Raw genomic sequence first — 103,652 nt, forward strand, 5'->3', positions numbered from 1 at the left:
AACAGCAGCGAGGCTGCTAAGAGGCTACGGGAACGACGGAGACCAACAGCGGAGCTGTTAGCGGTGACGGGTGTAACAACAGCGTCGGCACCGTGTGGAAAGTCTCAAAGGAGGACAGCCGTGTGGGAGACAGCAACGAACCGAATAAAGGACACCAAGCCAGACATCGTGGTCGAGTCTTTTATTACACACTGATGAACTTTTAACCACTAATGCAAAGGAAACACTGCCTCATTCCTTTTGAGTTGGGACTCCTATCTTTTTATTTGAAAAGTGTTAAAAGCAAGTTGCTGAATGCAAAAACAGATACACGAAAACTCTTCAAACTTTTGAAATGACTATCAAGAATAAATATCAAGTATTAAACCAGTTTCTTCCAGTACTTGCTGCAGTGTTTGATACTGGTGCTGGTACTGCAGCTTGGAAGCTGTAAAAACTCTTGGAAGTTATTTGCCTTTTTCTTCTTCTCATGTCTGTTCCAGATGATTGTACATTTCCTTAATATACAAAGTTTATCTGTTAAAGGCTAATGCAGAAACGTTTTTTATTGTTTTATCTTTTAAGATCGTTTTATAAAATAGGGTATAATACTTTCACAATTCCATATTTTAAAACATGTTCAAATGCATGTACTGACTATTTTCATAAGCCAATGTATGTAGATTTACAAATTAAAAAGAAAAGACAATAAAGTCTTTCACACCACAAAAGCAGTTTTTTCTTTGTTTAGTTTCTTGCCAGGAAGAGGTAATGGTGGAGAGCAGCAGACAAACTGCCCGTGTATAGGGTGAAACATATTTCCATTTAAACTAAATCTAATTTGGGTTTGATTTGTTGTTTATAATGGACATTTTTTTATATGGAGTGCCTTTAAAAATATAGAAATTTACAGTAAGATAACACAATAAAAAAAAAATCGGTAAAATTACAGAAAATTTTACTGGCAACTTTCTGCCAGAAAAGTTACTGTTAATTTACAGATCCCATTTTTTTACAGCCATGGGATATATTGTTTTTTTCACTGAAAACAACTGTTTTTACGGAGAAATTACTTTCAAAAAACACGGATGGTATTATGTGAAAATACAGTAACTACTGTAAATTTATGTACATATTTCTGTAAAAAACTGGGATTTAATTTTCCGTATAATTACGGTAAAACTCACTGGCAACTTTTTGCCAGAAAAGTTACTGTAAATTTATGGAATTATTTTTTACAGTGCACGAACTCTCTCCCCTGAAGCCCTCTCATCGTGGCGAGCAGCAGATCTCGACAATAGAATCAAGCTCCTGGCCATTTTGCTGCTGCTATATTCACGCGCAAGGATGAACGAAGCCTCCCAACTAAGCACGTGGAGCCCATGAAGTGACTATGCCACTTGAGGTTTTTTAGAGAAAACCGGCCCGTAACGCCATGGTTGTACAAGTTGTGTCTGGTTTTATTTTAAAAAAATAAGGTTATGTGGACAAACGCGCCAGTCTATTAAGACCCAAGACTGGAGGCCACACCCACAATTCTGGAAGCTGCCTGATGATGCTAGTTGTTACTACCAGCCAAACGGGGGACTTTCCAATCGTTAAAATGTGTGTGGATTGCTCTCCCACAACATTACCGGTGGCGCTGCCAAAGCAGCGATACGTTGGCGTCTTCGTCCACGTGATAAACTGACCAATTGGCCGCGTCAGGGAGAGGAGGGAGTACGACGCGGACATGTTTACTTCTTAAGAGATCTGACCAAAAAAATCAGCTGTGAATCCTAACGTTGGCTGCGAAAGCCCACAACAGTTACTACATTGGTCGCGAAGCAAGGGGGCAGCTGCGCTCAGCCGCACGGATTTCACACGAGTGTCCCACAGCTGCTGCTGGGCACCCCTGGCGATGATGATGTTGATATTAACATCGATCTTTAGCTCACAGTTTGCTGTACCCTATTATCCTGCAAGCCACGGTACGGCACCTCCTCGACGCCAACGGAAAAAGATTCACGCAGCCATTTGTGCACGATCTCCACAGTGCTTGGACTATATAGGCGTGCCATCGCCACTGCAAGAGGGTAGCGCGGTGGTGTGGTGGTTAGCGCACTGCGCTATTGGATCAATCGAAATCACGGGATCGGTGGAATTCACGGTAGAAAGCTATAACCTACTGCTGTATTAGAGTCAGGATTCCGCCAATGGTTCTCGACTCGTGATGCGGGCACCACCTGTTGAGTGATAAAAAACGCAAACGATGACGTCCTTACATGCTGCGCTTGTACCTGATGATGCTGCGCGTGTACCTGATGATTGCGAAACACGTTCCACGTGACGTACACAGCAGCTGATAAAAATTAGCATAGAGAACCTGTGCGCACGATGTAACGTGACCCTGAATCAGATGAACAATCGGCTATCCGCGCCACGTGAGGTGTGTTTCGCCTGTACGTCCTAGGGTTGGAGAAAAGTTAGGCGGTAGAAAGCCAAAAAGTGATTGACCCTTGGCAAAAACTAGCTCCTGCCATAGGAATATGGAATTTCTATCAGTTTATCGAAAATAACTACGTTCGCAAATAAGTGCAAGGATTGCAAACTTTGAAAAGTAGACGCTTCGTGCAACATGGAGAAAAATATTGCAAAATATTAATAAACACGAAGCGTGGGTTGGCGAAGTTTAAGAGTTCTTGGTTTCTCCGCTCCCTTGGCAACATTGCCAGGTGCCCACAAGGTGGCGGTGACGTCGCGCTATTGTGGTTCATGCAACCCGAACTCATGGACCATGCTGAACAGTAATCCCTCGCTTAACGCGGTAGATGCGTTCCTGTAAAGTGATCACCTTAAGCGAGGAATTACTATTACGAAATCACATTTGTATAAAAAAAATTCAGTCTGCAGCCATCCCATGGCGAGACAAAGGGCTGAGATGGGGGTACACTGCGCTTACTGTATCATTCCGTGGAATGTATCGACTGCTCAGCTGCACCACTCAAAAAAGTAGCTCGTCATTGACCGCTCATAAACCGCATTATAAGGCGTGCGTTCTGCATTATAATGGACGCGTTCCATGTTACCCAATGGAAGAACCGTGTTATAGCGAAAACGCGTTGTGTGAACACGTGTTAAGCGAGCGCTTATCGTACGGTGAGCCACTGTAGTCTGCGCTCCCTCAACGGAAGAGGAACGGCAAAACGACACGAACTATCTCTCCTGAAGCCCTGAAGCCATCTCGTCGTGTCGAGCAGACCTCGACATTGGAAATCTAGTTCCTGAACATATTGCCGCTCCCATACGCAATAATACGACATAGTTATAGAGATCTAAAGACACACATAGACATTCACAGAGATACAGAGACCTATAGAGATACAGTGAGCCACAGAGAGACCCACGGAGGCCTTGTGACATGCAAAAGCCACGGTAGTGCAACTATGGCCATGTAATCCAAGCTATGTGTAGTGTCGTCTGTGCGTGCGGGTGGCGCGCGTCGCACACACAGTCAGCCGGAGGCGAGATGGTCGACGGAGGCACTGATCTGCCCTTTAATTGTTGTTGCCGAGCTCACGCCTCCACTCGGGCCCCCTCTCTCTCACACACACGACCCCGCTGCCGCCGACCTGTCCCAGACACGACCCTGTCCGCGTTGCTCCGACGGCGTCGACCTGGACAGCCAACTATTGCCCGGCCGCGCAATGATCGGGCGAAATCGGCAGCGACGAGGGCGACGACGAGATGAGTTGAGTCCAACCCCAGAACCGGCAGCCCAGAGCTCTTGCTCTCCACTGCTTTTATTCCCCTCGGCACGGCTTGGCTCCGCCCTCGCCACGCCTCCCTTCTCAAACCACAAGAGGGTTCGAAGGGCCTCCCGATAAGGTCTACCGTGACCCTTGCCCCAGTTCCTAAGCCCTGTCGGCACACACACCGTGTATTTACTCAGCGGCGTGTGTGCCAAGTGTCCACCTGCAGTTGCTGCTGCTGTCCAACAGTCAGCGCTATGTCACTACATCTGTACCATGCGGTAAACCACTGTAGTCTCCTTCAATGGAAGAGGAACAGCGAAACGACACGAACTCTCTCCTGAAGGTGTCTCGTATTGGCCAGCAGACATCAACATTCACATTTAGCTACTCAGCGTTTTGCTTCTGCCATCACGCGCAAGGATGGACTACACCAGTGGTTCTCAATAATTATTGATTGCTACTGTTACCCCCCTTGTTGAATATTGTTTCAACCGAGTACCCCCCTGCCTGACCCAACACGGTTTTAAGAAATACATGTATGAACGTCAATATTTAATTTTAAAAAAATTGTGAGGTATCCTAACTGGCTAACTACAAGGGAATAAAACAAAACCAACGGACGCTCTGCAAGCGTGAGGTAATTTGTGCTCGCTCGCTTGTTACTCTTGGAAACCCGCATTGTTCACGATCGACGAGTTTAGAAAGTTAATTTATCTTTCTAGGTTACCATGTGGATTTAGATGTTTTCGTAGTTGTTTTATATTGGCAGCTTCCTACATGATTATTCACCAATGACTCCCATGCATGATATAATTTCACGCATCTATAAATCACCTCACGTACCCCCCAGAGGTCCACGTAACCCCTCGAACGACTGGAATGTCGCGCTGCAGACAGGCAGCCAGACAGACCCACGCCCCCCCCCCCCCCCCCCCCCCCAAGTTTGCTCGCTTAACGAATACTTAACAAATACTTAACAAATACCGCTTGCCGCTGATTGGCATCGCTGTGCAGGACCGCCAGGCTGATGGGATAAACACGCGCGTTTGTTTCGACCTGGATACATTGTGGTGGAGTTACGCCGATATTCGCTGTTCCGCATCATCATCGAGTGTCGGTGGTGCGTGCGTTGAGCTTGAAGCCCGCCACCGGAGTGCGATTCCCAACCACACGGCTAACATCAGTGGCGAATTATATATCTGTAATAAAGGACTCTTTCACTGGGTCTGTCTCCGTTGTCCTTTATTGTGGTTCGTACAACTTTGCCCGCATGGCGTCTCGCTCAGAGTCTCCTCCGTCTCCCGCTCGGCAGCCCCACTGCTGCCGTCGCTCCTGCAGACTTGCTGCTGGCTCACTATGCAGCCCCGCTGCTGGCTCTTCCCTCAGCCTCTCTGTCCCCGACCTGCAGCCCCACGGCTGCTCTCTATGCAGCCCCGCTGCTGGCTCTCCGCCTCCTCCGTGCCTGGACACCGCTGGCCAACGGTGCCGAGTCCCGACCTGTGGCGATCACGCCACTTTCCACCTCCTGCCCTGCGTGGCCTCCTCCTGTCTTTATTCCCACACTCTCCTCCAGCCCTTCCGGTTCCTGCCCTTAAAAGCTCTCCTCTCCCCCCACGTGATGCAACTCCTCCCCCCTGTTACGTCATATCCGCGAGGCCGTTTACGCTCGCATTACATATCTACCGCCCCTGCATACCCCCCCCCATCCCCCGCTGCACCAACCTGCACGAAGCATTGTGGACAAGTATGGTCAAACAATTGAACGACTTCACTCATCCAGCGGTGACTGCACAAGGGCTGTGGCGTGCCATTATGTATCTAGTCACGTGTTCTTTACTGGTAGAGCTTTAGAGCCTCCATGGGCCGGGTTTGGTCCATGTGATGTTGTGGTCAGATGTAATAACCGATCTGCGTGTGGCTACTCCATACAACGCCTCTAAGCAGCCTATACAAACTATGTGGTCGCGTGGAGTTCTCTCTGGGTCCTCCGGGTTTTACACGTGATGAGCCACTTCCTTGAGCTATCATTTGTGGCCAGGTCGCTTCTGAAAAGAGAGCTACACAGCTCAGTGGGTCTTACCTGGCAAAGTAAAATAGTTTGAATATTTTTTTACATCTCTCCGCGTTGACTAACTTACTCCTCCAATGATCGTTAAAACACGATCCCACGTGACGACGTACGCGTGAAGAGCCCATTTGAATCAGGATCTGCGTGCGCGTGTGTCCAAGTGTTCCACGTTACGCAAACAGCATTCATTGCTGAGCGCGTCACGTGTGACCGCTTTTAACAATCATCAGGCGTGTGCAGCGCGGAATGAGTTAATTTGAATGGAAGGGGGATTGGTAATCGCGGAGACGGAGCGTAGTGGGTTGGTCGCGAGGACTGGAGTTTGGGAAACCCCAAAACAGAGTAGAGCTGTTCTGTTCACCTGTTCACCAACAAGGGCACGTGTTGCAATGTGCGTGCGTGTCCTCTGGATTGCCCCACCACAACTCATAAACGTGTGCGCGCGCGTGGGGGGAGGTTTTCATCCAGCAGTGGATATTGCCAAAAAAAGTTGGGAGTCACCAATAATTTAATTATCCGTTTTCCAGCAGCCCGTATTCAACCAGAAAAGTGAATATACAACCCACGAAGCCATCGCCGCACGATTTCTCCACTGGCCCTTCAATGCCCGGGCATGCATGTAGAACTTCTTTCGCACCATACGTAGTCAAGTTTTGCTAATCGGAAGTGCGGGGGAAGGACAACAAACTCGGCTGTGTTGGCTGTACACAGACTATGTGCATGCTGTGTGCATGCTGTGTGCATGCTGTGTACAGGCTGTGTACAGGCTGTGTGCATGCTGTGTACAGGCTGTGTACAGGCTGTGTGCATGCTGTGTACAGGCTGTGTACAGACTATGTGCATGCTGTGTGCATGCTGTGTGCATGCTGTGTACAGGCTTTGTACAGGCTGTGTGCATGCTGTGTACAGGCTGTGTACAGGCTGTGTACAGGCTGTGTGCATGCTGTGTGCATGCTATGTGCATGCTGTGTACAGGCTGTGTACAGGCTGTGTACAGGCTGTGTGCATGCTGTGTGCATGCTGTGTACAGGCTGTGTACAGGCTGTGTACAGGCTGTGTGCATGCTGTGTACATGCTGTGTACAGGCTGTGTACAGGCTGTGTGCATGCTGTGTACAGGCTGTGTGCATGCTGTGTACAGGCTGTGTACAGGCTGTGTGCATGCTGTGTACATGCTGTGTACAGGCTGTGTACAGGCTGTGTACAGGCTGTGTACAGGCTGTGTACATGCTGTGTACATGCTGTGTACATGCTGTGTACAGGCTGTGTGCATGCTGTGTACAGGCTGTGTACAGGCTGTGTACAGGCTGTGTGCATGCTGTGTGCATGCTGTGTACAGGCTGTGTGCATGCTGTGTACAGGCTGTGTACATGCTGTGTACAGGCTGTGTGCATGCTGTGTGCATGCTGTGTACAGGCTGTGTACAGGCTGTGTGCATGCTGTGTACAGGCTGTGTACAGGCTGTGTGCATGCTGTGTGCATGCTGTGTGCATGCTGTGTACAGGCTGTGTGCATGCTGTGTGCATGCTGTGTGCATGCTGTGTACATGCTGTGTACAGGCTGTGTACAGGCTGTGTGCATGCTGTGTGCAGGCTGTGTGCATGCTGTGTGCATGCTGTGTACAGGCTGTGTACAGGCTGTGTACAGGCTGTGTGCATGCTGTGTGCATGCTGTGTACAGGCTGTGTACAGGCTGTGTACAGGCTGTGTGCATGCTGTGTACAGGCTGTGTACAGGCTGTGTACAGGCTGTGTGCATGCTGTGTACATGCTGTGTACAGGCTGTGTGCAGGCTGTGTACAGGCTGTGTGCATGCTGTGTACAGGCTGTGTGCATGCTGTGTGCAGGCTGTGTGCATGCTGTGTACAGGCTGTGTGCATGCTGTGTACAGGCTGTGTGCATGCTGTGTACAGGCTATGTGCATGCTGTGTGCATGCTGTGTACATGCTGTGTACAGGCTGTGTACAGGCTGTGTACAGGCTGTGTGCATGCTGTGTGCATGCTGTGTACAGGCTGTGTACAGGCTGTGTGCATGCTGTGTACATGCTGTGTACATGCTGTGTACAGGCTGTGTACAGGCTGTGTGCATGCTGTGTGCATGCTGTGTACAGGCTGTGTACAGGCTGTGTACATGCTGTGTGCATGCTGTGTACAGGCTGTGTACAGGCTGTGTGCATGCTGTGTGCAGGCTGTGTACATGCTGTGTACATGCTGTGTGCATGCTGTGTGCATGCTGTGTACAGGCTGTGTACAGGCTGTGTACATGCTGTGTGCAGGCTGTGTACAGGCTGTGTACAGGCTGTGTACAGGCTGTGTGCATGCTGTGTACAGGCTGTGTACAGGCTGTGTACAGGCTGTGTGCATGCTGTGTACAGGCTGTGTACAGGCTGTGTACAGGCTGTGTGCATGCTGTGTGCATGCTGTGTGCATGCTGTGTACAGGCTGTGTACAGGCTGTGTACAGGCTGTGTACATGCTGTGTACAGGCTGTGTACAGGCTGTGTACAGGCTGTGTACAGACTATGTGCATGCTGTGTGCATGCTGTGTGCATGCTGTGTACAGGCTGTGTACAGGCTGTGTGCAGGCTGTGTGCATGCTGTGTGCATGCTGTGTACAGGCTGTGTGCAGGCTGTGTGCATGCTGTGTGCATGCTGTGTACAGGCTGTGTACAGGCTGTGTGCAGGCTGTGTGCATGCTGTGTGCATGCTGTGTGCATGCTGTGTGCAGGCTGTGTGCATGCTGTGTACATGCTGTGTACATGCTGTGTACAGGCTGTGTACAGGCTGTGTGCATGCTGTGTGCATGCTGTGTACAGGCTGTGTGCATGCTGTGTGCATGCTGTGTGCATGCTGTGTACATGCTGTGTGCATGCTGTGTACATGCTGTGTGCATGCTGTGTACATGCTGTGTACATGCTGTGTACAGGCTGTGTACATGCTGTGTGCATGCTGTGTGCATGCTGTGTACAGGCTGTGTACAGGCTGTGTGCATACTGTGTACAGGCTGTGTACAGGCTGTGTGCATGCTGTGTGCAGGCTGTGTGCATGCTGTGTGCATGCTGTGTGCATGCTGTGTGCATGCTGTGTACATGCTGTGTGCATGCTGTGTACAGGCTGTGTGCATGCTGTGTGCATGCTGTGTACAGGCTGTGTGCATGCTGTGTACAGGCTGTGTACATGCTGTGTACAGGCTGTGTACATGCTGTGTGCATGCTGTGTACAGGCTGTGTGCATGCTGTGTACATGCTGTGTGCATGCTGTGTACAGGCTGTGTGCATGCTGTGTGCATGCTGTGTACATGCTGTGTGCATGCTGTGTGCATGCTGTGTGCATGCTGTGTACATGCTGTGTGCATGCTGTGTGCATGCTGTGTACAGGCTGTGTGCATGCTGTGTGCATGCTGTGTACAGGCTGTGTGCAGCCTGTGTACAGGCTGTGTACATGCTGTGTGCATGCTGTGTGCATGCTGTGTACAGGCTATGTGCATGCTGTGTACAGGCTGTGTGCATGCTGTGTGCATGCTGTGTACAGGCTGTGTACAGGCTGTGTACAGGCTGTGTACATGCTGTGTACAGGCTGTGTACAGGCTGTGTGCATGCTGTGTACAGGCTGTGTACATGCTGTGTACAGGCTGTGTGCATGCTGTGTACATGCTGTGTACAGGCTGTGTACAGGCTGTGTGCATGCTGTGTACAGGCTGTGTGCATGCTGTGTACAGGCTGTGTGCATGCTGTGTACATGCTGTGTGCATGCTGTGTGCATGCTGTGTACAGGCTGTGTGCATGCTGTGTGCATGCTGTGTACAGGCTGTGTGCAGGCTGTGTACAGGCTGTGTACAGGCTGTGTGCATGCTGTGTACAGGCTGTGTGCATGCTGTGTGCATGCTGTGTACAGGCTGTGTGCATGCTGTGTACAGGCTGTGTACAGGCTGTGTACATGCTGTGTACAGGCTGTGTACATGCTGTGTGCATGCTGTGTACAGGCTGTGTGCATGCTGTGTACAGGCTGTGTACAGGCTGTGTACATGCTGTGTACAGGCTGTGTACATGCTGTGTGCATGCTGTGTACAGGCTGTGTGCATGCTGTGTGCATGCTGTGTACAGGCTGTGTGCATGCTGTGTACAGGCTGTGTGCATGCTGTGTACATGCTGTGTACATGCTGTGTACATGCTGTGTGCATGCTGTGTACAGGCTGTGTGCATGCTGTGTACATGCTGTGTACAGGCTGTGTGCATGCTGTGTACATGCTGTGTGCATGCTGTGTGCAGGCTGTGTGCATGCTGTGTACATGCTGTGTGCATGCTGTGTGCATGCTGTGTACATGCTGTGTGCATGCTGTGTACATGCTGTGTGCATGCTGTGTACATGCTGTGTACAGGCTGTGTACATGCTGTGTGCATGCTGTGTACATGCTGTGTACATGCTGTGTACAGGCTGTGTACATGCTGTGTACATGCTGTGTACAGGCTGTGTACATGCTGTGTGCATGCTGTGTACAGGCTGTGTGCATGCTGTGTACAGGCTGTGTACAGGCTGTGTGCATGCTGTGTACATGCTGTGTGCATGCTGTGTGCATGCTGTGTGCATGCTGTGTGCATGCTGTGTGCATGCTGTGTACAGGCTGTGTGCATGCTGTGTGCATGCTGTGTGCATGCTGTGTACAGGCTGTGTGCATGCTGTGTACATGCTGTGTGCATGCTGTGTGCATGCTGTGTACAGGCTGTGTGCATGCTGTGTGCATGCTGTGTACAGGCTGTGTGCATGCTGTGTGCATGCTGTGTACAGGCTGTGTGCATGCTGTGTACATGCTAATCAGAGGTGCGAGGGAAAGAACAAACTAAACACAAAAAGACGTAATAAATTAGTTTTCAATCTAGACGAGTTAAAAGTGCAGGAGCCACACTTGGTGTGCGAGTCGTGGTCGCAACCTGCCCGAGTCGGTGACCCGGCGGGGCAGCGAGCAGCTCCTCGCTATTGGGGAGGTCGTGAGTTCAAATCCTGGTTCGGGGGATTGACACAGCCCATCATCCCTTCCTCCGGGGTCGATAAAATGAGTGCCACTGTACGGAAATAAACAGTGGGTGTCTGATGGATCAACTCCCCCCCCCCCTTCTCACGGACATAGGAACGTGGAATTTCGACCACTGGCTTTGAATGTTGTAAACAAGAGATGAGCACCAATGCTCCAACGTGGCTCATGTCAGCTGCAGTCACGCTGGGGATGGCACCGAGCAACCACACTCAGCATCAGCGCCCACACATCATCAACTGCTCACACTCATTGCCAAACAGTGACCGGGGTGGGGGTTTATTCGTTATTCTTTGGGGGAAGGAAAATAAAAAAAGAGAATACATTACGAAAACAACCTTAACTTTGTCACAACAAGTCAGTATCAACACATTGTATATATATTTTAGAAAAAATAGAACAGCAATGACAATAACAACAACAAGCGATCGATGATGATGAAGATAGTAATAATACTCGGGAGGGGAAACATTCAGGACGACGAGAGCTCCGCAGAGCTCGTAAACGGCACGCGCGGCGCGCACGGCAGACGACGACGACGCCAGCGGCAGCAGCAGGAACCTGGGTTCTCAGCGCCGAGCAATGGACAGAGACGACATCTTCTCTCCCACTTGCTGTTACGATGAGTAGTATTATTATCATCGTTACGCAAGCAGGTAAGAGAACCAACAAGTTGCTCGGCTGTTTGAGCCGAGGGCATCATCAGCCCCGTGCGTGGTGGGGGAGAGGGTTCCGAGTTTTGGCCGAGGTGGCACCATGGGGGATGTTAAAGGGGGGGGGGGGGGGGAGTCGCGAGGGAGGCCACGTGTGGCTGCATGCGGTGGCGAGGGGCGCTCCTCCAGTGCGGCGCAAAGCGAGCGTCGGCGCCAACGCCAAGCGCGCCGGTTTCAGTCGGCTCGGGCAGCCCGCGTTTGGCCCAATGCGCAGACGCGTCCCGGGCGTACGGGCGTGGCTCCCTCGCTGTGCCGCTGTCTCGCGGCTCGACTTAACCGGTTCACGGTGTTGAATTTACCTTGCGAGCAAAACCCCAACAGCACGCGCTCCACTCGGTGACCGTTTTCTTGCTAACGAAGGAAAACAAAGATCCCCCCCCCCCCCATAGCCAACACAGACTGTCGGGGCAAGTGCTGCTAGCGAGCACCTCTGAAGGCCGGCACGGCACATGGCGGATTGGGTGGCCAGCACCACGCCCGGCCGCCTTTGTACTCCCTAGGGGAGGCCCATGGCCGGTTCGGATAATCGTCACTGGTGGTGGCCGAGAGCAGGAATCGAACTCGGGTGGCCGGGTTCGGAGTGTAGTGCACGTGCACACAAAACCCACACTCCCGTTTCAATAAATAGTGAAATTGTCGAGCTTGGCGAAACCGCCTCGCCAGGTGAGGCGGCTACCGAGAACCCAGGTCCGCGGCTGGTGCCGTCACGCGGCGCGCGGCGGAGGGGAGGAGGGGTTCGAGGTCGCAGGCCGTCCGAGCGCCCGCGCGACCACGGCCTCCCCCCCCCGAGCGCTCGTCATCGTCCATCGAAACCGCGTTGTTCTGGGAGCGAGCTCGGGATGGACGGGTGGAGGGAGACGGGAGAGCGAGAGCAGAGGTCGGATGCCGCTGCAAGAGCCTCGCGCACTCGCCGCGACGTCTTGCGCAACACCACCACCGCTATGGCCACGCTGCTGGTACTTCTGCCGCTGCACACTGGAGGGCACGGGGTGTGACCTCGTGGGTGGGGGGGGCGTCGATGAGATGCCACCTTGCTTAAAAAAATAGAACGTCGCTTCATGCCAAAGTCTAGACAGGTTTGTGTTTTTTTTTCCAAATTATCCCATCCCATCGATGCACGATGGGAGGTGAACTCGTAGGCAAGGGGCGAATAGGTGACGTCGAAGGGACGTGGTGCTGGTTAACCCGCGTTTCCACGACACTCACGAGCTACCCCCGCATTTCCACGGGGATGGTTGGGAGCACAGCCGTACGCGACGCGTCTAGACCCAGGGCAGAGAGACGCCGGGAGAGGCGTTCGCCCCAGTTACTGGGGTCACCGCACAGCCCTCTGAAGCTGCGTTCAAACTCGGGAAATAGTTCTGACCAGGCTCGTTCCAGTGCAGACGGAGCTCGCGAGAGACACAAACAAATCCGTGTCTCGCAGAAGGAAGGCCATCTAACTCTCTGTCACCAAGGTGCACCTGCTGACCTCTTGATGGCCCGGTTAGCAGAACGAACTCAACTCATCTGCTTTTGTTTCGGAACAGCTTTAGTTACGATCGCATGTTCAGAACAGAATCTGTGGGGGCTCAATTTTGTTGAGCTTTACTCTCACGTCATCGCAGCTCTGGCTGGTGAGGGGGGGCGGCGTGCGGTGAGGTGGGGACCCACTGCGCGAGCATCCGCCTCCCCGACGCCGAGTTCGCACCGACAGCGGCGCACTGCGCTCCTCTAACACTGACGGCCAGCGACACTCGAGGGGCACACACGGCTCAAATCACAGCTAACACGCACACACGCGATACGGCTACACGCGGGGTCAGCACAAACGCGGGGGGGGGGGGGGGGGGCTCTACTCGGGCACTAATGCTCAGCCCGAGCTCCAAATCATGGCCTCTAACGCCATCAATTTAGTTTCGCTCGCAAGGCCAGACAAGGCTCTAATCTCGTTACGGTCCGATGCAGGCCGAGTCAGTATTGCCATCAGCTGTCACTTTAGCGAGGCATTAACTTGAGTCGATTTTGCTCCATTTAATCAACGGGAAAAAAAAAGTTTCCGCTTTTTGTCGATATAAATGAATTGTCAAAGTGCCCAACAAACGTTTTTAAAAAAAGTTTACAATAACTACCACCCGAAAATTTTAATTTATTATTTATAGTTCTACTGTGTGTTGAAAGCAATGTTTGCCGGCTAGTGTTAATCATGTCAAAACTATTTTAGCATAACATTAATAATCATAGTTTTAATCAGTTTCTTCACAATGTTCAGGATAGCTTAAGTTAATCTTAACATGGAATCAATAACAATCACTTTCTTTTCCTTCAAAAGCCGGTGACCGACTCGTAACTGCTATGAATCGCCAGCAGTTTTCACGCGTGTCCAGCGACAGAAAGCGACGCGTTAGGATCGGGCCGCTTACGGCCACGACGCTGCCCCACGATACAAAGCGTGCTCACCCACTGGGCACGACGGACTACGTAAAAGCGCATGCTGCTTGGCAAGTGCGCCGGGCGGCACCGCTCCGGACGCTTCGCCGGCGCCTCCCTCCCTAGCGGGACGAGACGGCGACGGTGTTGATGACGGCGATGGTGGCGGTGATGATGGTGGTGGTGTGATGGGGCGGCGGTGGTAGCGGTGGTTGCACCAGTGGTGGCGGTCGTGGTGTTGGCCGTGGGGCGGGTGTTCTGTAAAACGGGGAGGATTCCGATTGACGGCGTCCAGTTCCGCTGAGGCTCGCGGCTGTAGAATACGAGATTAAAGAAATCCAAAGAAAACTTGTATAACAAGTAACGTTTCAGCTACGGATGGGGTTTGCAGGGGGGGGGGAGCAGCGGACACTCCGGGGAGAAGAGCGAGTGAAAGGAGGAAGGGACTGCCGCACCACGCCGTGTGAAACGCTTCACGGCCATGGAAACCAAACACGACGCGGGCTCCGTCTCCGAGCGACCCACGTGACGCCGCCTCCTCTCCCCCCTGCAATCACCAGGACGCACTTCGTGTTAGTGGCAGGCAGCAGCAGCAGACTGCGGGTCATGCACTGCCCCGCCGCTGGCGTTCACCAGTGGCGTCACGGCGTGCAACTTCATTAGGTCAAGTGACTTGGCTTCAACACTTGGTGTTGTTTTTTTATAATTTATGTATTTTCTTAAAACAAGAAATCCACCCAAAAATCTGGGTGGAGATCCGATGGATGAATTTGCATTGTCGACCATGAACGTTTTCTCTCGACGGTTAAAACTCTCACCCACCGTGCGTGGTTCACACGGGATAGGGGTTTTGGGGTGCAGCGAGAGGAAGGGCCAGAAAACGTAAAGCAATGTGAACCGGGCGGGAGAAAATGCCGGTCAGCCCGACCTGTGATGAAAGTCACTCCCTATTGTACACAAGAGTGAGGGAGTGAGGAGGCACGAGACGGAGAGCGACGGGCGAAAGACCGAGCCTACCGCAGAGGATTTTATTAGCGGCTCTTTCTGGTGGTAACCAGTTAGGGGAAAGTTAGGAGGAGATGGTAACGACTGACTCGAGCGCATGCGTTGTTTGCGTGGTGTTGCTGTCGTTGGCTGAGAGGTGAGTAGAACTCGGACACGCGCCCACACGCGCATACAGACACTGCGTGGTCGATGGCAAGAACACAACTCGACGCACGACGGCTCCTGGAGAGGAGTGCGCCATTGCCGCTCCCGCCACCGCTGCTAGGTGGTTGTCGCCGGCCAGGCGAGTTGGCGGGACCGCCCTCGTCACGGCCGAAGCGTGGTTAGACGGTGACAGCGCTCGTGCCCTGCTTGCCGATGAGAGCCTCGAGCAGGCGCAGCTTCGCCTTGGCGTGCTTGTACTCGGTGTACTGCTCCGCGAGCGTCGAGCGGTCCTCCTTTGCCACGTTCCTGCACGCAGCGTGGGGACCGCGGCACCGCAAGCGTTCAGTTCCACCCACCCCGGTGAATGCCGCGCCTGCGCCGCTCACGCCGTCCTCAAGCGGCTGACAGAGATGCGTGGCGTCCCGTTGTCGACGGACGCATTCCCGCGTCGTCTCCAACAATCGGACGGAAAATAAACATTTCCCAACATATCGCTTGTAGAGGTGCATCTCTATCACTAACTGTGACCTCCCACGAGGGGGAAAGGGAGCATAAACTGGGGGCTTTGATCGAGAGCCTTGGTTGCTGTGCTGTCAGCGAGCGTCTATTAAGGCTGCATGATGCACAAAAGACGGTGGGGCCGGCACCATCCAAGCCAGACCATCTCTGCTTCCGGTAGTAATGAGCAACGCACTGTCAGTATCCACAAATTGCATCTGGCGTCCACTGCAAGCAACTTGTCATCCGGCCATCCCCGGAGCAGCGGATTTTGGATATAGCCATCGAGCAATGATGGTCACTGCATCGTGCGGTTTCAGATGCGTTTCTGCGGCCGCCTGGAACACTCCTCCTTCCGATATTAGGAAGCCACTGGAGCTTTGCACTTTTAAATAATGTAGATTGTCAACTAATTTCTTTAAAATTGCTATTTGTATTTCATTTGTTGTCCTTCCTTCGCACCTTCGATTAGTGGAGTTGGCTAAGTACGGTGCGAAAGAAGTTCAACATACATACATACTTCCTTTTACTTTACCGTAAAGGATCTCCCGATATAGGAATGTGGAATGTCCACCAGATGAGGGCATTTGCCCGAGCACGGCCGCGTGCAGGGACATACTTGGACTTGAGTGGGGCCTGCGGCGAGGCCTGCTGCCCGTACCGGCCGGTGTGCCGGTAGAACGAGTCCTCAAAGTCGCGCAGCAGCTTGCGCAGGCGGCGCTTGTCCGAGCGCGTGGTGCGGAGGTGCTCCATCAACTCCTCCCTGCGCACACAAAAAATACAAAGATCCCCCTCGTATATAGCCTCAACAGACCGTTAGCGAGGAGCGCCTATGAAGGCCGGCACGGCACACGAGGGGGCGGGTGGCCGGCATCATGCTCGGCAACATTTGTCTACAGAGTGGCTGTGTTTACACATTGTGCCAGGTACTCATTTGAGGCTGAGTCGAACGAGAGGAGGCCCACGACCGGTTCATATAATTGTCACCGGTGTTGACCATGAGCGGATATCAAACTCTGGTCGCCGGATTCGTAGCGCAGCGTGCTAACCCCCTGCACTACCGCTCTCCACACGCGCACAGATACAGCAGCACGACCGCCCCCCACATGCGGCACGCAAACGAGCGTTCCCCTGCTGCGTGTGCGCGGCTCGTACCGCGAGGCGGCGTGCAGTGTGGAGAGCGATGGGTCGGGCCGCACGCGCGCCAGCTTGCAGCTGCTGCCGCAGCTCTCCTCCAGCGGGGAAACGAAGCCGTCCGTGTCCTGCTCCTCGTCCTCCGGCAGAAGGCGGCGTGGCGCAAACGGCGGTGGCGTCGCCGACGTCACTGGAGCCACCGCCGTGGGTGCCGCCGGCGCCGGCGGCTCCTGCGCCGGGGCCGGGCGCGTCGCGCGAACTGCCTTGCCGTCGTCCTCCTCATCCGTGCCCTCCTCCTCCTCCTGTGACGCACGGTTCGTTCGTTTGTTGGCTCGTTAGGTTCACCGCCGATAGGTACAGCCGGCCGGGACGTGGTGCGGAGAGAACGCGGCAAACCGAGGAGGTGGGGGCGAGCGGTGGAGCGCTTACGATGATGGGGATGGCGCGCGCTCGCACCAGCAGCGTCTTGACGGAGCGGTAGCGGTCGTACAGTGGCTTCACCTTGTGCTTCTCCAGGCGCGTCGTCTGGAGTGGCGCACGCGCACAGAGGCAGGCAGACAAAATACGTGCTACTCCACAGCACACCAAATAACAAACCCGCAAGGTAGCGCGATGGCCTGGCCTGCGAGCACACCTGACGCGATTATTGGAATGGTTCTGTCAATGGACTATCATGCGTGTGTGTGGGTATAATCTTAAGGTAATTTATCGGGCGGGCAAGTGGACTGGCCAGGCAAGTTTGAGTCAAGTTGTGCTCTCCAAATAGTAAGCAACAACATGGGGGGATGGGATAGAATGCCTCCTGCCTTCTTTGGGGATTAAGCCTACACCAATTCACACTCAGCAGAGGAGTTTATGAACAGGTGGAGAGCTGCATCACCGCTTTACTGAACGTGGCATCTAAACGCCACCGCATCACCAAGACGCTGAGGGGAAATCAACAATTCCACTCACAGCAGCATAAGCCAGTCCCTCCAGAAAAACGCGGAGTTTTTTGGTGATTGTTGCGGGCAAAAATCGTTGATTATGCGGCACGTTTTCTTAAAAAATGCGATGGAATATGCGGGATATTTATGCAATTTTATGCGATTAAATTGCGGGAACTGCGGTTTGATGAAAAAGAGAAAAAAAAGTGATTCCCCCAACACCCTATTCACTCGGCTACTACTTTAATGTAAAGAGTCATTTCTTATTACTTCCTATGATAAGCAAGCATACTACATCACAGAAAGTGCTGGGAATATTTAAGTTCTCATCTTGTTTTATTTCAGACCTTAACAAACAGATGGCTCAAACTTACAAAACATTGAGTCGAACAATTTCTGTAGCTTTACAAAATGAATATGCTACAACTTCTGTAAAAATGAATAAATAAAATATAAAAAAATAAAATGTGTGCTTCCTGTTTTACAGAGGTAGCTATACAAAACAGACATCTTCTGTTAAAATAAGTGTTTTCAGTGCATAGTAACGTAAGCAATACAGTAACAGTACAGTCTTACAGTAATGTAAATGTACATACTACTAACAAAAAAGTGCAATCTTACAACTGTAAAGTTGCATAAACTCCTGAATAAAACTAACTACGTAGCCTCTAACACTTCATAACGTTCCCATGGCAACAGGGGAAATGGCTGCGCTTGTGTGAAGTAAACGCAACATTTTTCAACTTTCTGCTAAGATATATGTGACTTTTTGCAACGAAAATGCGGGGATTATGAAATCATGCAAGCCCGCATATTTTGCGCGCGGAAATCTGCAATTTATGCGGCGAAAGTGCGGCGTATTTGAAAAAACGCGCCCCCCGCATAAATATGCGGACTTTGGCTGATTTTGCGTGGAATCTTGCGATCGCATAATCACGTTTTTCTGGAGGGACTGATAAGCATCCTCTGCTGGATGAACGCGAAGGTAGTTGCTGGTGAAGAAACTCCACCGGGGTTGCAATCAACTTGGCAATGAAAATTGCGGAGCGCCTCTGAATCGCATCTTTGAGTCTCATTAAACTATGAACGATGAAAATTTTAGTATTTTTTAATCAACCAGGTAAGGCCCATTGAGCTATTTAACCCTTTTTCAGATGCGACCTGGCCACAAATTATAGCTCAATGAAGTGGCTAATCACGTGGACATTTATTGCATGTTTTCATATGTGGAGGGAAAAACTAGAGGACCCGGAGAAAAATACATGCGACCACGAGGAGAGACATGCAAACTCCAAAATATACAGCAGGCGTCAGGGATCCTGATAGAACCCACGACTTCTTGTATACCCCGTAAGAATGATTTTATTATGTTATATTTTTATTATTTTATTATTTCCCTTCTACGTGACTTTACCAAAATAACCAAGAAGATGAATCCCTGCAGTCACGAAAGCTTTAAATCGAAATTTCTTGTATACCCGGCAAGAAAGATAACAGCTCGCCAACGTAAAGCCCCATTGCCTTTGCGTGGACCCGGCGGGCGTGAGGCGGGCAAGCTGGGTGTGGACAAAAGGCGGGAGGAGGTAGTTACCGGTCGGCCGTGAATGCTCTCGAAGTACAGCAGGCTCTTCTGGATGGCCACCTTCTCGGCTGCGATCTGCTCCCTCGTCATCTCCTGCGAGAGGCAACACGCAAAGCGCGTGTCGCTACGGAACGTCCTCCCGGCCCCAAGGGGGAGAGCCACACTGAGCCCGCACGAGCCGTCAGCTGGATCGACGGGCACGGCTGCCCGCTGCGCAGCGCGCATCTGCTCTGGGGTTGCGGTGGCAGTGGGTGCACTGCGCTCGCATAGTGATCGCGGAAGCAGTATCATGTGTGCGTCCAAGCTCTGAATGTGTCTGTAATAAAGCCAGATATGATGAAAAAAGAAGAGGGTTTATCCTTTCTGGCAATAACACACCTTTTGCAAGACATCAAGTCTGCATTAACCACACACGCTTGTGGTAAAATATGGAAACAAACATACTCCAAGAATATATTTGATATAATTGGCCTACACGAGAGATAGACTTTATTATAGCCTTGTTTCACCGGTGTTAGACCAGAGAATGGCAAAAGGTGAACAGTACAATGGCGATGCAAATATCAAAGCATTAATAGCTCGCGGTGAGCACTCAGATCTATGGGACCTTTTGCCAGCATAATATTTTTTCATAATTATTATACTGCCAAACATGTCCAATAGATAAAGTGCAGATATTGTGAACATACAGATGAATGAAGGCCTTCAGTATGACCCCCCCCCCCAATAGGCATTGCTGGGATGATTTTGATATTTTGACTGTGAGATTTTTACTAATTAGTGGAAATGCCCTAAGGCAGCCAGGCATGCATACCGATGGCCACACCACTCCATCACCTTTTAAGCCAGCCTTAATAGGCGCTCACCATCAGCATTAGCCCCCAAAGATAAAGATCCAACGTATAGGTTCCAACAGACCGTTGGGGCAAGTGCTGTTAGCTAGCACCTATGAAGGTCTGAACGTTACACGAGGGAGTGGGTGGCCAACACCACGCCCGGCCGCCTTTGACTCCCAAGTGCAGATTTTTGTACACTGCCTCAGGTAGAGTCGAACACTAGCCCCCACACTGCGTAACACACACGCACTCTGTGTCGCAGTGCAAGCCATGTATTCGGGGCCAGCCGCTAACCTTGGGACTGTCCGGTCGTGCCGCTTGCTGCCTCTTCTCCTTCAGACGGAGCTCGATCGCCTCCATCGTCTGCTCCACCGTGGGCCTCTCCGCCTTAGGCTTCTCCGCCGTGGGCCTGTGGGCAAGCTTGGGCTGCTCCGTGCCTCGCCGCGAGGCTTTGGGGGATCCGGCGGGGGAGCCGTCCTCCCGCACCGTCCCCTCCCGCGTGTCCGCCTCTGCCGAGGGCGCCTCCGTCGAGGGGACCTCTGCCGAGGGCAGCTCCACCGTAGGGAACTCCGGGAGGAGGCTCAGCTCGCAGGGCCGGCTGGAGCCGAAGCTCCGCGGGAGGGTGTTGCTGCGCTGTCGCGTTAGGGCATCCCTGCCACTCACCGTCTCCTCCTGCGACTGCTTTAGCCTGAGCTCTGTGTTTACAAAGCAACACCAGCAGGTTTACGTTGGTTAGCCGTCACCATTGTCACCATCGTCGGCCATGATCTATCCACTGCTGGACGAAGTCATCCCCAAGTCGGTTTCGCGATGCAAGGATCCAAGTCTAGCTCCTGCGAACGAGCTCCATCTCCACGGGGGGAGGGTGTAACCGCATCCGTGTTGCCTCCTTGCATCTTTTGCTCCACCAATAGTCTCGACAACCGGCCATTGTCCCTTCCTGTGGCTCGTGCTGCCCGAGCCACTTCCTCGTCTCTAATGCTCGATACCATGAGCGATGACTCATCGTATTGAGCGATGAGTCATCGTATTCTAGCCAAACATGTAAATCCCCCATGCTTGTCTGTGCACTTAATGCGCTCATGAGAGTTAACTGAGGTGAACGCGAGCGCTCTTGTTCATCTCACTGCTGCAATAGGTGTAATCTTCACATCTGGGATTCTAAGCTGACTGCGGTGAGCTCTGTGTGTGTCTGTGCGCAGTACTGCAGGAGAAACCACGATCCCAAAGCCTCTGTCATCTCCTCGCCGGTGTTGACACTCCACTCCCCACAGTACACACCGCCCATTCGCATTCCAGCTGGGGCCCACGCAAAACACGCACGACAGGCACACCCTTGCTATTAACAAGGCACAGCCCTGCAACCGCTGGCTCACAGCACTGCTGGTAAGAAAGTCATCTGCATTAGGGAGCTCTAGATAAACTTCTCTTTAAGAGGGCAGTTTATGGCCAACTCTTCCACACCAGCCAGAAGTGGGAGTTCCCACACTTTATCCCACCACACGCGGCCTGTCGATCGATGGAATTGAACCGGCGACCTCTGTATTGCAAGTCCGCTGTGCCGACCATTACACCACCACTGTGGCAGCATTATTTGTCACAGGAGTGTGGCGAAGGTAGAGTGATTCACCCGGTATGACTCACACACAGTGTAACTCATACTAAGCATGACTTGCACTCAGCTTGACTCTAAGCAAAGGATAAATCTGCAGGCGGTGACGCGGCGAGTGGAGACGTCACCTCTGAGCTGTTTGCGCGAGCGAGCAAGGTCGTTCATCCACTTGAGAACTTCCGGGTTGGTGACTTTATCACTGTGACTCGGCTGCATACACACACAAACACACAACACCAAGGGGGTGTTGTCAATCATCATCACCGCCACCTCTTCTAGTATTCGCGAATATCACTGTGTAGGTTTCATAGCTGTGCTGCGTAGCCCTCCGCTGCATGCATGGGTTGTGCCGCATGTTGTTCGTCACGCCAAACAACCCGCAGCACAACGCGATCACAACGGGAGGGGCCCCTCGCTAACATTCCCTGCTTCACTGAACGAGGGCTCCCCGCGAGGCACGTCAGCCTCTTGCACGTGCATTAGTTTTAAAGAAAACTAAACTTTTTTAATTATCTAAACGTTTGCCAAATTAACTCAAAATCCAAACATAATGACGGGTGTTTATTCGAGCAGTCCATTGATGACGGGGCTTACACCAGCCACTCGCTTAATTTGAGAACCCGGTTTAACTACCGGTGGCTGAACCAAGGAGTCGAAACCAGGATGTCAGCCGTGCCGGCTCAGTTTCTGTCGCCCATCACCAGGACCGCTTGGAGGGGGTGGGGGAAAATGTAGTTCTTTGCCCGAGGCCTAACACAAAACAGGTCCTCGCAATGGTCCGGTATTTGTCAAAATTGAGCAAAGAGGCCCCATGTTGTGTTCTACTCTGGACCTCTGGGGAGCCTCTGGGCGGCCCTGCCTATATCGCAGAGTTGTGTGGCGTGGCGAGAGACACGGGGAGAAGCACAGGGAGAGGCGTGGGGAGAGGTGCAGGGGGAGAGGTACGGGAAGAGGCGTGGGGAAAGGTGCGGGGGGAGAGGAGCGGGCCCCACCCGGTAGCGGTGCTCCTCCTGAAAGCGTTCCTCGAAGCGCCGGATCTTCTTCTTCAGGCTCTGGATTCGCTTCGAAAGCTGCGATGATGTCACCTCCTCCTTGTCGTGCTCCTCCTCGCGGGAGCCCAGCGACGATGACCTGGGCCTGCCGAGGAGGAAAAGGCCACACCCCTCGTCACCCGAGAACTCTTTGCGGCCCAGGTAGGTACATGTATCACCAGGCCACGCCGTGTGACAGGACTGGGCGTGTCACGGCCAGCACTGACACATACCCCGTCATGTGTCGTCGTGATGTTACAACGTCCGTACACGTGACCGCTAACCTGCACCTTGTCGCCTGGTCTCACCTCCCTTTTGTTTACCTCCCTTTCATCTCACAAATCTATTTGATCTAGTCTACAGAGCTCTTATCTACCCAAATCTTTGTCTGTCAATGTCTTGGCGAACCGTATCTCTCAGCGGACCATGGCTCGGTGGGCCACTCCCAAGACCCACACCGCAGGCCACCGGGGCAGGAGCCTGCCGTCCCGTGGCGTGTGGTTGGGCGCCTGCAATGCGCACACCCCGCACCCTTCCGATATTGTCACCAAGACATTTCATAGTGACCCATTCCTTGCCATATTTAATCAATTATCTTTACGTTAAAATGTGTTCAAAATGTAAATAATATTTTTTTAATTAAATGCCTGCCCACAAGAGCCGCAGGTGACCCCTGGGCTTTACCATCGCCTCCCTAGATCTGTCGCTCCACATAAACTGGAAAGAGTATTCCTTACACGTCCCATCTGCGCTTTTGTGGCCATCTAGAACGCTCTTCTTTCCGATGTTAGGAAGCCACTGAAAACTAATTTCTTTCTAACTGCTTTTTGTGTTTAGTACGGTGCGAAATTGAACGTACATACAGAACTACATATGTCCTGGCGACCCACCCCACCCCTCACCTCATGAAGCTGGGCAAGTTGGGTGGCGACGGCGGCGCCTCGGGGTCCGTGTGGTAGCGTTGCGAGTGGCTGAAGCTGGAGCAACGCGGCGACAGCAGCGGGTCCGCTTCGTCTGCCAGGAGGCGGCGGATGAGGCGGCCGGGCCGGGGGGAAAGGTGCGGCTCGCTCGACTCCGAACGCCAATCCCGGAACAACCGCACCGGCTCTGCCGGCACAAGGCGACAGGGGGGAAGGCACACGCATGTAGACGTGGGGTTTGGTGCCTGAACGCATCGTAGATCGTACAGAGATCATTATCCATGCTTGCCAACCAGCCCATACTGGACATGTGAAAAAGAGCTTCATGGCTCATTGGATTCCTCCAGTCTAAATAAAGATTATGATTCTGCCAATCAGCATTAGTCATTGGTGAACGCGCCTCTAGGTGTGTGATAGACGGACGGACAGACAGGTGACGCTTTTAATACGTCGGGATGTGTGCGTGTGGGAGGGAACGTGAGCAGTGGGAGACACGGGCACATGCGAGGAGGACCACAATCAAAACCCTCGCGAGCAGCTCAGCAGCCTGCTTGTGAGCTTTACTGTCTCATGCGGGCCCAAGCCCGCGGGCTAAGCAGTGTGTCGGGAGTTCCTTGTGAGCCCACCGTGCCCAGCGCACAAATAAAACACGCCGGCGTACGTACCTCCCCACTCAGTGTCTGGCGCGATGCCGGCCAGGTCCAGCAGCGGAACGTCGGTCCTGCGCGCGGTGCCGCCCACGGCCGTCTGCGAGGGTCCCCCGAGGCCCCGTTGGGGAGATGCCGATGACAGCTCTTGCTCCATGGGCACCACCTCGTTGTTGTTTTCCTCCTTCCACTACGCCAGGAGTACGGAAAGGGGTTGTGGGGGGGCAGTGAGACGTGGAACCCAGCATCCGGTCGCGCCGGCCGCGGTCCACGCGGCCACCGTGGCCATCGTTGAGAGCCCCCAGCCCTATCGCCAGCACAATCCAATGGCAGTGTTAGGTGAGGCAGCGCCCTGCTGATGAGATGCCCCCCCCGTGAACAAAAACCAGTCACGGGTTTCCCTGCTTCAACAAAACGCTTCTAGAAATCGGCGGTCAAGACATTGCATTGAATGACGGGAAGCAAAACGTTGTTGTTATTTTGGGGGAAATTAAACTGGTTCCATTTTCTGCTTCATCACCTACCTACTCACTTACTCACCTGAATATGAATTCTTTCGTCATTTTAAAACGGATTCTTGCACAATTCATTTACTATTGTAGCACCGATTTAGGTGCCGTTGTATTGCTTAAACCCATTCATAACGAGAGCAGTTCCCAACCCCACCATGCCTGAGTGTGAACGAAAGGAAGCATTTTCATGGACTTGATAATAAAAATGATTTAGTTTTTATCGAGCGGCGGCATTTATGAAACTGCAATACACGGTGCGGCATAATCCGCGACACACGGAGATGCGCGTATATATTAAGACATTTTAAACTGAGTGATTATACGTGTGGGAGGAAGAGAGCACCCGGATAAAACCCATGTGTATGAGGGGGCAAATCTCTATCCCAAACAGGTGGGACAGATGATATTCGTCCGCATTTTGCCGTACCGCCTTCTCCTGGCGAGCCAGCATACATGCACCTCCTCGACGCACACGGCAAGGGAGATTCACAACACTTGTACGGTGACCCACCAACCCTCGCTGCCTCCAAAGTGCTGGATCGCAGGCCATGTGCGTAGCCACTACTGCCGCCTGGCTGTGTTAATACGGCCGGTGCCGTTCACTTACAGCTCGCTCAGAGCACACGCGCTGCTTGTAACATCATTTAACTTTCTAGTAAAGAGCCGATTGCTTCCAACGCCGCTGGTACAACACGCCGCTGGCACAACACGCCGCTCTTGCCACACGTTTCCGACCGCCGGCTGCGACAATCGCTGAGCAGGGGAGCTCAATGCAGAGATGCGCGAGTTTTGATCGCTCTGCTCACGCAACTGCTTTGCCCCAACTGCACAGCTCCCAAGAACGGGAGGTGCACAGTTAAGGTTGCGCGTTGAGCCACAAGAACGTCAGAGATGCGTACTAAAGAAAACATTCCTCTAAAAACAGCGGCAACCTCAACAATTCTGTCAGGTGTGATAGAGAAACATCAACCTGAAAGGAAGCCTATTTTTATAATGTTCCTGCTATTCAAGAGCAACTTCAACCCTCGTGATACTTGGAAAGCCAAAGGGAGCTCACAGCAAGTCACAAACAAACACCTCATGAAAGAATCAACGGTTTGATTTTATACAAAGCTTATGGCCACAACCCCTAAATTGCATCTGCACAATCCATGACAGCAGCAGATGCAGTTGCTTGGTGCATGCGACTGTGGTCACCCAAAACAGACCATGGAATACATAACGACTCGATGGCCGATTCACAAACACAAAGGAGGCATCGCCGCAACGATTCCCCACTCCGCTATTCCTGACGCAATAATCTGGCGCAACCGCCTCAATGTAGAATTACATCGGTTGATCTACATTAACGAGGAGACTCAATAGCAGTACAGGGAGTTTCATAACACGTCTCGTCGGTCGCTTGTCCGGTTAAACCATTGATGCACGGAGGTGGGGAAGCAGTGGATGTGCGGCAGGAATCAATGCAACTCCAGCCAGTGGGAGGCTGCGGTGCAAAACAAAGACAAAGATCCCCTGGAAAAGCCTTAACAGACTGTTGGGGCAAGTGCTGTTAGCGAGGACCTATGAAGGCCGGCACAGCACACAAGGGAGTGGGTGACCAGCACCACGCCCGGCTGCCTTTGCCTCCCCAGAGGTGATGTTTTACAAACCGTACCAGGTACTCATTTGAGGCCGAGTCGACTCAGGAGAGGCCTAGAACCGGTTCAGATAATCGTCACTGGGGTTGGCCGTGAGCAGAAATCAAACTCTGGTCGCTTGGTTCGTAGTGCAGCGTGTTAACCGCTCCACTACCGCTCCCCATGTGCCTGCCAGATACACGTAACAATGATGAACCTTTTATGAATTCTAAACTCTGAATAAATGAACAGATTTCAAAACCAGATTCCAAAGAGCCTGGAATTAAACTTTGGCCTTTTTGGTCGACTCAGCCCTTCACCTCTCCGGGGTCAATGAAGTAACACTTTGTAGGAAGGAAAAAAGTGCTTGTCCTGTAGACATACTTGTTCATGCCATACGAATGTGGAATTCTGAGGGTCAGGACTGTAAAGAGGAGATGAGAATCAGCCCGTGGTCATTTGAGCGGCAAGTTACTTTATTAAGGCCTAACAGCACAATCAACTTATCAATGGCCACAAACGTATGACTCATTATAACCACTACAATGTGGAAAACACTAGATCTGCTTTATGACAAACACAGCTCAATCTCTTGCCTGCCGAAAGCATGCGACACAGTACCCTAAGCTGCAATGCAGACACGGCCACATTTCCCCTTAATGAGTGCCAATCTGCGAGCCAACACCCAGGTCCCCGATTGGGGTGTACGCTGAAATCTGTCACGCCGATGACTACACTTCCGTCGCGACGCGGGACGCCCCTCCCCCCTCTCTACTTCTCCGGCAACGGCGCCCGATTTCTCTAACGCCGTTGGTCGCCTGCCGCCAGCGTTAAGAGCGGCCGATGCCTCACCGGGGTCCCTGGAGCCGTGCCGCGGGGCGGCGGCGGGAGAGGGCTACGTTTTTGTATCGTGCCACGGCTCGGCTTGCGGCGGTTGCGGGGCGGCGGGGCGCGACTGGCCGTCAGCTGTGTGACACCACAAATAAAAAAACAAAACAAAACCCACCGTCGCAATTCCTGATCCTGAGCCAGGTTCTCTCTCTCACTAAGAAGACAAGGGAGGAGTCTTGTTTCACTTTCGCTCACGTCTTCATGGATGTCTGACATATATATGTGTTGACACCCATATATATGTGTGTTTGAGCGAAGGCCGGGGGAGGCTCTGTGGGTCACCGGGTGAAGGAACAGCACTCGTGGGACTGGCAGGAGGGTACTACGGGTGCAGAGCAAGCGAGCTACGGAGCAACTGAGCAGCACCGATGAGTACTTAGACGAGCGAGCAAGGAACAACAGACAGCAACCGTGGCAACTACTACCAGGTAAGGCACCACTGCGCTATTACTCTTTTTATCAGAAGTGGCTTGGCCACAAATGATAGCTCAACGAACTGGCTTATAACGTGGAAATTTATAGTGGTCAAATATTCTAAACCAGTGGTTCTTAACCGGAGGTGCACGCACTCTCTGAGGGTGCGAGATGCCCTAAATAGGGGTGCAAGACATGCCCGATTTATTTAGAATGTAAATAATCGAAATTCTATATTAAGAATGATCACGTAAGTACAACTACTTTGTTTCATCAAACCTATATATTCATTAACATTATAAATTGTTTAACAGCTGAGAACCAAAGGAGGTGCAAGGCTGCAGTAAAGGTTAAGAACCACTGCTCTAAACGCATGTTGTTTCTAAATGTGGAGGGAAAAACCCGGAGTAAAATCCACGCGACCATGGGGAAAACACGCAAACTCCAAAAATACAGGCATCAGGGTCGAACCCACAACCTCCTGTATACCAGGCGAGGCAGTTAACATCTCGTCACCGTGGCAACTAACAGTAACAACAAGAGATGTCACCGATCTGTGGCGGCCCGTGTTTATTATGATTAGGATTGTATCGTAGTGTCAAATAAACTGGTTTAATTTGTGTTCATTATTTCTTAACCAAAATTAAAAATTTTACTCAAAATGTTTCATGATGCCCATTCCCTTGCGTGTCCATTCACCCTTCCCCGGGAGCCAGATATCCAAGCCTATCCTGACCTACTCACTCGCCCGTGTGTGGACACGCACCATGTGTCGCCGCATCTTGCGAGTACCACATGACTTCACGTGTATGTGTGTTGGGAAAAATAGAGAAAGGAGGGCATAACTATGGCCGGGAAGACACGGCGCTTCATATGGAGCGACACAGCCAGGTAGCTTCCACACAGCGCTACGCAGCTGATGAAAAGGTAATGCCTCCAGACGGATTTGGGTGAGACCTCTGCTGCAAAACTAGAGCTGGCGCCGTGGTGACGTCACCGCCACTTGGTGTCGAACGGCGGTTGTTGTAATTGTTGTTGAGCAAAATACTTTCAGCTACAAGTAAAAAAAGACTTGAACGATTAATGTGTAAAAAGTTGTCGTTACGTGTAGTTGTGTGTACACAGGTGTGTGTACGTGTGGTTACGGAACGTCGAACAGACACTCACGAGGGGCGCTATTTCCCTCGTAGGGTCTGTCCCCCCGCACCCCCCCCCCTCGCGCTCCCTCGGTGTTGTTGTGGTGTTTGTCACCATACTGACCGAGGACAGCGTCGTCGTGTTCACCATGTCGGCGAGCTCCTCCCCTTGACTCATGTTCATCTTCTTCTTCTCTTCCTCCTCTTCCCTAGCAATCGTCAACAGCAAAGCGACGACGTCACGCACGAATACAAATACACCGCGACCACCCCCACCAGCAAGCGGGGCAGAAAAACACGCGTTGGCAAATATTAATCCAGCTTCCTCTTGACTCAGTGCGCAAGAATAGATGGAAGCCTGCTGCTGCAGCTGCGTGGTCAGCAGGGAATCGCCAAAGCATGCCGTCTACAAGGCGAGCGCCAACGATCCTCTGGACAACTTCGCAGGAATGTTAGAAACCAGAACACAGCCTAAGTGATGCTTGTATGTTATTGCGGTGACCATCAGGTTCTGGGACCTGTGCTGTAATCCCGTGACTGTAGAATTATAATTTGCACGAATCGTAGATAATCGCTATTTACACGCAGAAAACTGCTTAAAACAGGAGTGGAATCGCCGAGTTGCTATGAGCCCGCTGTCCTTCACCGATCACCAAGTTCCCGTTGGCTTAGCGGCGCAGCTTGTGTTACCAATGCGCTCATGAGCCAAAGCGGTATCATCGCTAGGGTCGCGGTGACCGGCACCACGGCGTCTCTTACGGTGGCAGCAGAGCGCGGCTCGCAGGCTTCCCCTCCTCCATGTCGGTCTCCGAATCCGTGGCGGATGTCCGACCGGTCCCGCATGACCCTCCCGGGCCAGCGCTCTCCATCGCCTGGAGACAGCGTCGCGTAGCGCAGAGAGGACGCCACGTTAGCAACGCCGCAGCGACCCTGGCACCGCTCGCTGCAGGGTTAATGCGTGACGCCCCATGGCGTCGTTTGTAAATACCAGGTCCTGCTACGGTGTCAGATAGTAGACGCACAGCCCTCGTGTGGAGCTACTGCTGGATGAGGGCCTCCACACGCCATGCGGGTCGTGGGGGTCCAAGGCGTGGGGGCGCAGGCGTGGGAATGACAACGGTGGATTTGTTCTGCTGCCCACACAACGTGGCACCGCAAGCAGACTATACAAACTAATTTATCACGGTGGTCGCCGATCCAAGCGTTATCTCGGCTCGATCCTGCTTAGCACACACACCGGGTGACTGGGTCACCGGTGGTGTCAGAATGAGCTGTGCAAAGATGTTAGCGGCCGTGCAAACAAGCGATCGAACAAGAGAGTCGGCACTAACGGAAGCAGTCTAAGTCATGGGCAGGTCAACTGGGAAGTCACCACTCGGATGCAGCAGCAGCCGCGGCGGTGGCGATCCAAATCTGATCGGTGATCCCCTGGCTCAATTGCCGGTGTGGTTCTGGGTAGGATCAGCACCAGTGCAGTCGGTGCGATAAACACACGATAATTAATCTACCCATGGCTATTACCAACAAGCACGTGCATGTGCGCATGCACACGCACTTGAAATAGCTAACGTGCCCGGCGGTCAATACGACGCGAGCACAAAGTCTGCGCCCTTGATCCAGTCCCGCGTGGAAACTAATTTTCACAAACGCGCCGCGGTGTCCGGCCTCCCAGAGGGGAAGGAATTAGACCCGGGGGGCGCCACAAGTGAACCAAGGCGCGTGACAAATGCGGGAATGTCAATGTCAAGTGCACCTTCGTAACTTCATGACGGACGTGACTCTAATGACTTAATTTCTCAAAACTCTGCGTTCACAGATGCATTGCGCCCATCCAAACGCACGGGGCCCGTCGTGCTGGCCAACGCAACGCATTCTCACGCAACGCGTTGATGTTTGCAAACAAGCTCTGCCAACCTCCTAAGGTGTTTTAGTTTTAGAACTGCATTTTCAGTCATTTATTTGTTCTTTTATGTCACAATGCAATCCTGAAAGCCACGGGCCAGGCATTAGTGAACTCTGCCCCTTTTACAAATGAACTAAAAAACAAAGCAAAAAATCCTGTTAATAAAAAAAGCATCCCTGTTTCATCTGGAATGCATTAAAACCTAGCGTAAGCTTATTATGGGCCGTCCTAGTGAACCCAATAATAGTGCTCGCATCTCATGTTCTCTTATGATCTACACAATAATGCCGGCGCTACTCTGGTTCACACCAACTTGGAAGCACCCCAAACCTACTTCCTGTCCTTTACACCAGCTGCCACGTATGAACCCAAGACAAAGCGTCACAACTGGTGGTCTCATCAGCCACGGCAACGGCGCCCAACAGAGCAGTGCACCGCTGTCCGAACACCGTCTCGGCCTAAACCCGGCGCTCCAACCGGGAACGCAATGGCTCTGTGATAAAACCAGCGGAACGCCGGAGGCTACGGTGACGCATGTCAACGGTCGGCATTCGGTTTCACCGCACGTTAAGATTCACCTCGCAGCACGAGCCCGCTGGCATTTGGGAGTGGAAAACAAAAGTGTATTTTTAAATGGCTGACCTCTTGCGCTGGCTGGCCGCCCCGTTTGCTGTTGGACCGCTGTCGCTTGGCTCTTAGGCCCCCCTGGTCATCCGGTGTGCCAGGCCCCTTCCCGCTCGTGGCGCCGCCGTCCCCGCGCTGCTTCTTTGGCACGTCCGACTTGGCAGCTCCGTCCGTCTGGGCGCCCGCGTTGGAGTCCTCGCAAGCGGGCATGTTCACCTTGTTGGTGTTGTCCCTGCTGTGTTGTTTTGAGAGAGCGAGTATCGGGGGGGAGGGGGGGGTGAAGGGGTCACGCGGACGCACCGACAAACGGACGAATGGACAAAGTACCCAGAGACACACACGCACACAGAGGGCAGGGATGGGAAGAGTGAGACGGTGGAAAGGGGTTTAACTTTACCCAGTGCAATGAGGAGAGTAGAGGGAATCGGACAGCAAGTCAATAAGTGACGAACGAAAGGAGGGGAAAATCCAATGGAAAAATATCACGATAGATTTTGCGTGTGCGTCTGGCGATTTGCACGCTGTGCTATGATCCCAGCCACCAAAGGTCAATTCCAGGCCACATAAACATTCACAAGCAGGAACTGATGCTTCAACCTGTGCTGGGTCTCCCCTAGGTCATTTTAAACTAATCTTGGGCACTCGGCGTGATGGCATGACTGACGTCAGAACTCCACAGATGAAGGTGGCTGGGCAGATAATCACCACTGGTGTTGGCAATGGCTGGAAATCGAACTTGGGACGCTGGATATTTAGCGCAGTGCAATGCCCTCGCTCCCACAATAACTTACTCCAACACTGCAAGCAGGCGGCTTCAACGGAGGTGAGTGGGGGGCATTCATGTTGGGGGGGGGGGGGGGTCTCGTGGACTCACAAGTCAGCCGCCTGCGCCCGCCCCGGGGATCTCAGCTGGCGCCGGCGTGGTCTCGACGGGGCTGCGGTCGTCGTCACAGCGTCCCAAAGGCCGCCGCCGCCCTCGTCGCCCGCGTCTGTGTCGAAGAGGTGCTGCTCCACCGTGCTGGCGATGGTTTGCTCCAGCAGAGCTCTGCACGCGGTGGGGGAGGCACGCAAGTAGGGCCGGGGGGTTAGGGGCCGGGGGGTTAGGGGCAGAGTGGCGAGCCCCCCACGGGAGACGTGAGAAGGCCCCGGGCGAAGCCTCCTACCGCGCCGGCAGTCGTTCGTGGCTTTCACGGCGACGCTCAGCGTAACTGACAGGGCTCAATAAAAAAACGAGTGCTGACCGATTGGCATTAATGTTTGCGGCATGGAGAGCCAAGAAAGGTGCTCTGTGATGTGAAATGGCTCTGATAACCGCGGCCACTGAACGGGCGCGGAAGTTACACGAGGGGCAGGGCCCCCTACGGGGCCAGCTGTGACCTGGCGCCTCGCCACGGTACGCCAAATGCTTTCCGTGCAGTGTCCAAAAGGACAAGGGGTGCATTGAGTGCGAGCTCTCTACAACTACTACCACCAAACATGCGCACGCCGCATGACTGAAAATGCCCTGGCATTTATAAGTCCGCAATGTCGCAGCGTTGCTTGTGAGCAACGTTTTTCCAAGCTAAAGCCGACAAAATTCTGCCGGCAGGAATGCATGGGACACACAACGCAGTGTGGATTATGGCTACACTTCAATTCTTCGAATACAAAATGAGACGCGCAAATCACATTATTCCTCGCACCCAGAGAGAAAAAGCCACAACTCTCCACGCGTTCTAAATGGACTGGCAGCGGAATCATTGCGAAATCAAACCGGAGGGTTTTACTCACTCAGCAGAGCTGTGCACCGGACTGGAGATGCTGTGGGCACCCGGACGCCAAACACGTCGACAGGAGCGGTGAGAACAGAGAGAGAGAGAAGTCACACAGAGCAAACAGGTGGCGCTGCGCAACACACGGCACCGCGCCACTACGCTGCCCGTTGTCCGAGAGTGACAGCAGACCAAAGGCTCCTGTGTGGCGGCAGTGGCAATTGGGGCGGGGACGGCATATACAGCACGACCCCATAATCCGCCGCACAAGGCTCGTAAATCGGTGCCATGTTCCGAGTAACACCGCATTCCAATTCTCGCGTGTGCAAAAACCTACACGTACGTGCACGGCGCCCCCCCCCACCCCCCACTCCGCTACGGTACTGGAAACTTTTTACAATAACAAAAATAATAGCAATGACGCTGGGAGTAATACAGCAAAGGATAAATAATCAGCAGCATAAAAACAAACAAAGCCTCTTATCGGATCAGCCGCGTGGCTGGCGCGAGATGAAAAACTGCGCGCTGCTAAACGAGCGCTGCGTACGGCCATGACCAAAACACGGCGCGGCACGAGTGCCCATGGCGCCGTTGTTTACAGCAGAAGTGCTCAGCCGCTCGCGGGTACAGCGAGATGCTACAGCCGAACCGTGGCAGGCTTCTTGCATGCAACAACGTGCCTGCAACGCAATCGGCATTAGCAACATTCCGATGTGAACTTTCCACAGCGAAAAGCTGACGTGGCCGAACATGGAATGCTTTCTGCCACTTCACTCCAGCGCGAACTCCTCTCCTCGAAAACAATTGCACTGTTTATCGCTGACGGACACAATGCACTCGTTTCCTCCGCACGTCATTGTCCGTGGCCAACACGGGCGGCATCCTTAAGAGCGACACGGCGAACCCTGCGAGGGTCATTTTGGACAAGCAAAAAATATATAAATGAATTTGTGGACGAGCAGATGGGCAGCCACGCAGACACAGATGCAGTCCAAGGGCACTGGCTGCGAATTTCCCAGACGCTTAGATTTTAGTATTGATATTGGCTGCGAGCTCCAGCGGCGATACAGTTAAACATTAATCACGTGACGTAGCAGGGCGGGGCACAGGTAAGGGCCGTGCCCCCGGGGTGCTTGTTAAGAGGCGGGGGAGGGGAAATGCCTACTATTTAAACAAGTAATATGTAAAAAACTTTATTTTAAACACGCTTATATGAAATGTACTAGTAATGGCAAAACTCCACGACTCCAGGAAGTGGCCCCAAAGCTTGCCATAACGTAAGGGACCGTGGCCAATTACAGCCAACGTCAGTTGACCGTGGACAATTAGACCCAAGCTGAAACATAACATATAAAATTTTTTTTTTTAAAAATGTTTTTTTTATGATAGAATATAGTATTGTCATCACTATGACATAAGTATACCAAGTTTGCAGCCGATACCACATTGGGAAGTGGGTTAAAATTGAGTTACAAGATTTCAGGATACAATAACGACAACAATAAATGACAACGACTACAACAACAACAACAGACAGAGCGAGTTAATAAAAAGCGTGTAAAATAGAGTTACGCTCAATCCACAGTTGGGTGCGACGGGGCTCGCTCTGCAGAGGAGTGCAGAGCGAGCGCAGAGCGGGCAGAGTGAGCAGAGGGAGCACAGAGCTCGTCCGGAACAACAGTTTCTAAGTGTCACCGTCCACTGCCTTTGTTTCGAGTGGGGCGCAACATGATTCAAAGCGATTGCTTGTGGATAACATTTTAAACTTGCGGGTGAGTGAGTGAGCTGGTCCACTGGCAGAGTGTCCCAACTTGTCGGGGGAATTGAACAGTGCTAATGAACGCGCGCACGTGCAGAAACATGCGGACGTACGTGCACACGGACGCACGCGGGGTGCGCGTGCTCGTGGCCATGCACACATACAAATGTGGCAATTGCGCAAGTATGTGCAGAAAAGTATTTTTTTTATATATATACACACCGAATCTATCCATTGCCAATGTTCCCCAAAAACGATACAGATCTGGGCGTTGGTCTGGGCAAGCTGCAATCTGTGCGGGGAGTTTTGCTGCCAACAATTCAGGAGCTCTGTCGGCTGTTTCAAGATTGGTGATGGACCGGCAGAATACTTGCAGGAGCTGCCAATTTTTTAAAATATATACAGCGGCGTCATTAATGCAAACTTCATTGCTCACAATTGTCAAAGAACCACAGAAAACCAGAAAGGCAGCAGCCAGGCGGTGGGTGAGCCGGGGCTCTCAACAACTGCCAAAGCTCTCCAGTTTCCTTAATATTAAGATGCTTTCAGCCAATTGATGAATGCTTAAACACATTTAGTTTGTTCGGATTAAATCTGGGGCCGATGATAAAGTGCACTACGCTTTGCAGAGTAGTGCAACATACGCACAATCTATTAAGCACACACGTAAGCAAAGAACATGCTTGTTTCGCAAGATGAAAAACACCATGAATAGTGGTGCCGGAAAACCCAAGATTAAACATTTACAAGATGTAGGGAAATTAGGTTTGAGGAAGCAACGGTGTTACAACGCTGATCGCTACAGCATCTTTGTTTTGCAATCCGCACCCGGGGTGGCGCAGTAGCGTAGTGGTTAGCACGCTGCACAACAACAGCGGCAGCCCGAGTTCCATTCCCAGTCACGGCTGACATCAGTGGCAAGCGAATATATGAATAAAAACTGGTCTCGGCGTGGTGAATTATAGTCATAAGCGAAATGTCCCCGGGAAGGCCTTCATCCAGAAGTTGACTGTTCTTATTTAAGAACTTCAGTGTGCGCTCCGCAGTCCACAGCTCGTTTCAAAAGGGGGCTCCAATCCAGACCATGCTTAGGCTGCTGTGATATTCTTTTGTATCTTATCTCATTCTGCCCATGCACATACAGATTAATTTGGATATATTTTTTGCCCCAGTATCCCTTGCGTTCGCCTATACGTACTCAATATGTACGTAAAGGTCACTTTTAATAAGGTGAAACAGCCAGGACCACGTCATTACGTTGACACACTTCCCGCACTTGTTTTCCCCAATTAAAAACACAAGTGTGACCTTAACCGGATGATGAAGTAGGCCGGAATATCATGGCAGCATTGCTTTCGAGTTAATTACATCCGCAATGTATTTATTCATTTGGTTTGACCTAAACACACAAAGAAAAGATCCCCCAAACAGTCGAATCGTTGGGGGCAGTGTTGTTAGCAACAACTGTAAAGTCTGGTAAGAGACACAAGAGATTGGTGTTGGTAAGCACCACGCCAGGCCCCCTTTGTCTCCCAAATGCCGATGGGAGGCAGCGCACGACCCGGTTCCAGTATATGCTGTGGCTGGGAATCGGACTCGGACCGCTGGATTGGTAGCGCAGCGTGCTAACCAGTACTCCAATGTTCCCCACGCGTCTAAACAAAAATGCGAACAAGTTCCCTTTCCTTGTTTGTGACATCCCCGATAGGGTCCAGTAGGGGCAGGGGTTTAAATTTCCTGGCACAAACACTCTGGATCGGTAACGTGATATCCATTCTGCATGGCGATGTCCAGTGTGGCACCAGCTGGTGAAGAACATCTCCACGAATAATCCTAATCGCAGTAACAACAATAATAGTACTACAGTCTGTTCTCCTATAACGCGTGTTTTCATAACGCGAATTGAATCGAACGCGATGAATGTGTTAAGGGAACACTTTTATAATACGGATGTGAATTGGATATAACGCGATTGAGTGACGGAACTACGTTGCGCGAGTAGGAATAAGCAGTCATACGGCTGCCTCGGCGTAGCATTACACAAGGCGGGATGCTGCTGGATGCTTTTAGATGCTACCCACGCTCCTCAGTCTTTGTTCAGCCTGAGTATGCATCTCGCGTGTTATCGTGGACTGTGCTTTACCCTATATTGTAGATAATTTATTATAATGCGATTTTATCCTAACACGGTGTTCTTCAGGAACGCAACTAGCGTGTTATAGGAAAACAGACTGTACTACAGATTACGACTTTGCACTTTTGTAGTGGTGAGCAGCGGCACGCGTGTGGGGGTCATGCCAAACTCTCACCTGCAGAAGCACGGGGAGTCCGGTCGGTCATCCTCTTGCAAGCTGCAACACGCACGTCAGAGTACGTCAACGTACGTTATAGTGGAATTATGAATTGATAAAGAGTTATAATGAGTTTCTGGGTGCCAGGGATCGGGACAGAGTTGGTTTGTACCTCAACCGAAGTGTCGGTCACGTGTGTATGAACAATACTATTACATATGAAATGTTAAACTAACGTTTTGACTATTTTAACAACTGACTTTCCAAATGAAACTCAGTGGTGCCAGTGCTATGGAGACAACATACGGTAAATTTTTATGAAATGTGTTCACCGAATTGGCAATGACGTTGTAAAATATTTACTCTGTGATGCAAAACTGCAGCGCGAACGCGGCACTCTCTCTCTCTGGCTGCCACCGCGAGGCGAGACGATGACGCGAGCGCACCGACCGCCGCTCTACAGTGCGCCCACCTGCTGAAGGGCTCCGTGTCGCTGTGCGATGAATCCATGTCCTCTCCATTCGCCGCCGTGCGTGATGGCGCCATGCCACGCCCGCTCTCCTTCCCGACGGTTCGGGCGCAGTGTGGCTCTGTTGCGCCGTGCCTCACCGCCTCCTCCTCCTCCTCCGGTGCCGCGCCCTCCGAGTCATGATGACCGTGGGGCTCGAACGCAGGTGGCGGGGGCCAGCGGCGGTCCGTGGGGCAGGCGCGCGGCGACGATAGCGGCGGCGGTGACGATGACGACGCTGGCGGCGGGGACATGGGGGGGTCCCGGCGAGCGGAGCTGGGACACGGAGCTCCGTCCGGACTCTCGGGCCGTGCCTCGGAGCTCGACGAGGAGGCCTCCTCCGCTACGCGGATCGCGCGGTTCCTCTGCGCGCACACATGTGTGCGTGCGCGTGGACACACGGACACACGCGATGGGGAGACCAACGGCGGTGAAATGCGGGGAGAGTAAAAACTGCACGGGCATAATCCGTGCAACGCTTGCACGGGAGGGGGGGTGGGGGGGCGGCTCGGTGAGCTCTTAATGCTGCACTGGAGCCCCTGGCTAGTGCGGCTTAGATCCTCGATTCTAATCCAGGCAGGCAAGTGAGATGATATCGGATTCTCCGGGGCAGACAGTTTGACGGTGCCAAGCTGGCAAAGTAATGCCCACATGCAGGATGCTGCATTGCCATTCAATGTTGGGTAAGGAAGGTCATATTTAGGAGGCGTTGTAGTTGAATGGCAACATCTTTGAGAGTTATTTTGAGACGTGAAGCTCTCCCCACTCTGGGAGCTCTGAAAAGAAACTATTGGTGTGTTTTGTGCACATTTGAATTCACAATAAAAGTCAAATTACGTTGCGAGATGAATGTTAAGACTTTCCTTCTCAAAGACTAAAACTCTCAAGGACACAGTGAAAAGTATATGCCTTATACAATAATAATGTTACTTATTTATTTCTGTAGGCTGATTCTCACGATGATTTTCAGAAGGATCCTGCATGGGGATGTTTGGCCAATTTCATTCAAAGGTGTTTGGCCTCATGTTGGAGTAGACCGGAGTACACAGAGAAAAACCCACACCACACACAGGGGAGGATTACACTCCAAGTTCCACAAAAATGCATTAAATAACCCATGTGCCGTGTTAACACATCCTGGCCACCACGCAGTGCAGAGGCTTCTGGGAGTTTCAGAAATCTCGTGTGCATTCGTGAGCGGTCACGCGCGTACGGTGGTGAGATGATAACTACTTTCCCTGATATACAGGAGGTCGTGGGTTCGATCCTGACCCTAACGCCTCTATATATATGCAGTTTGCTTGTTCTCCCCGTGGACGCATAGACTTTTCTCCGGGTCCTCTGGTTTTTCCCTCCACATTTAGAATCAACTTGCATTTCAAGAGATTTGGCTGCTATAAGTTTCCATGCGATAAGCCACTTCATTGAGCTATTGAGCTATTATTTGTTGCCAGGTCACTTCTGAAAAAGAGCTCACCTGGTGAAATAAAAATGGCAATAGTAGTTTTAGTACAGTGACACCCGCATCCCCCGCGCGGCTTAGCTAACGAGGACCAGATAACGAGGCTCGTGCCATACTCGAGGCGCATCGCCCCGAGTGACCGTCAGCGCAGGAGGAGGGAGCGGCAGCTCACGCCCTAAGCCTCTTACGCAAGAAGGAAAAGCGGGGGGGGTTGGCTCTGACCGCCACCGCCACCACCACACGCCGTCCCTTCGCCACGAGTCCCACGTGCCCCCCCCCAAGGACGCACCTTCTTCTTGCGAGTGGCGGCCGCCACTGTGGCATAGCTCGCTTCTCCATTTAGCCGGCCGGCCGGCGGCGGGTTCTGCGTTCCGTCGTTTGCTGCTTCCTCGGCGCTGGTTGAAGCGGCCGCCTCCTGCAGCTCCTGCGATGGCAGCAGGACAAACGCGCCCGCTGTTACGCATGGTGCGGAGCAGATGTCCAATACAGAATCGTCTCTGAATACAAAAACTAGATTTTTGGTACTTCCGATGAACTCCATCGCTACCTTACCCGGAGCGTGTCGGTGACCGCCATACGAACAAACACACCTCACAGCAACAGAGTGGAATACAAAAATAGGTTTTTCCCTTTTTTTTCTGTCAACAAAACTGAAACCTTGTTACGAGGAATCATGTTACTGCATTAACCACAATACTTGTGGTCAGAATGCAAAACAAATCATACTCTGATAACATATGCATTGTCCTTGAAACTGATTGGTCTACACCAGAGACATCTTTCTTTTGAGCCTAGTCTCAAACGGTGTTCGACCAGAGGACGCCAACAGGCGTACTTTCAGTTTCAAGGACAATGCATATATTATCAGAGTATGATTTTTTTTGCATTCTGACCACAAGTATAGTGGTTAATGCCAATTCCTCGTAAAAGGTTTCAGTTTTGCTGCCAGAAAAAAGGGGAAAAACCTATTCTTATATTTTGGAACTGGCAAAGGAGGTCTCATGATGAAACAAAATAGAATGTTTGATCCTGAGAGGCCACAGGAGCTGTTTAAATGAATAATTTTTTCTGGCCAGATGACAGTGGTAGAAGGGCACAGCTCACAATGGGAAGGTTGCGTGTTCAAATCCTGGTTGTAGAGGTCCGTAAATGAGAACCACTATGTGGGAGGCCAACATTCGTGATCAAATACATAATCTCACCCCCGTCATGTGAATATGGAAATCCCATAACTTTTTTTACATGAGCCGGAGTAAAAAAATAAATATGTGTTTGTACATTATCTTAACCATCTTGCTGACAACTAAATAACCCAAGAGAGTATTTTTTACTGTTGATTTAATCTAAGGGTTACCGCTCAGAACAGGAGAGCGAAACAAGAGCACGGCACTCAGCGCCAAGTGGGACGGCATTTTGCCATGCGAGCCAAACTGTACAAACATCCACGTGTGTGTGATTAACACATTAATAATGTGGTATGTTTATAATTTCAACTTGTAACGCGTTACACAGTATTCGCTTGCTCTCGCATAGCGAGAGAACAACTCGGAGGCACGAGGAAGAACCACAGACGAGCGGGAAGTCAGCAGCCACGCAATGAGCCGGCGTTAACATTTGCCTAAGCTCTACGGTCCTCTATATATTAAGATGTTATCAGCCAATTAATGAGTGTTACATGTGGGAGGAAACCAGACAACCCTGAGAAAACCTGTGTGTGCGAGGGGGAAACACTCTATCCCCATACAGACGGAAACCGTGAAGTCTACGTTATTGCTGGACTGCTTTCTCTTGGCGAGCCAGGGTATGATGGCACCTCGATGCCTGCAGGGAGTTTCACAACATTTGTGTTATCCACCAACCCTCGCCTTCAAAGTGCTGGAATAGAGGCCATGTGCATAACCACTGCCAGATGAAGCCAAAGATGAATGGCAACATGAAATACTGAATGATCGTGACACAATAATAGGTTTGTCCCCTTTTTTCTGGCAACAAAATAGGTGTTAAGATGTTAAAACACCAAACTGATACCTTTTACAAGGAATAATGTCTGCATTAAGGCGTACAGCTGTACGCCTTTTGGCGTCCTCTTGTCTAACACCGTTTGAGACGAGGCTCAAAAGAAAGCTGTCTCTGGTGTGGACCAATCAGTTTCAAGGGCAATGCATATATTATTAGAGTATGTTTTTTGTTTGCATTCTGACCACAAGCATTATGGTTAATGCAGACATGATTCCTTGTAAAAGGTTAAAGTTTGGTGTTTTAACATCGTAACACCAGTTTTGTTGCGAATAAAAAGGGGAAAACCTATTATCATATTTTGGTACTGGCAAAGGAGGTCCCATGATGATCGTAATACAAATTGATGAACGATAGCGCGAGCCACCGAGTTATGAAATACTCGTTTTAATCGACAACAAAAACATGTACAGACAAGCCTCTAGTAGGATTGCTTAAAATGATGGTCAGGGACTCTTAGTGTGCGCCTATTAAGGATGGCATGTGCACGTGTGGTGGTGGTGTGCCAGTGGCATGCCTGGCCCACCTAATACTGATGTAAAGCCTTAACAGACTGTTTGGGCAAGCGCTGTTTGCGAGCACCTATGAAGGCCAGCATGGCACACGAGGGGGTGGATGGTTAAAAATACGCCGGGCTGACTTTGTCACCCCCGTCGCGATGTTTACACACACACCAGGTACTCATTTGAGGCCGAGTCGACCTAGGGGAGGCCCATGACCGGTTGAGATAATCGTCACTGGTGTTGTCCGTGAGTGGGAATAAAATTCGGGTCGCCAAGTTCATTGCGCAGCACGCCAACCGCTGCACTACCACTCCCCACAGCATCTTTAACTCACACACACTCTGACCTGCACGAGGATGACGTGTGCGTGCCGAGGACTGTCTTCCTGGAAGATGGAGAGGAAGTCGATGATGAACCTCGCCGTGACTCGGTTCACCACCTGCTGCTCCGCAATGCCCTCGATTCCAGGAGAGACACTGTGAAGTACACAGACACAGAGACACAGGGAGACAGAGAGAGAAAGAGCGGTCATGGGCGAGGGGAAGGGAGAGCACTAAAAAAATGGAAAACCAAATTAATTGAAAAACAAAGTCAAAAAGCCTCTGTGCAGCCTACACAATCTGTTGGGGCAGGTGTTGTTACCGAGCAGCAGCACCTATGAAGGCTGGTATGGCACACGAGGGTATGGTTTGGCCGGCTCCACGCAACCAGCTTTCCACACAAAGACAAAGATCCCCCGTATAGCCTGAACAGACTGTTAGGGCAAATGCTGTTAGCGAGTAGCACCTCTGAAGATTGGCACAACACACGAGGGGGTGGGTGGCCAGGACCACGCCCGGCCACCTTTGTATCCCCAGTGGCGATGTTTCCACACTGCATCAGGTACTCATTTGAGGCTAAGCTGACCTAGCAGAGGCCCAGGACCAGTTCAGATAATCGTCACTGGTGTTAGCCGTGAACGGAAATCGAACTCGGGTCACCATGTTCGTAGCGCAGCACGCTAACCGCTACACGACTGCTCCCCGTGCACACACACAGACTGACGCACTCCACCGACCGTGCACAACGACACTCGAGCGCGCATATACACTGCGGGAAAAAAAAGAACGGCGCTCACCGGAAAAAGTTGGGGCCGAAAACGGTGCCAAGGTTTTGCGGCGACATGAGGTTGACCTCCTGGTGCTGGGCCACGCGCACCAGGAAGGAGCACAGGTAGAACAGCAGCGCATGGTTCTCGCCCGGCAGCTGAGCCAGCAGCAGCCGCAGCGACTCAGCGAGCCGCATTTCATCCCCGGCGCTGTCTGCAGGGCGCAAGTGGCACGCAGCGGTGAGAGAGGGAGGGCGCTGTGCGTTCAAATGCGATGGGATACGATGGCACGGAAGAAGTGTAATAAAGGACTCTTTCTCAGTGTCGATCTCCGTTGTCCTTTATTTGGGTTCGTAGAATCTCACTCACACGGCGTCCTCGCTCAGGCCCGCGTCTCCTCCGACGATCACTCCACAGCCACTCTGCTGCTCCGTTCTGCAGCCTCACTGCTGCTCCGCCCTGCAGCCCCACTGCTGCTCCGCTCTGCAGCTTCACTACTGCTCCGCTCTGCAGCTAGCCTTCCACAGCCCGCTAGCCCTCTGCGTCCTGACACCGATGGCTGACGGTGCCGACGTCTCCCGATGCGTGGCGATCGTGCCACCCTCCCCGTACTGCCCAGCGTGGCCTCCTCCCGTTTCACTCCGTCGCAACTCCCCGAACCCCTTCCGGTTCTCCCCCTAAATCCTCTCCCCCACGTGACCCTAACTCCTCCCTCTCCTCACGTGATCCAGACTCCGCCCCTCCTCAATCCTTGCTCGCATTACAGAAGGGTGCTGGAGACATGGACCTGACCCTTGGGCAGAGAACTTAAGAAAGCAGCACATTGAGGTGACCCCGTGGCTCAGAGAGATCACAGCGCTAAACCGGAACTGCCGTGACCCTGGGTTGAAATGCAGGCGGTTGCACAGGATTAAACCGGAGTCTCCATGAGAAGCGGAGTTGACGGTCTCAGTCCGACCACCAATGACCACACACAAAAAAACCCGTTACACGTTAAACTGGTTTTTTACCAGCTCCGAGAATTAAAAATATCAGTTGGACTGTCATGCAACAAACATTACTCTTATAGAGCAGAGCGGGTGGGAAAGTGCCACCTTCTACTGTCTGGTAGCTCTGAAATATCCGCTTCTATGGGCCACCCACTAACACGAAGGGTCGCACTGCTCTGCGGGAGCTGCAAATTAATTCTTAGTCTCGCAATGCGATGCTGATAGCAACAATCGGGATAAATTTGGAAGAATATGACAACAAAGCGAGAATAAGCAGAGTGTTACTGCGGGGATGGATGTGGTCTCATCGTGTACAATAAATATGAAAAATCCCCTGTACAGCCATTAACAGGCTGTTGGTGCAAGTGCTGTTAGCGAGCACCTATGAAAGCCAACACGGCACACGAAGGAGGTGCTTGGTTTACACCATGCCTGGCCGCCTTTGTCTCCCGAGTGCCGATGTTTACACAGTGCATCAGGTACTCATTTGAGGCTGAGTCTTCTTATGGGAGGCTCAGGACCAGTTCATAAATTTGTCACCGATTTTAGTCACGAGCAGGAATCAAACTCGGATCGCCCGATTTCTAGCACAGCGCGCTAACCACTGCACCACCGTTCCCCACCCCACGTATCAGCTCACGCGCACACACACACCCACCTCGGTATGCCTGTAGGAAGCTGGGAAGCAGGCTGGCCGGCACAACGCCATCAGGCAGCTCCCTGAGGAACAGCTTGAGCAGCCCGGCTACGGACGACACGTCTGCCTGGCCCCGCCACGCCTCGGGCACCTCCACCGCATCACCGCCTTCGTCGCCGTCGGCGCCGGTGACACCGCCATCCCGGTCGCTCATCACCTCCGCCTCCCAGGCCTGCCTGAGCCGCTCCACTGCACGCACGCTGCCACTCACCCGGAAGAGGCCTTCCGACTCCAGGCCTGTGCGGACAGCGACACAGCAGTGTCATTAGCACCGGCGGCAGCAGCAGCATCGGCAAGATTATCTGCAGCAGCGGTAGCATCAGTAGCAGCGGCAGCAAAAATATCAGCAGTCATATCATCAGCGGCAGTAGCTTCAACCGTAGCAGCATCATCACCACTAGCAGCAGCAGCGTCATCAGCAGCATGACTTTAGTAATGTTCATATAAAACGTATTTACAAGTGAAATTTTATACTATTTTTATTTCATCAGGTAAGGCCCACTGAGCTATATAGCTCTTTTTTAAAAGCGACCTGTATACAAATGATAGCTCAACCAAGTGGCTTATTATGTGGAAATTTATAGCAGCAAATGTTTTGAAAATGTTCCTAAATGTGGAGGGAAAAATCAGAGGACCCGGAGAAAAAAACCACACGACCAGAGGGAAAACATGCAATCTCCAAATGTACAGGTGTCCGGGTTGGGATCGACACCACAATCTCCTGCATACCAGGCGGGGGGTAGTAAACATCTTGCCACCGTGGCGCCCAAGCAAGTGGACAGTGTCACCATTATAATTCACAGATCCTAGTCAACCCACAGCTGGAGAGAATAATTCCATTGCCACGTTGGTCAAGAGAGTTGTTTGACCATACCTGGTTAATGTGGGTTGGTCAAGTGGCGGGGAGCCAGAACATCTCAAATATCACTCGCCACTCGTGTTATCCATGACCAAAAATAAAACTCGGGGTTGCCGGGTTCACGGCTCCGCGTGCTCCGCATCCTATGCTACTGCTATGCCAAGAAATAGCAACAGTTCCGATGCTCGACATTTGTATCAGCAGGAGCAGCAGTCGTAGTCAATAGTGCAGTGGTAGCCATCAATAGATGGCTTATATTACGGTCCAACCAGCCACTGAATACAGGGGCTGCAATGAAAACAAAACTGCGCTGGAGTCACAAACGAAGCGCTTATTAAAGCGCGTGGCGGGCGACGTTACATAAACGTGAGGACGTTAGGCCTCAAAGAGTGCAGAGCCTCCGCGGTGAGTGGAATTTTCCAAAGAATTGACAGTGCCCTCCTTGGCTGGTTCACGTTCTTCCATTTTCATTATAAAAAATGGTTTGCAAAACAATGTTCAATTGACACATCGCAAGGGAAAGTGCCTGGCTGTTTTCGGTTCGTGCAACAACATGTACTAAATGGCACTGATTTTCCTCGCGATAAACTTTTAATAAAAATGTCCAGAAATGTTTACTGGAGAAGCAAATCACGGCTCTGCGAACAACCAGCCTCGTGCAGTTTTCAAATCCGTGGAAACATGGGTTGCCTCGCAGCGGAAGCGCGGTTTGACGGATGCCAACCTTTTGTCGACAGGTGATTGGAATTTCCTGGTTCAGGCCCAGGTAATTTTCCACAAATTAGCAGTCGAGCTGGTGAGGTTATTTTCGCTTTTCATAATAAAGGTTGATTTGGTTTAGATCGTGAAAATATAAATGTGTCGTTAACGCACCACCACTCGACACAGCCAATTAGTAAGGTTTGTTACGTAAACAAAACGTGCTAATTAGTTCCTACTTCAGCACACCTGTGTGTTGAAGAGTAAACCCACAACATTTACAATTTTGAGTACAATGTTTGACTGGTGATTATAACCAGCTTAATCAGGCGATTTGCCAGAATTGCTAAGAAGTATTCCTGTCTACCAGTCTTAAACAATTCAGTTTCTTTTATTTCCTAAAATCGGACAACTCCAATTTACCCCGTCACGCCACGGGCTGTTCCGCATCCGGGTAATGTGCGGCCAGGCAGAGAGAGGTGTGCGATCATGCGCTGGCAATCCCACGAAGGCTGTAGAGTGGCCAATTTCGAGTCCCCTGCAGTTGCTCCCAGCACTGTGTTAGGAACCTATATTTACACTCTCATCAAAACGTCAAGTATCCCCCCAACCTTGCAGTTGTCTTAAAAAAAGGCTCCTATTGTGTAGAAGACATCCCCAAGCTGCGTCTCGGTGCTGGCTAATACAAGTTATGAAGCTTTGCCAATGAGACGAGAGACTTTGAAGTGCCTTGAAGGCATGCCACGTTCAGAACTCTAGAGAACAAGAGAGACCCGGGTCAACGAAATGACGATACGGCACGATGGTGACGTATTAAACGGCCATTGAGTGCTATTATCATGGAGCTCCTGACAGTCAATAAGAATTAAAATTATAATTTACACTTCAAAGGCACCTGTCACCCAGTTGCGGTCACAAGGCACAGTACAGAGCTCAAAACACAAACAAAATGTATGAAGATAAATAAACCCAGTAAAAACCTAATCGGAGCACGCCTAGTGATAATACACTCCACGAAGCACAACAAACACCCCACAGTTAAAACGTATGAAGCAAGTGAAGAGACTATGAGAACAGACGAGCCTTAAAATGAGACTTGAATAGGAGGCCGAGAGGCTCGGCGCAGACTGCGTATATATCTCGTGGAAGTGAAATCCACGGCCTAGGAGCCGCACAGGAAGAGGCCCGGGGTGCCCGCCTTCATTTATTCACATCGGGCCTCTCATTAAACCCAAAGAGCAGCACATGGGACACAAAACAAGGAAACTCAACGATGATCCATAATACATTTTTGGGTCGGATCACGTAAGTAAAATGTATGTAATTGCACCCTCCTCCAGCCGACACAGATGATCAATAAAGTTGTCATTTGAACAAACGTGCCAGTTTACTACTGCTTCTTGCCAACTGTGGTCCCTCTATATCATTTCACAGCCCATGGGACGACAAGGAGACAACTCAGAACCACTGTGGGTGGCAAGCGGTAGGCAGCACTGGTCATCGAGCGAGTGGGGTGCAGGACCAGTGACCGGGCGAGCGGTCCAATTACCGTGCTCCTCCAGGAACTGCACCATGGTCTCCACCACGAGTGGCACGGTGCGGCCGGGTGGCACGCCAACCAGCAGCGTCGCCAGCTCCACGCCGAACGTGCGCCCCCCCGCAGCCGCACCGGGCTCCGGGGCCGTGGCGCCGGGCTCCAGGAGGCCGCCGTGGCCATACCCAAATGCCGGCGGCGGCAGCGACGGTGGAGAGAACATGTGCTTCACTTCCTCATGGACCCGTCCCCCGGACTTGCCCTGCTGAAACACACGGACACGGACGCACGCAGATCCCCCCGGTGTAGGCCTTACAGAGGTGTGCGCTAACCACTGCGCCGCTGATCCCCAAACACTCATGGAAAGACAACGGTTCCCCTCGTAGCCATTCGCCACTAATTGGTGGTGAATGTCATCACGAAGTTGGTGCCAAGCTAGGTGCACTTTGAGGCCATGTGACATATCGAAGGCTCGCTGGTAGGAAGTCACGGGACAGACCCAGGTGCTATGGGTTGACTTCGGATGACTGGTAGATGCACCACCTGTGCTCCCCAGTGCCAATTTTCTGCATTTTAGTTCACAGAAAAGCACACATCCCCCATGTAGCCTTACACAGTACAGTGTGCTAACAATGGTGACACTGCTCCCCACACACCCACAGAAACAAATATTTCCCCATGTAGCCTTTAACAGACTGTGGAGGCAAGTGTTGTTAGAGAGTACCAATTAAAATCATAAAGGCTTACGACAGGGTGCTGTGGCCAGCATATGATTCGTGATTGATGTTAACTGTGGCCGAAAAACAAAGTGAGGTCGCAAGGTTCGTAGCGCAGCTCGCAAACCCCTTCGCTACCGTTCCCTACATGTAAATACAAAGATCCCCCGTATAGCCTGAACAAACTGTTGGGTCAAGTGCTCTTAGCGAGTACCCCTGAAGGCCGACAAAGGCACACAAGGGGGTGGGTGGCCAGAACCACACCCAGCCGCCTTTGTCTAGTGATGTTTACACACTGCACCAGGTACTCATTTGAGGCTGAATCAACCTCGGGCCGTGAGCGGGAATTGAACTCGGGCTGCCGGGTTATAGCACAGCGCGCTAACCGCTACACTACCATTCCCCACATGCCCACAAATACACAGATAAAGACGCATCCACGCACAGGAAAGGTAGCATCCGTTAATAACCCATGTCTTATTGTCACAAGTGCTGTTCGCTGTTCGCGAGCACCTATGAAGGAAGGCTGGAATGGCACAACAGTGAAGGGATGGTGTTGTGGCCGTAGCCATGCATGTGTGGCCGCAGCATGAACGCGACAGGAATACACTTGATAGGCCAGCCCTCCTGTTTGTGAGGGACCCCTGTTCTCAATTGCCTATCACCCACTTGAAAGTCAAGGTTATTTACCTATCTATAGCTCTACATTACCATTGGGAAGGCCACTGGACCTCCTGTTCGTTTTTGGGATGCATCAAGAAACATCCCCATCCTGTCTACTCATCCTTCACAGCCCCTGCATCTCACACACTGCGATGGTGCCTATCCTGTCTACTCACCCATTCACAGTTCATGTGTCTCCCAAACTGAGTCGGGCCTATATCCAGCCCTACTAATCCTTCACATATCCTGAGTCTTACAAACTGAGACGGGGCTTAGGGCCAACAAATTTAAGTTTTTTAATAAGTTGCTGTATTGATGCCTTGCTGTGTGGTGATGTTGTTTAGAAGGCTTGTGAGCTGAATTGTTGGTGCCATGTTTGGCATCTACGAAATTGTGATCATTGCTGTGTAATTACGTTCTGGTTTTGAGTTGAGTGATGATGCACGCAAATATATACGGGAGAAGTGGCACTTGGTGCAAATATATACTGCGAGGATATCAATAGTAAAATACGACTACGCGCCATCTGCTTAACTCATGATTTACGTTAAAGATGCCTTCTCGTAATTTGAAGGAGAGTAGGCCATTGCGTGTCAGCGTTGCTGTCCAAATTAGGTAACGTTTGAAAGAATAACTCGCAAATTGGGAAACAGCCGCGTGCAAAAAAAAAAGTATAGAGCCTCAGTCGGGTTTTCCTGGTTTAGTATGCGTCATAAATAATTAGTTACTAATTGTGCCTAAACGCAATATTTGCAGGTACAGATGCTGGAGGCAGACGGTGCTCCGTCACCCACCAGGAGGTCTGTTTGAACAAGCAGGACAAGGCAGACAGCACCACACAAGTGCAGCAGTGAGTCATAGATTGCAGAATCTGTTTACTCAGAGCAGAGATGGCTGAGTGGTCAAGTCGGTGGGGGGGGGGGCTTGCCTTGGGGTTCAAGGTTCAGCTTACAGCTCTCCTGGGTAACCAGCTGCAGGCAAGATGATAAATTCAAGAATGCAAGGCTGGCATTAGCAATTAACAGGTCTCAAAGTGATTCACATTGTCAACATCCATGAACTTGAACTGTAAAAACCTGTAAAAACCTCTCCCCTTTCATCTCAACGGCAAAATAACAAACATTCCCCATATAGCCTTAACATACTGCTGGGGTAAGTATCTATGTAGGCCGGCACAGCACACAATGCGATGGCCAGTACCACACCGGCCGTCTTTGTATCCCTTGTGGTGATGTTTACACATTGCACCAGGCCGAGTCGACCTAGGGGAGGCCCAGGACCGATTCAGATAATCGTCACTGGTGTTGGCCATGAGCGGAAATCAAACTCTGGTCGCTAACCATCACACTACCACTCCCCACCATCTCACTCCAGTCTCATCTCACTCCAGTCTCATCTCACTCCACTCCCCCCTTCTCATCTCACTATGCCCACCAACACACTCTACCCCTCCCCTCCTATCTCATTCTATTTCCATCGATATATCTGATTAGCACGGTTGGCTACATACGGTGCGAAAGAAGTTCAACATACATACACTCTCCTACCTTTTCTCACATCACGAGTCCCTCCATGCACACTCCACTCCAGAAACTGAGGCTTTCTCTACTAAAGCACCCAGTCAACCATCGCTCAGTGGGAAGTCACCCTTTTCTCCTCTGCTGCCCCCATAGTCTGGTGTGAACACCCTTCCCCCAGTCATAGATGCTGTTGACACCTTGCGCCTGTTCAAGTCATAAACTTCCGTGTTCCCTCTGCCTCATAACCGACCGCCTCCCTCTAAAAAATATATATGCCCATTGTTTCTGCACTGCGTCTTGAGACAAGATCACCAAATGAACCACAATACCTTGCCGATCTCGTCAAGGAGCGTACACCATCTCGCGAACTCCGATCATCCTCGAAGAGGCTTTTGGCTAGCCATCGAACAAAGACAGTCACTGCATCGCATGCTTGCAGATGCGCTTCTGTGGCGTCTGGAATTCTCTTCCTCCCGATATTAGGAAGCCACTGGAGCTATGCATTTTAAATCGAGCTTGAAAACTGATTTCTTTAGAACAGAATTTAGGGTTTCGTTTGTTGTCCTTCCTGCACACCTCCGATGAACACGGTTGGCTACGCACAACCCCATTCTGCTCCGTTCTACCGTGTGTGCTATAGTCTTCAGGGCTTTCGCACTCTTGGCTGATCTTGAACTGAACTCCACCTCTCCACTTCCGCACACACCACCCCATGGCGCCCTCAACCAACGGGTTCGATTTCGCAAAGCTGCGCGTAACGGGGTCGTGACATCTGCTGTTGTCTACGCCTGATTAATGTAAAAAAATGAAAATCCACTCAGGGAGGGGTACTGAGCGGCGGTGTTTTGAAACGTACGTGAGCCACGTTAACGGGAGCAGGGACGTCATTAGGACTGGAGTAGAGAAACAGCACCAAAAACGGCGTAATGTGCGGCGGTGTTTTCTTAAGAAAACGCCATTGTTTCCATGAAGATCAAAATCAGCCCATTTGGAAGTTGCAATTTGTTATTTATATTGTTTTACTATTATAAAAAATTTATATTATAATTATTTACATTATAAAACAAAACAAGATCAAACTTGTAAAAAGAACACTACTGAAATCAAGCAATATGCCATGCCAATCGTATAATGCACAACGCAATGTTGCAGTCGCGATTGTACTGTGCGGTGCTAAAGTGGGACCTCCGGGCACGTGCGACGTTTCTACGCAGCGTGGAGACGCAACTGATGACAACACGGCCTCGCCACGTACGCCATTACATTTAGAGCCCCCGTGAGTGAGATTTCTAATTTTTCTGTCCAAGGTTTTAATTCATTTTTCAGCAGGCCCTCAACTAACCGCCCCGTTGTGTGCGGCCCACGGTATACTAAACAGGTGTACTATACACGGTGTACGCTACAGCTGCTCGCGTTGTATCATGGACAATGCCATCTCCCATCCAGAAGCCGTAAGAGTCACGCACGGCGAATGGCACCGGGAACTTGGAGGAGGCGCACGCGGGATCGGTGTGCGCACACCTAGCAACGCGACGTCACGAGCCGTGACGCTCTCCGAGCCCAGTAGCATCACACTACGAGCATCGCACCTCTGTGCTTATTCGGTTGCTTACCTCGAGTCAATTCTTTTTGTGGACAGTGCGGAATTTTTTTTGGTGGACGACAGATTTATCTGTTCTTCCATTTTGGATAAGGGCGTATTTATAAATCTCTCACACGTGTAAACAAGCAGCTGACGTTTCAGCCCAAGGGTCAGAAAGTTTTTGCTTTTGAGGGCAAAAGGTTGTCCGCTAGAATACAAGTGGAGTGTTCTAATGACGCGCCCGAGGGTTCACTATCACTGTTCTCACGCAGGAATGAGCGGCTACTTATTCGAGTGGATGTAAAGAGCCAGTGACTGTAGTGCATAGTTCGGAAGTTAAAGAAATGCCTGCAACGATTAACGGAATTAATTAACGAGTGTACAGATGTTTGACGAGGTCACGAGAGAGTTTTTTTTTTTTTAATAGCTGTGAGACATGGCCTTTGGGCATAAACTGCATTGAATCAACAATTTCCATGAGGAAGACAATGAACATTATGGGAATTCCAAACGTACGAAACAAAATATAGTCCAGCAAACGCATGATACTGCTAACACCTAACACAATTTTTTTTATTTATTTTACCAGGCAAGGCCCACTGAGCTATATAGCTCCTATTCAGAAGCAACCTGGCCATAAATGATAGGTCAACAAAGTGATTTATCACGTGGGAATTCATAGCAGCCAAATACTTTAAACCCATGTCGATTCTAAATGTAGAGGGAAAAACAGGGGACCCGGAGAAAAATCTACACGAGCACAGAGAGAGAGACATGCAAACTCAAATATACAGGTGTCACAGGGTCGGGATCGAACACGTAACATCCTGTAAACCAGACGAGGTAGTTAACATCTCGCCACCTGGCCACAGTAGGAGTATTGTAGGAATAGGACAGGGATCAGCAACCTGCGATTCCGGATCCGCATGCGGCTCTGTAAGCACCGCTTCGTGACAGTTATTTATTGAGGCCACCCCGTCTCGTATTCACGTGCATTGCGGCTCCCGAAACATTTCTATTATTTTTCCGAATCCCTAAAAAATGGATATTCTTGTTATTTTGGCTGCCGACCCCTTGGAATATGATAACCGTGCTGAGATAACAGAAATGGGTAGACTGTTCTATTTTTAGCACGCGACCACGTTTTGTTTTGGCGCTAATATTTGGGCACAATGTCACACGAGCACCAGTCTCTGAGCGGACACACGTGCGCATTAGCACTCGGCAGTCCATCAATGCCTGCAGTGTTTATTGTTGCAAACCCCCGACAGGTTTTGATTACGGTCAGTGGCACGAGCGAAATTTTTCAAAATGTAATTGCATTCAATTCAAATTTATCTGTAATCCTGTAAGCAGCTGTGGTCAAGAGTAAAAAGCGCGAACGCGGCAATCCGTGGCGTGGATTTGATGAACTCGTGAGTTCACAGTTCGGATACGGTATCATTAAGTAATCAAGAGTATGAGTAGCAATTGTGGAGGGGATGATGAAAAATTGTTGTGTTGGTACGGCACGGCGCATCACAACCGTGTGAACGTTTGACAGAGTTCAACGGGTGGGCAACGCGGCTCGAATCGCAGCCAACAACATTAACCCCAGACTGACACCGTAAGTGATATATTCTCTCAGCTGAAAAACAAACGAGAAAGCTTTTGTCAACAAACAGGAACTCGAACAAAGAAATCGGACCGTACAGTAGTGAGCAGGAGCGCGAGAACTCTCGGTAGACGATTAGTCTCATCACAGAGATGAATTCGAATGAAGGCAACCGCATCAAGATTAACATCGCCAAGTGCAGGGTGATTGCAACGTCCCTACTCTGATTTTTTTAAGTAATGGGTCCTCACGACAAACAATGTGACGTATTTGAAATCTGTCTTCAAGCATAGGGTGGTAACTCAGTGCTGTTCGACAACTCGGCTTCCTCCTACCTCTACACTTCCAACGTCGCGTCCTTCGTTTCGTCAACACTTTCCGAGTCGGTCTTGAACATGCCACCAAATGTTCCGCGACACTGATGCCAAGAGCACAACCAGCCTCTTTACTGAAACTATAAAAGCGAAATTTGTATTTTTTATTTTACCAGGTAAGGCCCAATGAGCTGTATAGCTTTTTTTCAGAAGCGACCAAGCTATCACAAATGATAGCTCAACGAGGTGGCTTATCACGTGGAAATTTAGAGCAGTCAAATACTGTAACTGCATGTTGATTCTACATGTGGAGGGGACAAACGGAGGACCCAGAGAAAAATCCACGTGACCATGGCGAGAACATGCAAACTCCAAATATACAGGCATCAGAGTTTGAATTGAACCCACGACCTCCTACATACCAGGCAAGGCAGTTAACATCTCACAGCCGCAGCGCCCCTTGGACTTGGGAAGCTCAGCAAACTGTAGACACCGGCTCACTGTGTTTTAAGAGGGCTGGTGACAGAGTCAGTTTAAAGTTACTGGTTTAAGCTCCACTAACACACACAGAGCCTTTTACTGCACCGTCATCACCTTGAAATGAATTCTGCCCAGCACTGCCACCTGAACAAACAAAGCAAATGACTAAAATATACAATTACAGAAATATCTATTGACATTTCCATGAATAACTTGATAATCTACAGGCCTTTGTCAATCCACTGCTGGATAAAGGCTTCCCCATTCTAGTTGGGGTGGGGGGGGGGCGTTGATTGCACCATACTTCACCACGCTGGTCATTGTGGGTTGGTCATGACGGATGCCTTGGACCGGATTCACTTTGCCAGGAATCAAACTCTGGTCTCCGGGTGCACGGTGTAGGGCGACACCAATCAACCTAGCATTGATGCAACACACGGATGCATTGCATTCGTCTCCAAAACAAGGGCACATTAATAGCAGCGAGAGACTTTCATCGCCCTGGGAGCGTCGCTGTGTGCGAGCACCGGCTCCCGAACCTGCAAAAAAATATTGATAAACGTGACCTCATTGAATGCAACAGCGCCGTCAGGTCACCGAGCAATAACATCAACTGCTTGACGTTAGACTTTGGAAGGATATACATTCATCGATATTCAACTCCGAAGACATCACAAGGCCCTCTGCTTTACCACAGTATCCAGTTTTAAGTAAAAGCAGCAGATTTCTATTGTTCCTTCATTCACAACTTGGTTTACACTGTCTGACCTCTATTTCTTGAATGGGCAGAGTGCTACATTTTTTTTTGTACAACACGTTTCCAGGATACGGCTTTGTCCAGACAGAGGCAGCAGGAGTTTCCAAACTTTGCCAACCTACTACCCCCTCACGTACTTTTAATTCTTGGAGCTAACAATGTTAAACATTGGGCAGGCAAGATATTCATCAATTGTGATAGAGGTGAACGCCTGCGATACAAGCATCGAATCGACGCACGCTTTATGACGATGACACCCACATGCTTTGCGGATATGCCTCTGGGCAAAGAGAATGACCGAGGAAAAAATAACAGAACATATCAAACAAACAAGAATCGATAATTTAATTCTTGTTTAAACCGTGACCCCCCAATTCATGACAATTCATCAAATCGCCAAGCGGGTGAATCTCCGCACGACTTCCCCTTTGCAATCCACTGCTGGATGAAGGCCTCGCTCCACCATATCAGTCACGAGGGTTTTTTTTTAACCATACTTCACCGCACTGGTTAGTGAGGGTTCGAGAAGGGGAGCCCAGGAGCGGTTCAGATACCACTCCCCACCGATGTGAGGCGTGGGCCAGGAATCAAACTCATGTCGGCGAGTGCGCTAACCACTATACCACCACTATACCACCACTCTGCCCAGAGCACAACACATACCTATTTATAATGCGAATGACTTCCCAATCAAATGGACTTACAAACACACATAAGTACAGTACAACCGCATCTCAGGGTGGTGTACACACAGGCAGACACAGCAGGCCTAGGGCTAAGGTGGTAATTAGACATCAGGATTTTAACACTGATGTAAGCAGAGGGGATTTCATCGGATCTGTTGTACAAATCCTTTTCTCAAGTCTCTAAAACTGGCAGATGGCCGCGTGTCTTCGTTCAGTTTAGACCCCATGTGCCGCCTGAACACAGGTATGCCGGGATGGTACCTTCCGTTGCCAGGAGCGGCCTTCTGGTTTGTCAGAGAACCTCACGCAAGCGTGAACATCAAGTCACCTCTCCATTACTCAAGCCGCAGACGGAGCGAGCGCACGCTTAAAAAAGAATAAAAGCGGAGGCACTTTTACAAACGAGAGATGCTTATTTCAACTTGTTCATGTTACGCCTCTTTTGCTCATGTGAAAATGCCGTGCAGAAAAAAATGTATATTCCCCCGAGAAAAGCTATATTCGGTGAATTGAGTAAATTTTTCAATTGCCTATTCATCCACTCGGGCCTTTGTTTTCCTTCAGAAGGGTTGATAAATGTGTGCCCGTGAGCACAGCAAAGACTTCAAAGTAAATCACACCTGTGGAGGTATACGTTACATTTACAAACCATTGCAGTTTCACAAAGTTCCTGAAAATGTATTTTGGGTAGTTGTAAAGAACCGCGTCATAAAAAGTTCTCTCCCTCTTCCCGTCCGCTGACAGGGACATTATTCACTTGGACTTCTGTTTTTTTACACAAAGCAGCGTTGGTTGATGCCGTGGGTGGCGGCGGCGTTTCCAGCGCCTGCGTTTACACAGCCCTGCCAACACGTTCCCCTAAGTGTTGTGCTGTTTGGAATGTGCTGCCAGCCTAGTGCCACCCGTGCCACCAGGACAGTGACCCCAAATTCCAGTCTCAGCTCTGGGGAGGGACCTCTTCTTGCCCGGACAAACCCTAGGGCGAGCGAGCCAACACAGCATGTGCCGGCTGAATCTCAGCCGCGGCCTGACCGTTAAGAGAAGCAACACATGGCGCTCGCTGTTGGGATGAAACAACCGAAAGTGGAAAGAGTGGCTGGGTGTGGCGCTGGCATTCCAGCCCGCTCGCCCGTAGTCGTGCCAAGACGAAAATGCCCACCAGAGGAACTCTGCCGCTAACGTCTGCACCGCTGCGCCTCAAGGGCAGAGCAGTGAATGGTTCACCGCAGGACCGCGCTGGGCAAATAAAATAAACTTTAAGCACACGACGCGAACGTGAAGAGGTATGAGGAATGCGCTTCTACTCACACAAAGGCGCATGGCTGCTCCTACACCCATGGCGGAGCTGAGGGCCCCAAAGCTGCCGTACGCATGGAGCGGAGGAGCTACATCACGGCTCGTGCCACTCTAGCTGCCGCACATCTGCCTCCCCTCGCGCCGCACGGGCTACGCTCGGCCGCAGCAAGAACACTCGATGCCGCTTTCTCGAAACCACTGCGTGCACCGCAGAGAGGCGGGTGAGCAAGCGAGCGCACAGCGAGAGGGCGCAGAGTGAGAGAGCTCAAGCGGTTGGCCGACACGACAGCTGGCAGCAGCACAGGGCAAGCGGCGTGGTGGGACGCACGCGTGAAGCGGAAGGCGGAAGCTGCTACTGCCGCCGCGAATGTTTGGCATTCTCGTCACCACGGTGAAAAGGGGACACCCTCTCCAAGCGATGGCTGGGGAGCAGCGGATGGGGGAGGGACAGGGGGTGGGGAAGTCGCAGAGGAGGGAGGGAAGTCACGTGACCAGTGCACAGGGATGACTGGGTCATGTGCCTTTGACGGTGCGATTGCTGAAGTAATTCCCCACCTCCTGTCCCCCCGCCCTCAGGCTCATGCTCCATGCCTCACCTCGACTGCAGACCAGTCACAGCAATGTTCTGCTCGACTCTTCTACTCATTGCTGGCAGTAATGGGATGAATACAAATACCGACTGCAATATGTGCAGCGTTAATCAATAACAGGGCCAGCCAAGCATGTATGGCAGCCAAGCATTTCCAGCAGCAACAGCAGCGTTGATCTCTTACATCGGCACCATCCAGTCCACACAACCTCCATCCACAATCTCACCCACCACTGCTCCAGACAAAATCTTCAAATTGCACACACACTGTACTAAACAAGGTATGCATCTTCGCCCACGTGTCTGGAATGTTGAAATACTGTGCACACTTGGGAACACTGTTATACATGCGTTTTAATAAGCCGTGTTGCTGTCTCCTTATGTTAAGTAACAAACTTCCCTTTGGGGTTTTATAGCAGCTCTAGAGATCTTAAGTAGCTCAGTGCTGCCTTCACTGCATCGCAAATAGAAACCCATGAGGCAAGACACCAGTTGTTTGTGCACTCGACTTCAAAGGACGTGAGAATTAATTTAATATTTTGGAACTGATTCCACAAAACGCAGGCCCCTGTGGAGATCCAGCCACCCATGTTTCAGCGTTCTTGGCTGGATAGGTGGAATGGGTGAAAGAAAGAGGAAATGAATGAGGCCGAGAGAAAAACGAAGAGGGAGCGCGTAGGACAATGAGCAGGCCGACCCCATGACTTCTCCCTCTCCGAGCAAAGCCCTGCCTCAGCTGTCTGTTCCAGTGGCGCCTCTGTCTCCGTCTTCAATGCCTACTGCGCTCTAATGGGAACGTGCATATCAGAGGACAACACGTGCTATGCGCCCCTCTCCTGTGCAGCGCCTTGCGTCAAGTATTTACTTAAGGCGTAAAAACGAATTCTTTATGGGGACTGGCTCGATGCAGATAGTGAGGGTTAAAGATTTCTGGATATCCTGGACATCCAAATAAGTGTCCTTTTTTAACAGTGGTTGAGCACAGGCTCAAAGGATCGAAACATTCAGCGGCTAACAACAATTGAAACTTTAAAGGTTTTACTAGACATGAGTAACACATTCCATGAAATGAGCAAGGTTATTATTGTACGAGCTTGGGAGGTTATGTCAAAGAGGGAGAGAGCAAGGGAAAAAGAAGTGAAGTCTCGTGACCTGTGGTCTTTCTTTCGTATGAAACATTTGAATACATATTGTACCGAGTCTGATAATCCATGCAACGGTATCAGAACTGCTCAATGTGCAGCGTCCGAGCCGCCTGTGTAAGCGTGTGCTGGGCAGCGGTCGGTTACGCCATGAACGTCACTCTCTCATTCCCCATTTGGTCGTTGAGCCCAGTGTGGGTGAAATAGCGAATCGAATAGGCAGAGCCCTCGACACGGGTAAAGAGACCACGGAGTTGAATTCACGGGAACGGTCGTGGTAGCGGCGATGGAGGAGTCTGCGTCTCATGTATGTTGAACTTCCTTTGCACATGGTGCTACTCCTTCTGCAGAGCATTGCACATAGCCCCTTGCAGCAAGACAAACCGAAACGCGAAAGATATTTACATTTTTCAAGTACAGTACATTTTTTTAACGCACCTTGAAACAATTTTAGGCGACTCCTGATGCCGTTAAATTTGCCGCAGCAGGGGTTCCAAAGTCAGAGTTAAAGAAAAAAATAACGCCCCAGTGAGGCCGCATCGAACGCTTATGACAGCTGCTCTTTTAAGGAAACAATTTAAAGAAGCGTGTTTGTATTCACGAAACTGCCATCACAACGCATAAGGCCCCAATAAATCTCCGGGGGAAAAGAGAGGCGTGCCATTGTGCACGCCAATGGCGCCGGCGCCTTCGCGCCAAACTGAACGGCGGCGCGTTGGCGCGTCAGTCCTCCTTGCCGGATCGCCGGTGACGCTCCAAATCGTTGGGGCCCACGTGCTGGATTAGCGTGAACTCGGGACCGCGGGCGCGCGGCGGCAGACGAAATGCAAGCTCACTCGCGCTACAACAGCCAACGGATGTTGTTATTCTCTGCGACACCCACGCATTCAAGTGTGCGGTTTGGTACTGCGAACTGGTGAAATTAGCGCATGTGCTGATTTTTTACACAAAGACAAAGATCCCCCGTATAGCCTTAACAGACTGTTGGGGCAAGTGCTGTTCACAAGCACCTTTGAAGGCTGGCATGGCATATGAGGGGGTGGGTGGCCAGCACCACGCCCAGATGTTTACACACCACACCAGGTGCTCATTTGGGGCTGAGTCTACCTGGGGCAGGCCCAGGACCGATGCAAATAATCGTTACTGGTGTTGGGCATGAGCGGGAATCGAACTCAGGTCGCCGGGTTAGTAGCGCAGCGTGCTAACGATTACACTACCGCTCCCCATTTTACATACACACACACGCAGACAGGGGGATAACGACAAATGCATGAATGGGAGCGGCCACGCGAGGTGACGTCCCCGGAGAATATAACATCAAATTTGTGAAATGGCACGTATTGTCTAAAGCAAGGGAAACCTAAAAACACCCATCATCCTTCTGTGGTCGATAAAATTAGTACCACTGTGTTGTGTATTGGTAGGTCATCGGTTGTTGCCCAATGGACGACTCGGCCCTGCCATAGGAATGTGAAATTTTCACCACGGCCTCAGTCCTCACTTGAGCGGGAAACAACCGACTTTTTTTTATTTAAACAACACAAACAGTCTAAGAAACGGTCAGAGCACACGGCAGGGCACACGGTCAGAGTACACGGCAGGGCACGCGGCAGGGCACGTGGCAGAGCACACTGTCAGAGGACGCGGCATGGCATGTGCCGACTGTACTAGTTTAGTTCAAGTTAAATTAATTACGTTAGTTTGATTTCAGATGCTTCATCGCAAGTACAATGATGACATTGTGCATCTCATTCGCTGTACAGTTTGTATCTTGTTTACATTTTAGATATATACGAATCAGGGGTATGTTTTTTCACGAGATAAAACGTGCATGTGCCACACAATCGTGGAGAAATCAAAACGAACGGGAACATGTTCGGAGAGGAGATATCACGAGACTAGGTCATGTACAGGCTGCGGGCCATGCGTCAAAAGGCTGACCAACCCCCATGATGCAGCTCCTTCCACAAATGACAACGGAGCTCGTTTCTCCCCAAGCGGAAGCGGTCTCTGCTTGCTTCGTTATCAAAGTCGCGGCAAAGTGCAGCCTTGAAAAACTGTTTTTGAGCGGCATCAGAGAGGGCACACACGCCCCCAGTGGACTCACGGCCGGTACCACCACCACCACCCACGTCCCCCTCCCCCCAACGTCGCCAGTAAGAGCGGTTATCCCTCATTGAACACGGCCAGTGAGTGCCGCAGGGCTTTCGGTGCCAAAAACCACCACACCACACCAATATCACGTACTTACTGTGACTGGTACTACCGTGCTCATAGATACAGCAGAAGAGAAGCAGACTCAGATACTGCCACCGATAACCCCAACCCCAAAATCCTAAACACAACTTCCATAACCCCAACTCACTAACCCTAAACCCTAGATCCTTAACCTAAACTCCTTAAACCCCAACACCCTAACACTAAACCCTTACTCCCTCACCCTAAACCCCAACAGTAAACGCTAACTCTATCTCCATATTACCTGAACTTCCTAACCCGAAACCCTAACTTCCTAAACCATACCTGCCTAACGCTAAACCCTCACTCTGTAACTCTACCTCCCTAACCCTAACTGCCGAATCCTAACTCCCTAACGTTTAACCATAAACCTATCCTTGAACCCCAATCCTAAACCCTTAATCATTTCTCTAAACCCTCACAGAATTCACATGCATTGATCACACCATGTCTCTCAGCAACATCAGCGTAGGAAGATTTACCCATCATGTCTGCGGTGCGCATATGCACACGTACGCGTGCATGCGTGCGTGTGTGCATGCACACGTGTAGTGAGTCCAACTGAGTCGCAGACGTTTTCTTGGGAGCGACACTATTTATTACATCAACTCAACACAACATAACGTAACCTACACTTGGGTGTTGAACGCCCATCTAACCACGCTACGGCAGAATTAGACACAGTCCCGCTATCCCGGTCCTGACCGTGTGGCTAAAGGCTTCTTTAACCCGACGTGGATCTTCTTCACCAACAACCCGAAGAACCCCAAGCCCCTAACGAGGCCCCCGTGATATTGGCCTGGGCTGGCACCGCCCCTCGCCCCGCCCACCTTCTAGATCTCTCGAGCTCTTTCCCGAAGGCTCCCGAGAGCTCCTTTAGACCACGTGACCGCCCAGCGGCCCCCGTCCACCGGTGGCCCCCCTCCAATATAATCCGGTCACGTGTCAGCAGGTCAACCAGCGTATTATGCCCCAACGTAACCCTGGCTGGCTGATACTCTCTCTCGCTCTCTCACCGGGAGCCCGCACTGCACACTGTATGTGGTGCTTCCATGCTAACCAGCGCTCACCCAAGCCCCGCTAGGGCTGGTACTACGCCTAGTAACCGGGCCGCACATAATGACAAATATTATCCGCCGTGGCTTCGCAAGCCCGGCACCACACAGTGACATTCACAGTCACTACACATGTAAAGGGGTAAGTGATGCATTGTATGGAAAGGAAAACAAGCACTGTGCCACACAGGAACGTTAAAAACAAAACAGTGAAAGGAATTAGCCCTGAGATTGGGTCATCTGAGACAAGTTTTGATTTCTAAACAATTGACCTATTCTACCGAGACAGCCCCACCTTGATGTCCTGTCGTGGTTAGTAATCAAGTGACTTCCTTGCTCAAATAAGCACTGAGGCGATTCTCATCTCATATTTACAGCCCCTGAGATGTTATGGATATTCCACATTCCTATGACTGGGGCACGTCTAGCCATAAGACAACCACTGTTGACTTGTCCACAGTGGTACTCATTTTTATCGACCGTGGAGAGATGATTGGCTGAATCAAACTTGGACCTTGCAATTGCGAGCTGCTCGCTCTACCGCTGAGCTACCTGGACACCTCTTTGCAATGTCGTCGTGCTGTTTGCCTTTTGGAATTCTTTGAGACAAGGCCATGAAGGAGGCTGGTGTAGGTCAATCAGTTTCAAGGAAAATGCATATATTATCAAGGCATGTTTGGTTGCATGTTTTACTACGAGCATGCGTTTTTAATGCAGACTTCATGCCTTGTGATAGGTGAAAATATTAACACCTTCTGTATTCTTGCCGGAAAGGGTATTCATTTTTTTTCATCAAATAAACATTTAATTGATATGGCGGAAGAAGTTTGGAATACATTTAACAGATAGCGAAACAGAATAGGTGGGAATAATGCATACAGAAGACAGACAGGGTTCATTTAAAATTGCTCTAACTTTCAATCCAAGTCAATACATTTTTTTGTTTACATGTGGTGCCTTTTTGGTGCAAATCTGCCACACAAAGCACCATTAACCCATTACAACAATTTTTTTACAATTCTCGACAGTAAAAAAATGTGAAACCAAGTTGTGGCTATACTCCTATGAATGTAATTCTCTCGCAATATTCTTTAAATCCGAGAAAATATTTTTTTAAATACCTTGCCATTTTATTTTTACATAAAACACAGATTACTCTTAGTTCTGCGACTGCAGGAGGATCGTGAGAGGAGAGTGAACATAGACAGCTACGGTACAAGATGTTAATTCCCTTGCCTGGAGTAGAAGATGTCAAGGGTTCGATCCCGACCCTGACGCCTGCTGTCTATTTGGAGTTTGTGTGTCTCTCTCCCTGTGGTCGCGAGGATTTTTTTCCGTGTCCTCCGGTTTTCCTTCCACATTTTAAATCCACATGTGTTTAGAGTATTTGGCTGCCATACATTTCCACATGATAAGCCGCTACGTTGAACTATCATTTATGGCCAGGTCAGTGGGCCTTACCTGGCAAAATAACAAAAAATAGTTTTAGTTTAGCTATCTCTGATTTTGCGCTGCAGTGCCACGGGTCCTCCACTCCTTCTGTTAACATATCTTTTTCCTGCAATACCTCTTTGGCAGTGGCGCATAAGAACGAACTACAAAACACTCAACACATTCGTCAATAGCAGTGCTAAAAAATAAACAAACATTACGTAAGGGATCAAGTTTTCAGGGAATGGCCCTTCTGCTTAGCACACGGATAGAGAGGCCAAAGAGATGTAGTGAATGAGTTGGAGACTGTACGATACACCACGGGGCTCTGGTACGAAGCGAATTGTTTTCCAAATGAAGAGTCTGGTATTGGCACATGAACAGCTACCCATTAGTCAATAATGAGCAATAGACAAACCGTTAAAAAATATAAACATGTATTATGCACATGCTCATGTGGTATAAAATGAGTGAGCATCCCATGCACAAGGAGGGGAGATTTAACACAAAACGACTGCTGCCAACGGGCCAGGAGCCCACTTGGTTGTACTACTGCATCATCCGCACGTCCTCGTATTCCTGCAGGTGAGTCTCAATCGCGGCAAATCTGTGAGCGAGCCACCAACCCTGCTTGCACAATGCCGCACGGCAGGCACGCTCCATCGAGGTTCGTGATGACGCGGGCAACGGCGTGAAGTGGTTCCCCATGGGCAACGACGAATGGAAAACGAGCCCGGGGGGGAACGCAATTCTGAGCAGAGCACAAAGACAAATATCCCCCGTATAGTCTTAAGAGACTGTGAGTGGCAAACACCATCGTTTAATGATATTTCAATTAACGATCCGCCTCCCATAAGGTCCCCATTGTTTCTACTAATGATGCATTTTCGATTAACAATACATTTACGATATCACGCGGCCGCCGGTTTTGGCCAATCGGAGCGCTCCTAAGTGGACTCAGCAGACCTCAGCCAATCAGTGTCGCTCTTTTATGAGCGTTTTGAGAGTAACTTGCTGTTAGCTTTTCAATGTTTCATGTTCGGTGCTTATGGAAACAGCTCTCTTGAATATTTAAGTGTTATTTTTACTTAAAAGTCAAATAAGATCAATAACAATGGCCCCTAAAATGAATGTGAAAAAAGCCATACATTTTCTTAGCCTAAGGTAAGAATTTTTATGTTATGCTCAATCTATGCACCTTTTTATGCTATGTTTTTAGAGTGAAAAAGGTCAACTTACGATCGTCTTGGAACAAATTAAGCCTTTAAAAAGTATTTCCTATATTCGATTAACAATAATTTCAATTAACGATGGTTTTCGTGGAACCAATTAATATCGTTAACCGTGGAACCATTGTATACGCACGGCAATAATACATATGTACGTTTTTGGACTTCTTTAGCATCATACATAACAAACTGTGCTCATTGGAAGTCTGGATAGGCACTTGTTTAAGGCCGAGTCGACCTAGGGGAGGCCCAATGGTAGTTCAAATTTTTGCCAAAAGTTATCGGACGTGAGTGGGAATCAAACTAGGTTCGCCGGGTTTGAAGCGCAGTGCGCTAACCACCGCACAACCGCTCCCATGAGCATAGCAGAGAACAGGCACCTACACAGAAACACACACATTAACTAAACCAGGTTTCTCTCGCTCTCCTTTCACGGATACAAATAAATGAAAACTGTGCAGTAGCAGATTTTAATTAGGTGAGAACTAAGGTTAAAATATATTCCATTTCTTAATTACTGCAGTCAATAAAAAAATAAAATCCTCGTTGTAATACCACGTATACATGGTGTCAGCAGTTCTAATTCATATAGATGGGGAACAATAAACCCTCTTCCGTGAAATGGCGCACACAAAGATCCCCCGTATTGCCTTACCAGACTTTAGTGGCAAGTGCTGTTAGCAAGCACCTATGAGCGGGGTGGGTGGCCAGCACCACTGCCCAACCGCTGTTATCTCCGCAGTGGCGATGTTTACACAGTGCGCCAAGTGCTTATTTGAGGCTGAGTCGACCTAGGGGAGACCCAGGACCAGTTCAGATAATCGTCACTGGCGTTGGCCGTGAGCAGAAATGAAACTCGGGTCGCCGGGTTCGTAGCACAGTGCACTACCGCTGCACTACCGCTCCCTCCTTTAAGTGCATTGGTGAAGTCAGAATTATCCTTTGGAGCACTAGTTCTCTGCGACTCACATTTGAACACCAAACTTCCCCTTACCCAATCCGGCCCCCCTCACAGCCGTCACCCCCTCTGACTCGGGAGGACGCGAGGCCCTTGGGCTCGGGTGGTTGGGGATCCTGTTTCTATTTCCCATCCTGGTCCGCCCATTCCGATGAGCGCTTGCGCATCTCATCACCTGACGTCCTCGAGCCAAGCGGTCACATGGCAGTAGGTACACCATCCCACCCTGCTCTGCACTACCCATCGTTTCGCACCTCCAATTAGCACGTTTGGCTATGTACGGTGCAAAATAAGTTCAACGTACCCCATCTTCACACACTCAAGTCAGAGTTTTATTCTTCATTTATATAAAACAAATATTTTACCCGCCCGATTCTTGTATTGGCGTCATGTCATAAAAAAAATCTGTTCCGATTTCTCGCAGAGCAGTGCAATTCATCATATTAGACAACGGCAAATGGAAGCGGATATCACAGAGTTACCTTTGAGATCAGTTCAGTGACCTCTAATCCACACAGTAGGGGGCAACACATTCCCACTTGCCCTGCCACCATGTTCATCGCATGACAGTCAAAACTATATTTAAATTTTTCCCAAATCTCTCAGGCATTTAGGAAAATAAATTCAAGAACCAGTCTAATTACAGGCAGTGGCTGAAGCCTGGATTCAAAGCCACGATCCCCGCGGTGCCGGCTCAGCGCTCTGACCTTCGAACCATCCGGCCACCTCAAAGTTTTTGTAGAAAAAATGCACATCTCCTACCCGGCATAGAGCCCTCACACTTGCGTCCGTGCCACTGTGACGAACGTGGGATGCACGCGATCCTGCTCCCTAAGTAGGTCAGATGCCTCGAAGGAGACCACGGCTAGCGCGGCAGTGCCAGCGGCAGCAGCGGCGCGCAGGAATTTCATCAGCGCCGCGGCTAATTGCACCGACGGTGCCAAAGCTCATCTGGCTCTCGGCAAAAACCCGGAGCGCGCTGCCTGCCTACCTGCCGCACTTAGGCCCCCAAGAGCCTACAGTGTCACCCAGAATACCAATGACCTTCTGCCTTCATCGTCCGAGGCCATTTTATATGCCGCGGCCGGGTGAAGGTCACCCCATCTCGCAGCCTCTGCCTGCACTCCTGTGTGGCCGTGAATATCGTTTTGCTCGCTCCGGGGGGCGTGGATATGTCACGTTTAATGACCCCTATTTAAATAATGTGCTGTTGCGGAGAGCTATTCAGGGTGCTGCGGCTCTGATCGGTGACTAAAGCCTCATTCATCTGATTCACTGAGCAAGAGCCCTTCACATATTCACAGCAAAGCAGATTAATTTAAATTGCTCATGAAGTTCTTGCTGCTGGTATTTACAAACGGTGTTTCTTTGTGTGTCTGTAATAATGCCGCTGTTATGGGCTGTGGGTTCAGGTCGGGTGAGATAACACAGAGCAATCATAGAACAGTCATTGACTGCAGCCTGACTGCCACTTTCCCCATTGCCCCGATAACCGGATTCCTAAAAAAGACGAAAATTCAGTCGATGAACACAAATCATTGCATGCAATATTGTGAGCATGATAATATACGAGGACACTGAAACTTATTAACTCGTTACCATTACAAAACGATCAATATTGGTATTTCTACAGTTAAAGTTCATGCCATTATTGCCACATACTACCAAGGCTAAAGTTCATGACAACGAATCTGTGCCGAGGCCTTAAATAGAGAGAGGGGGGAGGGGCCGGGGCAGAGAGAGGACTGGGGAGGCGGACGCACGAGAGGGGACCAGCAGGCAAACGAGGGGACAAGGAGGGAGCAGTGTGGAATTCCGGACCACAGTGGCCGGAGGAGAGACAATGGTTTAGAGCAAGTAAATCGAAAGTTTGAGAAAGTAAATTTAGGAAAATGAAGAAGTGTAATGCAATGCAACACAGAGGGTCGGTGAACACACAGTTAACACATAGCCTGGTTGATTAACTGCTCCCTCCTTGTCCTCCTCGTTTGTCTGTCTCCCCAGTCCTCTCTCTGCCCCGGTCCCTCCCCCCTCTCTCTATTTAAGGCCTCGGCACAGATTCGTTGTCTTTCTGTTTGTCTTGGTGTGTGTCTCGCTAGGTGTGTCTCTGTATGTGTGTCTGCCTATGTTGTTTCCGTGTCTGTGTTTTATCATTCATTCTTACCTGATGATGGCTGCTTGTGTTGCAACTGAAAGGTCGTATTCAATTATTATTTGATTTGATTTTCTACGTGACTTTACCGAAAGAACCAAAGAGTAATTCCTGCAGTCACGAAAGCTTCGAATCTAGTTTTCATGACATTGCTCTTCCGACTTTAATCACGAGTCCCACCAGAATAACCACCTCCGTTGCAGCAGTGGTGAATAAAACAATATTTTTTTATTCTTCTGTGTTGATGAGCGACAGGGGGGTATGAGAAGAAAAACAGGGTGACAAAACGTGCTTGCGCAACGCTCGGGCGGATAAGCATGCAATAAAACGCGCCAATTTATTGCAGCGTTAAGGGCTAAACTGTTCACCCACGACCTTTAAACCGAGTACCTCCGCGTAACACAGCGGCAGCAGCGGTGACAGGAGCAGCAGCAGCCGGCGCGACGCAAACACCAGCCCTGCGGCCTGTCAGGCCCTTGGCCATGTCCCGCGCAATGGAACGTGGCGCCTGGTGCGCTTGCGATTGTCGCTCAGCAACGAACAGAGGGGCAGAGGAAAACGCACGATCGTGGAACTCGGAGAGCCGCATGCGGGTCCCTTGAGCGAGTTAATCGCTGGAGATACTCGGCAAAATCTTTGGCAGTGATTGCGCCTGGCAGTGGCTGGAAGTGACCTTGAAGTATGTACACATGCGTGCGTGTATGCGTGTCGTGTAGCGGTAATGTAGCGGTTAGTGTGCTGCGCTACAAACCCGGCGACCCGAGTTTGATTGCCACTCACGGCCAACACTATTGACGCTTATTTGAACCGGTATTGGGCCTTCCCTAGGTGGACTCCGCATCAAATGAGTACCTAGAACGATGTGTAAAAATCGCCACTGCGGAGACAAAGGCGGCCGGACATGGGGTTAGCCACACTGCCGCCCGTGTGCCATGCAGACTTTCATAGGTGCTCGCTAATAGTACTTGCCCCAACAGTTTGTTACGGCTATAGGGAGATTTTTGTTTGTGCGTGTTTATATGCACGCATGTGTGTATATAAGCGCGCGTCTGCGTGTGTGCACGTGTATGTACATTCACGCATATGTAAATGTGCATGTGTGTAGATATGCACGTCTGCGCATGTGTGCGCATGTACATGCACGTGTGTACATTCGCGCATGTCAGCGTGTGTACACGTGCATGTGTGTGTACATACATGCGTGTCTGTGCGTGTGCACTTGTACACGTGCATGTGTGTATGTGCATGTGTGTGTACATACATACACACATGCCTGCGTGTGTGCGTGCGTTACCGCGTGGCAGGGCTCGAGGCCGAGCCCGCTGTCCCCCATCGTGTAACGAGTGGCGTTGCGCGACGCCTCCCCGGGGGCCTCGCTACGGCTGCTTTAGGTTGTGGCAGAAGATGAGTCTGTAATTCCTCATTGACGGCGGCACGGCGCTTGCTGGGGGGTCGGCTAGCTGGCCCTCCACACGACTCAACACGGCTCTGTGGGACAAGCAGCACACAGGGCAGGGGGGGGAAGTGAGGGCACAATGCGTTACATTGGCAGCTCCTGACCTGCACAGTGCAGGAAAAATTAACGAATGCGCGCGGGGTGCGTCAGCGCCACGTCGCGGCGACAGAGCACATGAAAGAACAACGTGAAGTTAGTGGGGGGGGGGGGGGGAGTTTTGCGGATCTTGAATGAGGTGCCGCCATTCGGAGACGGTAGAGAGCCACTGCATTCGATGGACTGCCACGTTCCTGCCAAAATCTATGCCTCATGCCAAATTGGCAGCGGTGGCGGTGCACAGGCAGACTGGAGGTCCGGCTGTCAAGCCATGCCCCGTACTCAGGGTTGCGATGGTTCACTCACTCGTGGGTGGCAGTTGACTGAGATGAAGTTATTCAAATCAAGCGATGAGGGGTTCAAGTTCGCAGTGAAAACGTTAAAACTACGCGTGGAGTACGGCCACAGCAGGCGCTCGTGACAGTGAGCCCTCCCTACTTGCGGTGAAAGCCACGAAGCGCCTTCATCATAGTCAATGACTAATTAAACAACCATCCAACAAAAGTGAGCCAAGTGAAATGTACAAATTTTGGTTTATTTAAAAATAGATTAAAAGTATCAGGCTAATGAAGTAACTTGAAAGTTAAAGCACTTACCTCCTCGGCCAGGGAATGTAGAGAATGGAATGTTTTAACTCCCAGCCCCCCACCCCCAAAGCCCTGGGGAGCAGCCTGGCAGCCCGGTATTCGAGCGACGGGGCTCTCTCTCCCGATGACCTCCTTGACCTTCGCATGGGGAAGGGTACGTTCCGCTCACCTGACGTGCCACATCCCAATCAGCTGCGCAGCCTTCCCGGATCCCACCTCTCCCTGCGGTACGATTGCAATGCTGGAGATGTGCTCCTCGTGAATTTTATTAAAACGCTCCGGCCAAACGCCACTCCAACCACTCTCGCAATGCGCGGCACCTGTGGTTCACGAGGCGCACTCGTGCCGCCGGCAATGAAGGCCAGGCGGGGCCTGTCTAAGCCATCTGTGGGGAATTTGGATGGAGCTCAGGAAACGTGCGGAGGCACACAATGGGCCGCTCGCACAACTACACGGGTACACGGCCGACCCCGTGCGTTAGCGGAGCAGGACAGGCCGCTCACACGCTCGGGCATTCCCCTCCGTTTCTTGACCGAACTGGTGATCACACAGGAAGCATCAAGCTATTTTAAGTCAGAGTAATTGGGCGACCACATCATCATTATCTGCACCATTCGCGATGATCTATCCACTGCCGGATGAAGGCCTCCCTAAGCCACTGCCAGCTCTCATAGTACCACAATAACAATCCACCCAGCACCTACACGCGAGATAATTTAATTACTCCATCTCCGTAGCTGATGTCCTCTTGGGTGTGTTACACCTGCTCTTGGCTGCCTCTGTCTTAAGTCTCGACCACTGGCCATCGTCCATTCTAGCCATGACGTGTCCTGCCCAAGCCCACTCACATCTCTTAAAGGTCTATATGATGTCTCTAATTTGTTCTCTAATCCACGAGTTCCTCCTTCTGTCCTCTAAATGTAAATCCAAGCACGTGCCTTTGCATGCCTCGTTGTATACTTTAGAGCTTGTGTTCCATTTCTCTTTCTATGTTTCCGATCCATATTCACAAGTACTGTAGTTAAACGTTGACCGCTCAGAAACACCGCTGTAACGGTGCATGTTCCGCATTGTGCGACGGGTTCCCTAATAGAAGAACCACATTATAGCAAAAATATGTTGTGTGAACACCGCTAAGCAAGGAGTGACCGTATGTCACATGTCATGCAGTACAATGCATCCAATTAGGTGACATTTTTAGAAATCTATTGAAATACAAGTCAAGTGAATGTTACACAAGCTGGCTGGGCATAGGTGGTACATGCCTGCAGTCGAGCCCTCGAGAGGGAAATGTGAGTGGATCAGGCACATTTGTTAAACTCACAAACCCACGAGTCCCGCACGGTTGTGAGAACCCCGCTGTAAGGAGCATTGCCACCCCCCTCGTATCTCAAATGATTCCGGGTTCTGAAGTCTCATACGACTAGAATGGTCAAACAGCCCCTGTGACCCACACGGAGTGAGGAGGCCTTCATCGGGCAGTGGATTGCCCACGTTGCAAAGCGTTCACTAACATGGGAATAAACAAAACATTCCAACTATGGAGGACCCTTATGAAGAAGCAACTTGACATGATTACAGTACATTTGGATTGTAATCACCCTGCACGTGCTATACCCATAGCAGGATTTAACAATAACCACGCAGCCTGGTTGCGCATAAACACACATGACCCTGAGACGGTGATGCCCTTGTTAGGCTCGCTACTATGCTGCCATGTTAGTAAGCATCTATTTTGGCCAGCGTGGCACACATGGGGAGACGGCCAGGACCGATTCTGCACTTGCCCCCCTAACTGGTGTAGAGAGGCTGGGCGTGTTGACACATGGCTCACACAAGGCTCCACCACCCTCAGACAAAGCTCCCCCATGTAGCCTCGACAGACTGTTGGGGCAAGCGTTGTTAGCGAGAACCTATGAAGATTAGGATGGCGCACAAGAGGGTAGAGTGGCCAGCATCAAACCCGGCCACCTTTGTCTCCCTAGCGCTGATATCGATGCACGACACCAAATATCAATTGATGTCCAAGTCGACATAGGGGAGGCCCAGGACCTGTTCAGATTATTCGTCACCGATGTTGGCTGTGAGCGACAAATCAAACTTCGGTTGCTGGGTTAATAGCGCAGTGTGCTAATCCACTGCGCCACTGCTCCCCCAAACTACAATTTTTTTTTTATTTTACTAGGTCCACTGAGCCGTGAAGCGATTTTTCAGAAGCGACTTGGCCACAATTGATAGCTAAACGAAGTTGGCTTAACATGTGGAAATTTATAGCAGCCAAATACTCTAAACGCATGTTTCGAAATGTGGCGGGAAATATTGGAGGACTCGGAGAAAAATTAATGCGACCACAGGGAGAACAGCTCTAAATATACAGGTGTCAGGGTCAGGATGGAACCCCCCGACCTCCTGTATACAAGGCAAGGTAGTTAACATCTCCTAGCCACCGTGGCACCCACAAACACAGACACGCACTGCTGAAGGTGACTCCATTAAAGCTGAACGAGCGGCCGGTGAGCGACATTTCCACGTGGCCGCGGGGCTCAGGGACCGTCGCCACAATCGAGGCAGCTTCTCAGTAAATAAACGTGGGGCGCCTCGCTCAGTCCAGCAGCAGCAGCGCCCGCGCACCAACAAATGAAACCACTGGGCTACACCGCTATCTCCGAGGACACTCTTCAAGGATATGGCCATGGTGGATATGTCACCGAAGGGCAAGAGACTGATAAACACGGCCGTATAGTGAGCATAGCGGCATTGTGGAGTGAGCGTGTGTGACCTGACAATTGTCTTGTAAAAAAATAACGACTATAAACCTCTTTCAACATGTCCAGTCAATGCGGAAGAGTAGACCAAATACTCTCTAGCGCTCCCTCTAGTGGAGGCCCTGCACTCAGCAGCGGAGTGAGCAAGCAATTGCAGGGCTGCACCTTCGTCGTATTTTACTGTACACTAAAGATGCATGTGTGACGTAGCCTCGTACGGAGGGTGAAGTTAATGATGTCATCATCATCAGGCATGAGCAATCCACTACTGGATGAAGGCATCCCCAAGCAGTCGATATCCCTCAAGTTCAAGTGCGACACCTGGAACTAAAAGGATGAACTCTTTACAGAAAGTTGCATGTGCGAGAAGTGGATTGTAATTTAGTTTTTTGGATGGCGGCTATATTAATTGAGTTTTGTTGTAGGAAGGTGTTGAGTTCAAGAGATGTGTTGTTGATGCCGTTGATGTTTATAGTTGAATAATTTTTAGGTCGTTTTTGTTGTGGACGTTTTGTTGTGCTTGAAACGATGGTTGCGATGGATGAGGTGGTGGTGCTAGTGTGGTAGTGCAAGGTGGAGTTGTTGGAGTGGATGATGGACAATATTTGCAGAACCAGCCAGAATTTGAACTGGGGATGCGGGCTAAAGTAGTGCAGCAGCGTTTGCGGTACCAAGCTTTACCACCGTTGCATTGGATATAATTTGCATTGACGTTCTTGCCGCAGCCGCCACAAGGGAAAAACGGGGCCTGGATTCAATTCGACGTCTCCAGCAATAATGAGAAGCCAGCTCCAGTATGCCGAGAGGGAGGCCTGGGCTGGCTGGCGAAAAGACAGTAAAATGCGAGGGGTGATGTTGCCATTTGCAAGTGCTTTCATAGTACTTGGTCTCTCCACTTGGAACAAGCGGCAACACTGGAGAGACACGACAGGTCGGGTGATGATGCAACACGCATCCCGTAACAGAAGCATAAATCTGGAGGTGAATAAAAAAAAGCAACTTTCATGTTGTGCATCATAGCCACGCAGTCTTTCGCAACATCGGATTCAACAGTGTTTAATGTATTTAAAGCCTGCGTTCTTTTTATCAATAAGGTAATTTGCCTGTTAGCAAAGAGGCTACATCAACAAACACCGCAGTGCCGATGTTGGGTCTTGAGTTTTGTTGCTGACTTTGACAACGCGAGCTTTGTTTGTGCCGAGGGGCGTGGGAGAGACGGTGTGAAAGACAGCGCTGTTTATTGTGAGTGTTTAATGGATTCCAATATTAGCTGTTAGGAGCAGGCTACAACAGCCACAGCACAATTAAAAGTAATGTGGTTACCATAATGTCGTTGTCGGCAAGGCATGTCACATTTCTGGGCATACACTGATAATTATTACATAACAGCTAGTTTTAACATTAGGTTAAACTGGCATTGAACAGTATATACAATATTATTCCAATATTTAAGAATACATACCAAATTAAGAATACAAATTACGCTAAAAGTAACACATTAAACATATATCACCGTGTATATGAATTCTATGATAGGACAGTGCTATTTTACAGGACCGTAAGTATGTATTCGACAGCTAATAATAATGGATATACTCTAATTACTATTAACTGTGCGAAACAACATACATTAAATGTGCTCACCACCGCTCACCCCTGACAACGCACAGGCAAGCATGCTCATGCACTGATGGGGAATGATTCGAAATAATTGACACCACTTGTAGAACTAAAGCCAATTCTCATTAATTAATTCATTTTGAAATAAAGCACGCGTATGCGTGGCGCTGTTATGCATGCCGGTCGCGAGTGACAAGTTTGTAGGCGTTTGTTTCCAATCAATCCCTTTGAGTGTCCAATGCCTTATTAAACCGTGACTATGACAGCGATTAACAATACTGCCCAGTCTGCCTGTATAGCCATTATTGATCATGGCCATGAAGATTACATGATAATCATCATCAACAATGACAGCAGAAGGACATGTTGGCTTCAATCCAGCGACGTTATGAGTGTCATAATACAGGTGTTGTTGTCATGATATGATTGTCACGATCGCATGATTATATGATTGTTGTATGCTTAGGATTGGTATATTATGGCATGATGACGCCATTATATGATTACGATGTTATGAGGATTCTCAACTTTGCATCTCGCGAATCAATGAGATGCAGGAAATACGCATTTTAAATTCAACCCAGCACTACTGATCATGCTAAAGTTATGATAATCATGTCAGTCATGATCGCATGTCACACGGATGAAGTTGATCATGACAACACTGCATCACGGGAAATCGTAGCAGCAGTAGCAGGTTTTGATTTCAACAAAGTGCTGATGAAGATGTTATAGTGAATTATCGTTGGCAAAGAATCCGACAATTGCATAAGCGAACACCGCGACAGCTGCAGCAGCCTCGAGAGTTGAACCCTGCGCCCACGAAGCTGCTGCTACTGCTGCGAACCTGGATGCCATACTGAGGTTATTATGATCGTGACAATGATACCATTAGCATCACACGATGATGCCAAACACTGCATCACAGGCAGCCGTGATCGATGCAGCAGCAGCAGAAGCGTCTGATTTTGAATTCAGCCCGGTGCTGCTGCTGATGATGATGCTGCTGTTGATGATGATGATGCTGCTGCTGATGATGCTGCTGATGATGATGCTGCTGCTGATGATGCTGCTGCTGCTGATGATGATGCTGCTGCTGATGATGATGATGGGTGTGATCACGCCGAGTGATCATCGTAACGACATTGAGGCACCGCGTGACTGACAGATGCATGGGCAGCATCGCAGCAGAAAGAATCACGTCGTGAACTGTGCTCTGCCACACGCGCGGGCAGCGGAGGTGAGAAGCCCCCCCCCCCCGTCGCGTTCACATCCCAGACGATCTCAAGTGACGGGGGGGGAGGCCTTTAAGAATGAGAGACCCTCACGATCTTGGGCACCGCCGCTCGGTGCGAGTGAGGCCACGGGAGCGGCAGACACCGCGCCCCCACCATTTCTAGAATTCGCGACCCGGGGGGGGAGGAGGATGGTGATGAGGAGGATGGTGATGAGGATGGTGATGAGGAGGAGGATGAGGAGGATGGTGATGAGGAGGAGGATTGTGATGAGGAGGAGAGCGCGGCCGTGAACTCACGCGGGCAGGAAACCCGCCAGCGTCTCAAATCGCGAGTGCAAAGCACGAAGACAGCAATTGCGTGCCGTGCGACTGGTTAAGTAGTCAATAAATTAGAACAGCAGCAACAACAGCAGCAGCAACAGCAGCAGGAACATTCTCGACAACACGAGTCGACAGACCTGGAGCGACGGGGCGAGCTGCTGGACTCGTCGCTTGAATCCCAAGAAACGATCTCCTCCCTGCTCCAGTTTTTTTCTCACCCCCCCCCCCCCCGTGATCGAAATCCCCAGAGCGCTTAAGCGGCGGCGCGCTCCCATTGGTCGGCGTCCGCGCGTCCAGCCAATCGCGCGCAGTCCACCGTGAGGTGTCGACGCCTATCCGTGGTAGAGATTTCAAACAGGAGGGCGGAGTGAAAATCGAAGGTGGTGGGGGTATTTGGGGGGGGGGGGGTTGGCGATGAATCACGTGGTGCGCGAGGGGCGGGGTGGCGCCGGGGGGGGGCACCTCCCCTCACACACAAACAAATGACGTAATCGCTCTGCCTGCTGCTGCTGCGCCACGTGCTGGCCACGTGCTGCAAGTGCACGTGTTTTTTATACACAATCAGCCACGGTCTGTCCACACGCACTGCTGAAGGGCCTCCCTCCTTCCCCAGCCAAAGTCGGCGCCATCATCTCTCATGGTCATGTGTTGGATGCAGCGACAACATCCAGCACCCGCACACCGTGTGAGCTCATTTGTACGCTCCCTCTCCGTGGCGGACGCCCTTGCAGACCTTTGGCCGCCAATCCGTTCGTCTCGATCACTGGCATCGTTTTCTAGCCACGACGCGTCCTGCTCTTGACAGTCAATGACGATGTCCTCTAAATTGCCTCGCTTCGTGTAGTGTACGTATGTATTACTCAGCCGTGATCAACCCACTGCTGGATGAGGGCCTCCCCAACCCCACATCGCAATCCTGCAATTGGCAAACGAGAGCCAATCTCGGCGCTCCCGCGAAAGACACCGATTTGGAAACTTCCGCTCGCATGCCAGAGACGACGACGTGAATTCACATCGGCGTCACGGGTTATAAACGATCCGACGACGCCCAACGCCATCTGCAGACCTGTAACAAGAATGCCAGTGACTTAACATCGGAGCTTCCATTCGCTCTAGGAATCATTTCTAAGGCCCCCACCCACCTAAGCCGATTCCGCCAGACCCAACCCCCGACAGCGAGGGAGAGGGTGGGAAGGGGGTGGTAAATATGTTTCCGAGCTCAGTCCGGCTCAAATGAAGCTCTGCTTTACGTTATAGAATTCTACTTCCAACACAGTTGCCTAGCCGGGGTGGAAGAGTAGGCCTAAATACATCTCGGGTAGAACCTTCCAGAGCGCCAGCAGTGGCATGAGAAAGCTATTGCAATTGCAGCGCGGCACCTTTAACGTAAAATAAACACGCATGCGTTCCATAGCCTCATGCGGTGCGGGTGAAGTCAATGAAATCATCAACAGCAGCAGCAGCCATGAAGGGCTCCCCAAGCAGTCACGTCTCGCGCGTTCAAGTGTGACATCCGGGACTGCAAGAGTAGACTTTGCTCTTCAAAGTAAGAAAACAAATGTTGCTCAGGGTTCTGGTCTCCATCGCCGTGTTTGTCTTTGCGCGGCACCTGCTGCTTCTGGGTATTCCGCTCCACGGACCTCCCAGTGGGGCGCACCTGCACTGACAGAGCGTGGAATATTCCGTCAATGACTGCAAGCGGGCAATGAATGGACAACGTGTTACTCGACTTGATGCCCTATGGGAGCACAGTAAACCACTGTAGTCTGCGCTCATTCAACGGAGGAGGAGGAACAGCCAAACTACACGAACTTTATGCTGATGCACTCTCGTCGCTGCCATCAGACCTCGACAATAGCATCTTAGTTCATTCTAGATTTGAAGTTTTCGTGACTGCAAGGATCCATACTCTTGGTTCTTTCGGTAAAGTTACGTAGGTGAAGAAAATAAAAGATAAAAAAAAATCACAGACGTTTCGATTGCAACATAAGCAATCATCATCAGGTGTGACAACCACAACAAGAAATGTTAGCTCCTGAACCTATTGCTGCTGTCATCACATGCATGAGTGGAATAGAACGCACTGTGTGCTTGCTGGGTTCCCTGGGCACCGATTATATAGAACGAAATTTCATGGGAAGTGACCTCACCGACTTGGAGCAACACACGTGCACATACATGGCACTGTCCTCGTATGTCACTACGCAGGTCAGTGCGGTTTGGAGAAGGTGCAGAAAGTATACACGTGGGAGTATAGAACGTGTAGTACAACGACGAATGTTACAGCACTGCACCCTCCTCCCTGCCCCCTGCTCACCACGTAATCGCGATAGCAGACTGCGTTGTCCCGTGTGGGTGTTTATAGCACATCGGGCTGTGTGACTCGGCCGTGTCTCTTGGAGAGGTGCCAGCTGTGGCAACAGCTGATGTACGGCCAAGGGTCGACCCGCAGACAGAAGGAGACCTGGTTCGGAAACGTCAAGGAGTGGAGTGGCACCACACTATCCGAACTGTTGCCACACAATGCCCAAGACCGCGTGCGTTGTTGTTGTTGGAGGAGTAGGATATTGACGGCTGAGTGATCCTGAAGGGCACCCAGGCAATCGAAGTTGTGACGGGAAGAGCAGTAGGAGGAGTAGGTCAATCCACAGCTGGGTGGAAGCCACCCACAATGCCACGCCATTCACGGGAGGTGTTTGACCATACTTCACCAGGCTGGCGGTCGCAGTGACTTCACTCGAATGATGTAATGGTCCCGTGCTGGTCTATTATAATTGGTTCACAACCAAAAACATCATTGCCTCGTAAAAAATATATAATTAAAGTCCATATTTTAAAATAGACGTCGGGGTTTGTTATTTTCACTTGGCGAGAATAAAAAAAATCGCGATTGCAATGGACGTCTCTGGATATTCTCTTTCTGGGCAGGCAGAGAGCTCGGAGAGAATACATCACGGGGGAGACTGCACACAGGGATGCCGAGAGTAACTCAGTCCGTCGCGACCGCGCGTCTATTCCTAGAAAATCGGTCAAAACGTCCGCCGTCCAAAAAACACCCAAACCGCTCCGCGAAGGTAACAACGGACGCATCTCATGGATTTGGGCACAAGTTGGACCAGAAGCAGAATATTTGTTCATACTGCAGGAATCCGATGAGCATATGCAGCTCTTTTCACAGATGTCCAGTCGGGATGGATCCGAACGTTACAACAATAGCAAACAATACAAAAACACGATTAGAGTGAAACATTTAGGAAAGGTAAGAAAATCACTTTACAAAGATGAAATTTAAAACCTCACTTTTATGTATTTACCAGGTAAAGCCCACTGAACTATGGGCATAATTGTCAGAAGAGACCTTGCCACAAATGATAGCTCAACGAAGTAGCTTATCATGTGGAAATTTATAGCAGCCAAATACTCTAAATAATCTAAACGCATATTTATAAACGCAGGCCCCTTCCCCGTATGCCTATGTACGTGGCTCGGGGCAGCTCGTGAATTACGATTGGCCAATATGTTTTCCATACAGTGTGTATGTGTGCATCATGGGGGCCACATTTTGGGGTAAAATGCGATTTTTATTTTCAACCCTGCTCGGCTCGCCACGTGTCTGTACCACGGCAGTCCAAACGCTTTCAATGCACAGAAAGAGTGTAGCAATCAGCTGTGGCGCCTACAAGTCAGTGTGCTGACACCCGAACGCAGGTGTCGTGTACTGGACAGGCGGCGACCCTCAGAGCCCCCGGGCCGGCTGGTAGCGTGGTACTGGGGTGGGCCCTGCGCTTCCGAATGGTCTCTTTCCCTCGCGGAGTGTCCCTGTTGTGGTGCCCACCCCCAATCTGAGAGAAAGCGGAGCCGGAACAGGCACTCCCCCCAACACCGCACGTGTCATGGGGGTCGTTTGACTATACTTCACCGGGCTCGTCAGTGCGGGTTGGCGAGGGGGCCCACCCAGAACCGGTTCAGATTTTACTCGCCACCGATGTTAGGCGTGGCCGGGAATGGAACTCAAGTGGCCGTCTGCAGAGTAGTGCAGTGTGCACACCTCTGTGCCACTGTTGCGTCCCCGTTCACAGGGTACGATTCCAATGTGTGTAAGAATAGCAACGCACAATTCAGATAGAAAGCCAGACACAGTAGATGCCACCGTTGCTGTGCGATACACAAAACAACGCATCCGACGCAGCTTCCAGGTCAGGTCACGTTCCCTTGCAATGAGTGGACATGCGACACGCGTCACATGCGTCACATGAGCTTGGTGCATAGCTTATGCTTGTGCCACATTTGACTGTCAACGTATGAGCGCAATGACAAAGATCCCCCGTGTAGCCTTTAACATACTAATCTTGATTTGAAGCTTTCGTGACTGCAGGAATCCATACTCTTTGGTTTTTTCGGTAAAGTCACGTAGGTATAAAATAAAATAAACCATACTGTTGGGGAAAGTGCTATGAGTGAGCACTTCTTCTTGGTTCTTTCGGTAAAGTCACGTAGAAGGAAAATAATAAAATTATAAAAATAAAACATAATAAAATAAGCAGCCGTCTTCAGGTGGAGAACAGGTCTGTCGAGAAGACAGAGTCTGAATGGCACGCCCCAGGCTTGGAGCGACTATTTATGCTGGGATGGAGGGGCGAAGAACGCCTTGACAAAATATTTGCATATCAAGAGGAAGTTAGCATATTTATGGGAAATGCAGATATGCGATTAGTACTACTTGTGAAATGCGTAGGAGGTTTGGCGAGGGGTTTAAAGTCATTATGCCCATGCATTATGCAGGATTAGCAGTATCAAAGGGAGGGAGTAAGGTTAGAATTAATAAAGGGAAGGAATGTTAATAATATGGCGCCGCAGCAACTAATATGCTTATAGACTCTACATTGTAATATTACACTATGTATTATTCTACCCACCCAACTGTATACCACACTGGTATATATTCGCTATAAAATTACGATACTATATATTACCTTATACATTGTATTAAACATTACATTTTAATAATATTTATTATTATACAATATGCTATACACTATACCATTGACCGTCGCGTGAAAGGTACTAAGAGGAAGCAACGAAATATGTCAATGGGAGAGTGGTGATAGGAAGCTTGCAGCGGAGCAAAGAATCCATTCCCTGCGGAGAATACAAGATATATAGGTTAGATGTCAGTGAGTGGACTGCGGTCTGAAAGTCACCGTAAACGTGAACACAATCAGTTAAGATCCGAAATGGTTTATTACGTCCTTCTAATGATTGCTGAGCCAGAATCCATCTTCTCGGTTGAAATTGTCTCTGTGTTTGTATATGTGGATCGCCTCATGGACGAATCTCTCATGGTAGCCGGAATGGCTTGCAGAGAACCTCTGTCTTGGAGAAGTCAATATCATGTGAGCCCACTGAATTGTAACAGTGATCTGCCACGGCTGAGGTGTTTGTCCTACCGTGTTTCAAATCTGCTTTATGTTCACGGATGCGGTCCGAGACATGTCGTTTGGTTTCTCCAATGTAACTGCTACCACAGAGGCAACTTAGTTTGTAAACGCCTGGGTACTTATGAAGGCCAGAACGATACACCAAGGGGGTTAGTGGCTAGTACCAATCGCAGCCGCCTTTGTCTCCTGCACCCGGTATTCATTAAAGGATGAGACGACCTCGGGGGAGCTCTAAGACCGATTCAGATATTCGTGACCGATGCTGGCTTTAAGCGGGAATCGAACTCGGGTAGTCGGGTTCCTAGCACAGTGCGTTAACCACTGCGCCATCGCTCCCCACGGACACGCACACACACACACGTCTTTCAACTAACCCCTAGCAGTAGCAGCAGCATGATGATGATGATGACACATAGAGCGGTTGGATGAGGGCTGAGAGGTATGCGGCAGGGCTTCCAGCTTTGGATCCCGCTAGGGGCCCCGCGGTAACCAGATGTTATCTCTCTCGCCTGGTATGCAAGAGGTCGTGGGTTCCATCCCAACCCTGACGCCTGCTGTATATTTGGAGTTTGTATGCTCTCCCCGTGGCCACGTGGATTTTTCTCCAGGTCATCCGGGTTTTTCTCTCCACAAGTATTTGGTTGCTATACATTTCCCCGTCATTTGTGACCAGGTCGCTTCTGAAAAAGAGAATAGATCAGTGGACCTCACCTGGTAAAATAAAATAAAAAGTTTAGTGTCGCTAATACTGAATCTTAAAGAGGCAAGCCTAACATTGTCATTACTATTTGTTATTAAGCTTGCTCAGCCAAGAAGGCTTGACTGAGTCTCAGGCAGGACGTTCCGGTCAAGTTGTTTGCAGTCGGGGGCTATGTTGTAATCCCAATATGGAATCCCCATTGAGTGACTTACAGGTACATTTTCAGCATTTGTATGTTTTGGCCAATACCGCTTACATTGAGTGTCTTCTTATTAGCTATAACAGGAAGCCTAAGAGCCTGGAAAAACCCCATGCAGAACAGGGGGGGGGGCATGCAAACTCCCTAAAGAAAGGCGCTCGGATCGCGAGACCCTTCTCGCTGCGAGGCGCGAGTGTCGCTACTGCGCTGTCACCCTGCGGCCCTCATCTCACTTTTCAATGCTCTCACATTTCCCAACGCCACGGAATCTCTCACAGCCCGGCTCTGTCGTCCAGCGATTCCACACACGGTGGCGATGGACGCGGTAATAAAAATCCGTACCGCATTTTAGCCGAGTCGTCACATTCCACGCCTCACGAAGCATAATGATGGTCAGCGCTGCGCACAGACGAAGCTTGATTGGCGAGACCCGGCCCGCTGCACACACGGAGAGACGCAAAGGGTCCCGGCGGCCTTTGTATTTAGTGAGCTCTGAGCTCAACGGAGGTCCCGGCAAAAGGCGTCGCGTCGCATCCACGACAAAACGCCGCGGCTACGGGGCTGCTCTTCTTTCATTCCAAACGGGGACGACATCTGTGCAGCGGCGGCGACTTGGTGTCATGCGCGGCTCTTGCACCAAGAGCCGCGCATGACACCTGCCTGTGGAGGAGTCTGTACGGACCCATCGGAGTGGGCGCAGTGGGGCCGCTGGAGCCCTGGTGCTCAGGACACACCTGCGCCAACTGCAGACAGGAGGGTCAAGTTGTTCCATTGACAGCTCTCCCCCCTCGACTCTCCCAACCCCGTCCATCGTGTGGCCCGATCCACCCGGTCCCTACAGCCGAGCCGCCGCCACCCTCCCGTGCATCCCACACACTGCCCGTCCGAGACTCTGAACCCGATCCAGAGGAAGGCTGCTGCTTGCATGCGAACAAAGAGTGTAACAACGCGCACGTCCAGAATAAACCCCTCCTTGTTCGATACCCAAGCATCATCGCACACCTCCTGCCTTTGACGTGACCCGAAGACACCGGTGTAACCATCGAACGTCAACAGCAGGCGAGATGCGCCACATCTCTTTGATAAATGGGAGATTAAATAAAAGCCACAGTCGTGCGATTGTGGCCATGCAGCCCCAAACTATGGTCCATATTGTAAACCCACAGAGATACATTAAGAACAAGTCACAATAGTGCGACTGTGGCAATGCAACCCAAATAGTAAACCACTGTAGTATGCACTCCTTCAACGGAGGAGGAAGAACAGCTCAAACGACACGAACTGTCTCTCTCTCTCCTGAAGCCCGCTTGTCGTGGCCAGCAGACCTCGACATTGGCACGCAGCTTCTGAACATCTTGCTGCTGCTGCTGCCACCACGCGCAAGAACAGAACTACCGGTCCCGTTGAGGCCCCGACGTGGCCCGCCGGGGATGGCGCTGCTGGTCCGTTGGGGTGGGGGGCGGCGGAGTAGAAATAACTTTTGGCGTGACCCCCTCTTTCGATGCACTGTATGAACTCCGTGTGAGATGACAGAAGAGATACAGACGAGAGAGAGATGCAGACCAGACATTTTTGAAATGTTAATGAGCTATTAGGTGTTGACGAGGGTTAGAATTCGAGATGATAGTTGGTTCACCCCTTGTTCTCTGTGAATCCTGGCGCCCCTTGAGCTGCCTGGGACCATCAACATTTGCAATGGCAGAATCATCGCACTAGAGTCGTTAACACATTAATATGTAGAGGACAGCAGAGCTTGGGCAATTGTTGGTAACACTGGCTCCTCACCGCGTGACTGCCGCTCGTCTGTGGTTCCTCCTCCTGGCCCCTTTGAGTCGTCCTCAGATGTGCCAGTAGAGCAAGGGCACGCTGTGTGGCGGCGGAGTAGTGTTACAAATTGACGCAGTTTTTATTTATTCTTGATGTGTATTTTGTGAAGACTCCAAGTCGCAGGCATCGTTTAGCTGTTAATTTCAATTCCCATCGTTGGAGCCCAGAGACTCACCGCCCCCTCCTCTCCACTGTATGGATCACGATTAGCACGACAATTAACCCTCCTCTACTCCACTCACCACTTCTCAGGTTCTGTCGCTGACGAGACAGACCTTTCCATTTGCTGCGCGTGTGCCATGCCACGACTACTAACAATGTTTTTTTGTTTAACCAAATAAGCCCACTGAGCCATATAGCTCTCTATCAAAAGCGACATGGCTGTAAAATTATAGCTCAACGAAAATAACTTATAATGTGAACATTTATAGCAACCAAACACTCTAAACGCATATTGATTCTAAGTGTGGAGGGAAAAAACCGGAGGACCCGGAGCAAAATCCACGCGACCACCGGGAGAACACGCAAACTCCAAATACACAGTAGGCATCAGGGTCGGAATCAGAGGGTTCTGCTGGACCTGGTGGACCGGTGGTGATTCGTTGGCCAGGGTCTGGCCCCAGTGTCGCTATTATGGGGTGGGGGTGAGGTGATTACATTGGGAGGAGGGCAGCGAGAGAGGAGGGGAGAGAGGGGAGGGAGAAAGAGGAGAGAGCTCCACGGGTGGTCCAATAAGACACGCTCCGATGGAGCGTTTGTTTTTGAAGCGGAGAGCAGTCACAAATGATCCATCCAGCCCGACTCCCTCCTCGGAGACTTAAACTTCTCCCACGTGCAGCCTCAAACTACCACCGGCAGCGGTCGCTTCACCGCCTCCTGATTGTTTTCAATCCGCAGCGATGATTGCATCCCTCACGAATGAACCTGAATGTACCTCTTACATAAAGATAAATGCGTTAACTATATTTGATTTAGATGTGTGTAATTAGTGCTCACCCGCAATAATTATTGCAATTACCGTTTAATGAAGCAATTTCATTCTTACTATTTATATGAAATAAAACGAATGTTAAACTAATGTGGCCTGACATCACATGTTGCCGTGTAAAGTTTTTCTCGGTGAAGATGGCCGCGCGGATCGCTGCCGTCAGAGAAATGGAAACACGCACGCGAGTGTGTCCAGGGCAGATGCATAGGTCATGACTGTGACGTGCTCTCTTCAATTCTGGCACAATTCACACGTAGTGGTGTCACGTGATAGTGTCACGATGCTGTCACGTGGTGGTGACACGGTGGTGTCACGTACGGAACTGAACATCGCAATGCAGGCTAGCTTAGGTAGACCGAAGTTGACGCCGATCCAGTGGCTCCCAGTGCTCACCCACATCTCTCCACTGCAAATCCTGTCGTAATACAGCAGCCATCTGGGAGTACCAAAAATGTATCGTCAACCCGCATGTTCTGATACATCGAGACATACAGTGAGGGAAAAAAGTATTTGATCCCCTGCTGATTTTGTACGTTTTCCCACTGACAAAGAAATGATCAGTCTATAATTTTAATTGTAGGTTTATTTGAACAGTGATAGACAGAATAACAACAACAAAATCCAGAAGAACGCATGTAAAAATGTTATAAATTGATTTGCATTTTAATGAGGGAAATACGTATTTGACCCCCTCTCAATCAGAAAGATTTCTGGCTCCCAGGTGTCTTTTATAGAGGTAACGAGCTGAGATTAGGAGCACACTCTTAAAGGGACTGCTCCTAATCTCAGCTTCTTACCTGTATAAAAGACACCTGTTCACAGAAGCAATCAATCAATCAGATTCCAAACTCTCCACCATGGCCAAGACCAAAGAGCCCAAGGATGTCAGGGACAAGATTGTAGACCTACACAAGGCTGGAATGGGCTACTAGACCATCGCCAAGCAGCTTGGTGAGAAGGTGACAACAGTTGGTGCGATTATTCGCAAATGGAAGAAACACAAAATAACTGTCAATCTCCCTCGGCCTGGGGCTCCATGCAAGATCTCACCTCGTGGAGTTGCAATGATCATGAGAACGGTGAGGAATCAGCCCAGAACTACACGGGAGGATATTGTCAATGATCTCAAGGCAGCTGGGACCATAGTCACCAAGAAAACAGTTGGTAACACACTACGCCGTGAAGGACTGAAATCCTGCAGCGCCCGCAAGGTCCCCCTGCTCAAGAAAGCACATATACATTCCCGTCTGAAGTTTGCCAATGAACATCTGAATGATTCAGAGGACAACTGGGTGAAAGTGTTGTGGTCAGATGAGACCAAAATGGAACTCTTTGGCATCAACTCAACTCGCCGTGTTTGGAGGAGGAGGAATGCTGCCTATGACTCCAAGAACACCATCCCCACCGTCAAACATGGAGGTGGAAACATGCTTTGAGGGTGTTTTTCTGCTAAGGGGACAGGGCAACTTCACCGCATCAAAGGGACGATGGACGGGGCCATGTACCATCAAATCTTGGGTGAGAACCTCATTCCCTCAGCCAGGGCATTGAAAATGGGTCGTGGATGGGTATTCCAGCATGAAAATGACCCAAAACACACGGCCAAGGCAACAAAGGAGTGGCTCAAGAAGAAGCACATTAAGGTCCTGGAGTGGCCTAGCCAGACTCCAGACCTTAATCCCATAGAAAATCTGTGGAGGGAGCTGAAGGTTCGAGTTGCCAAACGTCAGCCTCGAAACCTTAATGACTTGGAGAAGATCTGCATAGAGGAGTGGGACAAAATCCCTCCTGAGATGTGTGCAAACCTGGTGGCCAACTACAAGAAACGTCTGACCTCTGTGATCGCCAACAAGGGTTTTGCCACCAAGTACTAAGTCATGTTTTGCAGAGGGGTCAAATACTTATTTCCCTCATTCAAACGCAAATCAATTTATAACATTTTTGACATGCATTTTTCAGGATTTTTTGTTGTTATTCTGTCTCTGACTGTTCAAATAAACCTATCATTAAAATTATAGACTGATCATTTCTTTGTCAGTGGGCAAACGTACAAAATCAGCAGGGGATCAAATACTTTTTTCCCTCACTGTAAACCCAGCGCCGCCTGCTTGCCTAAAATGACGCCACCTCTTATGGATCGCAGCAGACTCACCCCACGCCACAAATACAAATGAAGGCGAGAGATGGAAGCAAGTCTGGACTGCGGCCAAAGTCAAAAATAAACATCTCGTACGGGACCCTACCATCAAACCTCCCGGTTTCAAACTTCCACGCCGCTAGTGGTCGACCATTAGGACCGGGGGCATTGCAGATGCTCAAATGGGGCATCAAACCTTTGGCGGCCTGCGAGTGCGCCCACGAATCTCAAACCATCGACCACATTGTAAACACTCTGCTGCTGCTGTCTTCACTCCTTTAGAGGAGGAATGGACAAGACCCACTCTGCTTCTGAAAATACAATTGAGTAGATAACAAACCTAAAATTACATATTTAATCTGCTGCTATTAATACATATGTAGAGGAGTAAAATGGGGACGTGACGTCATGTGTGCCGTTCAGTGCAATGACGTCACGTCTCCTAGGGTACTTAAGGGAGATGCTCTTAGGTTTTTTCGGTAAAGTCACGTAGGTAGAAAATAAAATTAAAATTAATAAAGCTGTATCAGCAATCGTGCTGTGACGGTTCCACCTGAAGACGGAAGCTTGTGTTGCCTCCGAAACGTCGTGATTTTTTAATTTACTTTTATTAATTTTAATTTTATTTTTTACCTACGTGACTTTACCGAAAAAACCTAAGAGTATGAATCCTTGCAGTCACGAAAGCTTCAACTCTAGAAATATATACTTAAGGGAGACCCCGTGACGTTTCCGTACCTGGGTCGTGTGGTTGTGACCAGCTCCGGTTTGGCAACAGAGGGCTGACTCCTAATCACCCGAGTAGCATTATATTTTCATTAGCTGCGTAACGCTGTGTGGAAGCTACCGGGTCTGTCGCTCAATACGAAGCAAAGGTCTTCTAGGCCACAGTTATACACTCCCTTATTTATGATTGCGAAACGTGGACCCCTCTAATAAAACATCAGCGCCGTTTTGAAACATTCAGACTGGTCTACCTACGATCCATGCTGGATTTAAACAGGCTGTATTGTGTGAGGAGTTCAAAGATATTTGAAAGATCTGGACACGCGAGGCTGTGTTGGCTGGGTCACGTAGCCCGCATGCACAGCGACCAAAATGCTCAATGACCTTCTGTTTGCCCGGATAGAGGAGGCAAATCGGGCACGGCACGGGCTTGAAAAGAGATGGACTGATGTGGTACAGAATGATGTGGATCCAAGTGGATTTCATGTTTATGGCTATTAATCTGATGGCGCTTTGGTGGATAATTTGTGCCAGAGTGACGCCACGTGTTTAAGAAAATTGTAAATTGACTTGACTGATGACTAGTGCCGGCTGTGTCAAGATCGGCCTCTATGGAGGAGGCTCGTGAAGGACGCTACTGGGCAGTTGGAGGCAGTCGCCCTCCAAAAACAACGGAAGGCAGAAGAGTGACGCCCACAACAGCGAGCGGAGCATCGTGCGGCTAAAATGCAGAAACTTGGCACAGTGGAGAGAATAGTCAGTGCATCTGCCAGTCATCTCAGTCAGTCAAGCCATGGCACTTGGTTCTTGTCCGTCACCTCCTGCCAGCGGGCCTACGACACTTCACGTGGCCTCAAAGTGCACCTAGGTTGGCACAAGCGCTTTGTCACTGCCACGTATTGGCGAATAGCCGTTGTTGTGTGTGTGTGTGTGTTGGGCGTAGGGCCAGCCACACCACCATCTCGTGTGCCGTGCCAGCCTTCACAGGTACTCGCTAACAGCACTTGCCCCAACAGTCTGTTCAAGGCTATACAGGGGATGTTTGTCTTTGTATGTGAACGTGAGTGTGTGTGTGTAACTGTGTATGTGTCTACGTGTGCGTGGGAGGGCGGCTTTCTGAGCACACACACACAGGCGTGTGTGTCAAGATGATGCGTGTGTGCATGGGAACTGTGTAACTCGCCTGCACACGGAACGTGCAGCAGCAGCAGCAGCGGTGCGTCACTGTCAGAGTGTGGGGAGTACGGCACACACACAAAGACAAACATCCCCCGTATAGCCTTAACAGAGTGTTACGCGAGGCAGAAGTGGAGCCAACACCACTCCCGGCCCGCCTGTGTCTCCCAAGCGGCGATGTTTATACACCGCACTCGATTGAGGCTGAGAAGACAGAGAGATCCCAGAAACCGGTTCAGATAATCGTCACTGTCGTCGGCCGTGAGCGGGAATCGAACTTCTGGTAGCCGGGTCCGGAGCGCAATGCGCGAACCACTGCGCCCCCCCCCCCAACACGCGCACGCGGCCTTCGCAGCGACGCACAGCGAGCCAAACGTCGTCACTCATCCAATTACAGGGCTCGGAATGAGGCCATTCCTTTGTGCCCTATTATATTCTATATTAGCCGGCTCTTTCATTTTAGCCAAACAACAAGACCGAGTTAGCTGGGGGTTCCAAACCCTCAAGAGGACATCAACATAGCTCGGGGGGGGGCAGGGGCGGGGGGGCATAACAACAACAGCCACACGGCATGCTATTTGCAAGTGCAACTGCTCGCTGCCACACAGGGGCAGCGCTGTGAGCGAGCGCCTATCAACCGGCCTCTGACTGACGTGGCACGCAAGGAAAATGGTGCGGCCAGACCCTTTGCGCGCCCGACTGCCTTTGTCTCCCTATTGCTGATGACGTTCATCGCGTGTTCACACTGCGTGCTACTTATTTGACATAGGGGTGTGCCCAAACCAGGTTCAAATACTAATTCGCCAATGTTCTCGTGAGCCTTGGGCAGGATGAGAAGGCAGGGGAAATAAGTTCGCAACTGTTTCCTATTGCCACACCAACTGGCTCACACTGTCCTACCAACTGGCTCACTGTTGTCTCACCCACTGCCTCCACTAAGTGTCTCGCATTGGTTTCCTTCCTATTCCCCTCTTCCCTTCCCACGCAAAATTATATTCGTTACCGTTCTTCAGCACGCTACCGAATCCCCTACTGCCACTGCACCCAAGCATATGCGCACACGCACGCACACAAAGACGAGTCCCCTCTCGCCATAATTGACTTTTGGGACAAAGTGCTGTTTGCGAGCACGTATGAAGGCCGAAGCGGCACACTAGGTGGGGTGGGTGGACAGAACCACGCCCGAGCGACTTTATCTCCCCAGTGTCAATGCGTATACCTTGCACCAGGTACCTAGGGGAGGCCCAGCACCGGTTCAGACAATCTTCACTGGTGTAGGCCGTGAGTGGGACTCGAACTTGGGTCACCGGGTTCGTAGCACGGCGCGCTAATCGCTACACTACCGTTCCCCCGCCACCGCTCCCCACGCACACACTCGCATGCACGTACACACACACGCAAATGCACACACACGCACGTACGGCACAGCGCACGTAAACACGCGGCCCCCACGCGCAATCTCCCTGCCGTTTGTTACGAGGCAGAAATCAGGGCCCCCTCCACAATGGGGCCTTTGTGTGGCACGGGAGCCACATTCCTCGCGGGTCAGGCGCCCAGTCCGGCCAGCCCAAGCCTACTCCCGCTAGCCTCCTGCTACCATTGTGATGCTTGCCCCAGGTTCCCCCTAGGACCCCTCGCAATCCCCAAGATCGCATCCTTACGAAGGCGGCACTCGAAATCTCAACAAATGCCATGGAGATACAAAGAGGTAGCGCCCTGGCCAGGGGTCGGCAGTTTGCGGCTCCGGAGCCGCATGCGACTCTTTAATGACTGCCTCGTGACGTTATTCACATGCATTGCGGCTCTCGGAAAAAATGGCTATTCTTGTTATTTTGGTTGCCGGCCCCTGGCCATGGCCAATCTGTGCCGAACACCACTCATTCCTACGCACGTGGCCCTACAGAGAACATGTGCGCTCCGTGTGCTGGAGATGTGGCTTCACCATAACTATGTTGTCCATATCATTATCATCAGCAGCAGCAGCAGCCATGGTCAATCCACTGCTGGATGAAGACATCCTGTGGTTGCAAACTGTCCGGGTTTGACCCCGACCAACTGACCCACGAGGTCTCACCTGAACAGTCCGCTAATCGGCGTATGTGTTCGGGTGGCAGGCACTGATTTGTTTCGGAGATCTGGTACCAGTGTTGATGGCACAGTTTACGACTTCTGCGTGGTTCTGATAATAGACCGAAGCCGTCAGAGACATCTATCCAGGTTTGGTCTGTGGTGGGAAAGGTGGCGACCCCGACAGGCCTCCCGAAGCCGGCCACAGAGCAGACCACGAGACTCCAGCATGGCCCCTCCAACAGCGGAAGCTCAAGAAGGCAGCAGTGATGATTCATCGTTGAGGCAAGGGGAGGGGGGTGCTCATATCCACGTCCTCAGTGGAAACCTCCAGGAGCCGGATGAGCGGCGATTGTAGGTCACGTGGTGTCACCTGTGCAACTGCTGTATGATCTGGGCAGAGGGAAGGAAGCGATGGCGAAGTGTGGTAAAAAAAAGCAACGCTTTATTTTATTTTACTAGGTAAAGCCCACTGAGCTATATAGCTCTTTTCAGAAGCGACCTGGCCACAGATTATAGCTCAACTAAGTGGCTTATGATGTGGAACGTTATAGCAGTCAAATACTCGAAACCAATGTTGATTCTAAATTTGGGGGGGGAAACCCGGAGGAGCCGGAGAAAAATCCACGTCACCACGGGGAGAAAGACATGCAAACTCCAAATATACAGGCGTCAGGGTCGGGATCTAACCCACGACCTCCTGTATACCAGGCGAGGTAGTTAACATCTTGCCACCATGGCACCTTTAAAGCCCCCCACCCCCGCACCGGAGGGAGGTCAACATTTCCCAGAGCGTGCTGCATGCCTGGGTGTCAAGGTGGCCCCGGACATGTAGCGCAGCAGTGGAGGCTGCAATCCATCTCTGCCCGGAAATATGAACACTCAACACATTTATCAATAACACTGTGGCCTTAAAATAACAAAAATATAATGGGTTCGATTGAGGTGTACACTCAACTTGGAGGCAACACTATTTATTAACACGTAAAAAACTATTTGAACACTATACATAAGGTGGTGAGCACCGTTCTTAATTTAGCTAACACTCGGGGTGGAATACTACATAACGTGACCAGGGCAGGTTAACAGGCTGCCTAGTCATGGACGAAGATCGGAGACTTGAAGACCACTGATGGCATCTTCATCCCGGGGTTGAACAGCCACGCTCTCTCTTCACACCCCGCTTATAACTCTGCGGCGTGGCTGGTCCAGCCCTAGGCCACGCTCCCCTTCCCGATCTTTCGGGAAGGTCCGGGCCCCTTACCAAGCTCCCCCCTAGGGCCCCTAGCCCCCCTTTGTCCGGTCACGTGTCCTGTCGGGTTCACGCAGAGTGTCACGGCCTGACGCGACCTCCGTGACACCCCGCCTACAGTACCCGTACAGAGCCAACACAGTAGTGACATCATATGTCACTACGCTCGTACAGTCCCGACACAGTAGTGATGTCATATGTCACTACATCACCCCCCCCCCCCCCGTGTAACACACAGCATTCTCGGCTGTAACGCAATTGTTGAAAAAAAAGTGTGCCTCCCGAAAAAGCAACATCAATAAATAACAGGCAACCGATAATAAATACCGCATATTAAATATGTACACATTCCAAGAGGGGGGGGAAAGGAAAAGATAATGCATGGAAAGAGGGGAATTAACAACAACAAATATACATGATACTGGCAAACCCGCTTACCCCCTAGCACAGTCTACCCGTGTCAGAAATAATGCACGCATAGTACAATAAAAGGCCAGGTTCAGCCAATGACCTCCTTGACATGTGAGTGTGACTGTTGAACGACGGTGTAGGCAATCAGCAAGTTGTGTCAGAGTCATGTAAAGCAACCAGTCTTAGAACAAGTTCGCGCGGCCGGGCCCCCAGGCGAGGTGGGCCTGAGCTCTCTGGGAGGCTCGGGGGGGACTTGAACACGGGCCGACGGGTGCGGTTCTTCCATAGGAGATGACAGCGTCGGTGGAGAACGGCTGATTAATGGTCGCTCCGCACCTAGTAGAGCGTCCGGAGCGGGAGCAGCCAGCAACGTCGAGGGTGTCGCGCACTCCGGTCCTGTGGGCGGGACCGCAGAACCACCCTGAGGAACAACCTCAGCGGGTGCGCACCCCAGCTCGCCCAGCACACCCGACACTCGGCCCTCGTGGATTGGAGATGAAGGGATGTGACAGGAAGCAACAAAAGGCTTAAGGCGGGACAGATGAACGAACCAGTTCCGGCGACCGAACCGGATTTTAACACATTGTGGCCGGTTGGCCTGAATCATCTCAACCGGCCCACGCCAGGGTCTGTACAACTTTGGAGATGTACCCACTTGAGGGCAGTGCAGCCAAGCCCTGTCGCCCAGGGCCCACTGTTAACCAGACACCCGAAGCCCCCTTCTCCGTTCGTTGGCCGACTGCCGCAAGGCAGAATTTTATTTAAAAGCCTTGCGTGCCTCCGAGACCCGTTGAAGGGTAAATCGCATGGGTTTCGAAATGGTGACCCTCGGCTTCCTCGGTCCCAGGTTCAGCTGGACATCAATGGGGGGGTTATGTTCCCTACCATGCATTAAAAAAAAGTGTGAGTAGCCGGTGGAAGGGGCCATTCTATAGGCTGCAAGCACCCCTGGAACATGCAAGTCCCAGTCGCCCTGGGACTCCCCGACCTGCTAACTCAGCATGGAAGTCAGAGGTCTGTGGAGTCGCTCCACCATCCCGACCGTCTGGGGATGGTAGGGCGACGTGCACACCTTTTTTGTGCCCAAAAGATCTCACACCTCCTGCAATAGTTTAGATGAAAATGTTTCCCTTGGTCAGTAAGGAGGCGTTCTGGGGCCCCCTTATCTAGCACGTATCCGTGAAGGAATGCATCAGCGATGGCCGCGGCTGATTGGTTGGGGAGTGGCCAAGCCATTGGCTAGCGGGAGAAATACTGCACGCTCACCAGCAAATATTTATTCCCTTGGGCTGTAACGGGAAAGGGCCCAAGGACGTCGAGTTGGACAAGCTCGTTAATTCGTGATACTCAAATAGATTGCAAGGGCGGACAGTACTTAGTAGACGGCGGTTTCCGGCGAGCACATTGCACGCAGCCCTTAAGTACATTTTTGACATCCCCTGCCATTCTGGGCCAGAAAAAAAATCGAGTTTAAGGGTAGCTAAGGTTTTATGTACTCCAAGATGCATCAGTCGCTCATGTACAGCCAAAATAACTCGACCCATGAGGCCCGTAGGCACCACAACACTGTAGCGACGCAAGCCGCCGTCCCTACACATCAAAAGGTTATCTTTAAGAATGACAGGGACCACCCTGTGCTGGGCCGACACGTTTCCCACGTCACTGACACGGCGCCATAGCTTCAATAGGGAGGCGTCCTCCGCTTGGAGACGTCCCCATTCATCGTGGCTCAACCCAAGTGTGGCATCGCCTGTGACGAGATTGCCGGGGCTTTCCGTGGTTGAAGACCCCGCCGACGCTACAACCGAAGGGGGTACCGCTGCCGTAGCCAATTTGCAGCGTTCCGAGCCAGAGAGGCATGCGCACTCATCGCACGGAAGTAGCCGTGAAAGTGCGTACACATTTGTGTGCCGCGCATCCTTCCGGTAAGAAACCCAGAAGGAGCAATCTTGTACAATTTCCAGCCAGCGGGAGAGCTGGCCGGATGGTTGCTCAAAGCGTACTGGAGAGCGGCGTGCCTGTCAAAGAGATAGGGCCGGTATTGTTGTATGAAAAAAACTATGGCAAGTAATTCCCGACGCGTAACACAGTAGCGTTGCTCGGCCGGGTACAACACTCTGCTGCCATATGCCACGACCCTCTCCACCCCGTCCACAACCTGGGACAACACGGCGCCAATGCCGGTGTTGCTGGCGTCCATGTCCAGGATGAAGGGTAACGAAAAATCTAGGTATCGGAGGGGAGGGGCGTCCACCAGACCGTCTCGGAGCACAACAAAGGCGGCCTCCTTCTTCTCCCCCCATCGAAATTTTTGGCCCTTTGCTGTCAGGGCATGGAGGGGTTTAGCAATAGTGGGGAACCCGGGCACAAAGCAGTGATAGTAAGATGCAAATCCAATAAAACTGCATACCTCACCCACCGACTTGGGGGTTGGCCACGTACGCATGCACGCAGTTTTATCTGGATCCGTAGCAATGCCCAACTCGCTGACGATATGCCGAAGGTATCGAAAAATCGAGTTTAAGGGTAGCTAAGGTCTTATGTACTCCAAGATGCATCAGTCGCTCATGTACAGCCAAAATAACTCGACCCCTGAAGCCCGTAGGCACCACAACACTGTAGCGATGCAAGCCGACATCCCAACGCCCCGATGAAACGTGTCCTGGCAGCCCGCAGTTGTAGCAGACGATGGGGCTGCTGCCAGGATGAGGGAAGGTCGCCTGAGGACGATCACGTCTCCCTCGCCGCTTTGCATCGCGCCTCTACCAACCTCCGCCATCGACCGCGGCGCAGGCCTGGGCGGGCTCATCTTCTTCTGATGCACCGAGCACCTCCGCGGGTGCAGTGCACACCACCAGGTGAGCTTGAATACACCAGGCAATCTTGAGGGATGATGGGTCGTCCTCTTCCGTAGCTGGCAAGGCGATGATCAACAGTGCTCTGCTGTCCCTGGCTTGCGCCAGGGACAGCAGAGCGCTGCGTCTCGGCCTCCCCCCGCCTCCGCGCAACGAACTTGTGTCGAACGCTCAACGGCGAGTCGTACACCGCAGCCATCTGTGCAAAAGTCTGCGATACCATGGTCCTCTCTCTCGGTTGGATGGCATAAAATGCCGCTAAAGCATCGTCATCGAGGGCAGTGGGAAGCACATTCAACACCTCTGCCTCAGTCCAGCCCACCAGCGTGCAGTTCGCGGAAAAGCGTCGTTTGAACACCTCCCAATCCCCGCCAGCCATCGCAAACTCCCGGACGAAGTCGATGTTACAGCGCTGGAATCTCCCGCGGCGAATTTGGCGGGAAGGAGGAAATGGCGGGCTCCGCTTCCCATGCCCCCACTAAAATGGCCACCGCGCGGTCGGGCGGCAGGGTGGGGGAATCGCGCGTGCAGACGGCAGCAGCAGCGAGATCGGTGCCACGTGGCTCCGGGGCCGCATCCTCCGTCGCCGGCTCCCCCGTGTCGAGCTCGGTGACCAGCACGGCCGCGGCGCTCAGCAGCTCGGCAAGGCGGGCGCAGATGGGCGGCAATCTCTCCGCGATGGCGGCGATGCGGCTGCTTAAGTCGCGCAGCGCTGCTCCGCCGGCGGCGAAGCCTCGCCTGCACCTTGTGGGGAAGTTATCCCTGGGGCTGTCGGAAGAATGGTCTCTACGTCGTCTTTGTCGGCCGAGGACGTTTTGGTGGGTTGTCTGCGATGCGTAAACATACCGCGTCACTTACAGTAAACCTACAACTTAGATTTTTTTTTACCACTTCTGGCACCAGTTGTAATGCGTTCGATTGAGGCGCATACTCAACTTGGAGGCAACACTATTTATTCACGCGTAACAAACAACTTGAACACTACACATAAGGTGGTGACCACCATTCCTAATTTAACTAACACTCGGGAGGAATACTACATAACGTGACCAGGGCAGGTTAACAGGCTGCTTGGTCACGGACGAAGATCGGAGACTCGAGGACCGCTGATGGCGTCTTCATCCCGGGGTTAAACAACCATGTTCTCTCTTCACACCCCGCTTATAACTGCTACGGCGTGGCTGGCCCCGCACTACCCCCCCCCTTCCCGATCCATCGGGAAGGTCCGGGCTCCTTACCACGTGACCACCAACTGCGTCAGGAGCAGCGGAGTGTATCACTGTGATGTCTCCTTCATATTTGTAGATCGGAAATCGCGTTGTTATACATTGTACGGCCTGTTCTGGATGACCACAGTCGCACACTACTGGATAGTTAAAAAAATTTCAATTTGTGCATCAGGTATCCGCATCTGCCATGGTTTGTGCAGCTGCGGTTTAGGGTGGACCATGAGCTTCGTGGAAGATAAAACCAGTAGATGTTCTGTGTTGGGTCTTTCATAAGGTGGTCTGTGCAAAAAAAAACGCTATTTGCCACTAAGTGGCGGTGACGTCACCACGGCGCTTGTGCCAGGCTAGGTATACTTTGAGGCCACGTGAAGTGTGGAAGACCCGTGGCTGGCAGGTCACGAGACAGACCCAGGTGCCGTGGGTAGACTGGCTGAAATGACTGGCAGATGCACCATATGTGCTCCGCACTGTACCAACTTGCTGAGTTTTAGCAGCCCGGTGCTCCGCTCATTGTTGTTGTTGGAGGGCGACTGCTTCCAATTGCCCAATAGCGTCCTTCATGACCCTCCTCCATAGAGTCCGATTTTGACACCGATGATACCAGTTATCGGCAAGTTCATTCAACTCCGCATTCTTCTGTACCACATCAGCCAGTGCTGCAGCTGCTTAGCTTCCTCTATCAGACCAAACAGAAGCTGCTTGGGCATGCGGTGACTGGACATGCATGCTAGGTGACCCCAGCCAACGTAGCCTCACCTGCCGAAGGAGCTCGCTGATGATGAGGACTGTGTCCAGATCTTTCGAGGAGCTGCGAGCTACTCGCACAATCCAGCCTGGTTGCTCACACACACTCGCACACCGACTACGTGCAACGCACCACGAACTCTAAACACAAACACGTGTGCTAAATATTCCAGCCATTTATAAATTAGACTAGCTGTACTACCCGGCTTCGCCCGGGACTTGTATCCACCACGCCTGGCCGCCTTTGTCTCCCCAGTGGTGATGTTAATACGCCACACCAGTTACTCGTTTTGAGGCTGAGTCCCTCCCTCACCGCTCTCCCTCCCTCACCGCTCTCCCTCCCTCACCGCTCTCCCTCCCTCACCGCTCTCCCTCCCTCACCGCTCTCCCTCCCTCACCGCTCTCCCTCCCTCACCACTCTCCCTCCCTCACCACTCTCCCTCCCTCACCGCTTTCCCTCCCTCACCGCTCTCCCTCCCTCACCACTCTGTAGAGGACGTGAAACTTTGATGAATTTACCTCAGAGTTGCGTGGTGGGTGTGGAGGCCTAGCACCGTGCAGAGCCTCCGGCCTCGCCTGATTTTCCCACCCGGCTGACGCTGGGTATGGGTGCCGTTCCCCCCCCCCCCCCCCCGCGCTACAATAATACTGTCTAATCGCTATAATTTTATAATCTACCAACCCTATAATAGTAATTGCACACATTGTGGTGGGGGGGGAGTGAAGAGGACGTGAAACTTTGATGAATTTACGTCAGAGTCGCGTGTTAATGCGTGCGCCTATTTTTTACGGGAATAAAAAATGGCGTCCACCCCGCGCCGAAGGCATCGCTACCCGTTGCCAGGGGCAACCGCCGTCCAATGAAAGCGGCGAAGGCGTCACTACCCGTTGCCAGGGGCAACCGCCGTCCAATGAAAGCGGCGAAGGCGTCGCTACCCATTGCCAGGGGCAACCACCGTCCAATGAAACTGTGTATGGTCCGGCGACACACAGACACACACACAGACAGAGAGATTCGCGATTTTATATATATAGATATTGCGTAAATGCACCGCTCTCTGTCTTAATGTTATAGCCATGTTAAGTATACATGTGTAGTGGTAGTGTAGTGTCGTGTAGAATCACTCAGTCGGAAGCGTTGTTCCAAGTCACCTGCTTACACTTTATTACTCTACTCTTGCACCAGTTGTCGGCACTCCTATCGCTTCCCCTATCTACTTTACACCTCGCTAACCTGCCTGCGGCAGCTCTTCCTCTCAGCAGCTCCGCACTCACAGCTCCGCACACAGCAGCTCACACAGAGCGTGCACACAGTCGTGCTCACACAGAGCTTACACACAGCAGCACTCACACAGAGGCTTGCACCCAGCTTCGCTCACACAGAGCTTCGCTCCCACAGAGGCTTCGCTCACACAGAGGCTTTACTCTCCTTCTGCGCCGCTGCCCTCGCCTACGTTCCCTCCGACCCACTCACTGCTCCGATTCAGGCGGGGGGATCAACCATCACCCGCCCATTGACTCGTGAGGGTTGAGGTCCGTTCCTGGCTTGAGCGGCAGCAACGAGATGTCTTCACCTTGGTCCCAGAGCCCGAACTCCAGCTCCGCTCTCACACACCCCCTTATATCTTCCTCCCAATTATCCAGCTCCTCCCTTGTGTCTCTTTAGGGTTCGACAGGCTAGCGCCTGTCAGGCCATCAATCACTCCTTATCGCACGTCTCCAAGGTGACACCTCCTGTGCCAGCGTATGACCCCGGACCGACCCCGTCTGCAACCGAATCTCCCGTTAAAGAGATGGCAGTTTGCACGTGCAACCTGACGTTGCACACGCGCACCTGTCTGCCCTCGGTTGCCCTCGGGCAGCAGTGCGCACCGTGTATTTTACCACACAACACATGTGTAGTGATATAGAATGGGTCACTACGGCGCCTAGCGCCAATTACTGATTGGTGTGTCCTGGGTGCACTCGATATCCTCGGGCTCTTCCCCACCACTCCGCAAGAGAATAAATATTTGCTGGTGGGGGTAGAATACTTATCACGGTGGCCGGTGGCTTGGCCGCTGCCGGCCCAGTCGGCTATGTGTTGGATAAGGGTGCCCCGGAACGCACCCTTACAAACCAGGGCCGAAATTATTCGTCGAAATGTTAAAGGAGGTGTGTGATTTGTTGGGCACTAAGAAGGTTCGGACTTCGCCCTACCACCCCCAGACTGATGGGATGGTGGAACGTCTGCATAGGACCCTGACATCTTTGTTGTGTCAGCAAGTTAACGAGGCGCAGTCCCCTAACGCTTCTACCGGGTTTTCACGGTTTTTTCTTATGTACGGGAGGGAACGGGACCCCCCCCCCTTCCCCAAAGAAGTCCAATTAATATGGAGCCGGATAAGAAGGTTGCTATACCGGGCCTTATACATCTTACCCTTGAGCGGTTGTCGGAAGCGTGGGAGGCATCCCGAGGGAATTCAGTCATGCGGCAAGCGGCCCATGGAAGAGTTGGCCAATTGCGCTCGGTAGAAGTGTTCTTTGTTGCAAGGCCTGCAGGCCACTGGCGGCCCCTGCCGGCCTTTAGTGCGGTCCCTGACGTGCAGCAAAACACGTGACAACACCCCCCATCATCATCGTCATGCTGCTGTCAAATCCCAACAATGGTTTCAAATGTGTGGTGGCCCTCACACTGATGAGTCTTATCAGCGAAAGTGGCCGCCCCCTCTGAAAATGTGTGGAGAACACTGATCTATACAGTTCATTGACACAAACAAAGATCCCCCGTATAGCTATAACCGACTTTTGGGCCAAGTGCTGTTAGCAAATAGCACCGCTAATAATAATGTAATTGTAATAAAGGACTCTCTCTCAGATGTCGATCTCCGTTGTCCTTTATTGGGTTCGTAGAATCTCGACACCACGGCGTCTCGCACAGGCCCGCGTCCCGCTCGACGACCTCTCCACAGCCCTCGGCTGCTCCATTATGCAGTCTCCCTGCTGCTCCAATATGCAGTCTCCCTGCTGCTCCGTCAGGCAATCCTTGCAGCCACACCGCTGCCCCGCTGTCTAGCGTCACTGCTGCCCCTTTCACAGCTAGCCTCTCACTGCCCCATTAGCTCTCTCCGTCTGACACCGATGGCTGTCGGTGTCGACGTCTCCCACCGCGTGGCGACCGCGCCACTCTCTGCGTCTTGCCCAGCGTGGCCTCCTCGTGTTTCACTTCGTCTCAACTCTCTCTTCCCCTTCCGGTTCTCCCCCTAAATCCTCTCCCCCACGTGACCCTAACTCCACCCACTCCCCACGTGACCCAGACTCCGCCCCCCCTCAATCCTTGCTCGCATTACATAATGATAATGTATTTGTAAGACGCCATACACTAATGTCTCAAGGCGTGGCACACGAGGGGGTAGGTGGTCAGCACCACACCCGGCCGCCTTTGTCTTCCTAGTAGGGATGTTTACACACCGCACCGGGTACTCATTTGAGATTGCGTCGGCTTAAAGGAGGCCCAGGACCGGTTCAGATGATATAATCGTCACTGGTGTTGGCCTTCAGCTTGAATCGAAGTGTCGTGAGCCAGCTGCATGGCTCGTTTGCACCTTGACCTGTTCACTGTTGTCAATTATGTGTTCAGTCACGTGGCTGTACAGCAAGTAGGATTCTGACGCAGTACAGAAAGTGAGATTTGTACACAGAACAGCAATTCGGATTCTGGAAGTCAGCCTTGTAGGGGTGTGCGACTCTTCCCGTGCATGTGGAGTTTTTTTCCAGGCATTACTCAAATTTGCTCCTACGTTCAAGTTGGACTGTTGTTGTTTTTGGGTAAGACTCGTCGTTTAAGCATTCGTTTACCACCAAGGCATCCAGTGAGAGGAGGGCATCACGGACAATGCGGTGCTTACATTTGGGTCTCGGTGAGATTTTTCCTGAGCCAAACCTCACGGTGAAAGTCACCGCTGTTAAGAGTGGAGAGAGGGAGGGTGTTTGTGTGTTTTATTATCACGGAAAAAAAAGAACAAAACCGAGGCAGGAACAACACTCCGCCTGTTTCTCACCGAGCCCCGACGCGGCCAAGCGAGAGGAGCGAGCGAGGAGCCACCGGCTCGCCCCGACTGAGCCGGGCCGTTAAACGGTGACATCAAAAGATGAACAAACCAGCCTTCCTCGCGAATGAACTACCGCTAGAAGCTATTGCGGATATACCCCCAACGGACCCCAACCGCCCCATACCGCCCGCCCGGCGTTATGTGCGTGAATTCAATCCGTGTGAGAAGGCTCCTCTGATCAGAGCTCCCCTGGCGAGGGCGCCGCGGCGTTCCGAGTGAGGCCGGGGGGAGATCTGAATAACGTGGTAGTTCGGTTGCTGAGAGCGGGGCGTTTCTTTTCTTCCCCACTGCCACCCGAGACAAACGTTGCATCAGGAATCGCGGGGCTGATTGCGAGAGCGAGTCGGTGAGGACTGAGGAGGCCAACATCAGTGACAATTATTTCAACCAGTCCTGGGCCTCCCCTAGGTTGACTCAACTTCAAATGTGTACCTAGTACGGTGTAAACATCGCCACTAGGGAGACAAAGGCGGCCGGGCGTGGTACTGGCCACCCATCTCCTCGTGTGCCATTCCGCTAACATCACTTGAGGGATCTTTGTCTTTGTAGCGGTAGCGCATTGCACCACAAGCTATGTTAGTCGAGTTCAATTCCCAACCTCAATTCAACATCTACAGCAAGATGTATCTCTGGGCACTCCGAGTTTTCCCTCCACATTGAGAAATATGCGTTCAGAGTATGTGGCTGCTATATATTTCCCCTTCATTGAGCTATCATTTGTGGCCAGGTCGCTTCTGAAAAAAGAGCTTAATAGCTCAGTGGGCCTTACCTGGTAAAATAAAACTAGTTTTAGTTTAGTTTAACTCAGGCGGCCGGGGTTCGTAGTGCAGCACGCTATCCACTTCCCATAACGCAGACACGCACACGCGCACGACTCCTGTGCCATACACAACCCATCTGGTTCACATTTAATCTTGGCGTCGTCGTAAGAGAGAGAGGAGAGAGCGTGAGATGGTGGAAAGTGGGATGAGGAAGAGGAGGAGGACACGGTGAGAATCAGCAGTAGATGCCCACGAGGTTGCGGTGTTGTGCAGGAGAGGATGAGGGACGATGGGAGCGGGCAGTGAGGGCTCGCGGCCCCGATGGCTGCAAGGGGGGGGGGGTGTAGGGGAGAGAGCGGAGAGGACGTGCAGGGTGAGAGATTAGCGCAGGGTTTGTCAACCTATCAAAGAAGGAAAGCCATTTTTGGAGTTTTGTCTTTGACCAAATATATTTCGAGAGCCGCATCACACACAGAGCTACTTGTACACAAACACAGCAGTGGGTATACAGCAAGATAATAACACACATTCTGACTTAAATAAACAACAAATGTGATGGAATAAACGGCGTCTATTTAGTTTCCCCCCTTATTCTACAGTTTAACTGCACATTTTATTGTCACTAAGACATTCCATAGTGATCCATTCCCTGATATATTGAATCAATTATATTTACGTTAAATTACGTTTAAGATTTTTTTTAAACGGCTGCCCGCAACGTGGCAACCAAAGAGCCGCATTTAACTCTTCGAGGAGCAGGGGAGTAGAGTGGGCGAGTGGGAGAGCGTGTGAGCAGATGCCTTCTGTGTGCCGGTTCAGCCCCATGGGGGACTGCTTAAAGGAGGGAGGGGGCTTGGGCAGGGACAGTAGACCGTGGTCGAGACTCGCAAGGGAGCAGCAGACAAAGGAGAGAACGCACCAGAGAGAGAGAGAGAGATAGAGTTCGGCCATCGCGGAGACGGAGAAGCGAGATGAATGCTAACGCTGGAGGACCGTGAGGGAGAGTGATGGCTTTGGAGAAGGCTTTCATCCGGTGCGGTGGTGGCTATG

At 51.0% G+C, this 103,652-nt stretch overlaps 1 protein-coding gene across 8 annotated transcripts; it reads right to left on the reverse strand.

The window, feature by feature from the left end:
- Positions 1 to 11,064: 11,064 nt before the first annotated feature.
- Positions 11,065 to 76,229, reverse strand: LOC133354537 (protein FAM13A-like). Of its 8 annotated transcripts, none has more exons than XM_061571437.1 (25): positions 76,139 to 76,229; positions 69,214 to 69,407; positions 47,533 to 47,782; positions 44,387 to 44,662; positions 42,770 to 42,953; positions 41,999 to 42,128; positions 39,423 to 39,557; positions 37,636 to 38,036; positions 37,182 to 37,223; positions 33,133 to 33,162; positions 32,237 to 32,407; positions 31,381 to 31,597; positions 29,595 to 29,707; positions 28,960 to 29,044; positions 27,247 to 27,360; positions 24,282 to 24,453; positions 23,599 to 23,803; positions 22,658 to 22,802; positions 21,794 to 21,875; positions 20,348 to 20,748; positions 19,227 to 19,310; positions 17,139 to 17,234; positions 16,731 to 17,011; positions 16,195 to 16,338; positions 11,065 to 15,383 (listed from the first exon to the last, which is right to left on the reverse strand). In XM_061571437.1, exons 2-25 carry the CDS (start codon positions 69,250 to 69,252, stop codon positions 15,257 to 15,259), a joined length of 3,924 nt encoding a protein of 1,307 aa, XP_061427421.1. In that variant the 5' UTR covers positions 69,253 to 69,407; positions 76,139 to 76,229; the 3' UTR covers positions 11,065 to 15,256. The 8 variants fall into 8 exon arrangements, with proteins under 8 accessions (XP_061427421.1, XP_061427422.1, XP_061427424.1 ...); XM_061571438.1 differs by lacking the exon at positions 76,139 to 76,229 and adding an exon at positions 75,978 to 75,999; XM_061571440.1 differs by lacking the exon at positions 76,139 to 76,229 and adding an exon at positions 70,068 to 72,044 and having other exon boundaries at positions 31,381 to 31,594.
- Positions 76,230 to 103,652: the final 27,423 nt, after the last annotated feature.

This window comes from Lethenteron reissneri, chromosome 47 (assembly GCF_015708825.2).
Source record: "Lethenteron reissneri isolate LAM-NWPU_2019-01 chromosome 47, ASM1570882v1, whole genome shotgun sequence".
NCBI lineage: Eukaryota > Metazoa > Chordata > Hyperoartia > Petromyzontiformes > Petromyzontidae > Lethenteron > Lethenteron reissneri.

Excerpts from the sequence above, each read along its gene's own strand:
- LOC133354537 (XM_061571437.1), bottom strand. The coding sequence starts at position 69,252 with ATGGGGGACAGCGGGCTCGGCCTCGAGCCCTGCCACGCG. Across the intron at positions 19,311-20,347 it reads CACGACCGGACAGTCCCAAG|GAGATGACGAGGGAGCAGAT; the intron begins GTTAGCGGCTGG and ends TGCCTCTCGCAG. Across the intron at positions 15,384-16,194 it reads CAGGCCCCACTCAAGTCCAA|GAACGTGGCAAAGGAGGACC; the intron begins GTATGTCCCTGC and ends CGCTGCGTGCAG.